The sequence below is a fragment of the Trachinotus anak genome, unplaced genomic scaffold, assembly GCF_046630095.1.
Source record: "Trachinotus anak isolate AG129_WGS33_773 ecotype Australia unplaced genomic scaffold, CSIRO_AGI_Tana_v1 ptg000005l, whole genome shotgun sequence".
NCBI classification, from domain to species: domain Eukaryota; kingdom Metazoa; phylum Chordata; class Actinopteri; order Carangiformes; family Carangidae; genus Trachinotus; species Trachinotus anak.
Genome location: NW_027273856.1, coordinates 21,565,057 through 21,709,235, shown reverse-complemented (window position 1 = coordinate 21,709,235; position 144,179 = coordinate 21,565,057). Strand labels below are relative to the sequence as shown.

The window sequence follows — 144,179 nt, the reverse complement described above, 5'->3', positions numbered from 1 at the left end:
TGCTAGAAGAATCAAGTTAATGACCACAATATCAAAGCCATATCTCACTTGATCTTCTGTCATGTTGGATTTGCTGTGATAAAATTAATGAGACCAAGAAGAGAGCCTCAGAGATGTCCTATTAAATTTGCATATAAGCATGTCTGTCAGCGTGACCTACCTGTAGCAGAACAAAATTAGGACACAAGCAAGCAGCCTGAGGTTTTAGTCACCAATGGTGGAAGAAGTGTTCAGCTCCTTTAGGTAAAAGTACATTACAAGTAGTACAAGTAAAACTTCTTCATTACAGGAGCTGATTGTAGGTTGTGAGTCCTTTACTCACCAAAAGCTGTCTCCAGAACAGCAAAAGCCAATGTTAAAGATTGTTTTACTATTATTTGTATCACTTATTTATTTCTACTGAAGTTAGCATGCTAACAAGGTAGCTCTGGTCTGGCCGGATTGGTCTCATCACTTTAGTGAGTCACTATAGCATCTAATCTGCCTGGTCAGAGGGGGTATTATAACCTCATGTTTTGTAACTTTATGATGGCTGAAGCTCTTTACAAGTGACCATCACCACCAACCGCTCCCAGTAAGAAGCCACATTTGGGGGCAGAGAAACTTACAAATAGATTCTTTAAATCCCCTTAGTAAAAGCACATCAGCATCATCAGCAAAATGTTGTTAACGTGTCACTGTTAACAACACTGTTACTAATATTGTTATATTTTACATTATAAGATCATTAATAATGACGCTACAATGCATAAGCAGCATTTTACTGTTGTAGCTGGTCAATGTGAAGCTACGGCTTTTCATATTGTCAGGTAGTTTAGTTCAGGGTTTCACCAACCTAGTGTTATGACCAGTCCAAAAGGTCACAGTGTTAATCTGTAGTTCTGTTGCACAAACTTTTGGGATTTTTTTTGTGAAATTATGGATCATTTGTCCTCTTTGGGCCTTGAGGAGAAATGAGTTTTTGGTGGGAGTGACAACAACTCATAAACATCATCATTATTTATTTTTATTTTTTTTGGGGGGGGATAATAAGATAAAAAGTTTGGGAGCAACTGCTCTAATCTGTAACAATGGCGTATATTAAGATTAGTATGTTTTTATTGAGGCCTATTTTTTAAATCTTAATCTAAAAAGTAACCAGTAACCATATTGACATGAGCACAAGTACAAAAGTATTAACATATACTTCAGGAAAAGAACTTAAAAACTCATTATGCACAATGACCCATTGATGTACTGTATAATGTATATCATATAATTGGGTTATATTTATTGATGCATTGATTTGATTAGGTAATTACATTACTCTAATGGTGCAGCTGGAAAAGTTGGAGCTCATTTTAACTACTTTATGTTCTACTGGGTAGATTAACCCATAATGATACATCCTACTTTATTTGTTGATTCTATTTTCTATTATTGATATGAATCTACGAGGTAACTGAAGTCATTCAATAAGCATAGTGCAGTAACTTCCCTCTGAAATGTAGTCAAGTGGGAGTATAAATTACCAGAAAATTAACATTCTCAAGTAATGTACAAGAACTGTACATGAGTGAAGGTACTTAGTTACCTTCCACCAGTGAGTATTTCAACTTCCTTCATGCTGAATTCATCAGATCTAGATATTGGGATATAGAAAGGTTTATTATTTCCTGTGCAGAGATGTGTTCATAATAGTTGTTTCTGTGGTTTATTTTGTTCATAAAATGCTGAGAGAAAACATAATCAGCTGTGATTCGCTTGTATGGGGAATTCATGGGACTATGGGAGACTGGGAGAAATAAAAACGAGGAAAAACAGAGAAACATAAAAGCCAGCGAGAGTCTGCAGATGAAAGGAGACAATAAAGGAGTGTGTGAACAGTCACTGGGGTGATCCAGTCCAGGGCGAGGGACACAATGGGATGCCTTCAGGAACACACACACACACACACACACACACATGTATATAAATAACCAGTGTGTGATGTCAGCTTTTCCTGACAGATGGGATCAATATAAATTAAAACCTTGAGAGAATGAGAGAGTGAGTGTGAGTGTGTGTTGTGTGTGCAGCAGCAAGATAGGATGGAGAAAGAGTAAAAAAGATGACAGGGAGAAGTGAGGTTCACGCACTTGAATGTGCAAGAACATTTTTTTAGCAAGTGTCACAGCATGTGTGAAAACACCTGCCAGTATCTCTCTCTCTCTCTCTCTCTCTCTCTCTCTCTCTCACACACACACACACACACACACACTTTGCTTCAGGAACAGAAAATGAAAGCCAATGATAGATGACAATTACAGTCAACAAACAACAGCAAATGAGACAAGTTAGGGAAGAGTTATGTTTCATTTCGCACACTGCTGAATATGTCTTGCAGCTGAATATATCTTACACACAGGCGCGCACACACACTCGCAGACAATTAGAGGCTTATTAAGATGCTCACTTGTAATGGAAATTAGACAGTAAATAACCAGTCTAATGTTGGTCATTTATCACTAGCCTAACAGAGGTACATTTCTCAGTCCCTGGTGTAATTCTCATAACCAGAAAGTCACTGTAAGACGGCTTCCATATAACTTTTCCCATCACGTTGTCATGGTAATAAGTATCAGCACATTAAACAGCATGCCTTTGGCTGAACAATCCGATGGTGATTGGGTTAAGCGGCCCAGATTTCCCAGTCCTGTGCTGTCAGAGACACGATAACGCTGCTTTGCATGACAAAAAACGTAAAACTACCTTCTGCAGCAGCTGAATTGTGCGTTTCAGATTAAAAGGAAATTAAAAGTGGGATTTGAGCAGAGATGGAGAGATGAGAAAGGGGGGGGGGGGGGGGGGGGGGTAAGAGAAAGGACCAAAATCCTACAGATCAATATCTTCCGTATAATTGCCTACAGCTTTCTGGGTTGCTAGGAGACCAAATAGAGATGAGAGAGAGGGAAAGAGAAGAAGAAGAAGAGATAGAGAGAGAGGGAGAGAGAGAGGCCAACACAAAGGCTGAGAATAATTTAAGGGTTTCCAGGGTTGCACCGATTTCTACTCTATCGCTTGTGTTAAAATAGAGTTCATGTGAGAAGAGGTAAAGAAGAATAAAAGAGGGAGAGGAGGTGGAGAAGTGAGACAGTGGGGGGGGGGTACACATGTCTGTTCTTTGGGGAGTTGCATGAATGATTGCTGAGATATTGACACTGGATGTCCCTTCACCTTGTCAACTTCTCCCTGCCATCCATCACCCACAACTCCCCCCACCCATTTTTATCTTCTTTAATCCCTCGTTTTCTTTGTCCCACCTTCCTTTAACTTCTCTCTCCTGTCTTCATTTAGGTCTCTGTGCTCTACGTTCTCTGTCTCCCTTGTTTTCGTGTTTGTTTCTTTTTCAGTCTATATCTGTATTGAATAGATATAAATGGTTTTATATATAATTACAGGGATGAACAACAATTAGTTTTGAAAACATGTTTTAGCATATTACATATTAATACATATAAATCGTTCCCATCGGAAGAAACTGGGGACATTTGCAAATGTCTTTCTATTCTCTCTGTCTATTTCTCCTCATCAAATGCTTGTTCACCTAAAGTAAATGTCTTGTAAATGTATGAATGGATGAAATAAATGCGCACAAACAGCATTATAATCTAAATCTATTAGCATTAAGCCTGTATGTTCATCCTACTCACAAATTTAAATGACTTTAATGCATTTAGTCGTTCAGTGCATTAGCCGTGATTGATGCACCAAATAACAGCTTGTTGAATATGATCGCATTGAACTGTGACATTAGACTGGTGCACTGTTCCTTTAAATGGAGGGAAAGGATGGGGAGCGCATGGAGGGAGGGAGAGATAGGAAGAGAGAGAGAAAGAGAGAGGGAGAGAGAGCGAGAGAGGGAGATGACCTAGTAGAAAAAAGGGGTTGTGGTGTGCACTTTCTCTTCTCTGTCTTGAGAGAGGTGTGTGGGTTGAGCGTGATTTCACAGAAAGAAAGAAAGAAAGAAAGAAAGAAAGAAAGAAAGAAAGAAAGAAAGAAAGAAAGAAAGAAAGAAAGAAAGAAAGGAAGAAAAGAAAGTGACTTCAGAGGAAATTTCTGAAAAGTGCTGCACGTCTTTTGAGGATTTTCCTGAAGACGTTCAAACAATTTTGAGGAGGAACTGTCACTGATTCAGCATCCCTGAAGAACATGTTGGACATGGAAACAAATGGCAGACACCACTGACGTCTGATGAGCCAGAGTGGTCTCTTGAAGGGACTCAAGTGAGGATAAGTCAACAATCTTGAAGAAAAAAAAGTCTCACTTTACTTCAGACTATTTCCTGCTGGGGCATTCATAACTACAAGTATGAGGTGACTTTTCCAGAGGAATAAAGAAGATAACAGCTCTCCAGGGTAGACTGAAATGTAAAGCTTTTAGGCACCAGAATATTCCCTGGATAAATCTGAAGGTTTTGAGAATTGACTGGGAAAATTTTGTACTCCTTAAGCATTTCTGGTTATTCTTTGGACTTATATAGATTTTTGTTTTTTCCAATTAACCACAGATTGAAATTGCTTTTACACAACCTGTTGATGTTGTTATTCATTTGCTAGTGTGACATAGGTGGTGACTTGTGAGCCAAATGTTCATATATACTGCTGAATATTTTAGCTGATTCTCTGGGGATACAATCAATCACTATTGATTATTTTTGTCTTCTTCTGAATCACTAGTAATCTAACTAGAGGGAGAGGGGCTGGTTTTAGTCTTTATTCACAGAATAGTGGGATGGCACAGAAAGAGGGAGGAACAGAGCACGGGCGAGTTAAGACAGGGGACAATCTGGGGGCCAAAGCCATGGCCGGGGCCCCTACAGCTGGCGGAGGAGTGGTGGTGGAGGTCAGGGAGAAGAAGGGACCTCTGCGGGCCGCGATACCAACAATGCCTTTCCCTCTGGCCGTCATCTGTCTGTTTCTGAACACCTTCATACCTGGACTGGGTAAGTTGAGAATCAGGCTTTCATCACGAATTAATCCTTTTTTGCGTAAGGTGGCTCATCTGTCTCCTCCTGATTTATAACGTCTTAGTCTTTCTGTCTATTAATCTGTGTAAAAGAAAGAAAAACACAGTTACTAAGTAAAAACCAAAGAGAGCAACTGTGAGAAAAAGTAAACATGCAGAGTTGAAAACAGCGAAATAAGATACTGAGTGGTCATGAAACTGGAAGACCCGCATGGACACGAGGAGTTTATAGACATGATGCAAGCAGGCATACCAGCAAACAACATGAAAAAAAGAAAAGAAAAAGAAAAAGGAAATAAATAAATAACAGGAGGGACTGAAGAGCGACCGTTAAAGTTTGCAGCCACTGAAAAGTTAAAATTAGTTCGGAAAAAAAAACTCAGGGATTTATTTTTACTCAACCTTTGAAAAAACTACTAATGTTAACTGTGGAGGACACTCTCAGTCTGCTTATGTGTGTGAGTGTGTGTATATTTGTGTATTTTCCTGTATGCCTGCATACATGTGTAAGAAAAAAGGTAGGAAATATAGTGGAGACCCCTCAGTGTTAAAATAAGAGAGTAAACACACACAGCCTCAGTCTGCCAGGTGTTAATGCGCAGCAAATCTGCAGTCTAGATGTCACAGCAGGAACAAATGTCATCACTGTGTGTGTAAAAATCCATCATACGTGTCATCATTATAGGCTGCAGCATTATCACAGCAGGCAGAGACATCATCACTGTGGGCAGGCTCAACATTTGCATCATTATTATAGGTGCAAAACCTGAGATCGTAGTTATTCTGTAAACTTGCGGCTTGTTGCTCGTTGAAGAAGTCAATGAAACAACATCAAGAAAGCACCTAAAAACTGTTCACGGTCATTTATGGATTTCACCAAGAACAAAGTGTTATTGTGGAATATTTTCAGCTATCACATTTCAGCTGTCGCTGTTCTCTGCCATTTCAGCAACTCTTTTCTGGTAGCATTCAAGTCACAGTCAGCTGGAACACACAATGATAAACTGAAGTGATCCACTCAGCAGCAAAGACACAGGTTGATTTCAGTCGGCACCTTCGGAGCTAATCACTGCATTAGGTGTAGTTTTTTTGCTCAAGATCACAATATGGAAATAATGGCCACAACATATACAATACACCAGATACACAGTGCATACATGTAAATAATCACACAGATGTGAATTACATTGAGTGTAAAACTCTGAATATTCCTCTGTGAAGGAAATTGTGTTTCTGTCCAATATTGTCTTGTTTGTCAGATATTTAGCAGATTATCCCAAAAACTACCCAACAGAGTTCAAAGATATCTAGTAATAAGTAGTAGACAGGAAAAATTTTATTAATGCTGTGTTACCATTTATAACCCACTTTATGTTTTCTCTGTTTTTCATAAGTAAAATTTTGAGTTATAACACGTATTTTCATGACCCTGATAAATAGATTGCTGTTGGATATTCAGTTTATTTGTGTATAACTAATTAAATTCTTGTAGCCAGTTTGAAATAAATTGCTGTAACTCTTGGACACAGTGTACAACATTAAATGATTCTAAAAAATTCAGTGCAATTTGACCTATTGTGGTATTGGAGCAACATGAGGAATTCAAATAGCTGTAACTCAGAAGTCCCCAGTCTGACTCATTCTCATTTTGCATAAAGAACAAGTATAAAGAACAAATAATTTAGTAATTTAGATTTAGTTATTCTCTGTTAATCCATCCGTTTGTCTCACTGTGTGCATTCTGATGCAGATACAAACCATTTTCTATTATTAGGACATCTCTTCATTCTGTCCTACCTTTGCATTTTGGCTGGATGTCTGTGCATGTGTGTCTTTGCATAGTAAAATTATGTAACATCTGGTAGCTTAAGACACACAAACACACACAAACACACAGACACACACACACACACACACACACACACACACACACACACACACACACACACACACACAGTAGAATGTATCCACTGTTGCCAAATCCTATTCACACTAAAACAACATTGCTACATAAACATATATAAGCCCACATCATAATTTATACCCACTCACATCAGGCACACACTAACACACTGACACACATGCCGGCACTCACACTGTTCTTCAATTTATATGAGTTCAGTGTTTCAGGGTGAAAGCAGCAGGACATGAAATGATAACAGAAAGTGCTTAAGAGTTTATCTCGGGAAAAGCAGAGCATGCAGCAGTTTATGAAGTGAAGATAATGCTGTGCAAAGAAAAGAGGAGAAATACCGAGATACAGAGAACAGAAAATGTCAGACTGAGATGTTTTCTCTAAAGGTATTGTGAGACTGAGGTCTCCATAGCAATCACTCAGAGCTGAGTCCATCACCAAATAACCTATGATGTGTCCTCTCCGCCCTTCGACTCCGACGTGTTGGTCATAACTCTCGAGGGAGTCATTATGTGTGTTTGTGTGTTTGTGTGTGTGTGTGTGTTTGTGTCCTCTCGTCTTCTTTGTGCTTTCACTCTTATCTTTCACTGCTGAAGAAGGTTTCCAAATTTTCTGATCTTTCTCTCTGATTCATTCTTTTTTTTTTCCTCTCACTTTCACACATTCATCTCTTTTATTTGCTGAAACCTTTTCACAATAAGTGTTGAATTATTAACTGCTTGAAAATGTCACAAACAGCTGTGTAATAAAACAGGGTCAGCAAACACAGAGACCCAAACACTCTGTTTCCCCCCTTTTGGCTGAAATGCTTCCCTCTCTTCAAAATTGTCCCCAGCATGTATGAAAAGCATCAAGGCTCATCCTAGTGTGTGCGTGTGTGTATAACGTGAAAGTGTATGTAGGGTTTGCCAGAATGCCTTGACATTTCATTGAATAGCTGCAGCCAGTTGCCATGACAACACTGACTGAAATGAACACAATGCGTGCGGGATACGATGGGATATGGCTCTGACTCCTGTCAAAGCAGAACAACATATCCAGCAGACATGCAGACACAGGTGTATGAATTAACACTCACAAACATGCACATATACAAAGCGTACCAGCACAATGACAAATAATGTAGGACACTTATAGAACAACAGATAGCACCTGGGTCCTTGGTATTGTTTTATGTCTGTAACATCGCAGTGGAAAGAGCCTATGTGCAGAGCAACAGTTACTGGATCACTTAAACATAAAAACTCACCTGAACTGGAAATACTGGGCTTTCAAAACTGAAGTCACATTTTCTGACGATAACACTGATAAGATGACACAATGTGTGTGTGTAATATATCTCTTTCATTTTTCAAATTGCTGAACATTTGTCCATTTGTCCACTATATGCCAACAAGTCCTCCAAATGAAATGACAAAGTCCATGATCTGACACCACGAGCAACAAAGCAACACTGCTGTTTCAAAAAAAAAATTCTAATCTTAAAATGCACAAAAATGTCTTGGTTGGGGTTGGTGAAAGATCATGGTTTGGGTCAAAGTAACTCATTTTGTTAAAGGAGCGATTTGTAAATGTTGCTATTGCTACATAGCAAATGTTAGCATTAACAGGTTTTTACTCAACAGTCTAGAAGAAAAGTTTCATTCATTGCTTAACTCACATCCCAGTCTCTGCTGTCACAGTGAGACCCATAAGATGTGTCTCAATTCAGGATCTGCATCCGTCGAAGGACACAGTCCATGTTTTGAGTGAAATGAGATGATCTTGTCTATGGAGGATTTACTGTTTATCTTCGGCCACTGTTGTATTCGCTGAGTCTGCCATATTCTCTTTTTGAATACTGATTTTAAAGTGATTCATCACTATGGAGTGAATCTTAGGATGGGTTGGGCCATGTTGTCCTGGAAACAAAATACCTTGTTGCTAGAGATGGAATATCTGGTTCAGTTTGGCGGAGTACCGGTCTAAGCCTTAACAACTGGGTTATTAATTCTGTCACCTGTTTGTGATGAGTCTATGTGTTGGCCACAGCCTTTTATGAGCAGAGTCTTCTCAATGCACTAAAACATTACAATGGCTTATGGGAGTGTCACTGTCAGTCTTGACTCTCATGGACCGCTTTTGTAGTCTCATGGTTCACTGTGTAGTGTTTTTATTGGACAGCAGAGGCTCTAGAGGACAAGGAGACAATGTGAAAACCATAGAACGAATGGTCTTCCTTCCATGCACCATAGATAATGAAAGAAAACAATATAAATCTGAGAGCAACCAATTCATTTGCTGTTACCAACAATTCCACCGACCTAGTTCAATTAACCAGATCTTTGGTTAGTCCACCAACACTACTTCTCATCACACTATAACACAGAGGTCTTCAAATGCAGCCTTCGAAGCAGTACCTGAATTGAGACACAAGCTGTGTGACCTTAATGAATATTAAAAAAACTATTCACATGAGCATTTTCTGATTAATATCTATAGGTTCAGTTTCCCAAAGATAGACTTTGACTATGGCGTAGTTCTAGTCAGCTTTCAGATAGATATCTAAATTTATCCGTTGTATCAGTATCACTATCTAAGCCTTTTCTCTTAAGTGAGACTGATTCACTGTGATTTCAGAGTATATTAAGACTTCTTTCAAAAAAAAGAAAACATGGCTGACGTGTCCAACCACTCAGGTCCGTTCCCTCCAGCAAATTTGAATTCAAGAGTAACGAGGACATTTCGCTGGGAAAATTCATCCAAAAAAACCTCTAGCAGAGCTGAGATTCAGTGGCTTCTTAATGTTGCAGGACTCAATGCGTTTGTATCATTTGGTGCCACTGGTCAGCAGGTATCACTGACTGTTACCATAGAAACATGGCACTTAGTTGTAAACCAGCCTGGGATCACATGGTTAACTGGTCTGATTTTGCAAATGGAGCATTGGTTTAATAAAAAAAAAAATGTAACCTTGAATATTTATTATAGGCTTTTGAACAATACAAACACATGTTGTCTTTTTCATGGGGAAGTAAATTTTATCAAACACATGATGCTTGTGTCAGTTTCTGCTGCCTTTAACCTTTAAGTCTTGCCTTTAAGTTAAAGTTAAAACCACAAATTATGAGATGCGTTTTCCCTTTTTTGTCATTTGATATAATTGTTCAGCAGATTTATAACTGATTGTTACCATGGATACATGGCTCTTAGTTGAAAATTTGCATGGGGGGTAGGGTGGTGAACTTTTTAAGCCTAAAATAAGTCAGTCTTTATTTCTGGGAAACTGTCTAAGTTGGAGGAAACTAATCTAAAAACTGAGACTGGCCCAAGATTTCAGACAAGTCTAAAATAGCTTTGTGAAAGCTGCTTCTGCAGTAAAATTTTTGTTAAAGGAATAATTCAACATATTGGGAAATCCACGTTTACCTTCTTTCTGAGAGCTAGATGAGACGATCGATCATTCTCATGGTAAGGCAACCAGCGGTGATGCATCGATGGACAGATAAAGTGTTGTTTCTCAAGGAATAGTTGCTAGTAGGCACATGATTATTGATCATGGTTAGGAAAAGATTGTGACTATGATTACAAGAAACAAATGTTGACTGGTGAAAGTGTATTCCTAACTGAAACTCAAACCAGAGCTCCTTCTCTCGGGCGCGCTTGTTTTAACTACACACTAATCCTGCCTGACGTTATGTTGCCAGAGCCTGAGATTGCCCCTGAAATGTAATGAAGAGTGAGTAAAAATCTGTTGGTGAGTACCACAGAGGCTGTTAGTCGGTGCAGTGTAAACATTAATGAGCTGTCAGCTTGTAAATAATTACACATACTTATTGTGAAGGAAACTACAGCTCACTAGTTGGGTTGTGCTCTTTGCCATAAGAGGACTGGAAAGGGAGAAGCTTTGACACAGGGTTAAAGTGAATTTTTAAAGTGATTTAGCCCTCAGTGTGAGTGCGTATGCAGAGGTCACGTGTGTGTGTGTGTGTGTGTGTGTGGTGGTGGTGGTGGGAGGGGGTCTATGTGTCTGCGCGCACGTGTGTGTGATTGATGGTAAAGATATTTGAGACACTGCATCAGTTTACTGGGTCATGTTGACGTCTTGCCTCTGGATGCTTGTGAGTATGTGTGTGTGTGTTCTGTGAGACCTCTATCATTATGAGGACCAAACCGGCTCACCACGAAAATAACATTTGGAAAAGGCTCTAAAGGGAGGACACATTTTGTTTGTCCTCCTCATTTGAATGTTTAAAGTTAATTGCGGGTTAGCTACACGGCAAAAGCCAGTTATTGTAGATTAAAGTTGGGTCAAGTTGTGTGTTTATGATTAGGCTCACAGACATGTGGAACAAGTTCAGTGTTTAATTTTAGGGTCTGGGGACTGGGGAAAAGGGTTTCACTCTTACTTGACACCCACTGTACAGTACCCTGATAATCACCACACACATTGTCCATTGAAATGTGACTCGGATCAACAGTTAGAATCATACTGTAAATGTCTGCAAGGCTTATGGCACAACAAACCTCGTTGTTTGTTAAACAATGCGAAATGTTACTGAGGGATGTAATCATGGAAAACCATTCTCGTGTGATGCCACGATGGTTTAATGTCTCTTGACAGTTTTAATCCTGGAGATGGGCTGTATTTCCAACCTGTATCTAGATTAAAGCTTTCTCTGATAAACTGACCAGTTTCTACTTGCAAATATCAGTGTGCACCAATAAAATGTGAAAAGTCTCAAAGACCTGTTTTGGTAAATTATTTTCTTGGCACTCATGTGTCCTCAGACACAGCCAGCTCAGCCAGAGGAAGTCCGTAATGCTCATGTTCTGTGGGCCCAAGAAGACAGAGGCCCTGAGAAAACCTGAAGAAATGTTTCAGTGTACAGTAAACATCCACAGAGTAACTTTCAACGAGGCTGATGGAGTGATATCCACTCCTTTTAATGCAGTTACAGTTGGTTTTACATTTCTTAAGTATTGCAATGCTTTTAATGCTATCTTTTCAAGTAACTTTCCCAACACTCCTCTACAGCACATAGTCTCCTTAAATTGTTCCCTTTCTTTCTCTTCATCCCTCTGTTTTTCTCTCTCCCTTTATCTCTCCTTTTTCTCTCCTTCTCTTTCTGTCTTTCACACTCTTACACTCCATCATTAACCTCCCACACTACCAGTGGGTGCTCTGTAGAGTTCTCTGTGTAATTATAGTCATTAGTCTGGGTAATATCGAGGCACAGACACACGCGCACACACACACGTATGCACATGCACACTCACAATCTCCCACATGCAGCATCCAGAAGATCCAAGAGCTTTTCACACACGGAGGAATGTTAGAGTCGATTTGTAACAGAGCGGTTTAAAGATTTATTAAAGATTCATTAAACCTTTATTATTGCAGGGGAGAATTGTTGAGCACATATATAGGTTGAGTTTTTTTTCATCCATCTCCACACATACAGGGTCGGTTAAGAGCAGTTTGAAATGCTCTGCAAGAGGTCAGCTGCTACAGAGTGTGGAGTAATTAAATTATTTTACCGCTTTGATATTGCCTGTGGTGTGGAATGAATCACATGTGGTAATCTTGGATATTTCATAACTGCTGCTCACTAAACAAAGAGACCATGGGAGGAAAATGAGAAAGCACGGAAATCTGATGCCGATGCTGCCAGTGGCCTATAATAGCAAAAATAAATCTGAGGGTAAATTAAAGTTGCTCTAATTGAAAATTTCATGCTAACAATGGACCAAAAGATTACATGTGCTACATCTTAGTGAAGACACCACAGAGAGCCATCGCCCAATGCTGCAGTTTCCCTCTGCTCTTTTAAGGGCTTTCGTGTCTTTCGATTCATTGTTTTGGTTTTATAACCCGCAGCATTAGTGTTTTGGTTCACTCTTACCGCTCTCATGTCCTTTTTGGCCACAGCAAGCAGATATTTTCCCCCCAAAAAAGGGAAAAAGCGATCTGATACATGTAGGCAAAGATGTGGAGTTGGTGACGAGGAACAGCAAAGACCATAAATGTAGAATTTAACTGCACAATAGTTGCCGGTAAAGACAGCAAGGTCAATAATGCTTGTATTCCGTTATCCATGTTGCTTTGACATCTGGTAGTCGAGGCTGATAAGACCCACTCAGGTAACAATGGGTGTCTGTGTCATAGTTTCCAAAAGTTTCCGTTTTCGCGCGTCCAGACTACAATGCAACCCCAGAGTTTTCAAACTAAACGGGTCCAGCAGTGTTTCCAAAACTCTTTGTTTTCAGGGCTCAAAAACCACGGAGTAGAGATATGTTTTAAAATGAAAATATAGTAGTGTGGATGCAGCCTTAGATATGAACATTTGTCCGGTTTTTGGACTGTGGGACAGAAAAACAAGCAATTTGAAGATTTCAGTTTGGCCCCAGGTGCTTTTCACCATTGAACACACCAAATGATCAAATAATCATAACAAATCTTAGCAGATTATTTGCAGTCCTGATGTACATGTTGATCATCAAATATCCAAACACATGACAGAGACTACAGGAGCTGGTAGACACACAGATAAAAGCTACCAGACCATACAGATCCTGTTTTACACGCCAGAAACTCAGATGGAAGTGATGTGTAACCACTCAGCCACCAGCTTGCTGTCATGTCTGGAGGTGGGCAGCTCCACCAGCAGCCAGAGCATCTGCTGGTGGGTGTGGCCTCTGTGACCTGAAAATTTCTCAGCCTGATCAGACCATATCGGCCCTGGGTGGAAGCTCATTATAGCCCACTGTTGCTCTTTCTTCGAGAGGCTTTGAAATGAGCATCAGCTAAAAGCTTGAAAAGAAAAGTAAATATCTAATTCATCTTTCTCCACATGTATATGTTGAATTAATTTTTTTTTTTCTTTTCTGGGGCTGCTTACTATTCTGGGATTGTGCTGTCTGGAACCCATTCCAGATAAGGCCAGTGTAGGCCATGTGAAAGTAAATATTATGGTGTTCGTTCAGGTTTGTCTGAGATTATGGGACACGCTGAGTGTATCTGGTATGTCTGTGTTTGTATGGAAAGAGTCATTGCGGCAGGGCGCTGAGTTTTTCATTTGCCTGTTAATTTATAGCTAATCAAAAAGAGATATGTGGAAATAGAGAAGTGGACAGAGAGGAAGACAGAGAGGAAGACACTGATAGAGAAAAAGTGATAAGATGCTAACTTCTACATGAGTCGACTTTGGCCTTTCCTCACTCCCAAGACCCACGATGCAGCTGGCAGCCTGGCCATTCTTGTTCCTCCCTCCCCCCACCTGCTTGGCTTGCACTGTTACTTGAATTCCTCCAATGTGACAAGAAATGCAGCTAGCAGAAAGAGAAGGGCCAAGGCCATGATGCAAACAACGCCCACCACGCATTTCTCGTGTCGCATTCAATTTTCACAGCATTCAGTTCAGGATTTACCAAAAGGTACACAAACCCTGCAAAGAGAGAGTCCAAACATCAGATGAGCCTTTGAATAATTTCAGGTTTTGTACAAATGAAAACATTTCTTAGACTTCATGAATCAACCAGCAAGGACCTTATATTCAGACAGTTTTACAAAAGGCATTTTATACTCAATAAGACTTTCTGAAAGTAAATAAGAAAGTGGAATAACACTGAAATACAAAATCACACTGAGAATGTTGAAGGTTAACTGGTGTGTCTCATAAATATTTAGAACTAAAAATAGGTAGAATTAAGCAAACCCTGTGGTCGGTGGCTGAATTATGTGGAATGAAATCTGATCCTGTATAATGTTAAAAGATTCACGGGTAACAGTCATAAAATGTATAAATGTCCATAATAATGCTGGACCTCAGTAGGTCACTATATAGTCCTGGTTTAAAAGAGACTGTGGCCAGATTGTAGCCAGTACATACACCTTGCCCAAGAATACATGAATACTAGACAAAAATTTGCTGTTATATTTGTATAATGAATTGAGGTTTTCTGCCAAAAACTTTAGACAATATTTTTGGAGGTACTGTCTGTTTTAATGCGATCAGTCAAAGACTGGGCCCAGATGGCAATAAATACTGGATGGTGAATTATCATCAAGAGCTGACTAGATTGAGAAAAGCTGCAGCAGATGAAAGAATGTCATATGCAGCGGTGACATAAATATCGTCGAGTTACATAAATGTTGTCTTAAGTGGGGCGTGCATATTTCTGAGATGAGATGGAAGAACAATGGTGGCACTGATTTCAATGGGAGACTTTTCAATTCTCTCAGACTGTTTAATTCTCTTTTCTTTATTTATGAGAAAACTTCTATCTATTTTTGGATTCCCCCTCTTATGTCTGTGTTTAAGAGGAGTGGGAACAGGACATTGAGGAAGTTTCTATTTACAGAACTGTTATGTTTCAAAATGAAAATTACAAGTCATAAAAAAATAAACAATAAAAAAACAGATAGGGTGCAACAGTGCTAGCTAAGAAGGCAAATCTAAATATACCATTGATAACATGAGGTAGACCTGGGATACAGAGTAAATTCAGTGTGTGTTTGTGTGTGTGTGTGTGTGTGTGTGTGTGTGTGTCCTTTTCCTGAGGTGATGTTGTTATGGAAACATTCTATGATGAAATAATCTGATTTGTGAGCACTGAGGTTTACACTTGCCTCTGTGTTTGACACATGCACACAGACACACACACGCACGCACGCACGCACGCACGCACACACCAACTGTAACATGAAGAGGTTCTGGGAAGTTACAGGTCTCCAGACAACAGGACGAGGGGTGATATTGGATTTCATTCAGGCAGATGAGCATCGTCCGCTGAGATAATCCTGTTTCACTTTAGAAGCAGTGGATGTGAGCATGTGAGCTCTACTCTTTTCCAAGGCATAGATCCACTGCAGCCACGGCCAGATACTCACCAGTACTGACTCACTTACTCCAGTGTGAGATAACACTGTATTGAGCAGTTTCAGTCTACAACTGTCTACTGCACTGTATATGATACTACCTAGGAATATGCAACAGTATATGGTCGTTTAAGTTGGGGGAAATGTTGGGAATATCTCTAAAACTACTAGATGGAGTTCCTGAAGCTTTCTAACTTTGCTGATTCCCTGACTTTTTTAGTAAAATATATCAACAATTAGGCTACTGTGTGGATTATCATGAAATCAGTTACAGTAATACAGCACACGGTGTTGAGAGGATGAACCTTTGGTGCACTACTAACCACATTCCCTCACTAATCACTAATCAGTCATTGTGCTTAGCAGTAATTAGCAAGTGTTACCATGCCAACATGCTAAAGTAAGATAGTAAACATGGTAAACATTAGCTGCTAAGCATCAGCTTGTTAGCAAGCTGTCATTGTGAGCATGTTAGCATGAGCAAGCACTGCTGTGAATTACACTGTGTCATTGTTTCAGCGGCGATCAGCTCGTGTCTCTTCTAGTTTATCTCATTTGAAAGTCTGGAGTCTTCTGTCCGGTATACGTCACTAGAAATTAAACAGAGTGGAAATCTCATTCAAAGTATTTCATCATGTCAAATGCACTGACGTAATACAAAAGTACCTCATGGTTGTTAAAAAAAAAAAAAAAAAAAGTTTTCATTGAACTGTGTAGTTTTTGTTTTGTGTATAACAAGATGTCTTCCTGGGTTTGTCCCACAGGTACTTTCATTTCAGCGTTCACGGTGCTGTGTGGAGCTCGCAGTGAGCTGATCTCTGAGCGAGGTGTGTGCTGTGTGTTCTGGCTCAATGTGGCAGCAGCCCTGATCCAGATACTGACTGCCGTTATCATGGTGGGATGGATCATGAGCATCTTCTGGGGAATGGACATGGTCATCCTCGCAAGTCAGTAGTTGTCCATCTGTGTTTGTCTTTCTGACTGACTGACAGTCTTTCTTTTCTGTTCTCTTCACCTTTTATCTCAGTCTCGTCTCCTTTTCTTTTGTCTGTCTCACACATACCGTGTAGTGGGTGGCTAAGGTCGGTGTATAAAGTACATCTAAAAATTGTGACATGTTTACAGCATGAAAGTAGAATTATAACAATTTTCAGGTGTCTGGGTCAAACATCACTGTCATGATAAAGTCAGGGTAACAGTCTGCAGCGATGTGAGAAATAGAACAATTAAATCCTTGTCAGTTTCATTTTTCAGTTTTCCAAGGCCTTTTGGCAATAATGTAGTGATTGCAGTCTCGTCAGTTTATCTGATGCATCTGTCACAATTCAAGTGCACAGACACTTTTTCAAATTGACTAAAAACTATTAAAAACTCATCACTGAGCCACTCTGTTGCACTGGGTGGCATATTCCTTAATTATGATATGCACAGACAATGTAGTTTATTTTGACTCCCTCATATACTGTCAGGTTGCCAAATGAATATTAATCTGCAGCTCTACAAATGCACTATTTACTTCTGTTTGATTAATATTTGCTGAAAACAGCATCCAGCTGTTTAATTTAAAAAAAAAATTATTAATCTTTAGTTGAAACCAGTGGTTCAGGTGCCACAGACAGTCCATTGGAAAGCATTGAGAAACGAACTTATTATAGGTTCAGGATTTTTCATTTCATAGGATTTGTTGACAATAACAAAAATATGGAACCTTTTCCTTTAAGTCTTGTGTTCACAACATGGAGCAAATTAGCAGCACTTGTTTAAAGAGTCTTGTGTTTTTTGCAGAAATATCCGATGAAAGAAAGAAAGAAAGAAAGAAAGAAAGAAAGAAAGAAAGAAAGAAAGAAAGAAGCAGAGGTAGATGTAGATGTAGAGACAGAGAGGTTGGGTAATTTCACTGTCTTCTCTGTCAGAAAGTAGTGTCTTCTCCTCAGGCATTGATGCACGAACAAGTGCTGACACACACACTCACACACACACACACGCACAGAGAGAGAGAGAGAGAGAGAGTCACTATTGTCTCATTGCACCGAGGCAGCCTTTGTATTACCATAGTACTGTCATCTTTCCCTATGTATGAGTATGGGTATGTGAGGTAATTGCTGCCTGCGTGTGTATCGAAACGTGTACATGCTTGTAAGTGTCTGTGTGCGTTTGTGTTTTTGTGTGTGTGAGTGTGTGAGGTACAGTAATTGTGTGGGAGTGAGCAGCCCCCCCGATGTGTTTTTGTTCGCTGCTCCCCACTGTTTTTCAGGCCGCTGGGCACACGTCTTATTCAACTGTTGCTGCTTAAATCTATCGTCCTAATAGCGCTCACAGCTAGCAGTGTATTGAATATTTATATTGAACATGAAATTCATTTTCCTGTTAGCACTGAGGGTCAAACTGTCGTGCTGAAATCATGCATGCTCTTTCATACTAAGATTCATTATTATTCAGCTACTCATCACCACAGTACATGACTTGGAGCTTTAGGCTCTTATTGAGCTATTACCTCTTCCTATGCAATGAATCACTCTGATAATGTTTCATATTTATCAATTTTCTCCTTCCATTTCTGTCTTTTTATTCCCCTCTAATGAGCCCGAGTTACACATGATCAATGTATTCTTTATTTCCACACCTCCATCTCTACAAACTCCCCTCCTTCTCTTCTCTTTCTCCATCTATCTAATGATCATGATATGATCTTCCTCCCACTGATCGCCTTCCTCCTGCCTTTCTCTCTATCTAATGATTGTTCCTATTTGATCTTTCCATATCCTTGCTCCCTTTCTTTCTCTCTCATATTATTCCTCTCACTCTCTGCCCGCCCCCAGTTTCCCTCTCCACCTCAGTTTCTTCTTCAGTTTTTGTTTTCTAGTCTCTCTGTTTCCCTCTTTTCCTGTCTCCATCTCTTTCTGTTCATCGATCCAGTGAACCAGGGTTGTGTTACTGTAATTGTGTACATGATGTATCTGAATCAAACAAGGTCAGATCAGATTTTCTTTCCTCCTTGAAAGTTCCTAGAGTGCATTGTTTTGCCTGTTCTGTGTTACTCCGAGACAGTCAACATCACATATACACAGAGTGCTTGAAAACTTGAAAACAAATCCCGACTAACTGTCTCTGTCTTGTTTCTTCTCTCCTCCCGCTGCTCCCCTTCTTCATGAACCGCAGTTTCTGATGGTAGGTGTTTCTTTTTTTTCCTTTACTCATTATCAACAGTTTCCCAGTGAGTTGAAAAAAATGTGACATAGGGGCATATCACAGAATGAATAGTCAGCTTGACTAAAATTAACACAGATATCAAGTATGCCAAAACAAATAACCACATTTCCCAGGCTTAGAAATAACATTTATTCAGACCTTTCTCACGACCTCTCATTTGGGCTGTACAGGAATTACAAAATATGTCTGGTATCCACAAAAAGGCAACCTAATCCTCATGAGTTCAAGCATCAAAGTTCAAGCTCTCAAATCATGGTCTTCATCAGTGGACGGAGTTTGCTACGTTGTCATGGAACTCTGGACGCATGAACTCTTCTAGGACTCCTTGTCCATGTTGGCTTAAACATAAAGTATCAAAGTTCAGTCTTGATGAACAGTAATCAGCGGTTGCAGTTTGCACAGTTGTCCCATTCAGAGAGGAGGAGCATGTGATGTGGCTGAAAGCCTCGTGACCAATGAGCAAACGTCATCTGCTTCATCTGGTAATCGATGAGAAATTTCGAGAACAGCTGCCAAGATCTGTTTAAAGGTTACCTATTTATGTTTATATTTGGAAGGATTTGGAGTCTACATTGTATATGTCCATGTTTGCTTGCTAGGAGTCTTCTTCTTCTTCTCCCCTGCCTTCGTTGGCACATTGCTCAGTTTCTTAGAGACGAACTGGCACCAACTGTTGATCAGTGGAGGACTGTAAAACTGTCAGCAGGACTGTACATCACAGAGCCCTCCAGGATGTGATGCTTACAAGAAAGGGACCCACTCTTTAAAACATTCCTCTATGGTGCCAATAGTTGTCAAAAATTGGCACCTTTAAAAACGGGAATGGGTTGGATTCCTTTTAATGTGTCAGTTACACAAGGACCTGTCCATCATTTACTTGAATGGACACCGCTCCTAGCCAAATGTACACCGATACTTACCTGCTCACAACGCACAAACTGTGTACTTTGTGAGGCTGTTACACGTCTGATTTTAGAAATGGTGGCTTATTAATAAGAGAAGTATCTTATCCAACACTGATACAGTCTCTAATCAATCTGAAACCATAGTGCAAGCCAGACTGGTATTGTTTCGTCACTCTGCGGAAGTTGGGGTAATGGATAAACCTGCCAGCCAGTACTCTATAATGATTTAGCTTATGATTTAGCTCTTAATGCCTCAGCCTAGCTCCTGTAGCTGTTGCCGACCTCTCTGCTTTCACTTCCCTCAATTAAATGAAATGAAGAAAGGCAATTACTGTCAAAAGTTCAAAATAAATGTTTTGTAATCACATGCAGTGCTTTAAAACGTCTCTTAACTGGGGCCATAAAAGCCAGATAATAGTTTGCGATGATGATTTCTACAAGCAGTCAAACATCTTTTTCTTTTCCCTCCCCTCTATCTGCATCTCACCTTCCTCTTCCTCAGGCTGCAGAGAGCAGGGTGTTCCCCAAGATGTCTGAGAGACGCCGCTCTCATGTTACCTGATGGCTCAGGACCACTTCACTTCCCTGGAGCCTGACGGCGACCTTCACCTTTGTGATGACCTGTAGCTGACAACAGAGAGAGACAGAGACCTGATGAAAATGGGTCAGTCAAAGCAAATGGAGAGACTGGCTGGTTTTGATTGGTCAACACCAGGTCGCATTTAGATTTACAATTAAAAGAAACAAGACGGGAGGAAGAGACTTAGAATGTACAGTCACAAGAAATAGAATGGATAAACAAAAAAACAAAAAAACAATGTGTTGTTTTGTATATTGTTTAGTGATTCTAACTGTAATTTTTGAATTCTGTCTTTTGATATTTTTTATTTGATCAATTTGACTACAAACTACAAATCAGTAAAAACCGAAAGTCAACTCCATATTTCCTACAGGACATGATGGCATTAATGAAGAAGAAAGGACAATTTGTTACCATGAGAACATGGCCTGTGAATTTTGCCAGAATCCAGTAGAAAAATACATGTAACGTGTATTGAGCTTAATGAGGAGAATAGTTTCCACAACCAGTTCTCAGTGCCCCTGAACCTACTGCCTGGTGCAGCTGCCACTCCACTTAAACCAGTTTATTTCACTGTTACATCTTTACTGTCGCAGTTCACTGTTTCAAAGACGGACTTTAGCACTCGCCTCTAGTGTGTTTTAGTGGCCTTTCTGTTGTGATATTGACACCATTTTGCTGCTCTGAAAAGATACAATATATTTAACTTTAAGGGGTTTGAGGTTCTTATTCTTAAACATGTTCAATCTTCTCTAAATGGTGAAGAAAACAGTGTTTACTTGTGACACAGCTAGTTCTGTACTGTAAGGTTCATATTATGTTCACTGAGTCCAACAATCACTGCGCACAGAATCAGAAACTGTTCAAGCAATGAGTATTGAACAAACATGTAATCAAACTATTAATGTTTTTGGTACTTAATATTCAGTATAGACAGTTTAAATGATAACTTGATTATGATGACAGTATTAGCAACTCTGCCATTAGTCTTACTGTAGGTACAGCAAAGTGTTTTAATAGCAAACACATGCTGTATCATTATTTGTCACAAGATGCATGGTATCCAGAAATGTTAGGGCTGCATTAACAATGACTCATCCTACCTGATAATTATTAGATTTGATCTGTCGTACCTCTTTAATGTGTTAATCAGTGTCAAAACGATGTTACACATTATTAGTGTTACATAGTTTAAAAAATATCAGCTCTCCTCACTGGCCTCTCTGGGGAAATACAGTCACCTACCCACTCATCACATTATGACATTAAGATTCAGTTACACTAATGTCATTGAGGTTTGTGACTGGGGTGCTCTGTTTAAATGGCTCATTTCCAGTGATGGATGTGGGGCACTCTAAGTCAACATCTCCCATAGGCAACTCCAGTGAAAATATACACATCATAAAATCGTAAGGTAGTTGAATTCACAGTAGTGTCGAGTATAAAGCCAAAATGTGTACATTATAACAACGTGTGGGTGTTTGTGTGTATGAGTGATTATGTGCAATATGGAGTTTGGGGAATAATATATATGGTGTGAACTCAGTATCACAATGTGGGCGGGGTATATAGGTCATAAATGAAGATGAACAATTCTATCATGTTCTAAACTCATAAAGCTGTAATATTTAACACAATAACTGCCTTAGAGGTGTTGATCCAAACAAAGCTTATCCCCTGATACCACATTAGCTTTCTCAGGCACTGTATCATTGGCTTATTTCCCCGAAAAATATCCAAGAGTATCAAAAGTCAAACAACCTTAAACGAAAAGAATCAAACCAGTTAGCATGATCCGTAACACTGATGGAAAACAGTAAATCAAAATCACTGCAAGTGCACTTGCAGGAAATGAGCACTCATCCCATCTTACCGCCGGAAAAACTGAATGGGCTCCAGTAAACAGCAGATTATTACAGCTTTTGTTATATTGGACAGATTCTGCAAATGTAATGCAGCATTTCTGGGTAAAAATTGAGATACATTTATTTATGGTGAAATCCCAATATTGTTTGGACCTCTACAGGAATCAAACCTTGTTTGCATAATTTGATAGATTTTTTTCCTCAACTATCTCTCTAGGGTTTAATTCAATATCTTAGCCAAATGCCTTTTTGAGAGTACTACTGTACTTTCGGATGACAACACTCATGTTTTCATGTTTTGACTGTGTATATGTTGTATAGTTTTTGTTTGTGAGAAAGATGATGATGATGTCTGTAATCCTGATGATATTTTATGCCTTAAAAATGACCAGTGTTCTCCCATAGGTGTTTCTGTAGCAGTAGCGCTGGAGTTTCTTTATTTCGTTTGGGTTTGGGTGCAGTTTATAGATTTGAAATAATTGTTATTTGAACAATTTATTATAATCAACCTTTTAGCCCTAAACACTGATTATGTTTCAGGGCGAATATTGACAAATTGTATTGTTTTTTTTTTCCAATGATGATGGTGTTGTTTGCATTATATTGTGGAATAAACACACTGCCATGTACAGTTTTCTGCATGCATATCTTTGATGTTAAATGACTGAGTAACAGACACATGCAGACACAGACTAACTTAACTATTTTAAGATTGTAGCTTTATTCTGTGACTTTGCAATATTGTTTTTTATTTTAAGCCCTTTGAGATGACTGATACAAAATCTTGCAATTAAAAAGTTTTGGTTCAAACTACTGAATACTTGTGATTGAATGATGTATGTTTTGGATGTAATGTGAATCAGTATTAGCCATAATTAATAGTTATAGTGCATTTTATAGGAGAAAGTATTTCCTGTTGCCTGTGTTCCAGCTGGTCGAGAGACTCATCCTGCTCTGAGACGGACAGGCAGAGATGAGGATCTGAGGAATTCTGCAGTCATTGTTTATCATGGCAAAATATTGTGCACTCAGAGAGTAGCACTTACCCTTATAGGTATAATATCAGTATGTGCGCATTTTAATGTAAATAAACGATGTGTCAATTCACATCTGATTCATGAATAGACATCTCTCTGAATATGTTTGATCTTGCAACAGAACTTGACATGAAAACTGTTGTCTCTGTGGTGGCTGTGGTGTGGTGACACTTTGGATATTTCATTTTACTCCACAGTTTGATCTAAATTCAGTTTTTGACTGTTTGTTTTTCAGACTCATTTGTCAAATAGAAACTAAAATAACATTTCAGCGAGCACTTTTTCTTCTTGAGCACCACTTATGAATTTATTTGTTTAAACGCCATTGTGAAAACACCATGTGACTCTATATGGCAATGTCTAACAGTTGGTCCATCACTTTGGTCAAGACTGAAGTACCTCAACAACTACTAAACGGGCTGCCATGTTTAACAACATTTAGTGATAGTTTAGTTTACTTTAGTTTCTCTTCCAGCACCTTTGTCAGGTCAAACTTTTAATTTGACAATACTTTGGTTTATGAACAAACCAGTTCCCATTAGCATTAGCTGTACTTGTTAAGTGCTAATTATCAATTACTAGCATGCTAGCACACTAAACTAAGATGATAAACTTGGTGAACATTAAACTTAAAATCAGCATGTAAGCATTGCAACTAAGAGCAACATTGTGGAAAATATTTAACATTAGCATTTGCCTCAGTGTCAGATCTGCCAACACAGCTGTAAGCAAATATTTGCTATTCCATATTGCTTTTGTAAAACTACAGTGTTATTAAATTACAAATGGGGGGCTATATATTCACAAATAAACCAAATTATTCTGAAGTTGACCTCACACCACTGAAGAAGATCCCATACTGTATCTCTTTATTATCGCCTTAGCTGTCTCTGTGCTTGATAGCGAGGAAACTTCATATATTTTCATTCAAATTTGTGAAACTGTTGGTCATGGGCCAACAGGAAATTTAACCCTAACCTTAACTCGTAAAATTCACCTTTATGACCTTTCTCATTAAAAGACATGTGACGTTTAAACCAACGTTTCATGAAACTGCCCATCAGATAAGAAAGTATTTGTCCAATTAAACGCCACTGGATCATTTACAGTTTAGACATCATTCCCTCTGTGACGACAATTTCAGGTACAATCAGTAGAATGTGTGACTCTCAAGTTAGTACTGAAGCTGAAAGAAGAGGAAAATAGCTTTTGGTGACAGTATCACAAGTAAAAGTGGCATATTTTACAGAATACACAGTTCTGCTGAGTGTCACCTATTTCAGGTTTCTTACAGACAGGAAGTGAGTTTATCTGATTTAGCTTAAAGGCTCTGAGCACTTCTTGAGTACTCCACGCTAAAAGCATATAAAGTCTGTCTCCATGGCAATATTAAAATTGTTTCATTAACCATCTGTACAGTGATGAGGATAAAAAAGATGAAAATCACACTGAAGAAAACTGTCAAAGTTTGTTTGCCTTTAAGGATGGAGCCAAGACTTCCTGAGTGTCCTCTCTCACCAAATAAGGATTTCTCACCGTTTGCTCTTCCTGACCAGACAACTGGGTGCACAACATCCCTCTAACAGCCCCACCATCCTCTGCGTAGTGTAAACACAACCACAGTTGAGTTGTTTCCATCTCGGCTCAGCTAGTTTCAATGTCAAAACACATTCAGGTCACCCAGATGTAACACAGCGACAAAACGGAGTTCACAACCTTGTCCACAAACTGGACACAAACTGGACTAAAATCAGTCCAATCCCTGCCTCTTGAAAACCAACCAGTTTTCTAATCACAAAGTATTTACATGAAATTGGCCTTTTAAACATCCTGGGTAATGACCTTCTGGTTAAGACACCCTGTCTTCTGCAGTCAGCGTTTCACCTGGGAGTGAAATGTGGTTTCTAGACCACAGCTTTAGAAAATGTATTTAATTCGTCTATTTAATCCTTGTAGTATAAAATATACGTAATAAATGCTTTAGGATATTAGTTTGTCAGCCAAAAGATGCATCCAATAACCATCGTTGCATTGTATAATCATCTTTTACTCTAATTTCTCCCTCCTCTGCTTACAGGATATTGTGTAATAAAGCAGAAATTACACTGAGTATGAGTGTCATATAATCATTTGCTTGGCTTCTGGCTGGTTGTGTGTCTTTCTTTTATTGGGATGGTGTCAGTATTTCAGGGTCTGCGGGAGCACCAGTCAACATGACCTGATGACTGTGTGAAAACACAACAGCACCATGTGCTGGACACTGAGGTGAATTACAACAGGCTGTGAGTTCAGTACTGGGTGGCCGCAGAGAGAGGAAGTTTGTGTGGATTTTCCCAGCAAGGATCAAAAGTATCATAAGGATATAGACTCATAGAGGAAAGGTGTTTCTACGTGTCTGTCTACATGTACACGGCCTTACCCACTGGATCTCCTGTGCATGAGTACTGGCATGATTCATTTGCCCAGATGTCTAAGTGTATGCATGTGTATTTGTGTGTGTACGTGCTCATTTCCCAGGCTCTCTGCCAGTTCCTCCACCACTGGCCAAGACATTGCTAAATAAGGAAGACAAACTCTCTCTCTGTCTACTGTATTTTCACCGTCTCCCCCCCCCCCCCCCCCTGAACTCCCTGAATTACATATACATTGAGATCTACATTTTTTCAAGCACTGACACACTATTTGATGTTTCTCTGAAGAGGTACAGACCTTAAATGGACCGAAAGTATACACACACAAAAACCACTCAGAGCCACTTCAGTAGATCAAACATTTACTCTTTTCATAGAATCTCTTTATCACAACTTTCAGTTAAGAATGCATTTGATTAGAAAATTTAAACCATCTTTTCTTGATATGAAATATAGAGATTTCTAGTTAAAAACTTTCCACTGGAAACTACAGGCACCTTGTTTTTTTTTTTTTGTTTGTTTTTTTTTTGGATTCCTTTTTTCCATCTTCACACCAGAGTAGAGAGAGTTTTCAGTCACACACCAACCAGGTGATGGAGGATTTCACACCTGAGAAGCGTGGAGAGATTACTGACTTTGAACCAAGGTGAGTCAGGCTTGTGCAATATCAGGATGAGCTTCTTCCATCCCTCTTCATTTATATTCATGACAAAGCACAGGGGAAGCGTTGATATGGGCCTCATCTCAGAGAGAGCAACATAGATCCATGTGGGTTCATTTCTACATGTTTTTTTTCTAAGCAGGAGCTCTGCAGACTTTAATCCCAAGACACAAACTGAGTCATGCCTTAACCAGAGGTTCATTAAAACATACAGTTCCTGGACGTCGTTTGAAACAGACCAACAGTTTTAATCTATGGTATGCCCACAAAACCTAAGAAGCTAAAAGCTCTAAATAGCAGCTGAAATTAGATGAAGAGCATCATTCAGTATTGTGAATCTGGATGGCGACACACTGTATACTGTATACTACATAATCTATGCATGAGTCAAGTCACCTTTGTGTGTGTAAATGTGGCAAATTCCGCTTTGTCACATTTTCTGCAGATACCTAAATTTGCTCGAACTTGATCACTTGGCAACATCTTTAATCGAACACTGAATCTGAATTTGTTTCTAAACTATTTTGTTTGTATCAAGCCTGCATCTTTTACTTTGCCATCTAAATTTAGTCTAAAGCCTGAATTATTCACATCCAGACAATCTAATCAAACGTCCTTGAAAAATAACAAAGAAATATTTGTGAGCCAGACAAGTTGGTCCTGGTCAACACTGTGACTCGAACTACCCATATACTGTATTAACACTATTGTTTTGTGACTGAATTACAAGACAGGTTCAGTCTTCTAACTTGATACAATCGATGTTACCACCCATGACATTTCTGGCTGATGGCAAACACTTAGACACTTGGTGTGATTTTCCAAACAAAACACAGCAATACAAAACAAACAAACAAAAAATACGAGAATCATCTTGACATGAGGAGAGAAAATTCCAACAGTTTACACCTAAACGAGGTCCTTTCTCTCTCTCCATCCATCCACCTCTTTTCAGTCTGTCCTCTCAGGGCCATATAAAGGTAAGAGTTTGGCCTTAAAGCACTCCAGATGCCATGTTGCTGCTCCCTTTCACTTTGAGAAATGGTGGCTGTAAATATGTAGCGCCTTTCAAAACCTCATGTGGTTGGCTCCCCAAAATGGTTTAGATAAGCTGGTGCTCAGTCACCAGTTAAGGGCGGGTAACATGGCCTCCCCTCAGCAGTTCTGCATCTTCTCACCCTGACCTTACCGTCGACGGGCACCTTGCCGTTGGCCCCAGGACCAGCCCATCAAAACACCTGACACTTGAGACTGGCTTAGGCTGAGTGAGACGGCGGTGTGCGGCCTTCCCAGTACTTGTTATACGCTGCTTGGAACATATCCTTACAATGCAGCTTTGCATTCAGCCGGGAGCAGATAAGGAACGAGCCGCCCATCTTGCGGTGCAATGAGTACGTTTCCTCTGGAGGCGGGGTAAGACGGTGTTTGAGCATCACGGGGATGAGGTTGTGGATTCTTTCGGTGGTGGACTGAGAACCGAAGTCGAAGGTCTCTGTGGAGGCGAAGGCCTCACCCAGAATCATCACAGCATCCACATGGGCGTTCACCATTGCCTGGACGCAGGGAGTTTAAAAAACACAGAGCATTCAGTCACAGCTTATCCTGTGTATTTACTGGTGTCACTTTTCTAAATCATAAAGGGATATGTGCCCCAGAGGAAGAGCCTCACACATGAATTTGGTCACGCTCTTACGACCAAACAAACATGTTTAGAGTCAATTTGAGCGTTAGACCGCTGAGCCTTTTAGAGGATCAAACAGCTTCTAAATCAACATCTTCCCCTCAGCTGTTTTTGCTTCTATTACTTCAGCCTGTGATGGTTTTTTCTCTCAGTTTTTGTCACCTCTTTGTCCCATTTCCCCTGACTATGACTGCCTCTGATTTTCACTGGTATTTAGTGTTTAAACAAATGAAAAAAAGCCACAGCAAATAAACAGATGTTTATTAACAGCAGTGTCCTAAGTCTTTTTTTCTATTTCCTTAAGTACATCAATGAGAAAATTCACAGTCAGTGGTTTCTGATGTAAAGCAGGCAGACAGACAGATAAAGAGATAATTACCTTGGACTCATATCCAGTTAGGAATTTCATCTCTATAGATTTCTTCAGGACTCCTTCACTGTCGCCCTCGGCAGCTGAACGGATTACCTACAATCACAAACGGGTCACAAATGTTACTACTGTCACCTTATCTCCGTCTCCAATCTGTAAGACATTTACACTGCATTTTAATTCCTTATCCAGAAATTAGTTATACATATTCTCCACAAATTGTGATTTCAAGTGAAGTTTATGTGAGCAAGCTTTTCATAAGTGATGATTCACTGCAGCACATGTGAGTGCACGAGTGACTCCGCAACAATCAAAACACAAACAAAAGCAGTGAAGATGTGACGAGTGTGTTAACAGCTGGCGAAGCTTTATGTTGATAAAGAACACGATCTAGTCTATGAAATACTTTTTGAATAAACATTATATTAATCCTCATTAAAAATATCAAAATGATGGTGAGTAAACATGTGCTGTAGTTTGTGACGTAACACTTCCACAGTTAGTAGCTCAACTATTTGTTTGTATCATACAGATAATGTTACATTTTGTGCAGCCACATAAAAAACGCACACAACATGAGGCTGACTGGTCTCACCTCTATGTAGACATCTGTGAAGCTCTGATCAAATCCTCTCGTGGCTCCAAAGTCTAACAGCGCCACCTAGAGAAACACAATCTGATGATCACTTATTTTCATTATTTTCAAACTGTAACTGCCATATCGTCATTATTAACTGTAAACTGACTCACCCTGTGTGTCTGTGGATCATAGAAGAAGTTGGACCAGTTTGGGTCGGTCTGCATGTATCTGAACTCAAACAGCTCTCTGAGGCACAAAGTCAAGATGTTCTGACAGATCTGAGGCAGAAACAAAGATAGAAATATTCACTACTAAACCAAATTACACATTATAGTCATTTTTCTGTCAACACTTGAGGTGTCTTGGCCATGAAGTTCACTGCACTGAGGTCAGCTAAGGGAGAGAAATGTAAATAGCTGTAGAAAGCAGGGATTTGTGGGAGGAAATGCAAGGAGAGGGGAGGGGAGAAAAAGGGAAACAGGTGGAGGCAGAAGCAGTTCCTTTCTCTGCCACCAGAGACCCATTCAGCTACTTATCTATTTATAAGTCAGAACACATCAACTAATGTGTTGTTCCCCATTAGTCAGCTAAAAATCTATTGACCCCTCCATCTGCCCGGTGACTGCTGTACCTCATTCTTCAGCTCCTGTGTGAGGCTCTCAGCTTGGTCCAGGGGAAACCCAGGGACAAGCTCTGTGGTCAGGACATGGCTGCTGCTCAGCTCCTCTATCACCTCTGGTACATAAAAGAATGGATGGTCCTTCAGGAGCTCTCTGTGTCAGAAATGAATGGATAGAAGAACACATACACACAGGTTAAGTAGGTAGGCAATCCATATAGAGTATTAAATCTAAGTATAGCTGTTTGGCAGTTGTAGTCGATCTGACCTTGAATCAAAGAGATGAAAATTTAGAATAGCTAACTATAGCTTTGTAGATATGAACCTATCTTTGTGTATGTAATCTGAGTGTAACACAAGTCTCAGTACTGTGTTCTGTGAGAGAGACACAGGGAGACCTCACAGTCATACCAAGCCAAGTTTCAAGTTTTAACAAGGACACAAACCAGAGTACAGTTCAAACATTTGTTCGGTGTGTCCGGCAGTCAGTGTTCTAGAATATACTGCAGCTAACAGAGCACATACACGTAAGAGTTCTAGAACGCAGCCCTGGAATTAACAAAGCAGTTGGAGCAGTACATTACAGTTGGAGTTCTAGAATGCAGTAACCACTGATCGTACACTTAGAGTTCTAGAATGTAGCCCTGGATTTAAGGAAGTTCTTGAATACACTGAGCCCTGCAACTACAGTCAGGAGTCCTAAAGTGCAGTTAGACCTGGATTCTATGTAGTTCCTCATTGCAGTTAGCCCTGCATATAGTTCCTGTATACAGGTAGGATGTAGAAAAGAAAAAGGTGTGTGAATGAACCTTTTAGACTGTAACATAGATAGACTCAGACATTTGCTACACAATACCTGAATTTCTTTGCACACTGCGCCTCTCTTATATAGTCGCACTCCAGTGCTAGTTCTCTTCTCATTACATCTATCAGATGCTCTGGAAACAGACCTAGGGAGGAACAAAGATACAAACAAAAGGGGAGAAAATGTGAGACAAGCTACTACAGGTCTAAGCAATTCTATAAACAGTAAATTAGAGGTGGAAGAAGATGGAGGAAAGTACAAGGAGATGGACAAAAATGGATAGAAAAACCAACAGACTAGAAATGAATGAATGAGGAGAAACAAGCAAAGTAAAGTTGAGAGCAGTTGTGCAAATTATGGGGTCTGTGTATGAAGAAGATGAATATGCCTGTGCTGGCATGCATCTGTAAATTCCTCTGAGTGTGCACCTTCAGGCAGGGCATTGCTCATATTCAGCACCGTCATCAGGTTGTTGACATCACTGTTGATACTCTGGGCCACACCGGGGTACTGATGACAAACAAAGAGAAACAAATGATTGATTTGAATTTGATCATAACATTAGGGGAAATAAACACTGTCCTTGGTGTCGTTATCAGTTATCATTCATAGCTTTTATTTTAAACAATTAAGACAGAAATAAGACAGATAATCCCTAAATACTGCAAAGAATAAAGTAACTTTAGCTCAGATGTTTCTCAGTAAGAAAACACTTGCATCTGATTTTTACATTTTTTTTATACTGACTCTGCTCTGATCTGTAAACAAATCTGTAAACACACCAGGGAGATCAGATTATCTATGGTTTCTCTATGTATGAGTGCTTGAGAGAAACAAATACAAAGTCTCCAGTGCCAGTGTTTATCTTAATAACACAGGAATGTGCTGTGTACACACACACGTTCACAGCCTACCTGTATTTTCATGGCCACCTCCCTGCCGTCCTTCATCCGTGCCAAGTGAACTTGGCCGATGGATGCTGCTGCAAACGGACGCTCCTCAAATGATTCCAGCTTGTCTCTCCAGTTATGACCCAGGTCACTATTCAACGCTTTCTGTAGACAGACACCAATAGTTGTTATTCCCACAGTTTGTCATCAGGTCAATATATTGTTGTTGAAATGGTCCATATTTAGTGAAATTTACAGGTTCCACTTTTATTTTTTCCAAAGGTGGAGTTAAAAGTGAATTTACCGATGTCTTAATGATGATAATGTAACACTACCAGAGGTAGATTATCTTGATTGTCTTATAATTGTTATATCATCAGCTAAAACAATGTGATGGCCAGGTAAAAGAAAAAAAAAGAAAAGACCCTTACTGTCATTTGTTTGATTGGCATGAAGTCAGCACTCTGTCTTACTCGCTCAAAGATCTTGGCAAGCTGAGGGTTGATGAATGCATCATCTGAAACACAGAGACACACCTGGGTTTGTTTAAACTGGACAGAAATGCGGGAGTGGAGGTGCATGCTGACAGATTTTCCTACAAATCTGAATTTGATGTGTTTCCAAAGGCTGAGAAATGCAGCTGTACAAGTAAACTATCGGTACAAAACTCCAGGTATGGTGGACTAGAGCACAGAGGTGAGAAACTAGATGTCTGTAAAAACGCACCTGCCATACATTACATAATGTACACACTAAACAGGCACACAGCTTCACAGTTAGTACATACATACAACAATCCATACCTAATCAACTTTGACGGTAATGCAAGTATCCAATCATTTAAGAGCTCATATAGCAACCAGCTGTATAGTTACACTATATAGTTATAGTTCTCTCACCAATTATATTGCTTGAGTACATTTTCCAACGCAAAACATCATTACACAGCTTTGCTGGATTAAACCAGACTCCGCCAATTTAAGTCAGAGTTTTAAGTCGATTGAAATTATTAAAATCAGAGGTTTAATTACAATCACATTAAAAGCTAATACTGTCTGGCAGCTATTAAGATTGATTTTGGCTGACACTAACTTGAGGAATCAGTGTTGCAAAATGTATTGTCAGTTTTAAAATAGTCTCAGATCCGTAAAGGTTGACACTATTTTGGACCAGTGTTAAAGGCTACAATGGTTGGATGCACAATCATCTGGCAACTACATTCCTACCATGACACATAAATGTCAGCAGTGTGTAAAGACCACTGCAATGATTTTTATCCTCCAGGTTGACTCGACTCCAGTCAGTCAGGCTATAATTTCAGTCTTGAGTCTCTATGAGTCAATTTCAACCTTTTTAATTCTCCTTGGGAAGAGCAGTGAGGTTGTGTGTGTGTCTTCATCCACAATTTAAGATCAATTTGTCACCACTTCAGAGATACAGTAAAGCTGTGCCTGGTCTAACCACATACCTGCACACAAGGTTGATCATCTGTGCCGAAGCCTGATTAGCAAACACCAGGCAGCCGATCTCCTTTTCCCTCTTTTTGTGGTTTATTACATCTACTACGCTGTAATGTCTGTGTTAAGTTTTCACTAACATATATTCAGAACTCAGTACATGGATGCCAAAGGACAAAGGTCACCAGCCAATGTCAGGCAGTGGAGGCAACAACAACAAACAAAATTAATGATGTGTTTACAGCTGTAATCCGAGCCGGTTTGGACTAACTCTGTGCCAGGTGGTTTACTGCCGTTGGCCTTCCACTCTTGTATTATCAGCCTTATAAGCATTAAGACAAACAAGCATTAGTTTACATACTGGCAGAGAGAAGTTGACCTAAAGTGGACTCTTGGCAATCACTGTTTAACAACAGCCAGATGTCTGTGCCAGCTTTCTTTGCTGGCAGTGGCCGAGATCCAGGGTTTCTGTTGCTTTAATTTTACCTTGAATTACAGGATTAGTATACTTCCTATATATGGACAGAGATCTGTTGCCTCCATATGTGGTAGAAACAGCAACTGTGTGTACATTTCTTAGTCTCCTCAGCAGATGGTGTGCATTTCAAATCTGCTGCTGCACAAAATCAAACTAAGAGATTCAGCAGGTGTGTAAAAATGGATGTGTGAAAACCTTTTCACCATCACATCAGGGGACACACAGAGTCAAACCACACTGTGAGGGAACCCTCCCTTTATTCTTCTCTTCTATTTTTCTCCCCTCTGTCATCCATCCTCTCTCCTTTTTATTCTACCACACACTGACTTGCTTCTTTATATCTCTACCTGTGAATGTATGTGTTTGTCACCCACCTTGAATGCTGAGCATCTGTCCCAGTTTTAATGCAGCTCCTCTGACTTTGCAGAGGGTTCTGACGATGCGTTCAGCGTTTGCCTCGGACAGGAAGGGGCTGGAGTCCAGAACTGATTTCTTATTTTCACCTGCAGCAGCACAAACCAGAGACAAATTTGGTCAAAACAGAAACAGGAGATACAACGGCAGCTTTAACACCAGCCAGTCCTTCTCTCTCTACAGGTCTTAATTAACTATTTAACGTTTGTTGTTTTATGTACAGGTGAAGTCTTGGCATTAAAAACAAAAACACTATCAGTAGTTTTAGATTCAGGTTTATACACAATATGTGCACATGTTTGCATATATGCTTCAGTAGAGGTGTGTGTCTGTGTGTATATGTGTCAGTAGGTCATCAGGTAGTGTGTTTTAGTTTGTCTGAAGCTGCCTTCAGAGGCTTTAGATAGATTTGGGTTCAGGGTGTCCCTACTGGGATTAACACACACACACACACACACACACACACACACACACACACACACACACACACACACACACACACACACACACACACACACACACACACACACACACACACACACACACACACACACACACACACACACACACACACACACACAAAGAAGAACTCAGACAGATGCACAAATGCCACAGATTTACGCCCCGTATGCTCTGTTTCAGCTTAGCTATGTTTTAGGATTTGCAGGGTCATGGTGCAGAGCAGGTACGTGTGCCCTGCAGTGGTGAGATGGTGTGGGAAATAAAATAACTGCATTTTATTTATTTATTTTTAATGTGTGCTCTGTTGACATTCAAAAGGTCTGTGGCACATAAGAACATGCATGAAGGACAGTACTGAAAACAAATCACTTTTTATAACAGGAAGGCAGTTACAAAACCTCAGTATGTTCTTACAATGAGCCAAAGATAAACAGAAACAGACATACAATGCCTGTTTTTACAGGCACAAAACTATCATACAAGGCCTTGATAATGACATTGTCAGAACTTAAATATGTTATACAAATCCATATTACAATAAATTCAGTGAAAGCAATTTTACTCTGAGCACGACGGTGATGAAACTGGCCATATATGATTCAATACTGACTGAAAATCTGAATATCAGTGTATTACAATATAATATATCAATAATAAAGCTTTATATATCACTAATAAAGCAAAAGAAAACATTGCTGTTTGAATACGTTTCTTCTCTGTGAGATTCACTGTGTGAGTCAGTGTGTGCCTGTTTGTGTGTTACCTGATTCACCACTGTGTCTCATTGTCTTCTTGGCAACTTCTGCCAGAGCTCCAATACCCAACCCTACAGCTAGACCTGGTGGAAACACACAGACAGAACAAAAACACAGTTAGAGTGGACCAGTGTGTAACACAATATAAAATGCTGTAAGTTAGTTACACAAACTGAAGTTGTGCATCATATAGACAAAATACACACAGCCATAGTGTGAGAGTCAGAAAAGTCATGTAGCGGCTGTTAAACCATCCTTTTAATAATCAGTGCATCAACAGGCAGCTTTACTATACTTCACCAGTGATGCACAAAAATAAACATATGCAACACAACATCATAAGCAGATAAGCACTTTGATGACTCAGCAGTGTGCAACGACAGAGCTGTAACAGTGTCCATGGAAGTTATATCCATCATCTAATCATATAAAAATTAAGCTGCAGAAATGCTTAATCCTCTGAAATGTTCAGGGCTTATTTTGGCAGATAATGAAAAGAAAAACAAGACTGCACGAGTTGGGGACTGTTTGTGAGCGAGTTCCTCCAAGCTTAGCCTCCACCTTACATAACTCAGCATTACATAATCAGTTAGGCAGCAGCCTCTGCAGCAACAAATCTGAGATGTAATAGTGGATGGACAAATCAAGACAAAACATGTCATGAACTCTATTGTTGGAGACAGGTTGGCCAAGCAGCAGCGACGAGGTGCCCCTGGCGTTCAGAGGAAACGCATGTGCAGCTTTGCACTGCAAACACGTGTGTAACCTTGTGTATGCAGAAGTAATAAATTTAAAACTGAAACGCAAATGCACAGCAGAGGCAGATGAACCAGCATCATGTCCCTGTGCGACTATATCTGTATGATCTCAATGTGTGCAACTCCCAGCCAAACAGATCAGCATTTTCTGCGGCGTTTCTCTCAGTGACAGAAATCTTTTCAGAACAAGCACAAGTGTCTGTCCATCATTTAACATAGCTGTGTGTTTGCAGAATATCTGCTATGCACTACATCTGCACTAAAAGCCTAACAAGATGATTCCTGTTCCTTTTTTTTTTTTTTTTTTTTAATATGAAAACCTGAAAAACTGAAAGATGTACTCCTGGTTCCCAACAAACCTCAGAAAAGCCTTTGAAAGAACTGAAATGCATTGCAAGATGTCATCTAAGGAATGTAGCTGTAATCAGTGGTGTCAGAAAACATGCCAAAAGATTTATGAATCACTTTCCTGCTTGTTTCCAACCTTCATGGCCTAAAACCTTCGTTCTGTATCTGCGCCTCAACTATGAATCAAACAGGACCAGATGTAAAAAAAAGACTCACTTGTATGACTTGTCAATAGACCTTGCAGGACAGTGAAGGGCAGACCGAGGCCACCACCTCCCCTCCCCTTTTCAACACCTTCTACATGTTACCACTGTCAACATGCTGAATCAACTCAGCTCTGCCTGCCTTGCGTCTCTTTGTAACCTGTATAACAGCTGGTGAACTGAGGCTAAATTCTGCTGCATGTATTTGTGTTGGCAGTCCAGTCTGACTTATCTGAGACTCTGTTTTGTACACAGTTTATATCCTCCTTCACTCTGAGCTTATAGTGTCTCTGTCCAACTTTTTACCACCTGTTCAAATATCCATCATCCGTCTGTAATGGAGCTACAAGCTGATGATCTATGAACTCTGATCTGCCATGTGGAACTACATCTGAGGCTAGTTCTGAGCTTTTCACCATACCTATGTGAACATTTTAGCCTTTAATAAGCTAATAGCTGAGAAAATTTCCTGCCTAGATAGGACTTGGAGGCGAGAAGAGTCTTGTTTCTGTACCTGCCTTTATCTGCCAACATTACATCCGGCATTTTTCAGTGCTGACAGACTCATAAATCAAACCAAAAATAATAACAAAATGCTAGGCATGGACAGTATGGCATTTTGGCAAGCATCATATTAACCTAAAAGATAATGGCTTCATCTGCTGCAACTTTGGTTTTATTACCATTTGGCTTTAATTGTGTATTTCAATCACTAAATTTCAGATTTTTAGACTTACTTTTATATCATATTAGCAGAAATTTATGTTTAAATACAGTGCGTCACAGCTAAAAGGCTGAGTGTCCAACATGTTTAAACAGAACACAAAACAATCTGCAGTACAAGCACACACAAACACAAAAACACAGAAAAAGAGTCCAGCTGATTTTAACACAACCATGTATAAAATGCTGCTGTGCTCTGTCTCTGTGTGTTGGTGTCTCGCTCTGCCAGCCTGTCGCTGACTACAAAGGTGTGTTTTTATCTGAACAAGAGAACAAGTCCATTAATAACCGCTGGATAAGCTTGACCTCATTTATATTGTTTTTTTTTAACTGTAGCTCTCGGGTATAACACCTGACAAACACTCATGTTAGTTATATTCCTGTGTGTTGTGTGTTTCTCTTTTTCTCTTTGTCTGTCTTTTTCTCCCCCTAACTGTGTATTTTTTTTGGTTTGGACTTAAATGACTCTACATATGTGTATTCAGTGGTATTGTTTTGAAGTTTATCACTCTACAGCCCTTGAGAAGGTCACATGATAACACCTCCTGCCAGGGGATTGCAGGGTGGCTACAGTTAGACTAAAGATTAAAAAGGTTAAGAAGTTTCCAGGGACTGTAGAAACTATCATAGCATTAATAGTTTTTTTTACTTTGTGTTGTGTAACTAACCAGAGAGAAACCACATAAGGTTTGATGTTCTCTTGTTTAGATTATCTAAAAAAAATAGGTGTTCTCTATTCACATATATTAAATTATGGGTAGGTTCTGCACTATACTAGAATGAGGATTATGATCACAGTGCTTTATTAAACTGATTATACAGTGTATCCAAAGACAAACAGCCAGTGAATCAGAGAAGATTCAGCCACAGTAACAAAGACTTTTTTTTACTGTACCTCCAAAGTTTGCCAGTCTGCCAAGCCGAGTCACAGGCACCTTCCTCTCTCTGGCTCTCTCACTCAACTGAAGAAGAAAGAACAGTAAAAATACTTTTCTAGTAAATTGTCAAAGTGTATATGGGAAGTGTTTACATCACTGTCTGTATGTATTTGTGTTTAGGAATAGGAACTGAGGAATAAATATCACCATTTGTTTGTGTGGTTTGGTCTCAGCCCTCTTGCTCTGTCTTGCTTTCTCAATGTCTTCGGCCGTCAGCCCTCCAACTGTGGACGGGTCCTGATGGTAGCTCCTCATCTGAGTGACCTGATGCTGTCCCCACACATGCCTGTTCAGACAGTGGTTGTAGAGATGATGGTGCCTAATGAAATGTCTGCCACAGGCGAAACAGAAGCAATTACTTTCATCCTCCAAACAGCAGTAAAAACTTGTGTACCGTAAATTGTAAGTGAATAAGAAACTGTTAATACCTGGCATCTTGGTGGTAAGATCTGGCGTCTCCACTAAACTGTTTGCTGGGATCTTTGTATCCCTCAAACAGAGACTTTTTCCCACTGACATGGCTTGCCCCAGCTGCTGCGTTGTAATGGCCTTCTGCATCAGCACTACCTCCTGAGTGATCCCCTGTAAAGTCTACACCTTCCCCCTTGAACTCTGAAGTTGTGAACGTACTGTCATCCTGAGGAAAATCAAATTCTGACTCTGAAGAAGTTTGCTGCTGGCCAGACAGCTCCTATAAAGACAGATATACATACATATGCACTTTTACACAATTAAAAACATACTCACAGCACTCTCTTACTCAGTTAATGCAATATACATTTTTTATTAATAACAGAAAACTTTTTAAAAGGTATTATGGGGCCAACGCACTGAGCAGTATTTATACATACACACAGCCACACACCTGCATCTTCATCATGGCCGCTGAGAGACCTTGCTCTGCAGCCGACTGCACGCTCTGGACAGCAGCGCCAACGCCTGGGACTCCTGGGTTACAAATATCAAAGAAGACAATTTATAGCTTCATTAGCTCTAAGATCCACTGAGAATTATAACCACACAGTACAAGAAACTCATCAGTGATTTAGCCCAAATTTGACTGGCAATAAAAATATATGAAAAGTCAGACTTGGTTTGAACTAGCTTGCCATCTACTAGGAAATTCCCATAATGTGAGGCAAATGTTGTATTACCAGTTCTGTTCATTAACAGTGTGACAAAGTTTATCTAATCCCTAATGTACAATGCAATGTACTGTTTTAATTCACTGTATTTTATTTGTACAGAAGGCTCTAATATAGAAACAGCACTATCGCGTCTTCAGACCAAACTGTAGCTTGCTAGCATTTTTTGCTAACATTTCACCCAAGTGGGTAAAGCTAGCCACAAATAAGTGTATTAAAACTGGAATTAGCAGGCTAGCTAACCTGCTGGTTTTAATGCAGTTACCGCTCGTTTTCAAAAGTTAATAGTTCATTGCAACAAAGCCTTTTAGTTGTATTAACATGCTAACATTAGCTTGCTAATGTTACTAGTAAAACAATATGTAAAGCTAATCACAAGCTAGCCTGTCAACATTTGAGCAAGCAAGGAAGCTAGCTGAAAGTTATTTTGAGGCAGTTAAGGCTAGCGCCAAGACAATGTCTGAAACGTTTCTGTTCATACGACAATGTGTCAGAGTACTTTTAAAATTTTGGAGGGAAATACAAATGTTAAACATACCTGTCCCACTGCGCAGGGTACTGGCCTGGGTCTCTACAACCGCCTGGCTCAGCTTAGCCAAACCTCGCATCAGTAACATCATGTCACCTGCCATGATGGACTGAAGACAGAGACACAAAGTGGGACAAGAGAGTGAGGAAAAAGAGAAGACATACAGAGATATACCAGGTCAACATTAGTTATGCTGTATCTTCATCCATACTTAGTAGGCCTGGTAGCAATGAGAGGTACAAACGGTTGACTGCCAATAAAGAGACAGACAAAAGGAGAAGTCCAATATCTGAATGTGTTACATCAACCTGTCAGGAAAGAGGACAGGAACTCAGAGACAGGGACAAAGACATTCAGAAGGACAAGAAGGCAAATAAATAAAAATAACACCTGTCGTCAACACACGCTGTCCTGCTCAGGCACACTTGCAGACACACACACACACACACACACACACACACACACACACACACACACACACACACACACACACACACACACACACACACACACACACACAGCTGTCACATCTTGAGATAACTTTAATACTTTGTCTAAAAATACTGGTGACCTCCATTCCCGGTGTTCATGCACACGCGCACAAGAAAGGAGAAGGGAATGCTGCGCATGCATGTCTGCTGTGGAGATATGTGCAAGCGGTCCAGGACTGGATCTGAAAATGTCACTGGAAACCAATAGGGAGGAGTCTGAGAGCTGTTGCCTGTTCCAGCTACTTCTGTGCACGGGGTTGGTTCATGTACAAGGTTTGCCGTCACACTTTCCCACTCTGTCGGTGATAGGCCTGTGAGATTGTTTAGGCCCGTCTAAAAATATTACACCATATCTTTCCAGGGATCAGTGTAGTGTATCCATCCACAGATATGACAAGCTAAAACACTTGGCACATTACCACACACTTAGCCTAAACTGTGATGTGGTCATGCTCGTGTCGATATCTCAAGGTCATAACAAATACAAGCTCAGTTCACTCCTCTTATCTCTGTGACTCTTATATAAATAATACAGCCCACACTGCATTCCTCTTAAAACCTGGTGTCTGTGTGCGTTTGTTGCTGTGCTGTTTTGTGGATGACAACATGCTTCAAATCAGCAAAGCAGGGACCTGGGCCAATGGAAAAAGGCATTGCTGAAAGAGTCAGAGCGGTAAGGGAAATGTGTGTGTGCACTGCAGCACACAAGCACAAACTGAGTCAGTAAGTGGATCATCCATCCATCCATCCTCCTTCCGGGCCACTCTGTATTTTTACACAGTGGACTGAAGACCAGAGGTGGGAATACTTTGAGACACAAAGAACAAACAAGAAAAAAAATACTTGTGGAAATGGATTATTTAGAACCATTACATACACTGACTCAGTGTGTATGGCAAAAGAAAGGCTAAAATATAATAAAGCTGAAAACATTAGTTGATTAATTGACCGATCATTTGAATCATTTTCAAGTGAAACAGTGAAAAATAATTGTTTGGATCAAGCTTCTTAAATGAAAGGGTTACTGATGTATTTGTGACACATGATAGTAAACACAGTATCCTTGAGTTTTGGACTCGTGAACATATCAAGACATTTGAAGACGTCAGCGTGAGGTGTGGGAAGTTGGGATGGGCATTTTTTTCACTGCTTTTTGACACTGTATCGGCAATTTATTTAATAGCATTAAATTGCATTTTATTTTGTATTATTTGAGTTATTTGTAGATAGAATTGCAGACATACAGATTATATTGTATGGTCTTGGTACTTGGCTTGCTTCATACTTCATTTTTGTACCTATACAATCTTGTCATGCCAATTATCGCAGCACTATGCAAGATCTTCTGCTAAGATGGGAATTTAGATAGAAAGTTTGTAGTGAAGCAAATAAATGAAATCTGCTAATTTGAGTCTGAGCGCAGAGCTGCAGAATGCATGCATGTAAAATGTCTTGCGTAGCAACGTGCATTTCTGCACTAAGATTCAGATCTGCCAAAACTTGATGAATTCATTATACTTGCAAAATCTGTTACCATTTGGAAGAAGTTTCTATGTATTGCCAAAATCTATTGAGCAACTTCCCATTTGTCAGTGTGGGTGTATAGCCTCTCTAGGTGCAAACAAGCCTCTTTCCTCATCTGTATTTGTTATGAAAATTTCACCATTAGAAACAGATGAGAGCAGCTAATCTACATAAAAACTTTATGTAACCAGACAAGAGAGGAGAGATAACTAAAAATGTCAGATTTGATTTCCAGTGGGTGAGAGGTCACTGCAAGGTATGTGTGAACGCACACTGACTGTAATTACACATGGTATTGTATGGTGTGTGTACACACACAGACACACCTAAGCCTCAGCTGTTGTCTCGGCTCTGTGGCTGTCTCTGCACAAGCTGTTGACTCACTTCTATGAAAATAGCCGAGTGGCAAAGCCCGAGTGTGTTCGGTACACCTCATGGCTTACTGACATCTTCCTGTCACTGCCCTTTTACTGATCCTGCGGCAAAAGTGGAAAATGCTTCCCCAATTACGGTGCAGTGGTGAGTTACCACAGTAGCAGCGTCACCACCTCTCACAGGGGAAACGTGACTAAAACCATGTTTCCTGCAACACCACAAAACAAGAGGGAGTCTGAGCTTGAGTTGAATAAATGAGCCAATCAAAAGCAGTTCTTGTGATAAAACCTGTAGTAAAACCACAATGTGTGCTGTAACGTTTAAGGTATGGATACAGCATACAGGGGGTAGGCGGCCCTCTGATCCTCTCTCCCATATTAATTGCAATTTCTGCTTGTGAGCATTTAGGGACAAAAACAAATAAGATGCCTTCAATTTGTTTACAAAAACTGTATCAGCAGTATGAAAACAAACCTTTATCAGTTCCCTGCCTGATCAACACAGGAGGATTTCTGAGGCTGATATCAATATTTGAGACTTTTAAAAAAGTGAAGACTGAAATCTAACTATTAAGATGAAGGTGAGCATTTGATAATCATTTATGAGGCAGGGCAAACCACCAGTTTCCCAGGGGACATGAGACTGAAGTAAACACAGGTCATCTGAATGACAGCATGGAGGCCCCTCTGACACACCTGCAGTGCAGCTTCACAGTGTGACCCCCCCCCCCCCCCCCCCCCCCTGTGGGTCCTCTGCAACAGAAATCCCCCAGACTCACAACATTTAAAGCCTGTGATTGTTCACTTCCTGATGGGCGTGTGGCCACGAGCAAACCCGCACCACGTTGTTACCTTGAAGTTATATAATCTGAACATCACAGCCGCACTAAACGAGAGAGAGCGGGTTTAATGAACAGTTTTTGGGTTTTTTTTTTTTAAAGTTTTAAGTCGCTACACTGGTGACAAAGCAGCCATTGACGTCGGGCACGTCAGCACGCGGCGGAGGATTTGGCTTGTTGTTGTTGTTGTTGTTGTTGTTGTTGGGATTAAATTGGAACTGGCGCAGATAAATACTACTTTTCCAATCATACTTATCGGCTAATGCGTGATACTCACCAGCAGCTCGTTTCTGCAGCTCTGGAGGACGAGGTCGAGTCAAACGCAGCGGGGGAGTCAGCCCGATGAAACTTTATTCAGTAGAAATATAACATCAGGTTTCCCGGGGCTCTCTCCTTCCTTCACAGGGCACAGGAGGGACGGGGGCTGCGGGCTGCTCGTCGGTCGGTCCTCCTCCTCCTTAATCCAGTTTATCTCCCTCTCCACCGTGAGGTCAGACCTTATTTACCAGCTTCACTCCGCAGCCAGAGCCGCGCATTGACGCAACCCGCTCACAGCCATGTGCACATGATCACCAGCCCTGTGTGTGCTCTACTATTTTCTACTGCAAATTCATTTTCTATCACCAGTTTCCCCCTCTGCAATCATTACGTCTCTTTCTACTTTAATCTGACCTCATTTCACTTCGTATAAGTTGTTGGAACATCTTATCTCTAACCACACGCATGCGCGATGCTGTCTGCTCAGCTCCAGTTATACACGGCTCTGGTCCTGTTTTTTTTGTTTTTGTTTTTTTTCCAGTCCATCCTCTGCTCTCATTGGTCCTCGTCGTGTGTTGACAGGAGGTAAGGTCTGAAACGCGGCTTCTGATTGGTCCATCACGCACGGCAAAAGTGCAGGTTTGTGTGTGCAAAGCTTGACCTAATGTTGTTGATAATAAATGTCACTTCTATAAGGCACGCGTTGCCAACAAACAGTGGCAATGATTGACGAGATAAAACACAAGCACCACGCAGATGACAGACAATAAAATGTACCTGGACGGTGAAACTGGCCTCTGCTGCCACCTGCTGTTGTTGGGCGGACAGCGCTTCAAGACTTCCGCGTTTGATTATTATTTTTCAGTCCAATGTTGTGATCGGACGATTAAATGGAAATATCAAACTGAATAGTTACAATGCTTTAAAATGAAGCAGAAATTGTAATAAAATGTATAAATGTTCAAAAAATAAAGCCCAACTGCAATAAATATACATACTTACAAGTCAAGAGCCATCTCTAAAACTATTAAAAGCTTCTTTTAAAACCTTGTTATTATGCAAATTTGGGTCCTGACTGACTTTTTGAGTCTCAGTAAAGTGACAGCAGAATGTGCCACATATCCACACAGCCCAAACTTATACTGTGTTAAGTAAACAAGGTTATAGCTTTGCTCAAGGACACTTTGGGTCTGTCACAGTCTTCACATCAGGGATATAAAGTCTAATAAAGCAAGAAAAAATGGCTGCTGTAAGGCCCAAGCATACTAAGACTCTTGTCATATGGGGATTTAGCAAATGCAACGAGTATTATGTGCAGGCCATTTGAATCATTACAAGTGTAAGAAATGATCATTTCAACAAAGATTTCCTGGTATATACTACAATGACAAAGGTGCGCAGAAGGAGCAATGAGTGGCCACAGATTATGAACAATAAACATCCAACTGTGTGTTCAAAAAGACCCCAGAAGGGTCGCCTTCACCCCCAGCCCTCGCAAACAAATCCTGTCTCTGCTCTGTTTCTCTGTTCACAACTTCTCCGGCCCTGAATCAAAACCTTTCTTTTCCACCAGCTCCGGATGCTGCTGCCGTGGACAGGTGTGATTTGAATGGCAAATAACCCACATGCAAACACAGCGATTAATGTGGCCATGAAGCAGCATGGGGTCAGTGAGGGCTTTCTCAGGTCAGTTCACAAGAGGCTGGGTCCTATGGGTGAATTACACACTCTGAGACGTGTCAGTTATGATGCCTGTTCAAACGCTTTCCCCCAAGATAGATAGATAGATAGATAGATAGATAGATAGATAGACAGATTGATTGATCCCAGATTTAACAGAAATCACACATGGAAGCAGGACTTTTTGCTCACCAAAAACACACTTTTTAAAGGACAATCCAAATAAATACACAAACCAGCAAATCCAGAACAACATGATAACTACCAAGAAACAACCCTAAGTGCACATTGGGGAGCATAAGCAATAGCTAGCATGGTTGGTCTCTAGACATTTTGGGAAATACGCTTGTTGGCTTTCTTCCTGTGAGTTAGATAAGAAGGCCGATACTGTCTTCTCTCTTCATCACAATCAGCAGCTGGTTAGCTTAGCTTAGCACAAAGACTGGAAGCAGGGGGAAACTGCTAGCCTGGTTCTGTTCAAAGGTAACAAAATCTGCTAATCAGTACTTTTAGTGATCTTTAGATCTTTCTGCTAGCAGATGCTTCATATTTAGCATACAGACACAAAGGCTGTATGTCTCTTTCACAATCAAACTCTTGACAAGACCGCATTTTTCCCAAAATGTTGAAGTATTTCTTCGAGAAGGTGCTGCACGGAATTACAATAAGTCTCTGTCTCCGTCTACTGTCACTGCAAACGTCTACTGTCAAGTGTTTTATTGTTCATCAAGAACCTGTTACATTATGAGACATTTTTCTTTCTCACCAGTTTCTAAATGACTCTTTGCCTTCCCCTTTAAATGTGTATCAATATCTGTACATCATCAATCTTTTCTATAGCCATATCCAATGGTTTGAACATGGGTTGTCCACAATGTCAGCGACCTGCCTCATAGTTTGACTTTCACTCATACTGTAACACATGCTTGAAGACAAAACAACATAACAGTCCAGAATACAAAATCTCACAGTATCCCATTAACTAAAAAAAAACAAAACATAATATAATGTTATAAATAAAAACAGAATGAACTACAAATTAAGCCCAAATGTTAAGAGGATAATAAACATGCACCCATATAAGACCAAGCACAGGAACCTGCAGTTAAGACTAGGAGAGAAATCCATCATAACAATAATAAGTACAAACATATTTTCAGTTGTCTGACTTGGCTTTGTAATGTCAAGGCACTGTATAGCTTAAATAAGATTGTTCATGGCTGTAAGTGTTCCACAGGGTTTGACTAAAATAATGTTACAATAAAAAACTACATCTAACATAATAAATCTTACTGTACATTGTGAACAATCCCAACAAAGTGTGAGAAGGGTAATAAGTGTTTGGCCACAAAATTACTATGGATGCCATGTTGGCTGAAAATATGTTACATATGAAACAATGCCCTCCATAACAAACAGTAACTACTACAGATGTATGACTTAGCTCCACCCAATTGCCAGTTATTGCCAGATTATTGTGGAGCGAACACGATAATATCAATGACCAACCTACAGTATCTAAACTCTGTGGCTTTGAGTGCGACTGGTTAAAACACGATAAAAAGGAGATAAGACACTAGTTTTGTTTTCCACTTGAAAACAAACCTAAAATTATGTTGTGAGTAAAAACACACTCAACTGTACAGTCTCTAACAGTGTACATGTAATTAAGTGCTGTTTTTCTTCAAAGAAATTGGCAATGTGCTGAAGTTGTGGTCAAAAATAAAATTAAAAAAAAAAAAGAGTTCAGCTCTGCTAAAAAATAAACAAAATTTAACTCTGATTCAACGATGATGCATCTTAATGAAGTTTGAGTCTAACAGATATAAAAAGGAGCTGGGAACAAGGCAGTTATTTCATATTAATGGATCCTAAATGATTGGCATTAAAGGTCAAAAGGACTTTTGACCCTGTGCAATTTTAGAACCACTATTTTTATGGAATTGAAGCATCTCTTAAATTACGACAGCAGCATAATTGTTTGTCTTTCAAAATGAGACATCAACAGTGTCTTTTTTGATTCTACCACTTGGGGGTGCCAAAGCCACAATTTTTCAATTTGCACAGGGTGACTCTGCAGTCTGGTGACATTCTATATTTTTTTATATTATCAACAAATCCCATGAAAAAACCAAAACCAACAATTGAGGCCACTAACAACTATAGTCTGTATTGTCAGCGCTCTTCTACTAAAACACATCAAAGTGCCACAGTGGTGCATTGTGTGATATGGTCCTCATTATGATGAACAATATTAAGTTGATCTCACATACACTGTCCTGCTGCCATAAATACGCACCAGAAAACCAGCTGAAAATTGTCGCCAGCAAATAAACAATTTCCTACTGCTTGAGTAATGTTTGCTAAAATCTGCAATGTCCAGATGTTTTAGGGAAATAATTTAGCCTCTTTTTAAAAGAAAAGAATGTATTTGTGACACATTAAAAAAATATTCTCAATAGGAACAAATACACTTGGAGCTGAGGGCCATAGAAAGCCTGGGCAAGTCTAAAAGTATGAAGAGATTCATGGGATTTGTTCACAATAATAAAAATACACAATATTCCTACCCTTATCCTACAGCTTCTTAAATGGATAATTTCTTATTAAAATGTTGTGTTGTGTGTATAATGCAAAAAAATACACATTTTTCACAGCAGACATTTTGTCATGAGAGAAAAAGCACAGGTGGAACTAACAACATTACTGATATTGTGCATGCTGCCTCGTGGATTAAAGGAACTGAACGTTGGAAATGTTATTAGCATCACATATGTTTCTGCATTAAAATGTCTGCTGTGAAAAAGTCCTGTTGAAGAGCTAAGGACAACACAAGAAGGCTATGAATGGGGAAGAAAAAGATCTTGAATCTCTGCTGGATATGAATAAAGAGACCGCGTCCGTCAGTGACTCGGCCGTGCATTGTTATGGGATGATGTGTTAACCAATATGAGGACAATTGTCTGTGAACTGTGTGTGTCTGTTAGGAAGTCCAATGTGTTCCCCAGAGAAAGGATGAATGAGTGGAAGTAGTTGTTGTGAGTCCAAATGTTTACTTGGATTTTTTCCTCCAATTTTAAGTCTCAGAGTTCACCATGGATGAAATGATGTCCACCAAACTGTCAAGTCCAAAAAGGTAGCCATCTTCTCTGTTGCCCTCTAACCATGATGCTCGGTGGGTTAGTTCCTCCCCGTCAGGAAGAGGCGTGGTTTTCCCAAAGTCAATCATCCAGACCTTGGCCCGTCCCTTACTGTCATGAACGAATAACAAGGAGCTGCCAATCACCTGCAGAGACAGAGAGAAGAGGGGATGAATACCAAAACAGGAACTAATCACTAAAAGTGAATGCTTAATGCTATATGTTAATGTGCGTCTTTTAAAAACATTATCTCACTTCCTGTTTTGTCACATCAGCTTACGTTTATCTCTAATGGTATGTTTGTGTATTTGTGTGAGTATGAAACTGAATGTGTGCATGCATGTGTGGTCTGGGCTGTTTCCATGACAAGACCTGTCATATCTGGGTACACACAGTACGTGCACTGGTGTGTTTGCCTGCATGAGTTACTGTCATCGAATTATACTTAATTAATAAATCAATGAATTACAATGTGGATCTAATGAGGCCAAACAGAACCAAAGTAAAAGTATGTGCTTCATGCAGTTTGAACTAGTTCGTCTCCAGACTCTAGAGAACATGTAAAGTCTCATATATTAAACTGAGCCCAGTCCACATAAGGAATTAGTGACTGACATGTTACTAGACAAGATATTTTCATCAAAATATCACAAATAGCCAGTGCAGAAAAAAGACAACCTTTTATCTGTCAAAACCCACACAGTGACTTTTTTTTACAGAATTAATTTCTCTCACATTTTTCTACATAATATTAGACAAATACAAATAAATTAAGTTCATACAGGAAAGATCAGGCTAAATGTATTAAGTTGGTTGTGCACTAACATGAGCAGGAGTGCAACACTGTTCCCATCACTGGACGTGTGTTTTTACCTCATGGGTTTTGAAGAATGGGGAGATCTCCAGCGTGTCTCTGATTTCCTTCAGCCTGGTTAGATAACCGTTCTGGAAAAAAAAAAGATACACAAGACTTAGTTTTATTTTGCTCTCCAAGTTCTGCCCACTTCAGCTGGAGGCAGTTTTGTGTGGCTTTATTGGAACAGGGCTGCTGAATGGATCAACTAGAAACTCCAATCTAAACCAAAACCATTTGATTTCATATTCTCAGACCAGTGAGCCTTTAATAGCATTTTTTTAAATTAAAAGATGGATGTTGGGCAAATTTCAAAAACCTAATGCTTGTCTTGATGCATTTATCTTAGATAATGCCATCAATCATTTCCAATAAAAGATACAATGCTCATGAATGGTTTCAAATTTTAACAGCGTGCATCTGTGGGTGTGTGTGTAGAGGCCCAGGGAGTTCCCAAGGCCCAGGAAGCTTAAGCTCACGTTGTGTATGTGTGCATCTACTGTATGTACACGTGTGTGTGTGTGTGTGTGTGTTTGTTTGTTTCCCATGGGGCTGTTAATACAGCACAGAACAGTTCAACAAAATGACATTCCTCAACTGCTTTTCTGTCCTATACAGTGGTCAAGGCCATTGACATGCGCACACACACACACACACACACACACACACACACACACACACACACACACACACACACACATAGTTAACTACAAACACACTCACCAGTATGTCCTTATTTCCTTTAACAAAGTCTTGAAAGGCCGCAGTGACTTGCTCTCTCGTCTTTGTCTTCTTAAAGTCTCTGTTCACGGTCCCATCCTCCTTCTACAGAGGAGAGAGGAGAGGAGAGGAGAGGAGAGGAGACCATCAGTGGGAGAACTGACTCTATGTCAGAGTTCAACATGATGTTTATTTGCACTGGTAGTATGTGACAGTATATCACTGTAGGGAGCATTATGGTGTAAATTAGTCGAACTACAACTTCCAGGCTTCTGGTGCAGATGGGAAGGAAGGGGCTAAGGCAGAGGACGGGAGGTGAGTAAAGAGAAGGAGCAGACGAGAGAATGGGCAAGAAAAGCACAACAAACAATGGGGAGAGGAAAGGAAACAAGGGGGGAAATATATTTTTAGAGATTAAGCCGTAAAGCAGGGAAGGGTCTTTGACTCTGTTTTACTGACCAGAGCCACATAGAGAAAAACTTTTAGTCCCACAAACTTGTGGTATTTATATGGCAACTAAGGATGATTTTAATTACTGATCAGTTTTTTTGATAATTGATTCATCTTTTAATGTATATATTGTCAAAAAATAGTGAGAAATGGCTAACCCCAGTTGTTGTTTTGTTTACCCAACAGTTCAAAACTTAGATAGATACTCAATTCAAGGAAACCAGTAAATATTCTAATTTGAGTAATCAGAAACAGTGCATTTTGTCACATACGAGAAAGAATTTGTGTTCAAAATAGTTGCTGATTCATTTTCTGCTGATTGCCTGATAAAGTAATGGTTTAAGCTTTTACAGCCGTTTCTTTTGTAAATGGCCTCGAGGGGAACCATGTGACCTACAGATGTGACTTTTGCACAGTTGTGTCTCCGGAGTCCTGGTAACAACACATCAAACTTTGAAGTCTCACAAAAGGAAATAACCAAGCAAAGTAGCACAGCAAACCATATTAAATGTACCCTCCACCTCTGGTAAAGGTGCAGTGGAAGCACTACTAGCTGTAGTAGCTCTAACAGAAGAAGCATTACAACTTGTAGAAACTGCAGAAGCACTTTTTGAGTTGTAGTATTAGTATTATTAGTCCATGTACAGAGGTAGCAGTAGTACAGCAGATTAGTATCAGCAGAACCAGCAGTGGTAGCCAACCAGTTGGTTGGTTCAGAGTCAAATAAATGAGCTCCTCTTATTCTACTGGCTGCCAGGCAACAAGGTACTATTTGGAGTCAAAAGTATTTTTCCCTTTATGGTGAGCACAGCAAGGGATCTCTCTTGCTTTCACACACACCCACACACACACACACACGCACACACACACACACACACACACACACACACACCATGCCTGATTATAACTAAGTAAGTATAAGTTTTTAACATACATTATAGACTACACAATCTATATACTCTAATGTACACATCCTCACACAGACACACATTCACATTTACAAAAACAATGACTGGACTGCACAAGAACCACATGAACTGCACACATACACACACACACACACACACACACACACACACACGGACACACACACATTCATCCTTGTTTCTGGGGATAACCCTTAGTGTCATGGCAACAGATCACCGGGAGGCCGTGAATGTCCTTATATAGCCACGACCCTCAAATAAAGACAAGAGAATTTGTGTGTGTGTGTGTGTGTGTGTGTGTGTGTGTGTGTGTGTGTGTGTGTGTGTGTGTGTGTGTGCGTGTGTGTGCTGTGTCAGTGCCAGATGCCGAGGCCTATGGAGCTGTCACAGACAGGCCTCCTGTATGGTATGACAAAGGAACTCATGCACAAACATATACTTCAGAGGAAGTTACTGGTCAAAACAGGAAGTTAGATCATGCCCCTGAAGGACACACACGTCCCCACACACAGACATGCACTGAATACTGGAAGAAAGAAGGGAAGGAAGGCCGCACACACACACTTTTCTCTTTGTGAGTCTTACCTTGACTCCCTCTATCCTAAATCCCAGGGTGGCTGTTGAGCTTATGGTCTCTCTCCACTGCATGTATCTGGGTTTGGTCACCGCTTTCTGCTCGTTTTCCTCTGATGTAGGTGCCTCAGGATCGACCTCAATCATTTTCTGATACATGTCAGGCCTCGGAGAGGGTTTCTTACGAGCCTTGGTCAGTTCTTCCTCGAGGTAGGTCCTGAAGCATGAGATGAAGAATGGGTGGGCGACAGACATGAGTACACAGAGTGTCGGATATGATTACAGAAGAACATATCTCTTTCCAAACAATAGGACCCAGTTGTTAACATTGCATTGACCAAGACAAATCTTCAGATCTGGAAATCAGTAAAAAACAAGAAACAGGGGACAACAGGGCAAGAAACACAAGCAGCAAGATCATATGGATTTTGAAGAAACCTCCAGGGAGAGAAAACAAAAGCGAATGGTGAAATTATTGCAGTTATCACAGTTTACTAGGCTCAACTTTGACCTCAGGAACTGAGGTTAAATTTCACACAAAGATTTTATGTGTAACAAAGGATTTTTATAGATGTTTTGGGTCCTTTTACTTGGATTGCACCTTCAAATGAAGTGGTTACTTTGTGGGTATAATGTTATAATAACCATTTAAATAATGGTCAGAACTACAAAATAACACCTAAGAATTTTCCCTTGAGAGAAAGACACAAAAGAGTGTCTGGTTTATTTTTTAAGTCACCTACTAAAGGCCAAAAAGTTAAGGCACAGTTACAGTACATACATCATAGTTACCATCTTGAAGTTAGTTGTCCATCTACTCCCTCCTTATTCTGCTGTTTTAAGATTACTGTCATGTGATCATCCAACTTGATGATTTCTTACCTAACTCCCATCTTACAGTCCATCACACACGGAAAGTCGAACTCAGCCAGGAGATCCTCCATCTGGTTGTATTTCTGGCCATCCTTCTCTACGTCTCCATGGTAACCAGGGACGTACGGGCGCAGCACATCTCTCATCAGGAGGGACAAGCAGCGCTGCTCACATTCACAGTGTTTCTAATGGATATCATCAACAAGTTATCATCATTTTGTGCCCTTGGCTACAATGATGCAGTATCAATAATATGTGGAACTTCTCTGAGACAGAATGTAAATAGAGCAGCTTCCTGTGTAATGACGCAGAAGGTGTGATTGGTGTTAAAGGGTGTCTTACTTTTAAAATGCGGCCGTTGGCTCCCGCCTTGAAGCTCCCTGTAAAAAGACACACTTTTACTGTGAAGTAGCTGCAGGCTCTTATTTTTATTTAGCTGAGCCTCCATCCTCCAGGACACCGATTCACAGGGAGCATCACCTGATGTTTCCCAATCCTGTTGTTACCCACCCACACACACAAATACACAGACACACACACTTCCCCTTAGGGACCTGACCTTTAAGCCCTTTAACAACTAGCACCAACAATGACCCACTTATGTGCCGACTCAGAAATTTGCCCCTGAACACACCACACATATGTCATAAAAATCTAAAAACATTATTGAAGCCAACAATTTGTGGGCCACTGTAATCTGATCAGCATCATCATACTGTCGGTTCAGAATAGAAATTTAGAAAAATGGCTGATTTTGTTCCATAACTACTGATCCAATATGCTCAATCGACCAAACAGACCCCGCTGGTGCCAGACACACCACAAACACCACAGGTCACAGATCTTTAACTATGGTCCAACTGTCTGCTTAGTATGTCAAGGCCCTGCCGTCTCCCCACGTTCAGCCTCCAACCTCTGCCGCGTGACCGAGAGGAAGGCATTTACGTTTTTATCATTCTGAACCGTATAATTTGTGTGTTTGTGCATCTACATACCTGCGTGCCCAGCCAGTTGTATCCAGGGATATTTCTTCTTGAAGGACATGACAAACGGAGACCAGTGCACCATGTTCTTGATCTTCTTCCAAGACTTGTGCTACAAACACAAACAAACACAATATTGGTGATTATCCTTTGATTGTGCTTTTGAGGGAGGACTTTAACAACCATTTGCTCCACCAGCATGTGCTCTGTGTGTTACCATAAAGCTGCCGGCCTGACTGGTTCAGTGGTAAAGATTTCACGGTCATTAGCCTGAGGTTCTCCATCCCTAAACCTGCTTACACCCAACTCTCTCTTTTTAAACTCGATGTGAGTCAGTGTAGTGATGTTTGTACTTTGTGGTTATGTAAAAATGTGGACACTTTTGAAAACATGACATTTGATGATGGTGTGAGGCAGAGTTTATCAACTCTGTGCATAGTTTGTAAAACATGAGTTTAGATGAGTCTGCTAAAAGCTCGAACTCTCAGATGGTCTCGCGCAGACAGCTTCAATTCTCCAGGTCCAGTATTTAAAGCCTGAAGTGTCTGGCTGATCCAGTGCAGACACAGACACACACAGTGGGGCATCCCTAAACCTGGGGGAGCTGTCCTCACTCTCTCTCTGCCTGCTTCTCCCACTCTCTCTTTTTTTTCTTTGGCTGTTTTAAAACCTTTTATTTCATCTCTGGAGGATCAAGCTGGGGTTTCCCCTGGTAACACACACACATACAAACAAATACACATACACACACAGTGTTTCTCCAAGGGCTCTCCCTGTCCCTGGCAAGGACGCATTGAACTGTGGGACTCCTGCCACACACACAAACAAATACACTCCCTCATTCACAAACAGAGCCATACACTGCCTCTGAGTTGTTTCTACATCATTAGGTTTTCTCTCAGTGACCACAGACCGATGAGAGGCCAGTTCTCCCTTTCTCCAGCTCTCTGTCTCTGTGATGGAAAGACTTTCCTTCAACAGTTATATTAATATTTAACTATTGAAGAATTGCAGCTGGAGAGACACGTGTTAAACTCTCTCTAGGTACTGTATGTTCCCTGGATGACAATAACTGTTATGGTTATTGGATAAGATTAAGACAAGTTGAGTAAAAATATTTGAAGAATAAGAAGGGTGACATATTGAAATGAACAAAAACATTTCATCCCTTTGAGTGCTCATATTCTCCTGAACTGTCCTGCAAGTAGATTCAAAGTTATGACAAAAAAGTGCTAATTTTGCTGCAGGTTGTTCACCTCAGTGAGGACACAGTAAATAACACTCTTACTGAGTAAAATATTCAAAACAAACACCATTTTTTTTTAGGCCTGCTGAATTACATCAGATGGAAAAATTCCAGATGTGGGTTTAAACAATGCTCAGCTGTGCAGCATTGTAACAGAGTGACCAGTGGATACAACAGCACTGAAAATATGAAAATGAGTTGTCCTTAAACACACACTGGGAAAATACTTTACACACACTTTGTGACTGTTTTCTTAGGTTAAAAAGCAGACACTGTAACCCAAACCCATCCTTTAATAATTACATCTGGTCAGTTACTGGGTGTTTTGAGATAAGGTTTCAACACTCATTGAAATCAGCTATTGAAAAACAGACTAACAATCAACTTTTTCCTGTTAAAGATGTGACCTCACACACTCACAAGATTTCCTTTGGTCTGCAAATACCAGGAGAAATAATATTATGTCTACAAATAACTGGAGAAGAGGATAAGAGAGAGGAGAGGAAGGATAAGATAAGAGAAAAGAGGACCATAGAAGGAGATATATAACCCATGTCACATAATCTGGACCTGATGAAAATTCATCAGCTGATAGCATGACTATCTATGGTTAGACACACACATGCGCGCGCGCACACACACACACACACTTTCTCATCTCCCACTCTTTTTCTGAGGAAGTGAAGGGTCACATGAGGGGGTTTTCTCTGCCCCAGTGAAGGAGACAGAAAAACACACGTGTACAGGTCACATGGTGGAAACTAACTCCAGGGTAGGTCAGCTGAAGTGGGTCTCAGAGAGTGTGGCAGGGTCTGACCCTCGGATATCTAGGTTTATATCAGGTTTATTAGGATTTGCCTTGGTAGCAACTTTCAGTTTTTGTAGAAGCCACATTGATTTCTGGGGTATAAATCCTCTGAAATGATTCTGTACCTTGCTGTGCTTATATAACAGAATGATTTCTTTGCAATAAAAAAAAAAAAAAGAAAGTAAAATGACGGTGGCCTGGAGGCAAAAGGTAACATCCAGTAGCAGCTTCATGGGAATCTCTATGTGTCAATGTGTAGGTATGACTAGGAACATACAGTGTGTCAGCTTTCTCTGAGTAAATTACGGCTGAAAAAGAAACAAAAATGGCTAAAAATTCAAACAATCATCAGCCAACTTATCTCAATCACTACTGCCTCGTGGTTAAAGGAAGTGCATCACTGATTAAGCTTTGTAGACCTCCAGAAAGACAAATAAGTAAAACTGAGTGGTATTCCCCCTTCTCATTTTTTCCACCATCTTTAGTCAGTTAGCAAGAAAGCAAGAGTATCAGGCTGCAGCTTGGTAAGTGGCCAGGGTCTGTGCTTTCTCTGTCAACTCAGACTGTCATGCATCTACCACGTTGCCCACTTATAGCCGTTGTGCGTGTGTGTGTGTGTGAGCTATGGAGGGCAAGAGAGAGAAAGTAAGAGAAGGTCTGGACTACATCAAGTGTGAGAATTAACAGACGTTGTCTCAGTGTGTAGATTTAGGAGCGAGAGACATTAAAATGAAATCAGAGGAGGGCAGGAGAGGACAAGAGGAGCGATGTTCGGTTTGTGTGTATCTTAAAAAAAGGCTTCAACTATCACAATGATGTTACCAGAATTATTATAGCTCAATAAAATCTCAGTCCGAGAGTAGAGCTGTCAAACATTACTAAGCAAGAACTAAATCGAGGTTTAAAAGCATTCTGTGACAGCAAATGCAAGCCCTGGTTGAAATAAAAGTAACACTGGCAGCGTAGGTGACGGTACCTGACGGCGGCTGGTGCGGAGGTGGATGATGGTAATGATAAAGATGGCTCCGACTGACACAACAACACTCCACACTGAATACAGCCATGAAGACCACATCATGACCGATGGGTTTTCAGTCAACCGGGGTCAGTTTACAAACCGACAACACTGATTATCAGCTCCCCTGCAAAACACCCAGACTCTGTCCCTCTCTGCTTCAACAACAAGCACCTCAGGCTCACATACTCCTCTTTCTATGTCCCACCAGATTTTCATGTGTGTGTGTGTGTGTGTGTGTGTGTGTGTGTGTGTGTGTGTGTGTGTGTGTGTGTATGTGTGTGTGTGTGTGTGTGTGTGTGTGTGTGTGTGTGCAGGGATAAGCAATTGTGGATCATTTGATTGGCAAAACAGAAGACAAACATAATCTGGGCATGCAAATCCCTGCACAGGTCACAACATTTGAAAGACGCAGATGGAGCTCGGTGTGTGTGAGTGGGTGTATAAGTGTGAATGCACACGAAGTACTGGGAAAATGTTGGGGCTTCTTCGAAAAAACAAACACAATATATACATGTCGAAGTGTTTTTTCTACATATACTGTATATGTCTGACTATGTATGAATGATTGAGCACAAACCTGAATGAGAGTTTCTGTGCGAGCATGTGAGAGACAGCAATGCACATAAATCAATTTGGACTCTCTATGTGGTTTCACATGAATACTGTGCACTTACAGTGTTTTACTTAAAAATGAAAGAGATTCTTTCAAATAATAACTTCACAGCTGGCAGACCCATCTATCGCCTTCTGAGAGCCTGTGAAAACAAATTTGCATGATTGCGTCTGAACGCATGACATGTAGATAAAAGGCTTCGTACAAACAGAGAGGATTTGTGTAGAAAGTATTTGCAGTTGTAGAAACATGTTGAGAATGTGTGGTCACAGAGAGGGTCTGAGAAGAACCCATTCATATCGGGAAACTGAGTGAAAATCAACACCTGAAAATTGTCATAGATCATGATTTATTTCCATACATTTTCAAAGTGTTGGAGATTCATTTTCTGTCGATCAATTAAAAAAAAAATTACAGATTCATCAGTTATGTTCACATTGTGTATTTGTTCCTTGCTGTTTTCTTGTCTTTGTTAATATGTTTACATGTCTCATAAATACTATATCTACCCGCTTTCCTTGTGTTGTACTTTACACATTTGTTTTACCTGCTTTCATTTATTGTAATTGTCCTTTGTACAACACTCTGTCAGCTCAAGCTGTGTTTGCATGTGCTCTTGAAATTAAGTTGACTTGACTTCTTTTATCAGTAATCTAGACTGTCCTCCCTTACACCAGTACACGTTTTCACTTCAATCACTCAATATACAGTCTGAGAGGAAATATTCTTACCTTTACAGAAGTCATGTGCTACTGTTCATTCCCGTTCACTATGAAAAAACTATTTCAACAGACTTAATAATTCTGTCTGTGCTATACGATCCATCGCAACCTACGTATATTTAGTGTCTCTGTTTTACTGTTTTTTTCCACATCAGTGCGTGTTTTATTTTCTACACTGTCAATTATCAGACACCCACAGGAAGAAATGGATGTCTCTACCAGGAAATAATTCCTCAAAACATGCGGTTTAAACTTAATCTCCTTAGCTTCATGGGGTTCAAGTGCTAAATGGTTATATGTGTGTGTTACCTAAAAAAGTATTTTTGTATTTAATTTGTTCCGTTGATTTATTTATTTTTGTTAAGAACTATGGAAAATGATCATTTTTAAACGAGCAAAGCTGGATGTGAAGCTGAGGCTGAAATACAATTCAAGGAGGTGTTTGAATTGGCAACGTCCACACTTTTTTCTCCGCCTAGAACTTCCATCAAAGTCAACCTCTCATCCTTTTCTGGCTCATTGCTCCTCGGCGGTCTCTCTGTGTCTCTCCTATCTCTGTCCCCAGACCAGCTGGATGTCAAGAGGAGAGCAGGAAAAACAGTAAAGTTTCCATTGAGAGAGAGAGAGAGAGAGAGAGAGAGAGAGAGAGAGAGAGCGAGAGAGAGAGAGAGAGAGAGAGGAAATGGTAAGCGAAGGAACTTCTTGCAGACAGGAAGTGGGGGGGTTGCCGCTTGCCTCAGCGACAGTATTTTCCACATCCGCCGCTGACTACAAACAAAAGACAGAAAAAAAGGCCTTGCCCTCTGTAAACAACAGAAAGAGCACAGAGAAAAAAAGAAGCACTGAGGCAAAGAGTTTTTATTGGCTCCTTGATTACCATCTCGAGAAATGTGCATCATGTTTTTTAACACACACGTCTGCAGGTATGATTTCATGCAACATGCATTGACATAAGATAAGTCACTGATCAAACTGTGCAATTGTCATATGCAATATTGAAACGGGTGATGCAGCAAAGAATATGCATAGACGTATGGAAATTTGAAGACTTTTTGTGACCACGAGAACTCGTGTTACACAGGGCAACCAGATATCACTCATTTGCATGCAGGGAGGAGTGAAGTGAGGCTGAGAGTGGTGAGAATGGTAAAAAAAAAAAAAAGAACTTGGGCAAAGGGTAACTCTGGGTTACAAATGTGTAATGTGAAAAGGCAGGGGAAACACTGATGCGTGCTGATGTTTTCAACGGAGAGGCACTGAGGAAACAACAAGCCTGATATCGCTCACCACAAGGTCCCCTTGCAGATACAAATACTGCAACTGTCTGAGTCTGCAAAGTTTAGACTGAGAGACACACACATGCACACCACAATCAAACTCACAAACACACACGCCGAGACAAAATTAAACTGCAGGGAGCGTGATGCAGGCTAAACACCGTGCTTGGTGAGTGTATGATAAATCTCTTAGCAACCAAGGCTGGCCAGTGGAAAATTAGCTTTGCAAAGTTGACGGCTGTACAAAGGCGTGAAAAAACGCGACCTCAAAGAAAAAAGGGTTAGATGGTTGTGATGTGGCTGTTCAGTTATGTTGTAACAAAATACTCTAGTCTGATAAGGCAGAGTTGTTTCCAAATTCAGGTCACTATGGAACATTAAAGAGCATCTGATTTTAGATCTAGCCTCAACTCTGAAACACCCTGAACTAAAGTAAAGAGACAGGTGCTTCTGCACTTTCTCACTAACCAGCAGAACAACCTGTAAAACATGTTAATATGAAACTGTTTCACAAAAACAGCGCAGAAATGAATCAATCCTGTTATGAAGCTGTTGCATTCAGAAGTGCAACCCGTGGGACTCCAGGTGATGAGGCTTACTCTACATCCCATTTTATATTCATACATCACATCAAGGTTTCCCCAGTAGGTTTCTGACAGCTCTGAAACCAAGTGAAACCACATTTCACTTCTGCACTGGATACAATACTAAAGATACACTTTCAGCCAAAATGTCAGCTTCAGTAACGTCAGGCCGCCCTCACTGCTCCGTGGACGGGGCAACTCGAACACGCACATACATGCACTCTCATCAACAACCTCACACAGAAATGCCAAATAAAGAATTGACCGGTGTTTCCCCTCTCACAGTAAACCAAGTAGGCACTCTGTAACACACACACACACACACACACACACACACACACACAGAAACAAGAGTTAGACACACACCCATAAACTTAGACTTTCTTTCACACACACACATACAGCTGTGAGAGGGAAACTCGGTTTGACGTCACAAGGTTGCTAGGCAACTAGCCGCCGTGGTAGCAAAGATTTTCCACTGCAGTACAAACACTGTGTGTGTGTGTGTGTGTGTGTGTGTGCGTGTGTGCGTGTGTGTGTGCGTGTGCATGTGCGTGTGCGTGCACGTGTGTGTGTGTGTGTGTGTGGTAATATTTTGTGATGACCCACTTGGGTTACAGTTATGAGTTTTCGCCCAGTGGAGTCCACCACTAAAAGTCTTTTTTTGGTGTTGGAGATGAAGGTAGATTCAGGATTAGATTAGAGGACGATAAACCTGGAATGGTGAAGATTAATGTTTGTGTCACTGCAATTCAAAAGACCATAAAAAGGGATGTGAGCCAATGTGCCATACATTGTGTTTGTGAGAAGATGAAGTGTGTGTGTGCGTGTGTACAGTATTTTTTTTTTGTTGTGCAGAGTGCAACAAGCAATAGTTGTGCTGTGGTGTGTACGGAGGGTGTGTCACTATAAGCACATGTGTGTGTGTTTTACAGTGGAGAAATAGTCTTCATTCAAAAAGACACAGCTGTTTATATAATGCACCCGTTCATTTCATTGATGCATCCTTTCAAGAACTGTATCGTATGAGTATTGAAATCTGTCCAACATCACAATCCATCTCACTCTTTACTTACTGTAAAGACACCATGAGTAACAACACACCTTCAGCATCATTTATAGACACCTTCATAAGTCCTGCCCCACATCCGTTCCACTGTAGCTTCTGCGCCATTAGCTTTAGTTTCTTTCATCAGTCTGCCTAAAAGCTAAACATGATGCTGGAGTTTTCTGCACATCCACTGGGTTTAAACACAGCTGCAGCTGCCGCTAGGTTCTGACAGCAAGTTTATATACAAAAATATTTTTATGATTCCTTTAGGGCTGCAACTAACAATTAATCTACTGATAATTTAGAAAATAAATGTCAAAAGAAAGTGAACAATAATCAGTAACACGTACTGAGAGCCCACAGTGACGTCTTTAAATTGTCATTTTTGTCTGTCCAAAACACCAACACATTCTATTTATTGTGATGTGAAACAGAGAATAGTTGCATATCCTCATATTTGAGAAGCTGGAACAAGGAAATGTAAGACATTTGTGCGTGACAAATAAGTTAAAAGATTAATCGGTTACCAAATTATTCATTTTTGTAGGTCATAATTAATTAATTGATTTTAAGTGCTAAGAAAAAGAAATTAGATGATTCAAATTTCTAAGCAGGCACACTTGTATGTATGGGAAAGTCAAGCATGTCTGAATATCAAGATGTGTCCAACTGTACTGACATTTAATTCTTGTTGTTTATTGGTGGTTTTTCCAATTCATTTATGCAAATAAACTTTGTTTTTAATGCTTTTCAGCCAGGTGGATGTTTCAATAAAAGTTTTGTTTTGTCATTTAATTGTCAAACATTTGTTTTTGTCTTAAATCCTGCTGTAGCCAAACTCCGATTATTAATATAATATATTACACTGATTAATTTGTAAAGTGTTTTGCATTTCCACAAGTCTCTATGAGGTTTCATCTTTAGCTGTTTGGTTTCAGAGCACTCAGAAACCACTCAGTTTTACGGATACTTTAAGATAAATTGCACAGAAAAGCAAACTGTTAGTATCACCTCATAAAAGACACAACTCTGCTACTGGCACATTCTATTTTTTTATTCCACAAGTCAACTGAAATTTCAGAAAAAATAGAAAACGCAGATGGCAATCTATTGCAGGTGCCCTTTTACTGCCAATTTACAAGTACTAGGAAAACACTGGCGGTACATATGTGCCTTCTAACCTTGGAGAGATGCCCAACAGTCAAAAGATCAGCCAAATAGTGTCTATATATGGCTCTGTTCAGATTCCAGCCTCTGCCAGTTCACAATGTACACTCTTCAAAAATTAGTTGATATAATCCGAAAGCTAATGGCCATAACAAAGCAGATGTGTTTATAGAGACAAAAATGCCACGCTTACTTGGGTAATATAATACAGAGGAGGATTAATTAATTAAAATTACTGTGACTGGTGAATTCATTCATCAGGATAACAAATACATCCACAACGAGTTCTTAAATGTACAAACAAAATGCAAACCTATTAATGTGATAAATGTATTATGAAGAAAACACTGGTTTTATACTGCATCTTTTTTATTTTTCACCAAGCGTGCAGGAAATTGTCCATTAACAGCCCATTTCTTTTCTGTCTTTCTCTGTAACATTGATGTGCATGTATATACTAGTACCACAACAACACTTAACTACACTTATTTCCCAGCACATGTTTATGTCCCATAGACGTTTCCAAATGTGTTGGGTCTGATTGTTATATACTAAATGAAGTCAAGTCACTCGTGCAATAAAAGGCCATGAGAAGAAGCGATGTGTCTCCATTAATGTCAAATTAAGAAAACGTGGCTAATATACAGGACATATTGAACAACTTTTCCTCGTGTGGTCTTTCTTTCATCTCTCTCTCTTTCTCTCTCCCTCTCTGTCCGTCTCACTCTCCAAACTCACTCTGTTCTTCTCTCTGTCTTCCTCTCTCAGTATCTCTCCTCTTCTGTCTCTCCCTCTCCTCTCTCCTACATACCTCCCACACAAGCAAGCATGCTTTATGTGTTTCTGCATGTTTGCCTCTTGCACACATAAACTAGGTTTCCTTAAGCTACGGCTCAGGAACTGTGACAAGCTACAGACAAGAACATGAACAACTCTCATGTCTGACATCTCTGCGCCATGATGGGGGAAATCCAGACTTTTACTAGTAACTACAAACCCTGTCCTTCAGTCAGCTGCAACCTCCATCAGGAGCTTCTGTCTCTTTCTTTTCCTGGATAAAGGAAAAAAAAAACAAGCCCGGAAATATGCAAAGAGTAATACAAACACAATTCAAATTAACCAGCCAAAGTCACTTAAACAAATAGTTTGTGATCCGCATCACCTGGCAGAGCTGGGACTTTGGTTTAGGGATGGGCCATACGATTAAATATGAAATGCATGCATCACTTTGCATCAAGTGGAGAAACATTGGATAAACTGGCTAACTATAAATCCTGCTCTGCAATGTGACAAGAACAAGAATATTTCAGCTTTCTCTGCTGCTGCTTTTCATAATGAAAGCTAATTGGAAAATGTGATAGTTATCATGAAAAGCCATGTCTTAAAAATATATGTAGAAATATGGAGATTCAGTATTGATTTATGGGTGATTTAAATTAGTATTTACATGCTTGTAAGGTCAGTTGTTGTGCACTCACAGGTCCAAACCACTCAATTATAAAGCTCATACAAGATTCATGATAGCTGAACTGATACCTAAAGCCAGAAATCCAGGAAGAGAAGGCTTCTATAAAGAGGAGTCCTAGAAAAGGGACACTTGTGGGACTGGAACAATGTTTAAGAAAAACTTGTAAAATCAGTTATACAATCCTGCATTAAATCATGTTTCAAAGCAGAAGTGAGATGGCCTCATGAACTTATGCTGGCTACAAATAAAAACACATCCACCCACCCACCTACACACACGTACCCAAACAGGCCTCAGCCTCCTCTTTGAACTGCATCCAAATGCAGGCAAAGCCTAAGTGTGTGTGACTGGCAAATTCCCTTGCTTTCCCTTTTTCTGTCACCCCCGCTCTCTCTCACACACACACCCTCACATCACCCACACACTGAAAAACACACCTACACACACACACAGGTCAGGACACAAAGCTAGCTTTGTTACTGTGAATGTCAACCATTACTCAGGGAGAGAGCTCAGGCCAGTTTGACACAGGAGCACCCTGAAACATGCACAGGCACATTCAAACACACACACACACACACACACACACACACACATATACACACTGAATGAGGCATAATTGGTAACCAGGACCCACGTCAAGATGAACTCCTTCCCCGATCTTAATTGCAAAATCACCAGTTCTGCACTAACTAGGTTTTGAGTTTTGATACGTGACCTTAACAAAACTCCTCAGATTATTTAAAGGTTCCTACCATGACAGTTACAGGACTGTTCACTTTTTGCTAACGTGAATACTTCTATGATGCTCCAATACAGCTGAACTTGCTGTAGCAATCAAATTATACAATGAAGCAGCTGAAAACTATGATTTAATGCAATGAATTGATGCAACGAGACAGATTAAAGATAGGAAGCAAGCCTATGTGTACCATGTTCACCATCTTGGTATAGCATGTTAGCGTGCTTAACATTTGATAGTTAGTGCTAAAGACAAAGAACAGCTGAGGTTTATGAGAATATCTTAAGTATTTAATCACAAACAAAACAACTGGAGAAATGGAAAGTTTGACCTGATGATGGCAAGAGATGAAAAGTCAGAGGATCACCACGATTCATCCTGAGAGCAACTTGAATGTATCTGTATCAAATCTCATGGCAACCCATCCAATAGTTGCCGAGATATTTGACTCAAAACCGCAAATGACAACCTCCACCAAAGTCAAAGCCAATCTATGTGGTAGAAATGTTTCACAGGATAGGTAAACAGTCTGACCTGCTGATGGTTCTAGGGGATTATTAAAGTCTGTAGCCTTCATCCTCTGGGGACTATGAATGTCTGTACAAAAAAATCATGGTAATCCATCTAATAGTTGTGGAGATATTTCAATCTGGGCCAAAGTGGTGGACCAACCAACAGACCTTTCTAGAGCCATGTTACTAGTGTGGCTAAAAACATTTTGGTATGTCCTTGGACTTTAACAGATAATCCATCTGTTTCTCTGGCTCTTCCCATGTGGATGATATGTAGCAATCCCACCAAATGCAGTTTCCAAAAACTACAAAAGGTCTATGTTGTGATACAGAGACACACACAAACATTAGCTGACACACTCTGCCTGTACTTACTGCTTTCTGTTGTGAACTGAGTAGCGCAGGGTTGAGAAGCTGCTCCCCTTTCTCCGTATCACTGGAAATATCCTCTTCCGACTCCTCCCAAGACGAGGAGAAACCAGCCGAGGAGGCAGAGGAGGACGACAGCTTCCTGAGGGAGCGTGTGGACGGATTTGGCCCAGGAACAGGGCTAGAACTGGGGCTAGGGGTGTAGCATTGTCCCTGGTCTGAGCCGGGGCCATCACAAGTTTGAGGCTGGCTTTCCAATCCATGGTCAGTTATTATGACTGCAGGGATGGAGGGAGAGTGGTTGGATGTTTGATCAGTGATGTCCAACAAACAAGGGGAGCTCTCACTGCTTTGTGCCTGACAAAAAGCAGGGGTTTCTGGGTTAACCTCCAACCTGTTTGCCTCTGTATGGAGCAGCGTCCCAGGACACTGTCTCTCATCACTCACCTCCCTCTCTGTCCGTTCTCTATCATCTTCCAGCATTTGTTTGTTTTCTACCTCCCCTTTGTCTCTCTCTCCCTCCTTTTTTCCCAGTCTTTCTCCCACGTTTTTCTCACTGTCTGTTGTTGCAGCATCTGGGTTTAATGCCTCAAGGGGCCCCTGAACAACTAACAGCCCATCTAAACAGGGAGTCTGCGTTGTTGTTTCTGAATGGCGGCCATTTTGACCAATCAGTGTCTTACTCTCTGTGTTCATTTTCGTAGCACTGCTGTCCATCTCGCCTCCATTCCTTCCTCCTTCTCTCCTTTCTCCTGGCGTTATTTCTTCCCCCATTTCTCTCCCATTTTGGACAACAGAGGGAATTTGACTTTCTTGTGGATGGGTCATTGGGCATTTAAGAGCTGTGTTTCCTTGGCTGGGATGGGAAGGGGTTTGGTTAGTTGATCGTCTCGGAGATCGAGGGCTGCGCTGGAGCTCACTGTTAAGCACCTGGGCACGAATCCCAGAAATGTGGGCCTCAAAAATGCCCACTTTTCCCCTGACCTGAAAGACACATAGATAATTAATGTAGAGACACAGCTACAGTTTCTAGTGTTTTCCCTCTTTTGGCAATAAAACAAAAAAAAAAAAAAAAAGAACTGTTGGCAAGCTACATATTCAAAATGACACACTGAGTATTAATGTAGGTTGGCCTTCATCTACATACAGAGAAGAAAAAGATATGAAATTAATATTAACCCAGTAAACACTATACTAAATGTATGAAGATAACACAATATTACAATGCACTAAACTGGATATCGTTAATTGTAAATTTAAGGCCAAAATAATCTGTGTCAATACCAAACCTAAAAGTCACATTTTGGTATATCTTATTTACATTACAAAAGTACAAATCATCCAAGAATCTTACACAAACGTCACATGGACAAGATTTCTGGAGTTTGCAGGGTGATGTTGAATCTCAAAATAGAGTCTGCCCGCATTATTTTCCACAATTTACCTTCTCCAGCATTCATACCAGATAAAACAGTAAAGCAGTAAAAGACACAGGTCAATATAAGCTTCAGTCCAAACTGTGGTTTACCCTCATTTCCTTCTGTTCTGCTCAGCTTTCAAAGCCTGAGTAACATTTGAATTTTAGTATCATTACCTGTAGCTGGGTGAGAGTCACTGACATTTTTCTGACTTACCCAACAAATCAAAATAAAGTAGTACATCCTCTAGAGTTTTAATACATGATTGCATTTTAGATAAAGACAGAGTAATAGGTGTAGAAAGTGAGAAAGAGACAAAAAAGGCACAGAAGAGGAGAGAAATACGGATGCGTAGACAAAGAGGGGAGGCAGACGTAGAATCACCTCAACGTTCTGCAGCTCTCTGTGAATTTGCAGCAGCTGTGCCTGGCGTCTCCTCTCCTCTCGCCTCTCTCCCCCTCCCGTCTCTCCTCCCCTCTCCTCCTGCCCGTCTCCTTCCCCTCTCTCTTCACCGCCAGGCGAGCTCAGGCGTCGGACCCGCTGGCCCACATTGACTCCTAGAAGCTCCGGGCTTCGCGGGGAGGGGGAGCGGGCACGAGGGGTGGGGCTGGTGCAGAGCGAGGACGAAGGGGGGAAGACAAAGGTTCGGCCAAGGGATCGGGGACTCGTCTAGGAGCAGACAAACAAGACGGGATTAGCGGCGCTCCAAAAATGATTCACTCATATCAGGTGATGTTAATATAGAGCTAGAGAAACAATCTTCAGCTGTCTGGCATCATACTATAAAAACTGCCAGTACAAACTAAAGCAGTTTTTTTCCTTTATTTTTCCAGTATCTTTTTAAAACGAGATTGTGTAACTTTTACTGAGCAGTGCCTACTGTAGCCCCAAGTGGAAAAACCTGTGTCATATATCTAACAATGTAAAAATATCTATCTTAAGTTTGATAATATTATCTAACGTTAGCAGTTATGTGTTCAACTTTTCATTTGTTAGAGACTATATGTAGCTGCTATTTCTTCTTCCAGAGCTCTTGATATTTCTTATTATGTTGGATATGAATTTATCACATAATGATTTAAGTGCATGTTGTGTATCTATGTTGGCTTTTAACTCAGAGTACGTTGGAACTTTTAGGAAACAATTAGAAAACACAGGGTGTTGTGGTAACTAAGTTACCTTAGGGCTGGTTGGGCTGTAAAGACCTCCACCCAGTGCTCCCCCACCCAGTAACTGGCAGTAGGTGCTCCGATCTGGAACCGGCAGCACAGGTCGGGCGACTGGGCTGGTTCTAGCTCGGGAGGTGGTACCAGAAGAGCCTGACTGGGTGTGAAACTGATTACTGCTGAGGAGAGGAGAGGAGAGGAGAGGAGAGTTACACTTGGTTGACTCTTTACAGAAAAAATAAAGCTAAAAATATCATCCTGTAGTTGGTTATATATTAAAAACATGAATAATGTTAATATCCCATAATAAAACAACATGTCTAACCATTACGACTTGAAAGTAATTTAAAGCCAAAAATTGCTTGCTGAACATATATGATTTGACATCATTTAATGTAAATCATCAACATAGCTCTGTTAAGCTGTAGGTATATTAGTCTAACAGCCTCTCAGCTGTAGCAAACCGAGTGACCAAATGTAAAATAAGCATTTCCACTACCAAAACTATCCAGGAGAACGGTGTAATCTTAAAACAACTGACCTGTTCATGACTCCGAGGCTGTTCACGTTTAGGGCAGAGGCTGCCATCCCCACGGCCAGGCCAGGGGCTCTGAGTGCTGGGTACACATCTGACAATCTCCCCTGAAGCTGCAGGGAGGTCTGGAGAACAGCTTTCAGTGTTTCCTCTGCATTCAGTCAGCAGCAGTAGCTCCACACTGCTAGAAAATCTGCATCCACCACTGAAAAATGACAGAAGCCAGGAAAGTTCATTATACAGCATCGTGTCTGTCTGACTATTTAAAAACGGGTAAGACAAATGAGCTGGAAAACAACATTCTTTAAGATGAAAATGTCAAAATTTTTCAGAAATGACAGACACTGGAAGTCCAATTTTCCATTCCTGAAAAAGCCATTCCTAATTGCGTAATGGACAAAGAGGATTATTCATACAGTCCTACTGTTAGCCCAAAATAAAAGATATCATTGTTCATACTGGGAATCAAACTTAAGAAATAAAAAACAGAGAAACACAGACAGATAGATGGAGAGGGGTGACAGAGGGATGCATATTTGAATAAAATCAAAATGAGCAAGGTAATGTTTCACTCACTGGAAATGGTTTTCCCTCTCCTCTGTCAATGTCCCATAAAAGCAGAGATTTTTACAATCCTCATTTGAATCAAACAGCTGTTTTATTACAGAGCCCAGTGTTTGGCCTTCTCAGTGGTAATCGTCTGGCTTCCCATCCAACTACATAACTGGTCATTCTACACCAGACTGTCTCTGAAACCTCTTAGAGTTTTATATATTTACGTCTTTGTTCTAAAAGGAGAAACAACACGGTGGCCAAGGTCCAGCCAGACCAAACTCTCACAGTCTTTCGCTCTGCTCCCGTTTGTTTGAAATTTGCTTCAGTCTAAAAATAAAATAACTTCAAGGTGACATTCTTTCAGGGTGAAAATGAATGAGGGAGTCAAATGGAAAAGGGCAGGAAGATGGAGATATAGAGAAACATTCAGAGAGTGAGAAAGGGCAGGGGGGAGAGGGAAAGTGAGGTGAGGACGTAGAGAGAGAGGCAAACACAGATAAAAAGTGGCAGCAGAATTAAGCACAGGAGGAGACGGAAAGCTAGAGACGCATCGAGAAAAGGCAACGGTCCAGCTGTGGAATCTCCTCGTCCTGAAATGATTCAGATAAAGATGTGTGGAGTCTCTGAATGAGCACTTCTCTTTCTGCAGCAAAACACAACACGCTCCCTGTAGCACACTTCTGGTCTTCTACTCAGATTTATCAAGCTTGTTTCAAGAAATAGCAAGTGATTCCTCCGCCAAAGGAAAAGTTCTTCTTCTTATTTGATTCAAATTAAACTAATCAAGATCGGTTTCAAGAACAATCACGTACTGGGCTTTCTATTTAAGCTGTGCAACAGTGCAGGAGGCTTGTACTCTTATCAGAAACAGACATTCGGGAACCAAAACCAGTCATTTTAGTCCCTGAATCAAGACGCTACTCTAGAATTTGCTATTGTTAATTAGAAGGATGCACTCAGGTTCCAGTAATAATACAGCTGTTGACTCTCATTTTAGTCCTGTAGGTGTTTACGCTCAACCTCTGTATGTTTATGAACACGGGCAACAGGTTGTAGTATCACGTCCTGCTCTGAAATAAGCTATGCAAATAAGCTTCACTGATGCTCAGTGGTCAACTGCGCATCCACGGCAAGAAAGGCCTGATTTTTCCAATGATCTTTCTGCACATTCGGTTTTAACGTCGTCAGACGAAGAGACAAAATTCTACTTACGCATTAATATACCAACAGCAGTGATGTCCTGCACTTTGTGTCTGATTCAGACAGATTATCCAGTATGTGTGTGTCCAAACAGAGTCAGAAACACGTTGTATATTTTTTCGCACACTGTAATCATTTCTGTCATGCAGAGCAGTGAGAAAAAACAAACTGAAGCTCCTACTTTTTTGAAACAAGAGCTTTTGAAATTCTTTTCAGTCCAGTCCTCGGGCTTTCTCAAACATACTGGTACCCTCGTCATGTGCTGAGCTGCCAGAAACTGCCCTGGGATGTGTTTTGATTCCAGAAAAGTTAAGACATTAGGCCATGAACTGTGAGGTAAACATGGGATTTCCTTGTTGGGGAGTGACACAGTTAGAGAGAGGCAGGAAACAATCTGAATGGCTTGTCTCTCGAGTGGCTTACTAACCACCAGTGCTGCTTTTTTCACTCCGTATAATCACTTCTCTCTGCCAATTAGACCCCAACATCCAAAAAGATTTCATGAAAACAACATGAAGGCCCACAGACGAAGATGAGCGACGTTTGAGAGAGAGAGAAAGAGGGAGGAGACAGCACAGGAGAGGCCTGAGAGAGCTGGGTGAAAGAATGAGGAGCGAGGAAGTAAAGAGAGGTGTTTACAGGCTATTTTGGTTCCGTTGTCTATTCTGAATCTTTCATGCAGAAGTACTGGATTTACTTTCTGTGAAATGGCTCAGTTGTTGTACTGGAGCAACACTGGGCAGCCAGACACATTTTTCACACTGCATGTCGCACATGGTTAGCTACATCCCAGAGACTTTTTTTCACATTGCACTAAAGGGCTTTGCACTTGCCAAAAGGTCAGATTTCGCCTCAGGGATCATTAAACTTTCACTGAATATAATATTAAAAGGTACTAAACAGAGGAATTTCTCAAAACTGTTAGCCATGATCTATGTAGCATTTAAAGGTTCTTCACTGGGTCCTAACAGTCGGACCAAATACAACAGAGGACATCCATTGCACCGCACCAGTGTAATAAAGGCACAGTATATTTCTTGGAAGAAAACACTCAGGAAGAGAGAAAAGCATTAGAACAGCTAGAAACAAAATGTATTTTGTCTCCTCAGTCCCGCTCTGGCACCCACGTATCTCCACCTCCCTTGAAGATAAGTGTGTCAGCAGAAAATATGCTGAACTGTCCGTGAAGACTATGTTGACATTCCAGCCTATTTGGAAGATATCACATTAGCACCAATTAACAACAGCCACAGAGCAGGACAGAGAAGCAAACCATCACCCTGACCACGACCGACTACAGTGCTGAGATGGCATAATCATAATGGAAAAAATAATACTGCCTTTGTACACCAAAAGTGACAACTGCAATAAAAAGGGGAACAAAACTCAAACAAATACTGGCTGGCATAACCTCACATGTAAACTACCTCAAAATGTTGTCTGTGCTTCAGCACAGCCTAATGTCAGGTTGAGTGGGACTGCGCGAGGGTTCAAACTGTCCACTTGCCTACACAAGTGGGCAATAAACCTACATACAGTTGGCCAAAAAAAAATCACATTTGACTACAAAGTTTAGAAGATGTTGACGATGATTGTTCCTTGAAATTTACATAAGCAGATGGTTGGGTAGCGCCAGTATGACAACATATTATAGAGAGATTGTAAACATTTGTCTCCCGTGAGAGATTTTGCAATATTTACAGTCTCTGAATCCCTCGGGGTATGTTAAGTTAATGTGGGAAATGTCACACATCAATAAGAAGGATTAATTTAAGGTAATATTGGATATATGATTTTTGCACTAATGTGACTTTGTATTCTTGTTTGTAGCTAAAACACACACATCCTTGTCTGGTTGAAAAAAACTTTAATATGTGAAGCTCCTAAATATAATTTCTGAAAACTTAACTATATCACAGTATATATCAATACTGTGAAAACAAATTTACACAGAAGATTTTATCCATATTGCCTACTCTGAGTAGATGTGATACTCTAACCAAGAACCAATCTTAAAGCTCAGTGGTTCCCAAAGGGGAAAAGGCCACAAGAGGGCCTTTACAGGACAACAAACCAACCAAATTTGAAATATCTGGAGCTGCACCAATTAGTAAATGAATCAATATGTTGATTGATCTGCATCTATTTTGTTTATTCACTTATGTAATTTTTAAGCAAAAAATACCAGGAATTTGATTATTCCTTCTTTTCCAGTATAAGGAGGAGTTTGAGACTGTTGGTCAGACAAAACAAACTGACATTTGTTGACTTCTGAAAAACTGTGATGGGCATTTTTGATTATTTTCTGGCATTTTATGGACCAAACAATGGATTCAGGGATCAATCAAGGAAAATAAACAGCAGGTTATTCCATAATGAAAGAAATTGTTAGTTGCAGACCTCACAGTAACCTCTAATCTAATGCAACCAAGTTATCTAGTGCCAACATAATGCAAGTGTTGGGTTCAAATAGCCGCTCCCATTTTGGATGTGGTTGCAAGTTGATAAAATAATTTATTACACCTCTGGTCTAACAAATGTCTTGTCAAGTCTTCTATCGCTTCGTCTTCCTTTTTATGAGCAAACAGTGAAGTGCAAAACATTTGTTTAGCTGAAGAGCAAATTTGCAGAAAATCTTGAAAAACCTGAGCTTCAGTTCGGTCTATTTGAATGTCAGTATTTGAGTTTCAGTTCTTCAGCATAAATAACTATTGTTAGATATACAGTTGTTGAAAGCAAAACCTAAGTAGATTAGATAAGGTATTCGAAATAATTCATTTCTGAATTCAGATGCTATAACATGCTGCCCGACTCCTTATCTAAGTGGCACTGTGGCTGAAAATGAATATACAGCATTAGTGCTGTATATCATTGTGAAGCAGCTGTTACTTAAAACTGAGTACATCTGTAATCATAAAGCATATATTGATGAGGAAATCCATAAGTCTCAAAAGGACTAAATTCTTTTGAAAATAACAGTTTCATCAAAAATAAGAATTAAATTGTTTAAAACACTAAAAATAGTTTGGTTTCCTCGTTTCCACACTTACCAAGAGGCTGACTGGGCCTATAATCCTGACAACCTTTACTGTTACCGCTCCATCTGCACTAGAGTTGCGTTACTGAAGTGTAATAAACTTTCCCCAACAATAACAACCTGCTCAGATGGGGGTCCTGGCGTGGCAGCAGGCCCTGGGTTGTCTTACCTCAGCTCCGTCCCGTCTCCTCCACGGCCTCTCCGGGACACTGATAATGGTCTCAGTGAAGATTTCAGCCGGACACCAACAGCAATATCCCGGGGATAATTCTTCTGTGTGTGTGTGTGTGTGTGTGTGTCACACACTCGGACCGCACACACAACACACAGAGCCGCGACTCTTTGTGTACCACAATCACTTATCCTCTACTCCTCTTGTGTGTGTTTGTTTTCTTCCATGAACGAACTTGCTCGACGCTGCTGCTGCTGCTTCGTTTAGGCTTCTTCACATTCTCACCCCAAAAAATCCTCCTCCTCCTCCTCCTCCTCCTCCACAGAAGAAGGTTTTTTGTTTTTTGTTTTTTTTTCCAAAATGTCTTTCTCTTCCACGGGCAGGTCCTTCTTTTTCTTTCTGTTTGATTCGAGGAAACTTCAGACCAGTGAAATCCCGTCACAGTCCGCTCTGAGGATCAGTAGTTTTAGGGGAGGTTTCTGTTGTCATGCGTGTCGCTCGGCACCTCTCCGTCCGTAGTAAAGCGCTGTTTGTCTGAGTGTCTGAAGCCGGAAGCGACAAGACAGTCTCTCTCCCTCCCTCTCTCTCTCTCTCTCTCTCTCTCTCTCTCTCTCTCTCTCGGTTCAATGGGAGGATAAAAAACTGAAAAGCCGCGCGCGCGCCAGGTCGCTCGTGCGGCGCGGGGAAGCCCTGATCGATAGAAAGTTGATCAGCAGGTCGACAGAAAGTTGATCGGCAGATCGATTACAAGCGACAGCAAGTCAGCTTTCACCGCGCTGCACCGGTCCCCTGCTTGTTCTGTTGATATTGTTTGTTGTTATTATTATTATTATTATTATTATTATCAGCAATGACAGAGATTCTACAGGAATCAAGTGGTTTGTACATACGCGCTAGATACAGTGAATATGCAAAGGTTTGCGCATGCCTAGTCCAAAATTTTGTTTCTTTGAAACTGTAAAACATGGAAATTAAAAAAAAACAAAACAAAAAAAAAAGTAAGAAATGTGTTCTCTTTAACTTTCTGTAGAAAACACGTCTTCTTTTGCTTGTTCACAGTCATGGAAATTTTGACCAGGGCTGCCCAAACCTTTGCATATCACTGTAATGTTATTAGTTTTTATTGATGTATTAAAGTGACATTTAAATGAGGTAACAGGTTGAGGTATCACATTTTCTAAATTAATCCTACTTGAAAAAGCAGTTAATTACTACACTGGCCAAATAAATGTTGTGAATTAAAAAGTTGAATATTTCCTTGTAAAATGTATTGGGATGGATCTAATGGATGTACACACACACACACACACCGGTGTTGTCAACACTCCTGTTAATAAGACCCTGTTTCAGGTTTCATTCAAGTTCAGTAGATATATGCAGATATTCTAGAAATCATGTGATGTCACCTAATATTGATGAATCAATTAACTAATAACAGTGATAACAATATAAACTGTAAACTGCCCCAGTGCGAGCTGAAGGTCCCGGTCTGACAAAGCCAACAGAACCACATCATCTGCATAAAGCAGGGAGGGAATTCTGAGGTTCCCAAACCGGGCACACACTTCCCCCCAGCTGCCCCTTGAAATCCTGTCCATGCAAATCACAAACAGGATTGATGTCAAGGAGCAACCCTGGCGGAGGCCAACACCCCAGGAACATGTTTGACTTCCTACCAAGAATACAGACACAGCTCTCACTTTGGTTATACAGGAACTGGATAGCTCGAAGCAATGGTCCTGGAACCGCATGTTCCTGCAATAACCCCCCTACAAGATCCATGAGGGACCTGGTTGTAGGCCTTCTCCAAGTCCACAAAGCACATGTAGACTGGATGGGCAAACTCCCATGATCCCTCAAGTAACCTTGCCAGGGTAAGAGTTCGTCCTTTGTTCCAAGCCCAGGAAAGCATCGTCGTTGTTCCTCCTGAGCAGTTGGAGGACCCAGCACCCTGGTGTAGAATTTCCTCAATGTCTTCAGCATCTCAGGGTGAATCTCATCCACTTCTGGTGCCTTGCACAGTCTTGGAGATAGGGTAAGGAGCTCTGACATCCATAGGGAGCTCAGAGTAGAGCCACAGCTCCTTTGTATCGAAAAGGAGGCAGTAGAGAGGCATCTGATCGGGATGTCTCCTGGGTGCCTTCCACTGGAGGTCTCCCAGGTGTATCCAACTGGTAGGAGGCCTCGCACGCTGGAGAGATTATATATCTCATCTGGCCTGGGAACAATTTGGGATCCCCACAAGAACAAAAATGTTGCAGGGAAGAGGGACGTCTGGACTGCTTGATCCAACCTCAGATAAGCAGGAGAAAATGGATGGATGAATGGATGGATGAATGGATGAAAGGATGAGACTTGGTTAGAACCATAGAGTTCAGTACAGTTTCAAGTGTATGTCTGCCGTTTTCTTCCACTCCTTTGTCTGTTAGGCCAACAGATACTTGTTATACAGATTGTTTGTAATAGTAAGATGAAAGAGAGCACTTTAATAAAACAAGTAGTATTAAGTTAATCAGTATCTAACAAATGTTCCCTTAAAGATATTAAAGTAGGTGAAAGTCATTGAGTTTACATGTGGGTTTGTTTCCATCCGTTCATGAATGAATATCTGTTCTCTCAGTAAAAGCATGCCAGTATAGAAAGTACTGCTGGAAACTGTTGGAACAATAGTAAAATTATTTTTTTGAACGGAGTGACAGTGAAAGCAACTTTGTTTTGTAATTTGCTGGAAAAAAAACAGGAGGTAACTTGAGAGATATCTTGAAACCAACAGGTTAAGTACTTAGACATATATCAAATGAAATAGCTTTCATACATCTGACTGCCATGTGGAAGCTGTCTGTGAGTGGTCCCAGTTCAAACCACTACTTATTTCCCATCCTGACCTTTCAGGGTGACCCACAGGACATATGAGGACCTCAGAGTGAAACTGGACATCTGGAGGACCTATAGCCTCAGTTAGCAAAATATCAGATGAGGGAGGAGTTTGGGAAAGCCACATCAAAGGTGTCTGGCCTAAAAGAGGTCATGGCACACTATCAGATAACTCGGTAGGGAGAGGTTGACCATTTTTATCAGGGGTGGAGATGTTGACCACAGGTGTGGATGTATTTATCAGGCTGAAGGAGTGGTTTGAGGAACTTCTTGCCAACATTTCTTGGTAAATAACATTCATGCTAAGATGGTGAAGGCTCTGAGTGTTGACACAGCACTGTGTACTGTAGATGCTGGAAATGACACTGCAACCTCTCTGCAAGACTACAGTAGATATTAAAACCTCAGCTTCAGTCTTGGTTGTGGAAGTTGCAGCAAAGGATCAGCTCGTTACCATGGATACCAGAGGATGAGATTCTTTCCAGTGTTTTCACTTGAGACAGGAAACACTCATGTCAAGTTTGTCTGTGATATGCGGGGGCAGAGTCTGGACGACAGGTGGCTGCTGGAAAAATCTGGATGGTGCCTCCTCAACCTCTAAGATGGATTTGGAATAAAACTGATGGAAAACTAAAGTACTACTGGAAATATCCTCCAACTGCAGAACAACGTTGCACAATGTTCTTAATCTGCTAACCAAAGTACATATTGGAATAAACGCAATTATAGCCACATTATCAGGCACTGGTGTTGCCTCTGCCTGCAAAATATAAGCAAAACAGATTTAAACTGATAATAAAGTGACACTGGTAGAAATTTAAAGAGAAATTGAAAGTTTAATTGAGGCAAATGGCAACAAAATAAAGTTATAGTCAATTTAAATGGGTCAGAAAGTTAAAAAAATAGTTTCTGTTGCATAAACATATTATATAATAATGACAAAAGCATTTATTAACAACATTTTCATTCACATTTTTAAAGATTTAATTTCATAAGAGACATTTTATGACATTTGTCAGGATGCTGCACAGTATGTACAGTATTGAGCTGGGGTGAGATGTGAATTTTCCTCTCTGCTCTCTTGGTATGAAAAGCACAAAATTCTTCACATTTTTCTAGAACAGCTTCAGTGTGACTGCGTGACTTTGTGTGGAGTGCAAAAGAATGAAAACAACCAAACAAGACCACATCCAGTGGTCTACCGCGTGAGGAAGACGGGGCATTTCTCGCAGACACATTCATTTCATAATCTGACACACATCACTATGTTTTCAAGATTACACTCGTGTTTTTGTCACACTTGGTCAAACACTGCTGTGGAGCTGAAGGTCAGTTTTTTTCCTCATTTGTCACCGATTTGGATGAGACTGAAGTGATGGAAAGAGGAGCTGCTGTCCTCTAGTGGCCGCTCAGTTTTATGCATCACAGGCTGGGAGTGAAGCATCACCACCAGTGGTCTTTACCACCAGACTAGGGGTTTGGAAAATTGAGTTCTTAACTTTAATAAGGAGATAAGAAGAAAGAAATAATGAAAAATAGTGAATCTTAAAAGTGTATACATATTACAAACATCCACCATCTAATAACCCCCAACACATTTTATGAATTTGAATGCATTAAAGAGCAGTCAAACCTACTATCTGACAGCCTATTTAGAGAGATGACTTGCTTGTTACAGAGAGCTACTATTCTTAAAGCGAAGACAAAATCTTTTCAGCTCATTTGCTTAATTACAGCTTTCAGTGAAGCTTATCAGACATTTCATGCAAACCTGTATGTTGTGGTGCATCCAGGTTCCAGGACACAGGAGACTATCTGTGCATCCAATAAGGCTCGCAAAGTTGTATTTCATTACACTATAGTTGGCGCTTCAAATATTGTATTGATATCTTTGTTTTTTTTAAGTGTATTAGGGTTCTTCTGACAGTGGATTTACAGATTTCCAATATATGTTGTTATGCATGACGTTATGAGATCATGCTGGCTCAGCTAAATATGTAAGAGGTGGTGGGTTGTGGTGATTTCATGCATTCTTTGGTTCTTTTATGATTCAGACATTGAATAGCTTCGGTTTTAAAGTCAAAGAATTTATGCAAGAGACAAGTGAAACATCCTCCTCAGCTTAATATTTGGCATTTAGAGAGCCGGAACATAACAGCACAGAGGCTTTCTGTGCGCCAGTTAATAGTTTGTGGGTGTGAGGTGCCAGACATTTGCCCTGCTCACATGTGCACACACAAAACAAATACAAACTTTGTGTATTTTCCTGTTTGAACTTTCTTAATTCAAGACACACCTATAACACATACACACACAAACAAACTTTTTTTTGTTCATGCAGGACATTAATTCCCAGGAGACTTGCTCCTACCCTAGTGGGGAGGGGGAGTCCCCTCTGTGTGGTAGTGTGAGACTACAAGTGCACGCGCGCGCACACACACACACGCGCACGCACGCGCGCAGTGACAACTGAAAAACGAGTTTCAGAGTAAACTAACATTTTATGAGTTTCCTGTCTCTCCCTGTCCCCATTTCTTGCCTAATCTTCTCTCAATGTTCTGAGTTCTTAATCTTTCTGACTGGCAACCTTCCTTCGTTTTTATCTCTCCATCAGGTTCTTTCTATTTAATAAGTTCTCTCTCTTCCTCGTTCCCTTATCTGACACCTGATCCTGGAGTTTAGGGTTACTACACACACAAAGAAGTGTGGAGAGGGGGCGGGAGAGCTAGTGGTTGACATTACATAAAACAAACAGATATGAACTGAGAGAGAAGTGTTTGTTCATTGTCCTGGTATTTTTTTTTTATGACACATGTGAAGATAGAGAGAGCGAGAGAAGTGCAGTCATACAGGGAAATACTCTGTCCAGTCAAGCAGCTTGTTCCAGCTGGTTATCAACTGGTTGTCAGGTAAAACGCAGCTTGATGCATGTGTGTGTGTAATTTGTGTGCATTATGTTGTGTTATCAAGTTTTTAGTGCAGGGTTGGGCTGGGTGTGTACATTTGTGCATGTATTTATCTATTTATTTTTAAGTATGCAGGCCTTTATCTAGACAACATTGTCTATTTTGATGATTTACTTAAAAAAAAAAAAAGATTATGCAGTGGCACAAACACCAGGTTTGTTCAGAAGATTTTACTAAATAGCGCTTACTTTACATGGCTTTGAGGTATATTGGCAGAAAAGTGAGCAATGGACAATCTCCTCCATCACTCACCACATATGGTGGTTTGTATTATGAGTACTGAGGTATGCGATGACTGTTTCGGTGTATTTCTGTTGAACACGATTAACCAGATATGTGTTTCCTGCTGGTGCATGGTGTGTCTCTGCTCTATTTAAACAGGCCATATTCTGGGCAATAGGTCAATACATTGATAGTGCATTATATGTATCGCTTCTGCATAATATGTGTATTTTAACTGAACCTTTTAAAACAGAGAATAAGCATCAGGGTCCTCAAATATAAGATGGCAGTGTTGTGCAAGTGTTCGCAGAGTATTAAAGACAGCAGAAGACACACCTGTCACACCTTTACAACATTAATACTCGATTATTTAATATTGAAAAATCTTTTTTCAGGACTCTATAAGTCTTCAAATGATTTCAGCCTTCTTCCACAAACAAGATTTACCAGACAATGATTTATTGAACAGGCTTCTCCCAAGTTAACCGGCTAATGGGCAGTGAGGATGCAATAATGTTTATGTATAGTAGCATTGTCTAATTGCACTTTAATGAAGTTTGATGATGGTTCAGCTTTAATGATGAGCAAGCCACTGCACATGATACCGTAGCTCCACAAACACACTGTAAAATCTTGAAGATCTTGTATCAGATCTTGTGTCAGACTGATTGTAAATGACTGTTTACAATTAAATCCTAATCTTTTAACTTCCTCACGATCTTTGATAGAGCACTACATGCAGACATAAACAACTAAAAATGAAATCACTTTTTAGTTACAATCAGCATAAAACTATTAGTGAAAATCACACATGAAATACAGCTTTAAACCACTTAATCTAAGCATTCCTCCATACGTATCTACTGACTTGATAGTTTAACTGATTGTTTGCTGTCTTTTGAATCAAGTTACACCGTTGCCAGGGCCATAATTAATGTTTTCTATCATAGGGTCAAGGGGTTGAATGATTTTGGTTTCTCAGGTCAGGGTCGAGGGATGGCTGCGCAATAGCGGACTGCTCCTCAGATCAGGACACAGAGTTGGCTGGACGATAGTTGGTTTGGATAGTGGGCAATATTTTGCTGTCCAGATGGTTGTGTCAGGGTAATTCCCCTCAGAAGGACTCGCTGCTAATCCTCCAGAGAATCTGTACTGGCTTGATCTCGTGCCTGCATGGGAAACCGACCAGCTAGCTGACAGCAGCTCCCTGGCTGTGGGACACTGTGTTTCTGATAGCCAGGCCTGTTAGCTTATCGACAGGATCACAGTCTGTTGGTTTACAGTGAGGATACAGGTAGCCTGGTTGACCAGCTCCACACTGTGGAGCTAAGGCAGTCAGCCTAGGGGCAAAGTGAGAATTGCTCTGTGGGCTAGCTAATATATAGCGCACTGTGTGGTTTGCGTAGGGTAAAACAGGAGGTGGACAGACGTAGCAGAGAAGAGAGAGAGCAAGGAGAGAAAAAGAGGGAGAGATCAGGTCAGGCTGATTAGGTGTGGAGTCAAGACTTACGACTGTCTTAATCTCAGTGTGGGAACTATTTCTGCAATATGGGACCTTTGCTGATCAGGTACATTTTTCTGACTTCTTTTGTTTGTTATTAGAAATTTATAAAACTTACATTGCACACTTACTGTCTAAAAGATAGTAACAGTACTCTGCAGTTAAGTAAATGCAGGTGTGATGTCAAAAAACAAACAAAAAAAACCCCAAAAACCAGCCTGCTATTTCCAATTTAAGAAGCAGATTTTACATATTGATGATCACTATTTTGAACTTTAGTTCTTTTGACGTTTGATTTCAAAAATGGCGATCAGATAGTGGATTTATTTTTTTTAATGTCAGCCTTAATGAAATTATATCTTCCCTCAAACAGCCTGTATTATTTTTATTATGATCCAAACTGAGACTGATAAAAATGAAGCTGACTTCGAGACAAGACTTCAGGCACAGAGGGAGGTGACTTTAATGTACTTAGCCATGTATTATTTGTGTAATTAAATGTCCCGGCGTGGGTGTGTTTCCCTTCACTCTGCTATCATGTGGATATTATGTCAATAGAATTAGATTAAAACATGATTACTTGCTGTCACGCTAGAGAGGAGATCTGCTGTGTGTTGTCTTTTTCTCATACTGTTCTGGATGCTCAGGAGTCAGGGGTGAACAGGAATCAGCTGCGCCACTTTCACTTACGAGCATACTGAATGAATTCTGTCACTGGTTAAAATCTCTTGCCTTTTTGTCCCACTCTCATTCACATCATAATGTAGGGATCATAAAAGTAGTAAAAGGCAGTAAAATCTATTTTATGTATATGGTATAAATGCATGAAAAGATATAATCCCCCATTACTTGACCTTGATTTTCAACTAAATCTAACTGAGAGATGCTGCTGAAGCAGAAGCAGCTCATAAAATAAACACATTGATTTGATGTGAAATAAGGTCCAGGGTTAAAGCAATGTCTGATTTTCTGTGCTCATACCCCTCCACCACTCTGTGTTTGTGTGTGCACGCTCTTCTGGTCTGCTGTGGCCTGCTGCTCTGCTGGATCCATGCTGCTCTGCTCACGGTGAGTCCACTGAAACACACCTCCTTGTTATTACTTTATTTATGACTTTGAATCCACATCAAGCTGCAAAATGTTGTCATTCCTATTGTCAATTCAAGACACAAAATATTTTAATATCTGTATTTCACGCATTCAAATTTCTTCCATCATTTTTTGTATTACTCCACTCAACACTAGTGTTGCCATTATGTGGTTGTTTTCTCCTCCTCTTTTGTAGATCTACATGCTGCCCCACACTATAAGCCAATTAGTTGAGCTTCTGTAATCTGGGTGTGGGTATGTAAGAGGCGTGTGTGTGTGTGTGTGTGTGTGTGTGTGTGTGTGTGTGTGTGTGTGTGTGTGTGTGTTTGTGCGCGTGTAGTTTTGTGTGTGCACAGTGGAAGTTGCCATGCCTTATGTAATGCAATGACTAGTGTGTCCTTTGTGTGTGTATGTCTCTGTGTGAGAGTAAGAATGATTTGAGAAGAGAAAGAATAACTGAATGTGGAAGAAGGTATCCACATAATCAGATAATCTTTTAATGTGTCCATCAGTGTCCAGATTTTAGGTGTGGATTCTAAGCATCAAGTGTAATTTTCTATAAACTCATACCAAAAAACAATACAACATGTATTTTGGTTACTTACTTGAGGTATGGTTCCAAAAGTCTGCGGAAAACAAAACAAAAGCAAAAACAAAAAAAACAAACTCAAACAAAAAAAACAGGTGAGATGCATCAACTTCTGTCAATAACCAATACAATTTTTTTTTAAAAAGGAGGCTGTAACTTTCAATTATAAAACTTAACTTGCTCTTACCCAAATTTCTATTCCAATGGCGGTTGCAAGAGTGGTCCGGAAAAAGAAAATCTGCACTGAAAAATGTGTAAATAAATGAATACACCATCAACATATTGCAGTGACCCTGTTTGAACCCTAGAGGGAGCCGCCTCGCCACACTACCGCTGCCACATCTGCATCGAACGTCCCTCTAACGCGAATGGACAGCTCAGGCGACCAATCACATTTCGATATCCAATACAGTAATCCCTCTGAGCCAATGAGAGACGGCTAAAAGATGTTTTTCACTGTATGGGGCGGTTCTTGGGGGGGATGACGGACACGTCTGGTTTGAGCCCCGGCCAGATTGTCGGTGTGGACTGTAGTGGAGATTTTTGGAGGCTGAGATAGTGGGACGTGCGTTATTTTTTTGGAGGAGGACAGAGTGAGAGGCCACGTTTGGAGAAGTTCCTCATACGCATCGTCAGAAACTGCAACAGGTAACGTTTGATTTTACCTCCTTTTAAATCACGTGATTTATACATCAGTAACTGTCGCTGGTTCAACACTTTTTCGATTTATTCATTTAATAGACCGATTTTCGTGCGACAAATTTAGAGGTACTCAATCTGTACTGACAGCCACAATGAGTAGAGGCAGTTTTTTTTTTTTAAATAGTCAAACAAACATCATGTTTCCCTGTGAAATCCGTTACCCTGGGTTGCAGCCGTACCCTCGATGGCGCCTATCTTCTCCCGTATTATCCCTGTTATCATCACCTAAACTACTTTCATGTTCCGCTGTATCTCGCTCGGGTGTGTTTCGTGTGGTCAGCACCAAAGGCTTCGTGGAAACGGTCAGCTTCGGCAAAACAGGCGTAACTCACATGTTTAGGAAGTAATGTAGTAAATGAACAGACCCTGGAAGCGGTTGTGTTTCCTGGTGTAGGTGAATTCTACCGTTACGTTGACGGTGAGTTGCCTCCGACCAAGCTAGCGTCGTCGTTACGTCTAAAGCACTGTTCAAACATCCGCCTCCGTTTCAGCGGGACGATTCGTGTAGCTGCTTAAGTAAACAAACATTTGCAAGTGAGCCTCAAGCTGCTGGGAACAACTGGAACATTTATTTTTTGGCTAACTTATCTGTTGTTGTTGTTGTTGTTGTTTAGCGGCGTTACTTGTGTGTCCATTCCCATGTGTCCCGGGCAGAGCTTCGTGCGACAGTAACTCAGCTAGAGGACACGCTGTTTCCCCCCCCAGGACTGATAGTCGTTTCATATGGTTTCATGTTGGAGAGTGGTTTAAAGAGATGTTTGGGAAATGCAGTTTCCCATGGTTGACGTTTGTTTACTGATTTTGAAGGATGGGTTTCGTCTGGTGATGTGGTAAAATAAAACACGGGATGGCGAATTACCATCCGGAAAAGATGGTCTTCAATTCATCAAGATGTGAACCACACAAGAGGAGGCAACTTCTTCAATTTTAGGGTTATAATCTGAAAACTATTTGACATTTTTACTTTATAAACAACTCTCATTGCTTTTTAATATGACCATGTAAATAAAGGATGATGTGTATCATATCATGCATGGGACATTTCTTCAGTAAAGGATTGATATCAAAGTCTGAAAATGGATTTTAAGCTCTCTGAAGTTAATTTTGTTTCAGTTTTGACTACACCCCCATTTCTGTTAAGATATCTTAGTTTCTCATTGATTTGTCTGCTGACATGGTGTACATTACTTTTCACGTGTGTTTGCCGGACAGACTCATACTTTGACAGAAGGCGAGGGCTGTAGTGGTTCTCAGACAGATAGGCAGGCAGGCCAACAAACTAACAGACTGGACTGAGCTGAGATTGTGCTGACGTGTAAAAGGTCAGCGGCAACTGGCAAGCATTGATTACATTAAATACTTTAATTTAAATGCATTAAACCAATCTCTGAACATCTGACTCTTTTAGAACAATCATACATGGTTTCATCAATAACTATCAAATAGGTGTCTTTTGCAGTTCAGTATTTGATGTGTGAAACTGACACAGACTCAGACAGACTAATATTAGTGAACCAAGCTATGCACTTACGGTACTAACAATCACCCTTAAATTCACCTCTAACTACGTGTCTGTGTGGCCAACTACTCATCACCTTAATCAGCACAACTCAGCTTTGGTGCCTATGGTCTTCTTGTCTTTTCACCTCTGAGGAAAGGGAAGGTAGGTTGGGTAGAAATGGAGGACATGAGGGCAGGGACAAAGTCATAGTGGTGGCGTACAGTGTGTGAGACTTAAGAACTAGACAATATGTTTTCTGTCATTGTAACAATTTACTTTTTTGTGAATGATGACATGTAATTTTAAAGTACAGAGCAATCGCCAAGTCAGATTTTGTCCTGAATAACTTCCAAAATACCCAAGCATGCCAGCTAAAAATAGCTGGTCATGTTTAACTTCCCAGATATACTGCTAGAATCTTTTAGTCATGGTAGCTGCTTTCCATATTAATGTTGGATATGAAGGATTGGACTGCGAACTTGCATAAAGCTTATCCCATGATGGTGATGCTATGACCTAAACCTCTTTAAGAGCCCAGGTGGAAACCCTGTGGAGCTGAGCAAATTATAGAAAAGAATCATCATCTGGCCAGCGCTCTACATTAATGTCAGTTTTTCTTGTCCTGCCAACCCACAATACATTTCTACAATGAAACGTTTTGTCACTGCTGAGTTTGACCACGGAAAAAAGTTCACAATAAGAAACTGCTGAAAAATAGAGAGCTTGAATCTTGCTTTAAAGTGAACAAAAAACAGGCAGAATAACATATAGACCAGTACAATATTTGAGAAGACAAGGCAACAGCAAGAAAATAGTTAGTTAAAAAAAGTACTTATTTGACTTGTTGTAAAGCCTCATTGAACAATAAAGTTATAATGCAGCCCAAAACAACAACAGCACAGATTGTACACCCAACAATTGCCAAAGAGTTGATTTCACACTCCTCCTTGCAATTGAGCATTATATGCCTCACAAAGGCATTCTTTTCTGCAGGGCTATTGTATTTTATTGTATTGTGTTACAGGTTTTCAGGTTACGTGGTACAGCAGCTCATGTAGGTGCACTTTCAGTCAAGTACAAGAAAATCCACTTGAATATAGGTTACAGCTTTTACTGCATGTATGTATATATAGCCACATAGAATAAAGTATGCATTGAAATATGTTTTACTCAGAATATTTTTTAATCTTTTTTTTTTTTTTTTTTTTTTTTAGCAGAAAGGGTTCTTGGTTTGGAAAGCTTTACGGGGAAGCCGGCAGTGAGCATGTACTGTATGTCACTCTGCTGTGTTGTTCCTGTCAGGCCCCTCTCTGTGTGTATAGTTTATCTATAATCATCAGTGCCATGTTCATTCTCAGACTCTCAGGATGTGTAGAACAGTAGCGGCTCTGTCAAACCCACTAATGAGAAGCCTTAATTGGTTGTTCTGGTGGGAGAATCTGCTCATTAAAGGTAGCTGGAACTAACTGTGGCTTAGCTAGAATGAGAGCATGATTCGGTTTTTCTTCTCTATATTGCCGTTGTCATTTCCAGTCATTTGGGATTTGTGAATCTTATGAAATGATGCTTTTGAATATGTGTTCAGTAGGTTGGCTCTTCCCAGTCTAAGCTTTATCATAAACTTGGGTTATTGGAGCACTGTAAATTAAAGTAATGGTAAAACAGGTGCACTGATGATGAAGAACTGTCTTATTGTGATAAGGGGACTAACTAGGGTCTTTGTCTAAGGGGGGAATATGGAATTGTTTTTTAAATTTTCTTTATTAATATTTTATCACTTGCAAACCGTTTATGGCATGTCTTCACTCATGCATTAGCTTAAGGCAAACACTACAAGGCACATACATGCCCACACACTATACCCCGTCTGTTCTTTTTTCTCATCCTCACCTTGTGAGGGGTTCAATAGTAAGTTTGGGAGACACAGGGAAGCAAAAATAGGAAAACGGGAAAGTGGAGATGGAGTGACCAAAGGAGAAAGGGAGGGAAGGCAGAAACAAATGGAGAGGAAATGAGTAAGAGTGAAGGAGAGACTGAGTGAGAGCGACAGAGAGAGTGAGAGATATTGCTTAACCATTCGGAAAGGCTATGGGAACATCCCTGTGTGTGTGTATGTGTGTGTGTGTGTGTGTGTGTGCATTTTCATCCTGACCCCTGTGCGATCAACAGGAGCAAAACACGTCACATCAGCTCAGACACACATACATAGTCCTACTGTCTCACATCACTTTGAGTGGCCAGTGGTGACTGTTTTTTAGAAAAGTAGCGTGTATAGAACAAAAAGAAATCATCCAAAGCAGAAAGTCACAAATCTAATTCAAGACACTTTCTTTGCTCTGCTCCAGTCTACGAAAGTGATCGCTACTATACCTACAAAGTACACGTCAAGGCTTTCATCTCCTGCATTGTAGTGACATCGGGACAGTCGCAACAATTACTAAGGTGGACATATTCTGCAGTCTATCAGTCAGCCGTGACTGGGGAGTATTAGCCTCTTGCTTTCAGGGCAGCTTGGCCAGCAGGCACCACAGGGTTCGGATTCACACAGAGAAGATCAGAGAGGCATGGATGAATGGAAACTGTAGTGCAATGCTCAGCTTAATACGGCCACAGAGGCTTTGGGGGAAGAGGGGAGGAGAGTGAAAGAGGGATAGAGATGTTAAGGACGTGTGATGGAGGAGGTCAGCTAAATGCCAAAAAATGTAAATGAGAAATCTGAAATACATAATGGTAAAGTAAGAATTCAGGGTTATTTTAATTGTGTTGAGCCAATAAGCTTAACAGAGTTAAATAGAATAGAGGTTACGAGATCTATCTAAATTGTGGAGATGTGATTTTTTTTTCTTTTTGTTAAATGAGTGGATCTATTGAAGGAGACCAGAAAATGCTTGTATTAAAGGGTAACATTTTACATCAGAGAGGGCAAACTGCCTTCCCCAGCAAGTGTCCAGTTCTGAAAGAAACGACAGAATAAAAAACAGAGGGAGAGAGCGTGGGCCTGTGGCTTTGGCAGGGCTCCAAACATAGTTAAAAACAGATTAATCAGCATAGGGTCACATTCTCACAGAGAGGCTGAACAGAGCATGGCAGGACAGGGCAGCGCCTTCATCTTTTAAAGGCCGCATCTTAGGGAGCAACGCGAGGAAATGTTGGCGCAGAGGTTTCATCAGCAGAAGAATTGATAATGTTGTGGTTGAAATCTGTTTGACCAAGAACATACGACGATTGCAAAAGCAAAAAAAACCCCAAAAAACGAAATAATATAATATACCGTAGAAGTAATTTTGAAAGCAAATTTTAATACATTGATCTAAATATCTTTAACAAAATGTTAATGAAGTAACATTTATGTTTATTTTTACAGGTTTAGGTTTACTTATATTTATATTAATAATATAATAATAATAATATATATTGTATTTATTTCTTATATTTCCTATATGTATAACATTACTGATAGAAAATTCTTTAACATTGGAAAACTTTGATAAAGTTGATATCATAGCGAGTAGGATAACATGGACTGAGCAAAGGATATAAGGGATTTATTTTTTTCCATGAGAACTTTCTGAGAAAATAATCAACAAAGACTGATTATTTTTACCATTAGTCATTCATTTATTCTGTCATTCTTTCATTGTGTGATTGATGGATTCATTCATTCATCCATCCATTGAACAATTAATTCACTTAATTCATTCATCATGTGATGACTATTCATTAATTTGTTCATTCATTCATTCAGTCTGTCAAAAAAGTCAGAAAGGCTTGTGAATAAGAGAAGAGAGGAATCATGTGGGAGGGGGAGGAAAAGGAAGTGAGAGGAGTGTCTGGGGCAAGAAGGTTGAGAGGGAGAGTAGACTTGCTAACTTGCTCTCATTAGTTGCTTTTGAGAGGCTCTGAAGTTTGTAAAACATTTTGGAAAGTGTGTAAAGAACCCAGTGAACTGTGTGTGTGTATGTGTGTGAGTGAGGGGGAGATTCAGACTGACAGAAAGCAGGGTCAGTAGACAGTCTTTCCCACAGGTCAAAAATATACAGGGCAGGGGCGATAAGACGGAGCTCCAAAAGTTTGTCGGACATGTCAAAAATGTTACTTAATGCATTAATAAATAATACTAATAGTTAGATAATTAAAATGGAGTGTAGAAGTGACGTGAAGAAGTTGTTGTTGCTGTTCATTGTACTATATATATAGTGCTGTTTATTATTTTATTGCCAAGTAATAAAGGCTTCCCTCATCGACTAGTGTTTGCTTCGACTGTACTGATTTTCCTTATATGATAATGAGATGGACACATCCATCCATGTCCAGGGTAAGAATTGGTTCATAGTGTCTGGTTCATCTTGTCTTTAATTGACATTAAACACAAGAATCAAGAGACTGTGTGGCTAGTTAGCTTAACTCAAAACAAGAGTAAACATCTAGAGCAGCAGCCTATTGCTTAGCTACCTAGTTATTGGTAAGGTTCTTCACAAAACTACACCTGCCAGTGCGTGTAAATCATCCATATACTATGTACTGTTGTAGCATCATTGTATTCCTAAACCAGTGCTGTGTCTGAAATCACTCCCTTGTTCGCTCATTCACCACTCCCAACATAGTAGACATAGTAGTGAGCGCTAAACTGAGATTTGGGACACCAACTAATGATTTATTTTGTATCATCACTGTTGACTGGAGAGTTGCACAACAGTAATTTTTGGAAAGTAGTGTAAGTGCTGTCTACACTACTTTTTTTGTTTCATTGTGAAATTCTTGAGAGCACAATACAGTGGATTCTAGCAGGTTTCACAATTCTTCAGTTTTGCTTTGGGATGATAATGTACTCTGTCTATAAATTTCCATACTCAGAATATGGAAACTCAAATAAAATGCAGGACACTAAACGCTATATGGTAAATAAGGACTGATTTCAGACTCAGCCAAGGTGTGTGGTTTCTTGGAACCTTTCTTGTAATCGTAAATAAAGTGCAAATGCCAGATGTTGAATGAATCTGAATCTGAAGCTTTCAAAGTCCAATGGGATCATTTTAATCATTGTTTCATCTTCTTCTCATAGCATGGACAGAACAGTTCAGGAACACATTCTAGCCTTTAACAAAGACTGAATAAAGAAACCCTTTATAATAAAACCTGTTAAGTTACAGAGGTTAGTCAAACAAAGGCCAGTGAGTAGAGCAGGCCAGACTTTCATCAGAGAACAAAACAGTTCAGAGCGAGGTAGAATAGCTTGATTGTACAGATGTTTTTAACGTTGTCATTTCCTGTTTTTATGTTGAAAAGTTTCTAATTAGGGAGCCACAGACAGAGACATGTATGGCTAAAAATGACAATTGAAGATAAAGATACAGGGATGGGTGATTAACCAGGGGAAACGGGAGGAGGGAGCACTTCCCGTTTCCTGGTTAGAGGTCAGAGGTCACTGGTCTGGGATTAACTGATACTAGGCACCTAAGTAAATCTTTCTGGTCATGTCATTGAGTGAAGAGCTGGTTACTGCAGCATTTTTCACGTGACAATGTGTGAGTGTGTGCCTGGATTATGGAGGCAACATGTCCTCACAGTAATTGTGAAAACAGGATGATGTTCTAAAAATGAGGACATCTTATGGTGTTCACAGGGGGAATGCCTAATTTTAGACTTAGGGGTTAAGGTTAGTAGTTAGGAAATTACTGGCAGACGGCTATGAGCTGGTGATGTGCTGGAGCACTTTGCAGTCTCACGATTGTATTTTGTGATCACTGCTGTAAGAATAGGTTGAGAGAAATCATTTTGAATGACTTTTGTATTGAATCTACTGTCACGATTGAGAAACCATGTTTTGGCAGTTTGCTAACAGCAAAGCTTTCAGTCTGTTCCAATCAATACTTGATGATCCAGATGTTTTTCACCCCATCTGCATCAAGTTGCCACACAAGGCAGCCGTAGAAATGAGCCCTAATGCTCATGAAGTCATTTGTTTTGCCAGAGCACCTGTTGCTACCACCCTCTATGGGATGTATGTTGCCATAGTAACACCACACCCACTGCTAGAAGAGTGAAAGAGAGAGGGACTGCGTTGAGCTGTGCGGTTGAGCTGTCTGTCTTTTCCTTTCACTCACACACTCTTTCTCTTCCTCCCAGCTAATGCCTGCTTTCTTTCTCTCCTTTTTTCCTGTTTTTTCAATCCCTCTCGCACACATGGTAAACTGTATCTCCTCTCCTCATGTGCACTCGTGTGACCCACCCATACTTTCACTCTTTGTCTCGCACACACTCACGTTCACACAGACAGGGCACTTGCGCCTGACTGCTTTAATCGCTGAATAGGGGAGTTTAGCAGTTAACAATAGTAGTTATGAGCTGACCCATTATTCTCTCACACACAGAGAGAGACAGAGAGAGAGAGAGAGAGAGAAAGACTTGACATTAGGAGATTAGATAAAATATATTTTCATTTTATTTAATTTTTACGATAAATTTGATGATTAGAATATTGACTTTACTTTGAGGTCCAAGAAATGGAGTAAATGCCAAAAAACAAGCACTAAGGCAAGACATTTGCTAGTTCCAGTTTTTCCAAAATATGCATTTGCTGCTTTTGTCTGTTTTGTATCATTGTAAATTGATTGGATTTAAGTGTTGGAAAGTGAGTTAAACACATCAAGTAATTTCAAAACCTGATTTTGAGCTCTGAGAAATTGTTGATGGGCATTTTTAGTAAGTGACCAATCCAAACAAAAGCAACATATTGACCAGTAAAAAAAAATTAAAAATAATTATTTGCAGATAATAATAATATTATTATAATAATATTATAACATTAGAATTAGGCCTTTGCAGTGTTCTTGGAGTGTTTTGTAGTCCTGAATAGAAGGAGCATAGAAGTAAATGGGGGGGCCTAATGTTGTGTAGCGGTTTTACGCTACAGAGTTTTACGGCTGACAATAGCACTTTTGAGTTGACACTAATAACACAGTAACAGAACAAATGACATAGTGTTGGTCATTTAAACATCACTTATAAACTGACCTTTCATTTTAGACCATTCACTTAGCTCAAATTGAAGGCAGCAAAGAGGTACGAGGGAGCGTTTGTGTTGTTTCAGCCCAGTGAAAGGTTGATGTCAGGTGTGGATGGAAGTAGAGGCACAGGCAGAGAGTAAGATGAAGGGATGAATGGATAGACAGGCAGACAGACACACAAACATACACAGGGATTATCCTTTGTGTAATCCGCAGTTTCAGGGTCAGAGTGCAGTGTAAAGGGGCGTGCATGTTCAGAATTTTCACACCAGCTGTGTGTGTGTGTGTGTGTGTGTGTGTGTGTGATTGTGTGATTGAAAACATAAACCTATAGCTAGTGTGTTTATCAGTGATTCTCTGAGCACATGTTTCCATATGTTTTAGTATCCGTTTATATGTGTGTGCGTCTGCAGGCACATATCTGTGTGTTTGGTATATCTGTGTGTGTATGGATGTCTTGTTGTGTGACAGATGGACAGTTCGAACAAGAGAACAGCACAGATTAGGATTCTCCACTCAGTGTGAGTGTGGTTATTTCAAAACCAAACTGGGGCTCAGTAACTGTCAGCTGTAGGACTGTTGGAGGGATAGTTTGTAAAGCTGTTAGCTTGTTGCATCAGTGCTCAACATTTGGGATGTCCCAGTGTGATCTGCAGGATTGGGTTTTTAATTCATTAGTCTCAGCTGTGTGAAGGCCAATCGATTTCCAATGCTTTTATTGGAACCCATTGCACTGAGTGTACACCAGCTTTCATAAACAACCTCTGCAGCTCAATTGAAAGACTGGAACTGTTTTTTAACACACAGCGTTATGAGCATGTAAACATTGGAATGACACAAACAAAGTGACTGAATGATATCCAGCTTTGGGGATAAAGTGGTGGTTATGCGTATATTTCAGGAGAGTTTTATAGGTTAAACATGTTGGTTAAATACTGTTATTGGCATTTAGTCAGTTTGCAGGGAATTGCAAGCATTGTTGTTATATGTTGCACTTCATGTCATCTTCAAGTCATGTTAGTTGTGTGGATCTAAGGATGGCAATGTTGGCTTGTTGGTCTATTGGTTGGTCCATCACTCTAGTCCAGAATAAAATGTTTGACTATTTGATGTGTTGCCATGAAATTACTTCCAGACATTTAAGCTCCCCAGATGATGAATTGCACTGACTTTTGTCATGTCCTAACTTTTCTTCTAGCGCCACAATGAGGTTGAAATTTTTGCTTTCGTGTGGAATCTCTCATCAACTGTTTGCCTTGTCAAATGATTGCCTTGAATTGTTTGATCTGCAAAGTGTGCTTGGTATGAATTGTAATAGCTTTGGTGACCCCCTAATGTTTCATTTAGCACAAAATTAAATTAAAAGGTAGCAAACTCTGTTCAGAAGTCTCTTACATCCTGTCTCATTTGTCTAGTGTCTTCATTGTAAGTGGGCAATTGCCTAAAAGTGTGCGATGTGGAGCTTAATCCTGAAAAACTAATCAGATCTAACTTTGTAGTGGTAGATATTACGATCAGTACTGGGGCTTCAGTAGTACACCCATATTTATCCAGCATTACTTTGCTAAATTGAAATTAATCTGTGCTCTTCCTGTTTGTGTGTGTGTGTGTGATATGATATCATTATAGTATGTCTTCAGTGTAGGTGGGGTGGTATTATGCTGGAATGTGTGTGATATGGCGTAGAAACCAGCTAATACACTTGTCAACTAATACGCATGTGCACACACTGAATACTATTTATAGTGTTTTGACATAATAACAGTTGTTACTGCTGACACACACAGGCTGGTTAACCCAGTTCCACACCTCTGAATCACTGACAACATATTACATTTTAATCACACAATGCAATTGGGTTTGGTGTTGCTCTCATTTCCTAGTTTGGAAATGCAGCCAAGCCAATCAGATAGATGGGTGTTTTTCTGTTCTCTGCCCCCTGGCTTTGTGAAAAGTTTATCAATTGGCCCCTTTGGTACTTGGGAAGTGGGCTGAGTGATGTGGCGCTCATAGGTGTTCCTCTGTCTTGATTGGCACATCATGTACAGAGTAATACTGAAGAAGCTTGTCGCATAGTGGAATAAATGTCATGTTAATTTGTAGAGGTACCTGCAACTAGCTGCAGCGAACACAATTTCAGGGTTGACTAAAAATGACCTGGAAGTTGTAGAATTGGTAGTTAGAAACACACAGGGGTATACACTGGAGATGTGTTGTAATCCCAGCACCCTTTTCTGTTGGGTGTGGTGCATCAGTGATGAGGGGAGAGTGAAAAGTAGCTGTTGCAGTTGCTGTAGATCCACCATGTAATATCTGCTGGAAATCTGATGTGGTTTGAAATGGGTTTAGGCACACTCATAATCTCTTTTGTCACTTCTACGCTCGTCCACTAATCTGTATTTTTGCTGTGGTAATCTCTTGTCTCCATTGGGATTTATTGTTGTTGTCCATGAATGTCATTGCCATGGAAACCAGTTCCTCCTCTTGTCTATCCCCACCCTCCCCCATAGAGTGATATGTTTTTTTTTAATGACTGAAAGTGGTCACCTCTGCTTTATCATGTGGTAAATGAGCATGAATGCGAAAGCCAGCAAGTTAATGCTGTCCATTCTCTCTTTTCTGACTTCTGTACTCAATCCTGTGCCTGTCTCTCATAAAATTTTATCTCTTGGCCACAGGCCAGGTCATGAAGTTGTTGCTATGACGACAAACCATGAAGCCCAGTGAGACAGCAATAAAGTTGTAAGTGGAGGAGCCGTTGTGTGTGTTTGCCTCACTCATGCAGCTGCAGTATAGTATCAACATGATGGAAAGCGTGGTGACGGAGAGCACACTGGACAATGGAAACGGTTCCTTGAATTAATTCAAAGAATGTTCATCAGTCCACATGTGCATGATGTTTTCATCTGCTGCTATTTTTTGTCTCCTGGAGCGAAAGCTTGAGTGACATTTAAATCAAATAATTTCTGTATGTCATCATGTATTTGCTGAAGTTGTTTCCACTTGGATACATTTACCTTTTATTGATAAACCAGCTTTTTCACCTCTCCCATGCGTAGAGTTTTTAAAATTTTTGTAATTTCCTCTCAGGTTTTTTCTTTTTTTTTTTTGCGTAAATTGAAAATGTGCTTAAAAACAGCTGGATTGAAATGCACATCTTGTCCAAGACGTATTCTGTGTATCTGCTTATTTATTTTTTCTTTCTTGGAGGATGTCTAATGGAGTTGCTAACTTTTGCACGCCAAGGACATGAAGTAATGATGTAATGGCTGAATATTATATCTCTGTGGGATTGAGAACAGGAAAACGAGACTAGTGTTTCAGTTTGAAGTGATTGTTTAAGAAAGTGGGAATGTCTTGGAGAGGGACAACTGTTTCTGATAAGTGTTCTGGAGGAATGAAGGAAAGATTGTGGACTGCTTGACAGTAAGAACTTGAAAGAGGAGCCTCCCTTGGATGTAGTGAAACATGAATGGACATGAAAAAAACAGCTGAGGAAGTGTAATTTCCATTTCCATGCTATGTGTCCATTAGGGATCTGGCACAGTAGGCATGCACAGTGGGTGGGGTCTTCAGCTCCCTTTTCTCCTACATCCATCTTCCACCTCTCCATCTCTCTGGCCTCACTCTTCTCTCTCACACACTCTTCTTCGCCATCTCCACTCCCCCATCCCACCCAACCCCTCTCTGTTCTCTCTCGTTTTCTGCCCTCGTTTCTGTGAGCGCGATCGTCCCAGGGGGAAGCAGAGCTCTGAGGGAGACGAGAGAGGATGGAGGAGGAGAGAAAATGGCAATGACAGTTTGTAGGACAGGCGTTTGCTAAGAAGTGGGAAGCGAAGGTTAAGGAAAGGAACTGGAACAGAGAGCTGTGGGCAGACGTTAAGAAAGGCAGGGAAAGGTCAAAGAGAAAAAGGAAAGTGAGAACAAACAAAGAAAAACAGGAGGTGAGAAGAAGTAAAGGGAAGCGGCAAAAGGAAAGGAGTTACAGTGGAGGAGAGAGCAACAGAAACGACAATAGGTAAGGCCATTAGTTTGGTCCAATAGTTTATTTAACCAGCTATTCAACCTGTCATTTAAATTTAGAAAAAAAGGGCAGGTGTAACATGTACTTGGCTGAGATTTACTCTCTTGTCGAGTACAGCAGTAAACGTTAGTTCACTAAAGTTATAAACGTCATAAAGACTGTAAAAGGTTAATTTTCCATCTTTGGTACGTTTCCATTGGTGTGACAGTCATGTGCAACATCCACTCACTGAAAGCAGACCATATCAAACAGATGAGTTTACTCACGGAAATAATAAGATTAAAAATACGAACTAAAGCTGAAAATAAATACTGATGAAGCTGCTTCCAGTGGCAAGTTGCTAGCACATATGTAAGCCTAGACATAAGATAATCTAAGTGAGTACTGGAGAGAAACTGAGGGAAAGATTGACTAAGTTGACTAAGGAAAACATCCCTCTTGTTTGCGCACACTGGAAAGACTAGCTGTGTGTGTGTCTGTTTATCATGAATCTGCAGGGAAACTGGGTTACTTGATCGCTGCTAATTGACTGCGAAATAGTCGGGTAAAACATAACACTCAGTTAGTACAGGAGTTGCCTCTAGATAGACAGTTCAACTCTTTCCGTAGAGGAGGTGAGTTTATGACTCAGGTCTCCTAAAAGCATGTTTAACCCACGCTCGACCCCGTTTATATGAACCTGCTGCCGCAGTCACATACGGGAATACTTGACTGCGATGACGGCCAGTTTCCTGACCTGCTGTTGTATATGAGATGCTATACAGATGGTTTTCCTGCCAAACTGTTCACTGTGTACTTGTTAGTATATATATGAAGAGAGGCTGTAATAATGCCGCCGCCATTGTTTAAATGGACTGTGGGAAGAAGAGGGAAAGAGGAGGGGCTTCAGGGGGAGATAATGCGAGCGGGCGATTGGAGGGGATTGAAAGGGGGCCTGGAAAAAAGGGATTGGGAGAGGAGAGAGATGAGTGTAGAGATTTAGTGAAAAAGCGAAAGAGGCACCCTGGGTTGAAGAGTAGCTGGGAAAGATAGAAAGAGATGTAGAGAGAGAGAGAGAAAGAGAAAGAGATGAGGAGAGGGAGGGTTAGAAAGTTGTGAGAGAGGTAGAACAAGGTTCCCGGTGTTAAACAGTTGTAGAGAGAAGGGGCCAGTTTAAAGCAGGCCAAAGTGGCCGTGACGAACATCTTGCAAAAAGCTACCCTCTGATGCCAACTCACTCACACACACACACACACACACACACACACACTAGTAGCTAGTCTATTGAGAAACACAGTGTCTCCGAGGAGTGGGAACTGCAGTTAGTAGGTAGTGACAGACCAGTTTAGATGGCTCTGTTTTAGGGTTGGGTTCATGGAAGAAGTATCACCTCACACACGGGGACAAAATATGTGGATTTAAAATTTAAAACCCTGTGTAACACTGTGATCTTGCCTGCTTGATACACAGCTTCACTTTGGTCAGTGTCTCAGTAGTTCAGAATAGATCAATCCCCCAGAGATTGACTGTACATATACTGTATGTTGATTACTAACTAAACTCTGCTTCTCCTGTAACAGCTCTGTCAAATGACACTGAGCATGCTGTTGCATCCATGCACTGACTGTGTTATAAACAGTTTGTTGATACAAAGCACAAGTATTTAGACACAGACCAAATACATTCGAGGCTTTGGTCTTTTCATAGACTTTGACAAAAAGAAAGATATCCCTATATGTGTGGTGTAATGTCACAGGGATTCCCTCTTTATACGAGATAAGTCAGTAGCATTCGTCTTTTGTCTTCTCTTCCTACACAAGTGCTTCTCTGACATTTGCACGAACCAAGACACACACCCCTCTCTAGCCATCTCGCCTCCTCCTCTCCCTACCTCATTAGCCTATCATGCGTAAGGAGACCTGTTCTATTTTTACCCCCGCCCCCTCCCTACACACCACTGCTGCACTGTGTGTGTGTGTGTGTGTGTGTGTCCTCTCTTATTGAAGGTGACAGGGCAGAAAAGAGAAAGTCAGTTGCTGGTAAGATGGTCAGAAAGTAAAATGCAGACGATGTAACGAATAATAAACTCAGAGGGAGAAGGTCAGAGAGACACAGTGTGGGTGATGGAGAAAATCATGGTTAGCAAGACTTAAGGACGGTGGATGACAATGACTTTAATAGTCTATGAATAATGTCTAACCTTCAGTCAACACAGACACACACACATAAACACACACAGACCAGAGCAGCTTGTGTTTGTAGGTAGACACACTGAGTGGGTAACAGTGCACATCCTGACTGCACCTTGCCCTCAAGACCTATGTCGTGGTCATCTAGTGTTATCAGCACATTAGTGTCATGCTGAATAACTATGTCTGTTGCTTTGATTGGGTGTGTGTGGACAGTGCTGCCAAAGATATTTGGGTTGAAGAGTGTGTGTGTGTGTGTGTGTGTGTGTGTGTGTGTTGACCACAGCTGCAGGGTAAAAGCAATGACTCAGATATTAAGAATTGAATAATTCACCCTCTTTCACTGTGTGTCTATGCGTGTGCACAACCGTGCGTGACTGCTTGTAACCAGCTGTTGAGCTGTTGACCCAGATGAAGCTCAGGGTGACAGAATGACATCCTAAACTCTTGTGTTTTTGTACTCGGGTAAAAGGGACAGGCCAACCCAAGAGCTAATGTTTCAAACAGCTATGAGCTCATGCACTAACAGCTGTGAGATAAAGGACCATGATCATAAACTTATGTGACCCTAATGTATTTAATTTTGGTGTTGTATTGTTTACATGACATGACTAAGGTGCCTATTAGCTTTATATTTATTGATATCCATATATATTTTCTTTGTCTAACATGCTATCCATCTCTTATTGTGAAGAAAACATTGATTGCACTCAAAGCTAGAAACTGTGTGACCACATGGCTCATTTATAAAAGATACTCCAGACTAAAATCTGGAGTTGCATGCCACGCCATGAAAAATTAATGTTGGTGCCAGAATCTGTGGGGCAGTCAGACTTTTTTCCAGCTCTCTGTCATATAACAAGAGCCACAACAATTTGGCATTCTTATTCAAGATATGAGTATCACAGAATCTTATTTTCAGTGTTTTGGTGCATATTTACCGGTGACGATCCAATGAAATAAACCCCAAATAGAATGTGTATACATATAAAAAACATTCATAATGAAAATGTTTGGATTAGTTTTGTCAATATGTGATACTTCTTAAAATCTAATCATTCCTCCATCACTCTCCTTTCTCTCTCCGCAGGTTGACCTGTCACCATGACAACAGAAGCAGGCTCTGAGACGGAGGTGAAGGAGAAAGCAGAGGAGTCAGCTGCTCAGCCGGACCAATCCGAGAAGGCGACAGAAGAGACCCAGGAAGTAGCGAACGCAGAGGGAGAGGAGAAGGAGAAAGAAAAGGAGAAAGAGGGGAAAGAGGGAAAAGGAATATCTCGATACCTGCCAACATGGCTTAAGAAGCAGAAGTCTCAAAGCCAGGTACAGTATATTCACCCTGTTCATGACTGAACAGAAAACCCTGCTTAAATTATTCAGCAGAAAATGTTTCTGCTCCTATCACTAATGAGAATAAATTAATAAATATCTAGGTTAGGAATTTAATGCCTGTGTTTTTTTCCCTTGACTCATGAAGACCTCTCCAACCAAGGAGGTCCCACCCACAGAAGAAGCTGTTAGCCCGGTGACACAGGAAGAGGAGGGGCCTGCCCCAGAAGTGAACGGTCACGCAGAGGAAGTGGAAGAGAAGGAGGCAGTAAAGTCAGAGCAAGTGAAGGAAAAGGAGGAAGAACCTCATTCCAACGCCAGCGCGGACACCGAGGTACTGGTCACATGTAACTGCTCTCCACACCCCACCGGTACACACACTGGGAGATAAAGTAGACAGGTGGACTCCCATTAGTCTGCTTGCAGTCTAACAAATCATAAAAGTTTTAGTTGAGGCTGATATCTCTCTGGTTACCCTCCCATAACAGAAATAAACCTTGACAGCTGTTAGAAAATGACAGAGAGAAGGCGATGGAGCAAGAGAGCACAAGAATAAAAACAAAAGCAAACAGAAAGTAGATTTTCTGAATTGCATGGTTTCCCTGTGGCCTGGTAAAATTGTTATGATGCCTGGTCCCAGTCTGTGGTCCAGGGGTGGGGGACCTCTGAACTAAAGACACACACAATAAATACACTTACCCCTTAAAGCAGTAGCTTAACATTTTGTGAAATACATTTATTCTCTTCCTTGCTGAGAGTTTGACGAGAAGATAACTACCACTCACACAGTACACACCATATATCTGGTTTGTTTAATTTGTACAAAAACCGTAGTGTAAAAACAAGTTGCAGGTTTTTCAGGGGGTGGTGTGCTGAACTCTTTCTTGGCTGGGTCTGGAATCTTGTGATCACTGCGAGGTGTCCAGGCAACCTGCTGAGATAGGAAGTGAAGTTTCCCAGCAAGGGAATAGTCTGGTAAACACAGCAGCATTACTGATCTTCTCATTTAACTATCGGCAAGAAAGCAAACAAGCATGTCTCCCAAAACGTTGAGCTATTCCTTTGACTTAATCAATTGAGTGAAAAGAGGAGCATCACTGCCAGAGAACATGCTGCAGTAATTTGGATCGCCTGTACTGTTCTGCTCTGAGCAAAGAACTGTGTACTGTGCATAAATACACAAGGAATGGCTGGACCTTCCTGATTCTAGTGTGAATGGAGTGTAACATCATAATTTTCCACATTAGATTTGCATCAAAACTCTGTTGGATACACTACATTGAGGACTGCATGGCATGTAAGCAAGTTAGTTATTAGTCACAGACGTGAATCCACCACCATGCTGGTCCCCCACCCAAGCAGGTGAAAGTGTTTTGCCTAAACAAATTTCCTCCCATGTCAGTACAACACATGACTTTATGAAGTTCCTCATTTTTGGATTAAATAAGAAATCCAGGTGTGAAATGTTGTCAGATAGATGGAGGTGCTCTGACAATGCACAGCAGGACACGCAGACTGTTTAAAACTGCTGCTCAACCAAGAGAGAAAGGGAGAGAGAAACACACGCACACACAAAGCCATTCTCCCTCATACACATGCACACACATAAACTGTTCCATCCAGCGATCACATTAAGCCACCCAGGCCCACCCAGTGACATCAACATTTCACTAATCAGGCCAAAAGAAACGCCTGTAGTTTCTAAAGAGCAAATGCAGACTGCAAATGCAGGGGAATTACACAAGGAGAGGGATAGAGAAAACAGTGTTTCCTCTTGCTTACTTTGGACAAATCGATTTTAGATGATTTCCTTCATGCTGCTGAGCAAATGATGACTTTTTTTTGAAGAGGATCGGAAGTTTTTATGTAACAGCCACAGTGGGAGACCTTGTGATCTTCTAACAATTGACGTTACCCCCCCCCCCTTTTTTTCTCTCTCGCACCTCGCAAACTCTGTCAGCCTGCCAAGGAAGAGAAGGTGGAAGAGAGTGCTGAGAAAAGTCCTGAAGAGACCAAGGAGACAGCAGAGGGAGAAGGAGTAGAGGAGGAGAAGAAGAAGGAGCAGGAAGGAGAAGTGCAAGGTGAAGGGGAGGGAGGAGGAGGAGAAGGCCAGACCTCCATTTTCCAGTCTCCTCTTCGTCTTGTGAGGAAGACCAAGATGAAACTGGTGGTGTGTCATGTGACCCTACTGGACGGGACCGACTTCACCTGCGAGGTGGAGGTAAGACACTGGAGAAAGGATTTAGATGTAGTCTTTTAAAAAGTCATTTAAAGATCTATATGAGATAAGTTTATTTTCTCTCTGCATTTTAGTGATACTCCAGTGCTCTGTCACGCTGCTGGAAATTGTTGGAGCAGACTTCTCACACTTCCTCCACACCAGTTTAGATCAGGAAAATAAGTGCTCAGAGCTCAGCTCTGTTGTGATTACATGGGATCAAACCAATGAGTCACAGCTGATGTGAACAGAATTGTAGAATGCGATAGAACATGGAGAAAATTTCAAGGTTTCCACTTTAACGTTTTCCTTTCAAATGTGTCATGGTGCAAGATAAAAATTCTTACTATCAGTATTTCTCTATATGACATGACCACTTCAGGGACTGATTAGACACTGACATATGGCACACATGTCGCTGGGAAAGCTAACAAGTTGTCTTTTCATAAGAGGAATGTTTCAGTTGGATTCAGATAGAAAGGACCCACACATTCTCCGTCTTATGTTCCTTTGCTAGTCAAGTAGGCCACACGTGAGAGCCAGTGTGTCAATGATGTAATAGCTAATAGGATCAGATCTGGTGTCTGTGTGTGTGTGTGTGTGTGTTTTTGTGTACACATGAGTGTTGGGGTATTTAACTTTCTGACTCAAAGTGCAGAAGCACCCGCTCACAGTGTTTGGGTGTGGTTTAGGGGATAAATGCAGAGCAAGGCAGAGCACGCTGCAGGGGCTTGTCTGGGGACCAAACACACACACACGCACACACACACACACACACACACACACACAGACACAGAAACCTGGCAGATTATGGGGGTCCCACCAGATTAGTGTTCTGCATCTGCTACTCCAACAAACACGTGCCCTGCCTGGACCCTACTACACACTCATACATGCATGTAGATATTCGCAGCATCACATGTCCCTCACATGCTCTGTTGTAATGATTAATTAGGAGTGTATTGTAAAGAATCACTGATAATGAAACGTATCTATCTTGTTATGTATCTGTAATTTTTGAGGTCTCCTAAAGAGTGAGTGAGAATCCCAGAAGTGTTTGAGTTGTGCTAGTGTGTTGTTTACTAGATTTTAGAAAGGATCTAATGATCTCCTCACTGTTGCATGTTATCCAGGGTTTTTTACATGTGTGTTTTTTCTCATTATTACCATAACTTCTGGTTAAAAACTTGTTTCCCAAGTAGCATGCACATTTTTAGCCGTACCCCTCCTCACATTCCCACACTCACTCACATTCAGTGGGAAGCTGCCCAGAATAGCCACCGTGCAGGTCCACTGGAACTGTTAACAGTTAAGTGTCTGGTTCAGAGGCCGGTCAAAAGAATAGTGAGCTTTCTCCAGGTTTCAACTTGGTTTGGGATTTTAAACTGGCATCTTTACCATGGTATACCCGCTTCCTAATCTACAGCATGCCAACGCCCGACCGCGTGCCTGTGAGTGTCTACGGCTGTTTGAACAGTAGCTGCTTTGTCTCACAACAGATAACGCTGATACTGCAGCTAACTGCTATTGTCCTAAAGTGCACACACACACACTCACACACACATATCCATCTATCCCTCCCTCCACACACTGGCATAGTTAGGTTGCAAGAGGGAGAGATGCACAATGCATTCCAGAGATTAAATTTTCTCTTTTGCCCAGCCAGCCTCCAGCACAACACACACACACACACACACACACACACACACACACATACACACATAAACACAGTTTCTACTCTAACTCCCTGTCCATTCTTCCATCATCCATCCATCCTATTTATTAACTGATGGCATCAAACTTAGTCCCTTGTAATAACTTAATACATATTTTATTAGCTGTGGTGCCTTAAACCTCGGTCAGACTCTAGAGAGTTACAGAGGAGAGTCTTGGTGTCACATGGTCTTAATGCTGTTTGTAAGACTTTCATTAGTATTGGTTACACCAGGGTTTTAGTGTCACACGGTTTAAGTACCATTTCATAGAATTTCATTAGGTTTCAGTCAGACATGAGTTAAGTAGTATTTGCAGATATTAGATACAGTTGCACAGAGCAGTGTATGTTCTACCGTATGCTTACCCAGAAAACCAAGATACAGACAAGCACTTAATCTTTTTAGCAATTATATGGTTTCACATTGAACCTTATTTAGCATTTCACTGATATTGCTCAGAGTAGAACCTATAAAACTTTTTTATCTTCTCCATGCACATTTGGAAAAGCCTCTCAGAATAGTGTTGTCTGTCACACGGAAACGTGTAACAGACATCCAAAAAGTTATGGGTGAAAGTTTCCTTCCTCCCATTTAATGTTCCAGATCTCTGTAACTGCCCGCAGATGTTACACACTTGTCTTTAGGTAGTGCCTTGCTCGGAGGCACAGTGGCACAGACCCACAAACCCTGAAAGGTCACATTGTCGCATTCTTTGGGCGTTCAGAATGCAGCTACTCTGCGGGTGCGTGTATGTGGTACAAGCTTCCGCAGATGTTTTCTGCTGTCCCAGGACAAGAAGAAAAATGCACCCTTTCATCCTCTTTCCTTCCACTTTCACCACGCTCCCAGCCCTGTCTGCAAGTCCGTCTGCGTAATGCCGCTCTCACTGTCAGTGTCAGACTGAGGCTGCGCTGACTAACTGAAAAGAAATGAGCATTATTTAAGTATTTCATTCTTTTGCGTCTTTTTTTCCACCCTCTCTCTGTCTGACCTTCTGTCTGTCCAAAGGGCGCCATTATGTGTTTGTGTGCGTGCACCCCCGAGCATGCACGTATGGATGTGTGCTAAATGTCATTGTCATAGCTGAGTGTGGAGGATTTTATTGCTAAGGCTCCCATCGGCCTTACGAAGGAATGCGTCGCCCAAAGACAGATGGAGAGACTGAGTAAAAGAGCAAGACAATGATGAAACAGATGCGGATGAAAAAGAAGGAACAGAGATGCTTTCATTGAGAACTGTGGACAGGAACTTGTGGAACAAGAAAATCAGTTTTTTTTCTCATATTTGTTAAGCTCTAAGGTAGCTTTTAACAACTTGAAACATAACGTAGTACCTTTTTAAAATTATTTTTCCATCCAAATATAATGTACAAATATTAATCTTTGTGTTTGAATCTCTCTCTCTCTCTCTCACTCTACAGAAACGAGCTAAGGGCCAGTACTTATTCTTCAAGGTGTGTGAGCACCTTAATCTAATGGAAAAAGACTACTTTGGACTGACATACAAGGACAGCCATGAACAGAAGGTATGCATCCATACACACACGTAGACAGGATGTACTACATGCTAAACAAGACAGTAATGTACACACACAAAAAGTGCAGACATGTACATCTGGATAGTGTCTCACACTGTGCAGCGACAGAGGTTAACTGTCTTCTTGCTCTGTGTCTCCAGTGCTGGTTGGATCCCACCAAGGAAATCAAGAGGCAGATCCGCAGTAAGTTTTATTTTATCAAATCAGACTATTTCTGGATTGTGACTCCCAAGATGTGTAAGTCTGTCCATCCATCCTCCATCCGTCCATCTGCCTCAGCAGTACAAGGTGTTTCACATAAAACAAGGGCCCCAACTTCTCAGCTAAAAGGCACTGAATAAAAGATAAATATTGAACTGATAAAATTAAGCAAGTGCCTGCATACCAGCGGAAAAACAAACTGCATCACAAGCAAGTCAAACAAACCCAGAGCCATCTGAAAGCAAACGCCAGCAGCCTGGCAGCGTAGAGGAGGTTACCAGAGTGTGATCACTCTGCTTCATTATTTATCGATCTCTCTATCATTGTTGAAGCTTAGTTTTATTTGTGCACAGCATGCCTGTAACACTGGAAAAGGTGTGATAACATTCATAATTTTTGTTAATGTGCCTTATGTAATTATTTGTTAAGAGTTTTTCAAGAATATATGCATAACTTTACTCTTTTTCTTTTTCCTTTTATTTCTTGCTCCCTCTTTTTGAACAATATGAGTCAAAACAGCCTTTAAAAAACAGCCTAAAACTCAAAGTCACACTTTTAAGAGCCAGACATAGAAAAAACATATAATTTCGGCTCATAAAGGGTTATTTTAGAATTAGTACATGTGAGGTAGTTATGTCTGGGTGTGTGAGGGCTGTGTGTGTGGTTCCATGTGGATGTGCGAGCATCACAGACTGTGTGGCGAGTGTACATGCCTGTGTTTTTGTGGCTGTGTCGTTGTGTGTGTCTGTGGTTCATGGATGAGTGGTATGCGTCTGGTGAACATTTTTCTGTGTGTGAAGGTTTATAAAGAGAGGGGGAGAGAGAGAGAGAGACTGTATTATCATGAGTGCCTATGTTCATGTGAGTTGAGTGCCTCTGCCTGTGTATAAACACAGAAGCACCACACAAATGACAGGCTTGACACCATTCAGCTCGAAACTACCATCAGTCACCTCTCAGCCGTCACAACTGTGAGTTAGTACACTCTGGGCTGGGGGAGAGAGTTTTTATGGGTCAGTGAATTATTTTGGAAGGCTCAAGATGCTGCCTGTGTTGCACTTTTAAAGTGGCAATGTCATTCAATGAAATGTCTGTTAAGTCAGTATCTATCGCCGAATGAGGGAACACGGTGGGGATTCAGCCTATGGCCCACTGATGAAAGTACTGCAGTATTTGTATATCTGCAGTTTTATGAACTTGGTGTGAGTAAAAGCATTTTACTTGTGATATATGTGATACATGAAGTAGTTAGAGGAAATGCAATGTGTGTGTCAGTGAGCCTAGCACTTACCGCTAATCAAGAATGCGGTTGAAGGTTTGGTCTGTGGTTAAGCTCCTGCCCACATTGCAGGTTACTATGACAAGCACAGTGTGGGTGTGTCTGTTTTTTGTGTTTCTGGCAATCTGATTTAAGGGTATGATGCAAAAATGGAGAAAAACAAGGTAAAAGTAAATTTGCTGAGAAAAAAAGTCACTGAAAAAATCAGATGTAGTAAACATCCTTGAAGATGCTGGCAGGGAAGAAAAGAATGCAGGAAAATGTGACAGCAGTTTAGAAAAAAGAGAAAAATAAAGGGGAAAAACAGTGAAAGAAATTGCACTCCAAGCAGGTGAAGTATCTGGTGTCAGAACCAGGCTGAGAGCCAATGAAAATGAAACTTGGACCAAAAAACGGAACTGTCTGAAGTCAAACTGATTTCCATAGTAAAAAATACCAGGCAGGGCATTTCAGCAATGAAATTGTCAGTCCTCAAGTCTAACCACTGGAAGTAAAACGTCCAGTGGTCCTTCTGAGTCAGGAAGTGAGCTCCTTCTTAGATTTCACTTTTACAGATAATGACAACAAGAATTCCTCTTAACTTTAGAAGCTTAATTTCTCTGGAAGCCGAGCAGAAAAGCTGAAGAGTCTGGATTTGATCCAGTCAGCAGACAGCTGCAGTGCATGTGGCTGTTGTTAATGTTTAACAGCAGGATTCATGTTCCTCTTATAATCATACTAACTTCTGGGTGTCGCACCATGTTGATACTGTCAGTGCACTGTCATTATACACGTGCAGTTCAGTTCACTTTCTATGTTGAGAACTAATGGGCAGATAGTGGAATTCAAATTGTTCTTCCTTATTTATTGCTGCACAAGCTGGAATTCAGACACTGATGCTGAAGTATGTGTGTGTCTAATGTTTATTCAGAAAAATAGGCTTTTATAGGAATAGTTCACTCAAAAAAGGTGGGGTAAGAGAAACTGCTAATAAGAAGGGAGTGGAAGAATTGTTGCCAGAAACTGTGCAGTGGTGATAGATAGGGCGTGTGTTACTGTATCTGTGTGTGTGTGTGTGTGTGTATATATATAATGTATATATATGTTCTGTGCGTCATGAGTAGGAATGCTTGGTGCCACGTGGTTGTGTAGAAAGTAGAAGTGGTAGAAGTAGAAGAGACTCCCAGAGCACTTACTGCTGCCAGCAAGACATACAAACTCAATCTCACTCCCACATACAGTTCACATACACTTAACACACATCGATATTCACCCAGCAGCAGACGCACACAGACTATCTACTCTCAACACTTTTCATTGTCGTACTATATGTTTACAGTCGAAAAATAATACACCTTTTCTGTCTTTTGCAGCGAGTTGTTTTTGAGTTTCCTCATGTGATTTCACAGTGAAGGCTCTGCATCTGTGTGTGCGTGTCTCTGTATGTTAGGATTTATCACCGTCTGTCCACTTACACATGTGTGTATATGTGGATGTGTCTATGACCTTGAGGGGGGGGGGGGTGGGGGGGGGGGGGGGGTGGTCGCGATGTGATGTCAGCTTCTCCCCAGTTAGATTTTCCAGATGATGTGATCACCATCTCTTATCAAGCATGTGTATGTGTATGTGTGTGTCTGTGTCTTGTTTGGTGGAACCAAGCAGCACAGACAAGATGGACATATCAAGGGTGGCAGGCATGGCAATATGGCGTCCTGCACGAACGAGATTAGGAAATTGGAGCCAAATGAAAATTGAAATGAAATTAGGGCTCTCACAAAGGAAACCATGAGGCACAATGATGGAGATATTAGTGGTGATATTGTTGATGATGACCATGTTTTTGTTTCTGATGATGATAAAGATCACGGTTTGGTATTTGGTCAAGCCAGAATGAGGTTATGCAATACCAGATCTGCTGCATATTTGTGTGTGTGTGTGTGTGTGTGTGTGTGTGTGTGTGTATCCATGCGTGATGTACCAGGCTTAGTGCTCTCTAAAAGCTGTTCTGCATTAGTTGCCCTCACTCACACCGCTTCTCTCTCCATCTCTTGAACACACACACACACAGATGGGCAGAGGGATGGATGGCATTGGACAGAAAGATGAATAGATGCAGAGAAATCCAGACCACCCTGATCATACTGCTGAAATGAAAGTCTCATATTTTAGATTATGTTTTTCTTCTTCTCAAATGTACATTCTTCCCCTGCACTCAGAGTTACTTTTGTAATGTTATTGTACTGTATTGTAAATCACTCTGAATAACAATCTCCCCTTCTTCAGGTAACAACTGGCAGTTTGCATTCAATGTCAAGTTCTACCCTCCTGACCCCTCACTGCTCACTGAAGACATCACCAGGTACACACACACATCAGAGATGTACCAATGTTTACTTAAGTCTGCATTAATTTATTTTTTATGAGGGCCAATGGAACAAGCTGTAAACACAACACTGACTTATTATCACCTTTTAAAGTTGTTATATCAAATATTTACACAGACACAGTGACATTAGCTTTACAAATATGCTGACAAATGTAAGGCTTAGTACTTGCTCTAATTTTAGCTATGTTTTTGGTCTCCACCGGCCTCTGAGGAAAATATCTGACCTTAGCTCCTCTGTAAATGCTCCTCTACTGTATGTTCATCAGCTGGTCACTGACTTCATCCTCATGCTGTTTGACAGTTGATTTATCAGAGCCTTTTTTTTGCTGAAAACAGCTGGAAATTAGGTTAAAAAGTGAAGGTGAGCAGAAACATTAAAGAAGCAGGTTGTAAAAAGAAAACAATGAGATGAAAAAGGTTAAAATGATCTGTAGAGCTGAGGGAACTGGAGAAAAAGGCAAAAATGTTTAGAGTTGGTATTGTGCACATCTTAAATTCATTTGTGTTTATACATATGCACACACACACACAGGCATGCTCCAAGCACACAGCATTTAGGGTGAAGCGTACGTCTAATGGAGCGAACAAATTCTCTGATGGTTGTGGGAAAAGGCTAATTGAGGACACACAAACACACACACACACTCACTAACAGGCATACACTCACTTAGACAAGTACCAACAAATGGCCACTGACACTGCTGTTGCTCCTCCAGCACTTTAGAGGCATCATTTAGCCTTTTCATCTTTTGTTAAAAGTTTCAATAGACAGATTAATTGAAACTCCATAGATACTCTTCACACAGTTTTCCTCTGACAGTACTATGTTTATTCACATACACTAAATACATTCCTGTCCTGGTGCAGTATACTGGCTCAGTGAAGAGAAGCCCTGTAACTGGATGACTGGGGTTTAAGCCTCCATGTCAGCAAGTGTTGGTTCTGCTGAAATGACTTTGAATGACATTTTTCAGTGGCCAGGATGATACATTTACGAGCACCTTTAGGTGTCTGCATCAGTCATTCACATTGAAGCTCCTGATAATGAATTCTTCCAGAGAGGTTTACTGCAGAGGACGGCTTGCTCTGTCGGAAATCCATACAGCCACCAGACAGTTCACTAACTGCAAACATACATGTTATGCAACTGGGTTTGTGAATGAGATGGTGAGGATTAGATATAAGGTTATTCCAACAAACCAGTGTACCAGCATACTAAGAAAAGTATACAACAAATACAGCACTGACAGAGACGTTCAATCCACATCAGCTGATGCTGTGCTTGGGCCTCACAGGAGGAGAAGCAATGTGGCTACACGGTTTGTTTCATTATTATCGTGTTTTAGTTCAAAGAAAGGCTTATACCTTTTCTTCTTCTCATTGTGAATAGACTTCATTCCACTGAAAAGCCAGTCCTTCTTACTATCCCTCCTTCCCGTAGGTACCTGTTGTGCCTGCAGCTCCGTGAAGATGTGGCCTCTGGTCGACTGCCTTGCTCATTTGTCACTCACGCTCTGCTGGGGTCATACACATTGCAGGTACAGTACTACTGTCTGTGCTAGTGTGTGCACATGTGTGTGGTGCATGTGCAGCTGGGTAAAGATCTTCCAAGTTAACAGTTTCCAGATGTGACTTTGTGTCCTTATGTCTGTCTCAGCATAGGTGAAGTGACTGTCCTTTATTGGTTTACAGGCAGAGTTAGGTGACTATGAACCCGACCAGCCTCGGCCCCTGGACTACATTAGCCAGCTGACCTTTGCGCCCAATCAGAACAAAGAGATGGAGGAGAAGATTCTGGAGCTCCACAAGTCTCACAGGTGAGAGAAGACAGGCTTATGTAGTCAGTAGTCAGGGACAACAATGATCAATGCCTTTTTTGTCATTGAAAGCTATAGATTTGTTTATATTCGTTTGTATTTGTTTATGCCTCTATAGTACTTTTAATTTGTAGTAATTTGGCTTTTCTGTGTGTTTAGGGGAATGACACCAGCACAGGCTGATGCCCAGTTTCTAGAAAATGCCAAGAAACTGTCCATGTATGGAGTGGACCTGCACCACGCTAAGGTACAAATGAATCCTCCTCTCCTCTTGTCCTGTTGACATCTGGGGAGTAGCAGAGTGTCTTTGATGTAGGACCAAAGTGGCAGTGTGCTTGCATGTTTGTGTCACTACATCTGTGTGTGTCACTGCATCTGTGTGTGTGTGTGTGTGTGTGTGTGTCAGCTGTACAAACACTCAGGGAGGCCATTGCCATGGGAACAGCCAGTCTCTCTCACTGGGATAGCAGGTCATCAGCAGAGTGCGTGCATGTTTCCATGTGTGTCTGAGTGTGTTTGTGTGTCTTTGTCTAAGACGGGCAGAAAGATGGGGGGAAATATGCATGAGAGAGGGAAAGAGGGAGTCTTTAAATAGAAAAAGAGGATGTGAGATTGAGGACATTGAGGAAAGACAAAGAAATGGGGGACAGAGATGAGGTTGGAGTGAGATCAGGACAGATCCTTTACAGATAGAAAGAGGCGAGTCCCCTTTAAGGGCATGCTCCACTTGTTTGCAACACAGACAGAGTACTGGGGGAAAAGATGAGAGCAGCAGAGAGAGCCTTTCAAATGTTGAAAATCTTTTTTTATGGCATACCAAAGTTGTGGGAATTCAAGCAGCAGATCTATTTATGTCCTGTGTCCATTAATTTGTTGTGCAAGTTTCATAACCGCAAAAAATCCACAAAGAAACCCTGTCAAATACTGTTTGTCACACTTTAAGAGCGCTGGATTATTAGAATCATGTTGAACAAACACAAATTAATGTTTCTGTGTTTAACTAAAGCAAACACATTTCAAGCTCTCGATTGTGCGCAAGGCCTTTCTAAATTGGTGTTTGGTTGTGGCAATGTGTGTTGTTTTTTTTTTTTTTTTTAAACCTGCATCAACTGGCTGATTGTAGACCTTCTCTTTAGACACAGCATTGATTGATAACAGGACATATTTGTGGCAGTGGTGAATGCTATGCTTTGTTGTCAGTCCCTCACAATTAAAAATCAGGAGCCAATTTGTTGATTCACTATTTCACACTGACATTAAACAAGAAAAGGAACAAAATACTATCTACACTAAATAATTAGTAACTGTATCGAAACAAAAAGTTTTTGTGACAATAATGAAGTGAAAAGACGTGAAAATTTTAATAAAGAATTAAATAAAAAATGCACTTTAGGGAATTGAATAGGCTGGAGAGTGTATTGTTTTTGTTTGCAGATAACTGTGTCAGCAGCATGAAATACAGTTATTACATGAGTAGCAGCAAGAACTAATTGTGTAAAGCATGTCCCAGTATGCAAAGACAATAAAGTAACAGTTAATTAGTGCAGTTAGGTTGTAGTCCAGTGGTTGTTTTAGTCTGCTGAGGACAGTGGTGATTGAATAGCCTGACAGCAGCAGGCACAAAAATACCTGAATACAGTGGGTGGATTAATAAGCAATATTAAAGAATCATTAAATGCACTGAAAATGGTATATAGTAGTTTTTAAAGGCAGATGTTTGAGATAGTTTTCAGTTTATTTCATTTCCCCTTTTTTAATATTATTTATTAAGTATTTATTCAAAGTCAGCCTGCATTGTTACATCACTGCTGGCTGCCACCTTTTATTCCAGCTATTAAATGTTGAGCAATGTTGAATAAAATGAGCATTACCTTCATAACTGAGGCCCTCTCTTCCAGAGTGAATGACTGAGTGATAGTAATCTTAACTTCAAATACCACACGCTTCTTGCTGCAGCCACTGAAGAGTGATTGTTTATCCACCGAATGGAGAGCAAATGGAAAATTGTTTTCCTCCTACCTCCACTAGTCAATGTGTCTGAGCTAAAGAGCTGAAATGTATCTGTGGTGGCAGCACAAGGACAGAGATCGATGAGCAGCTAATAGCATGGCAAAGCCATGTGACACGTGTGTGTGTGTCCCAGTAAAACTGTCCATTATCAACATATTGCCTCCTCCATTAGTCCAACAGATTTTTCCTGTGTTAATTCACTACTGTAATCAATACCCCCCACCCCCAATCCTCACCATTACCAGATGGCCTTGGACTTAAAAGCTTTGTTAGTGAGTTAGTCTGCCAGCTAACTAAGTTACCACACTGAACAACAGTGTTTGTGTGTGTGTGTTAATTGAGTTTTTGCTGACCTTAAGCAGACTACTTTAGAAATCAATTGGCGTACAGTATGATCTGATTTAGCCAAACAAGCGGCTAAATATTCAGCTGTTTCACAGAGATTAATTAATCATTTCACAATGAAATGTATTGTATGTACATTTGTATCTGTCTATTGCAGGACTCTGAGGGTGTGGACATCATGCTAGGTGTGTGTGCCAACGGACTCTTGGTGTACAAAGACAGACTTCGGATAAATCGTTTTGCTTGGCCCAAAATACTCAAGATTTCATACAAGAGGAACAACTTCTACATTAAGATCAGACCAGGAGAGGTATGTACCCGGGCATGTGCACATGTGCAAACACAGGCTGTGAATACTGAGATTTCCTCCGTCCTGCATACAAGAATGCAACACCAGAAACAATTCTCTCTAATGTTAACATAACAAATACACATAGCATACTGTACATAGTTTGAGATGGTTTCTCCTGTGGTAGATAGAATATCTTCATTTTTGTTTCTCATTTGTGTCTTTGACAGACTGAGCAGTTTGAGAGCACAGTGGGATTCAAACTCCAGAATCATCGATCTGCCAAAAGGCTGTGGAAAGTCTGCGTGGAGAATCACAGTTTCTTCAGGTAGAAATCCACACACTCACGCACTATTAACAACACCAGTGCTGTATATGAACACAATCTTGTGTTTAGGGTACCTAAACAACTTGTTAGATAAGGTGCACTGGAGAAACCTGTGCTTTATCAGGCTCAAGAAAACACTGAGTCTCTTGCCAGAAAACAAATGGAGAGTGTATCTCATAGTTGTTTAACTCGTCTGATGCCTGAGGTAAAATATACACACCAATACATCTGCACAAAGACAAAAGAAGTGCCCAGCATTGCTGCAAATGTGGTTGCTGCGAGTGTGTGTTGTGTCTGTATGGTTGTATGTCTGTGTGTGTGAGAGAGAGGAATAAGCTTTAATATCCTGTTGAGGGGGGAGTTGTCTGGAAACATTCCTCCTCTCTCCTGCATGGATATATAACTGCAACTATTCACTTTTGAAAGTAAATCACTCTGAATAAGTTTTAAAATTCATGCTCCTCTGCTGCATTCCCTCGTCTTTGTTCCCCTTCCTCCTGCCTTCCGTCTCTGTCTCTTGTCTGTAGGTTAAATGCACCAGAACCTCCTACCAAGCCTCGCTTCTTGACTCTGGGCTCTAAGTTCCGCTACAGCGGACGAACCCAGGCCCAGACCCGCCTGGCCAGCTCCCTCATAGACAGACCTGCGCCCGCCTTTGAACGCACCTCCTCAAAACGCATCAGCCGCAGTCTGGATGGAGGTAACACACTCACACAACGCTCACACAACACTGACACTGAAACATGACATTCCAGCTTCACTCTGAACAATATTAAATGAATGGATAGACAGACTGAAAGAGGAATGGAAGGAATGATGTGCAAATGGAAGTGGGGTCATAGATGGAGTGTGTATGTATGTGTGTGTTTGTGTGTGTGTGTATTTGGATGTGAAATGCTCAGTGTCTGACCAGATACAGGAAATAGCTGCAGCATATGTTTCCTGTCACAGAGAGAGAGAGGCAGAAGGAGAAAGAAAACTATGAAAAGAGAGAACGTTATGTCAGAGAAAGAGGCCCTTATAATGAAAGAAATGTATACAGTGCCCCTCTCATGTCAATAAAATGTCCTGACAGAAAACAAAATGGAAAGCTAAAGCACAGATCACAAAATTTCAGTCTCATTTCAATTTCTATCAGATTTGGCATGGACAGAACAAAAATGAACAAATACTCAATGGCTCCTGATTTAAAAATGCCTGTGCAGTGATCTCACATGCTGTAGGAATGTAATTAGGACTAATACCTTCTGAATTTGTACAGGATCACAATACTTCATTTACTTCATGATACTTAAATGAACCATTTTCATAATATCAAATACATATTTAATTGTCTTTGGAAAACAGTACACACCATTTTTGTGGTCTTCCGGATTTGGGATAACAAATCCCACTTTGTGCAGCTGTGTGCCTCTGTTTCATATGTGTCAGGTTCATTCCACTGTCTTACATCGTCCCCTGCTGGACCCATTAATCCACTACAAGCCAGTATTGGTATGAGGGAGTAGAGGAATCAATTCAGTGAAATCCGTGCACATGCAATAATTTTTTGATCTTAATTTAAAAATTTTAATAACCCTTGGCTTTTAATATCTGTCACTGTTACGGTTTTGGTTACTTGTATTTGTCCTTGTATGGGATAAAACAGTTGGCTCTGACCCACATTTGTACCAAAAGACTTGTCAGTGAAGATTCAGGCAGTTGTTGCTGTGTTTAAATGTGTTGATGTGTTGAAGTTAAGTGTTTATGAATTCATTTTGTCTGTGTGTTTCTCATTCCTCTAGCCCCAGTGATCAGCATAACTGAGGCCGGCACAGCTGAGAACGGACGTGAGCACCGCCTGGAGCTCCAGTCTGACTCTAAGGTGTGTGTGAATGTGTGTGCGAGTGATTGTACATTATTTGTGGATAAACATTTGTTTGTTTGGAAGAACAAGACAGAAAGAAGTTGTCCAGCAAGTCTTTGTGTTTGCTTATTTGTTGTCATTAACATATCTTTTGGAGTCCACATTGTCCCACAGGAACTGTTTGTCTTTTGTGTCAGAGACAGACAGAATTTATCTGGGTGATGGAAAGATAAAAGATTGATATGTTTCTATTCTAATACATAGACTCAGACTTTGGCTCTGCATCAAGTTCATGTCATATAGAAGCACCGGTTGATTTAAAGTTGCGTACATGAATAATTAGTGTGTCAACAATGTGTGACAATGAACGTTTTTAATTAAGACACACTTTTGGCTGGTATGCTGTTATGGTAATATGTGATCTACACATGGGGGAGAGCAAGACCACTATTCTGAGTGTTAAGCCAAGAAGAAGAGGCTTTTACTGTGGGTGCAGTCTGCAGGTACTTCTGCATTGAATATCAGGAGCTGTATATATAGAACAAGCATTGCAGGATGTTGCTTGTATCTGGATGGAAACAATAAAATGGTATAGCAGGTTTGTTATTTCTACACCAAGATCATGATTCACGAAAGTGAACAATAAAGTGAATAATAATTGTCACCAGAACTGAAATGAAAGCCCGGAGGCTTCACTTTGTCAGCAACCCAGTTTCAAATTGTTGTCTCAAGACATTGAATCCTAAGGATGAAATGACAGAATCAGAAATGGCCACGTCAGATAGCTGTGGGGTTCCTAGGTGTATCAGGATGCTTACAGTGCTTTCACATGGTGACTACTGATCTGTAGATGTAGACACAAAGTCATACAAATAGTTCATCACTGTTTTCACATGATTCTTCAGGTACTTACTTTTCTTCCACTAGGTGGGTCACTACAAGGAACAGGGGGCGGCCAGCCCTGGTTTTTTTGTCTCCTTAATATGTGCTTACGTGTGTGTGAACATGAGGGGAGGGGACACAGAACAGCTAGACTGACAGAGAAAGTCCATTAGCATGTGCAGCTACAGCTGGTCTTTACAAGTGCAGCTCAGGTAGCCCCGTCGGTGTGCACGGTTTGAGGCTGCATCCTCTGGCATCTCCACTCAAAAGTGTCCTGTAGTAAGGATCTGTGTGCACTAGCAGGACTGAGGCCAGCCCCAAACCAAGCCTGCCTATGTCCAGCACAGGAGTATATATTGATTACTACTGTATGTTATGCATGCCTCCTGTTTGACCCCCCCCCCACTTTCCCTTTCCTCCTCCTAATGCTCGCTCACACCCCGGCACTGTGGACTCTGTCTTCACCCTCGTTTAGTGGTGGCGCCCTGTTGACACTGTTTCTGCACACAACTGTAATCTGCTCTATGCTCTACCCTGCTATGTTCACTTTTAACCTATTGTGGTGTGCTGTTCACTGACTAATGTTATGTCTCTTTCCCTCTCTCTTTTTTCCTTCACACACCTTTTTTTTGCTCTCCTCACTCCCCTCTTGCATGCTCTCATTTTTGCCATAATTTCATGAAAATAAAAAATGAAATGATTTTTGTTTAATGCATGTTGTTTTGGATGCTTTGGTTTAATTTGTTAACTTATTTCACTTCTTTGCTGCTTGCTCTTGCACTGGATATGTGTGCATGGGTCTCTTCTTTCTTTTCCCGCCCACTCCTGTTTCTCCCCACTTTTTTGTTTTTTCCTCCATCTCTCTGTTTCCTCTTTCCTCTCCTTTTCCTTCTTCTTGTGTGTGGTTTTCATTCCTCCTCCATCAGTCAATCTTCATGTTTCCTCTCTCCTTCTCCTCATCATCCTCTCTCTCCTCCATCCCCCCATCCCTCGACTCTATCTCTGAGCTCGACCACGGCCTATCAGACATCTCAGAAGATGACGACCTTATCGACGACAAAGCTGTGTCACACACACCCTGGGCTCCTCCCTCTTACGCTTCAGTCACCTCCAATCAGCAGTTGGCTGATTTTGAACACCTTGCACAAAATCCTCAAGCCTGTAACCAATTCACTAGCTCCCAAACTTACACTTCGGAGGTTTTGGGAATTGAGGAGAGCTGCCAGGCTGAAACCAGAGCAACATCTGGACCACCAAACTGGCGGAGCTGGTTCTCTCTGAGAGGAGTGGTCAAATATGTTTCCTTCATCCTGTGCTTTCTCTCCATGTTGGGGAAGAATGGAAACATGTGTCTGCCTGCAAAGCTATTTTCAGGATTAAAAAAGAAGCTGAGCTTCTTGACCGTTACTGTGTCCAAGCTAATGTCTAAGTCAGCAGAGAATCTAAAGACTTTTACTGTCAGTGCCCCTAAAGCTATGATTTCCAACATATCTACATCCAGATTACATCAAATTCTTAACAGTTCAGCAAAAAAACGGGATCATTTTGTGGCCTTTTTTACTTCTTATCTCCGTACTAAGTTCATTAGTTTGGTTCCAGCTTGTACTTTGCAACCAACACAACTTCCTTTGCCCTCAGTGTCTTCTCTCACCTGTCCTCCAACTGTCTCTTTCTTTTCCTCCCTCTCTCCTCAGCCCTTTTCCTCCTACCTTGCTTCTCTCCTCACTCTCTTTTCCGTCTCTCGCTCTAACCTAACTGCCTCTGTACATCGCTACCTTCTACATCCATCCCCTCTGTTTCTCCCTTGCCTGTTAGTCGTCTTCCTGTTGGTTGTGATGCTGACAGCGAGCCAGTCTTTGGTCTTGGCCTTGATTTTAGCCACACCCCTCGGCCTGACCCTGTGTTACCTAGAGAACGTGGTCTCCAGTCAGCGAAAGGCACTTTTGCCAGTTTTTATCACCGAGAGGCCAAACGATCAGCCTGAGGATCAGTTAAGCTCTGGTTTCAACAAGCAAGCTTCTCCTCTCCCACAGACACACACACCTCCTCGCATCAGGCATCACGCTCACACAAGTGCTACCTGGACACAAGAGATGTGCGATCCTGCTGCATAAACACATACATTCATATAACCCCACCACCCTACCAATCCACTCCCACTCCTCTCTCCTTTTGACCTCCCCTGTGTTTGAATGTGTAAACCTGATGTCTGTGAATGTCACCCTCCCCTCCTTTACCTGATGTTTTCTTTTTTCTTACCACCCCAGCACCCTGACAACCCCACTGTATTGTTCATAGTAAAGAACAAAGAGTAGAATAAAGAAGATTAATCAAAGTATTTAAATCCAGAGTGGCTAAAGGATGATCAATGTTGAAATAGAGAAACTATTAATATATTGTTAATATAAGAAAGCTCTATTAGGGGATTTAAATACAGGACAGAGGCTGTGAGGGATGGAGAAAGTTATAAGATTTAACTACAAAGGCAAAATATAACAACATGTAGTAATGTGTAGAACATATAGGATATATAAGATAAATAAACACTTAAGGAATAAACTCATTTATTTTTGATTAAATGTTGTGTTGCTGCATTTTGCCTTTGTGGTGCAGAGGAAGATTAGTTGTAGATTAGATGTTATAACTGTATGTACAGATAGACACCATAACCCCCCTCAACCCCATAGCACTTAAAATGTATTGGATTTGTATATTATTGCTAATGAATATTAAGAATAAACAGTGTTACACTTACCCCAATCCCTGAGGTTCAGGACCCTCTCCTCAACCTGAGTCCATTGTTCGCTTTGTTTTAAGTAAATGTATGAAGGCATTTTTGTGGTGGCCATGTGGCATTTCCTTGGTAGAACCAAGCTGTTCGTGCAGACAGAAGAAATATGTAATCAAAGACAAGATTGAAAGAATACTGGCATATTCTGCTCATTGCTAGAGTAACTCATTAGAAGTTAAAGCTGGTCTTTGGTGGAAAACATCATCATGTAGCAATTATTACCCAGAGAATAGTTCCATAATCCTCTGACTAAAAAGTAGCATTGGTGTCCTAGAAACCTACACTACAGCTATAGTAGTTGTAATTGTAATTTTACTTGTTGTACATACAGTGAATCAGACTTGCTGTTAAACATGCTCTAAATTTGTTTCGTAGGATAAGAATATACATTGACACAGACTCTAAACCTTTGTTTTTATATTGTATAAGAGCAGTCAGTAGCACCTGCTGTCTCCCTTTATTGACCATCGAGCACTCCTGTCATGTCTAATGGGTTTGTGGGTTTGGTGCAAAGGTCACATGACCAGCAGTCCTCCCTAACACCGAGGTTGCTGGGGAAGAAAATAGCTTTTCCCATCATCCATTTCACTTTTTTCTGTCTTCGTGCCCCTACCCTCCTCATTTTGTCATGACTAACATCGCCATGACTACGACTCTGAAGGTCAAGGAGGTGGACTTAAGCCCTGGTGATGTTGAAGCCACACCTACCCAGGTCTGTGAGGCCTGTGTTTACCCAGCATGCTTTGCCAATTTTTAGAAAAATAATGCAGGAGTGATGAAAGATACTTTGCTAAGAACTAGTGTAAAGATGGTTGTGAATATTGAATGCGCCTGGTTTTCTGGTGTAGCATCCTAAACCTAACCTTTCCTTACTCTCTCCCTGACTTTACCCCACCAACAGTCACTTGGAGCCAGTGAGGTTGCCCTCTCTCAGGTTCACACACTGTTATTGGTCATTTGATTGTGCATTTGGTCTGTCAATCATTTGCTCTGCCCTGTGTTGGTTGGTTTGTTGGTTTGGTTCACTCTTTTAGAGTGAAGTTGCCCTAATGTGAGGACTTTACGTCAGTTCTCAACTACTCAAGGCCCAATCTGGAATATGCCACAACAACATTTAAAAATATTGACATTGACAGTGAAGGCTGTTGTCTCTTATCCTACCCCGGATTTTCCATGAGGATTGCAGATTGGGGCCAGAGTATAAAACTTAACCTGACAGGGCACCTTCACCCACAATCTTCACTTTGGGTTGGATTGCTGTGGCTCACTGTTTCACAAGTTTTTGTTTGCTTCATGGTTCATATCTGTGGCTCTTATCATTATTGCTGTTTCACTGAAAACACATTGGGGTTTGTTTGTTTGTGTAAATGATTGTTGGTTTTGTGATCTTATGAATGCTTTGAATTGTGTTAACATGGACATGAGGAACACAAGAATACCAAAATGTTTTTAATTTGTGCTTGTACCCATTGTCCAGCCTTCATCACAGTTTGAGACGTTTTGGCCGTGTCACCATGTCTGCCCCTGAATTTTTTTTTACAATTTTTATTTATTTATTTATTTTTAAATTTATACTCAATTTATTTATTCGATTATTATTTATTTAATGATTTCTAATTTATTGAATTCATTTTATTATTTTTGTTGCATTTTGTTTTGAATTGAAACAAAGTACACTCATTTTATTTTTTGTTAATTTTATTTCTATTTTTTAATTAATTTTCCATTTCACTTTTTGCTGTATGTCTGCCTTCCAGAGTCCATTGAGAGTGCATGGGGACAATATTTATGTGAGGCACAGTAATTTAATGTTGGAGGTTGGTACTGGCGTCGTCTGATGGCTGAAAATAAGAACTACATGTTTCTGTGTACTCTGACGCCATCAGAACTACAACTTCCTCTGTACTGGACTGTACAGACTGCTGCCCTCTCGCACTCTCAGGCTCTGCGTCCGTGCATGCATGAGTGTGTTTATGTGTGTGGATGTTTTTTTTTTTTTTTATCAAGTCTACACTCAATTCCAGCTGTTTTGTGATTTCTAGTATTTTTTGTGTTATTGAAAATTATATATGACAAGGTTGCAATTGTCCTACTTTACATGGCAGCCATTTTGAACAGCTGGGTGAATGTTTTCATGTATGATAAAGCACCAGTTACTTAAAGCTGCACTAATCAATGATTTTATATGAACAGTGGGTCATATAATTACGTGTAATATGAAAGGGGTCGCATGAAGGGATAAAACCCAGGTAGAATTATCACCTAAACCTGCAGGTCCCCTCAGCTCTGCTGGGATTTTAGCGTCTTTCAGCTCATTGTTTTGGCTTCACGATCCACAACTTAACTGTTTTGATTCACTCTCACCGCTCTCTTCAGCCTCAGTTTGTTATTTTTCAGTGAAAAAGCTTTGATAAACCCACTGTACACAAACTACCCAGCACCAAATGGCAGACAAAGTTAGCACAGTGTAGTCTTTAGCAGCTAACGAGCCAGAAATTTCCCTCAGGGGATGGTGGAGACTAAAACAGACCTAGGGGCAGACTGAATATTTGTCAAACGAATGCTTGTTTAAAATATTAGCCATAGCAACATCACAAGGCCTTAATATGTCAAACGTGATTTTTAGCTTGTTGTGGAAAAAATGCAGATTTTATCAACCACAGCAACTGCTTGAATTGATCAGATCAGGGAAGTTAACTGGAGGTTATGCATGTAACTGATGTTCCCTGAGGGATGGAAATGAGGTTCAGGTTGACTGAAGTGTTTCACCAAAACTGAGAAGTTCTAAGCTTCAAATCTATGAAATGCAAAACATCCATTTGAAGTCTGTCTTGGTACACAACAGTACCGATGAGACTTTCTGTTTCAGGAAATTTCCCAGCGTGAGTGTTCACAGTGGCTGCTTTGTGAATAGGGTCAGCGGTGTGTGAACGTGACTTCAATGCATGCTCTGTGCATGTTAAATGCTGTTTTGTGACTGTTTTATCTTGTTGTATTTCCAATCCTTGATCAAAGAGTTTGATTATTGCCAGGCAGCTGTATCTAACCTGACTAATCTTGCCTCCCTAACCCTTATGAGGAGCTCTCTTCCTGTTTTCTGGTGATTGGCTGCAAGTGTTGAGTGATGTGTGGTTTGATAACATACTAAAACAACAACAACACATCCTTTTGTTCAACATGGGACTGATAGTGATGCTTTGCTAGCTGGTATCTATAGAAGCGCAGTAGTCGACATAGCATTTAGTACTTTAAACTGAGATATTAGAAGACTAAACTGAGGGATATTTTCTTAAAGAGAGAAGAGTAAGAGTTAATAAGGAACATTGTTATCAAAGTTTTGGTTTCAGCTTCTTGATCATGGTGCTGTCTCCTCAAGACCTAGATATTTGTAGTCAAGAGTAGGGAGGTCAGGGGAGGAGGAAAGAGCATAGGAACCACAGAGATGGACTGATGGAGATGAGATGGGGAGACAGAAACAAGGGCAAATAAGGAAGTTATCAAAACTGATAAAAACTGATAAAAGGCAGAGAGAGAGAGAGAGAGAGAGAGAGAGAGAGGGTCAGAGTTACAGTGATCACCACTATCTGCTCCATGTTTTACAGTCTGCCCTGCTGTTCCTGGCCTGCTGAAGGAAAAACTCCTCAACAAGATGGAGAAGCTCGGTTTCACTGCAGCCTGCTTACACACACACACACACAGACAGACAGACACGCACGCACACACACACACGCACTTCAACAAAGCTAATTTAAGAATTCATTCAAGACCCCTTAAGCAAGGCTTCAGTGAGACATGGCATCCATCTTGTTTCCCTCCTGATTGACAGACTAATGTTCCTATGTCCTGTTGAACCAACATTTTTTTCCCTTCCCCCATCCCTCTCTCCCTCCCTTCCCACCGCCCTCTTTTCCTTATTCCTTTTCCCATCACATTTCTCTCCCACTATTCCATGCTCACATCCCTTCGTTCAACCCCGGCCTTCCTCACTCTTTTTTCTCTCTTTTTCAATTTTGCCACTTCTTCTACTCTCTCTCCCTCCCCATCTCTGCCCCACATCTCTAATTTTATCCCATTCTCATCCCTCCCACTCGTCCTCCCTCATTCAACCATACTTATCTCATTTACTCTCTATCCCCTCCTCATCTCCCTTACCCCACCTCCCCCCTTATTCCTCCACTCCCCCATTAGGACCATGATAAGACCCAAGACGAGGTTCTGAAACACCAAGCTAGCATTAGCCAGCTAAAACGCTCCTTTATGGAGGCGCCACCTCCCTCTCCTCCTCAGCCCAACCAGTGGGAGAAACGTCTCACCTCCTCTCCCGCTCCAACGATACGTGTTCAACAGCAACAAGTGGTACGTCACCTCTGGATGTTTCTGTCGGCAGCTGAATTTCACAGCATTTTTCCTTCAGAGGGTTTTTCAGGTGAAATGCCATTTTGCAGTGGGTTGCAGTGATTCATAACTGTATTTCCATGTTTTGCTGCAGAGAAGAAACAGCGTATCTTCAGCAAGAAGAGCGTGTGTTATCATCTGTTTGTTTTGACGTCCTTTATTTTGAAGTTCTCTTCTCTCCTCAGTCTCTCACTAAACCTTCTGTCTCCTTATTTTCTTTTTTTAAAATCTTTTCTTTGATGATTGATATTTGATTATTTCTTAGATCTTTTGTGCAAGTTGTGCAAGGTTTCATTCTCTTACTCTGAAGTGGGTATTTTCATTTGATGCTTTTGCCATGCTGGGATTTTCACGACCTGTTGTTCAGAACTCAACTATCACTTAATGGACTTGATGGTGCTTTTCCTCCTCTGTAAGATTTCTCCCTGCAAAACTGGCCTTACTGCCACTGTCACCAACTGTTCATCGGCTGGCCTCATATTACATTTAGTTTACAGCATGTGGTTTTATTCACCATATTTCACCACTTTCCTCTCCTAAACAAATCTGTTTCATTCTCTTCTACTTAATGATATCATTATAAGACAAAAACAAAGCATGGCTGCTCTTTATTGTGTCTGTGCTATACTTCCATATGTGTGTTAAACATTATTATTTTGTGTCTTGTCTCTGTTATTGTTGTGTTTACCTGCTCAGAGTGATTTCTTGTCTCTCTACTTCTCTGTCTTCTGCCCCTCCACGTGTGTTTGTATGTCGCTGTAGAGCCTTGAAGAGGAGATAGCTTCTGTACTTTTCAGTAGACACTCTTGCACTGGCTTTGATGCAGCTGCTGCTGAGGCTGCCTGCAGTAACCGTGAACTGACACTAGATGCTGTTATAACCACATGTGCATCTACAACCTCTACTCCTGCGCCGCAAGGGCTTCTTATTTCCCCAACTACTACGCTCTCTGCCTCTGAGGTGCCGCTGCTACTCTTGAACATTAAGGGGTCAGTTTACTTTCATTCCAGTCCACACATGTTTTTTTAATTAACCTGTCACAAGGCCAATGTGTCACTGGAGAACTGGAGAGTTTTTATCTGCTCCATAATTTGATGGATCACCTTGAAAGTAAACTGACTACCTTTAATGCTTCACTTAGCTTAGGATGCTTTTCAGATGTTGTCACAAAATAAAGAGATTAATGCCTGCTGTGGATGCTGGATGAATGGTAACCATCCTGACTATCAGAGACCATTCATTCCAAATGAAGTGTGGATGCAAAATGGGCATGAGATAAATCTAATCTGAAACAACTAACAGCTGAATGTGCCATTTGTTTGTGTTGTGATGGTAAACATGTATGTGGACTGAATGCAAATGCTTCACCAGCATCTTTAGGAAAAAAATATGTTATGTTAAAAGCAGCAGGTGTTGAAGCAGCAGTTTCCATCATTACAAACTATCATGTGTTTACTTTGTAGTTTCCTACGTAAGCTTTTAAAAGACTTTGACCTAAATTCATTCTGGTCTGAATGGTCTGGTCTGGTTTTTTGTGGTCATCTCAAAGACACTGCTGACTTCAATACCATGTTCCTTTTGTTTTTTTGTGTGAAGATGAGCTTCTGTGTTTATTGATGGGATCTTCTCTTTTCATTTTCTGTTCTCCTCTCTCCTCTTGATCCCATCTGCTATTTATTGCCTGCTGCAGTGAATTTGATAACTTGATTGTGCATGAAAGACAGTCCACCAATGGACAGAGAGGGAGAATAAATGATAAAGTCAGCCCCCATGCTGTGATAACAAGCATCACCATAATTGCAACCACTAATTGCTAATAATGATGATATGACTGCTGATGTGTGATTAATAATAATGATTGTTATGGTAACCTCTGTGTCACGCAGGTGAATGTGCCCGAAACGGAAGCAGCTGCAGCTGATAGTACGATCTCTGATACCAAAGAACCTGTGAAGGTGGTCCTAACTTTCTTCTATTAATCCATCCAGCCTTTCAATTCATGACGCTTTCCATCCATCATTTTCTTCAGGCCTTCATTCATTTCCCACTTGCAGCTTGACATTTCATGTTATTTCTACAGCCATCCATTCTTTGGCGATTCATTTACTGTCTTCCTACTTGTTCTTCTCGCTTTTTCACGTCTTTTTGTCCACAGTGTAACATCTTCATCTTCTTTTTATTCCTGATTTTGCTTTGGTGTTAATTTATTTTCAGTTAAGCTGGTTTATTTTTTTTATTTATGTTCAATGATCATGTTTTTGTTTTTGTCTCCATGCGTTTGTTGTGTATGTGTGTGCACCTCATCGTGCGTGTATGTCCGTGCACTATCTGTACATGCGTGTGTGTGTATGTGTGTGTGTATAGACAACCGAAGTTGAAATTGAAGAAACCGTTGTCATCCAAGAGGTTTCCAAAGCAACCAAACCTGGACTTGTCACAGATACAACCAGCTCTCCTGCAGGCCCACCTGCCGAGCAGGAAACAAGAGCACCGGAGGGGAAGGTTGAAGAGGAAGTAGTGATAGCAGAGGAAGTAAAAGCAGTGACACAGGAGAGCATTTCATCCGAGAGCGAGAGCGAGGAAGAAGCGGAGTACCACCCAAATGTCCCTGTATCCATCTCACACACACAAATCCCAGAGGAGAAGGAAGAGGATGAAGAGCAGGAGAAGAAAGAGGAGGATAAGACAGAAGAGCAGAACATGTCAGTTCCAGATGCCGCTTCCCTTCCAGCTGTTATCACTCAGCCCACAGAAGAAGTCAGTCAAGAGGTAGAGGAGATCAGGAAAGAGGACACAGAGCCAGAGAAGGAGAAGAAAATAGAGGAGGAGAAAGAAGGTGAGAGGGAGACGGAGGAAAGCACAGACGATCCAATGGTGACACCTGATGAAGCTCCTAACGGTCTCCCTCTGGCTGAGGAGGCTGTGCACGGGTTGGTCACCCATGCAGAGGAAGAGGAGGAGCCCAAAATGAACGGAGAAGCCTCTCTGGTTGAAGCAGAACCCCGGCCACAGGTTATTTGTTGCTCTGAGGTAAAGTCTTCACTGGGCCGACTGCGGAGCTTCCCTGGGCTTTGATCCTTCCTACCAACTGTAGACACACCCATTTTTTCCCCTCCTGCTTACCACAGTGCCGGTGTCCTTCCTGCTTGCGTGAATATTTAAGCCCCACGTACATCCTCACACTCATCCTGTTCCTGTGAAAACAACTCTTTTGAGCCTAAAATGAAACCTTTTGAGTAGTAGTTAAACCCCAACAAGCCTTTGAAATATACAATTCACCATTGTTACTTTGGTGTCAAGTTATCATACCCTACATAATTAATTTCTTTACTTTGATTTTCACCATATTCATATATTTTAAAGTCTTCATACCATCATCAACATGACTATCCTCTCCTGCTGCGCATAGTGTGGTGTGTTGCTGTTACAGCCTCCTACTCTGCATTGTATTCTAGTGTTGTGAAGTAAATGGGGCCTAAGTGGGAAATGCATGTTGCTTTTAGATGTTTATTTTTGTTCTGCATGCTGTATTTCACCATTGGTGTGTGTGTGTGTGTGTGTGTGTGTGTATGTGTGCATTTGTGTGTCCTCTGTGTGTTTTTGGCAGTGATGCTTCTCTCTCTGTGTTAGTGTTTAATTGGCTTCTCGTGGTCACCATGGTAACAGTATCGTGGAAATCGTCACTGCCAACCACTTTGGAAATGCCACCTGCTCATCTGAATGTCATCTTTGCATGTCGTTTTACATCTCAATTGCCGTTTTTTTTGCCAGTCATTTGAGTATTGTTTGTTTTATTGGCTCATGTTTTATGCATGTTTGTGCTGTGTCGTACTCTGAGCTGCATGTTGACACCAAAGATATCTCTGTAGTTGTGCTGCTGTTGTAGCTGTTGCTCTTCCATGGTGTAAAGTAGATGCTGTCATATTCTGCGTCTGGTTGATGTTGACTCGCATGAGTTTGGGAGCTCTTGATTTCTTGCATTAGGTTTGCTGCATTCACTCGCATGTGTTGCGTTTATACATCTACAGCTACTGCTACGTGTACCGCTGTATGTGGCACAACTGACTCACTTCCCTTTCAAAACAATGGATTCTAATGTATTTGAAAGTTAATTAAGCACACAAAAGACATCTATATATTCATTGATTGACTTGGAAGTGAATTTAATCCCAAAGAAAGTGCATAGATACAAACATGTTTCTTTGTTTCCCTAACTGTCTCAAGTTTAATATATTAACCCTCTTTCCTCCCCCCTCACATCTCTCTCTCCTCCCTCCCCAGCCACCTGTGGTAAAGACAGAAATGGTGACTATATCAGACACGTTTGCAGCCCAGAAAACTGAGATAGCCACAAAAGAAGTGCCCATCGTACATACGGAAACCAAGACCATCACTTACGAAGCTGCACAGGTGCACACTAAAGAAACACAGGGAGCTTTTATTTATATTCTCCTTAGCGTGTGTTAGCATTCAGGATTCATATCGTATTTGTGTCAATCATTTAGATTTTGTAATTGTTTTAAAGCTTATTTTCAGTGTTATTGTTCCATGGTCCAAAGGGCTTCCTTTCTAGCACCAGTGCATGGCGCCATCATTTATTCCTTCTACAGGGAAAGAGTGGTTTTTGTTGTGTTTGTTTTGTTTTTTTTGTTTGTTTGTTTTTTTTCACAAAAAACTAAGTTCATTTCCAAACTATTTATTTGAAACGTCAAAGATGTAATGAGGATGTTCTAGCTGTAACCAACAGCTAATTCTCTCTTTGTCTCTCCCTGCTACCAGTTGGATGGTAATGGTGATGGCGAGCCTGGAGTGTTGATGACTGCTCAGACAATCACCTCTGAATCTCTGTGTACTACTACAACCACACACATTACCAAGGTACAGAGCAGACGCACACCTACAAACACACATTTGGCATTTCATTATGATGGCTCTTTTTTTTAATGTAATGTAACTGCATTGCTCGACAAAAGCTCTGCAAACATAAACACATTTATTCACTTTAAAATCATCTTTGCACTTCTCTCTTGTCACAGTTCATACTGTGTATTTACTGTATACACCCATGGTATCTGTGCATGCAGTGTCATGGTGCCCTAATACAGTATTTCTGCTTCGTGAATGACCAAATTTACATTATTTAAACAGTGGTGCACTCATCTGTTATTTGACGTCTTTTATCTGTTTTGACTTGTTGAGCCATCGTGACAATGTTAGCCACTCCGCTGTATCCCACCAGCGCCCAGGTGGGCCTTGATCATTCATGATTAACCCATTGTGACAGGCATCAAAGCATTGTGATTGTGAATTTTTGTTCCAGACGTTAAAGGGCGGCCTATCAGAGACGAGGATTGAGAAACGCATCGTCATTACCGGAGACTGTGACATCGACCATGACCAGGTCGGTTTTCAGTCAAACAGCTGATCACTCTGCTGTACCTGATGGGCCTCTTTATTCTGTCCACATGTGTGTGGTGTGAAATGCTCTCCAAAAAAATCATTTTGTAGATGTGTAATCAGGTGCAAGTTCAAATTTTGCACCAATTTTGTGGGATTGTTGGGCGTAGAAATGAAAAACGCTGATATGGAAATGATGAAGCTGGCTGCTGATGACTGCTGACAGAAGAATGTTGAGCCCCAGATTACTTTAATTTAGTTTACAGAGGGTTTTCTTTTCTGGCTGCTGAGACTTAAGGGAACAAATAGACATCTGGTGACATGTTGATCATGTTGCTTGGAGTGTGAATTCACAATTTAATTCATTAATCACTTATGAGGGATATCCAAAAAATCATACGTTCACTCATTGGCTGGGATCTGCTGCATCCGTCTCTTCACTTATTCATCCATACATCTAGAAAAAGGCATTTTAACTTGTTTTTTTTTCCCTTCTGTGTCATTATGGTTAGTTACATTTTCTGTCTTTGCCTTTGAGAAAATCAAATATTTACCCCAGATGTGATGAATGCTACATGCTAGAGCTACAGTGTGTAGATCGCATCTGAGTTAGCGCAGTTCAGATGTATTTGGACAATGAATTTTGTTGTATTTCCCTTGTACTCCCATATAATGGATTTGATTTAAAACACTGACCATGAAGTTTAAGTGGAGACTTTTAGCTTTGATTCAAGGATTGCTGATGATAGTCCCCTAATTTTCACCCAAGTTCCCCTAATATGGAAGCAAACACTCTCAAAACAATATAAAATGTCTCATTGTCCATATACATACAGGCTGCTCTGCAAATTTGATTTATTAATCCTAGCCTGCATTTTCATATTTGTTTGACGACTTGATAAAATACATTTAAAGACATTTCAGATATTTAAAATGATTTTTTAAATATTTATTTCAATTTTATTATTATTCAATTTATATTTATTTCACAAATGGATGCATGATCCCTTGTCCACTGGTTTATTTAAGTTGCATGTCTGAATTTCTTTTTAATATTTTTGTTTTCTCTATGTAAAGTCACAACTCCATCTGAATTCATTTTACTTCATACAGTTTACATCAAAGTTAACCCAAAGAAGTAAAATGGCATAAATCACAGTAACCGTAAACCCAGCATTCTTGTCATTTTTCTTTATGCTTCTTATTTCATCTTTTTTATTTAACTCCACCATTTTCCCCTCCTCTCCTTCCTCCACCAACTCCACTGCCTGCTGTGCTCGGTGCTGCCACTGTGTGGTTGCCCCTCGGTACCGCAGGCACTGGCCCAGGCCATTAAGGAGGCCAAAGAGCAACATCCTGACATGTCTGTTACCAGAGTGGTGGTTCATAAAGAAACTGAACTGGCTGAGGAGGAGGATTGACTGAACTCAGGTAATAATAATAATAGTAACTGATTATTATTATTATTATTCAGGGTGTAAGTAAGATTGGGAGCTGTTGAACTGTGGGAGTGCATATAGGAGCTTATTTACTGGAGAGAAAGCTGCTAAACCCATCAGCCATCATTACACAGACGAGAAGAGTTCAAGGAAGAGAAGGGAACATTAAATTTAGGCTGTGACTGATGAAGGTCTGTGTGTGTGGAGTACAAGTGGAATATTTTGAGTAGGAATCTACACTGGTGTTGAGCAGCAGTCATCATAACACTCAGGCTGATTGCCTTTAACTCTATTTTCCCCAGAGCTGAAGGGCCCATCATGACTGTTTTCTCTGTTGACGTTGAACGACCTTCATCAACCCTTCGACAACCAACCGTGACTGACTGAAGAGGAGGAGAAAACGAGGAGTGAGAGAGAAGGAGGAGAAGGCGCAGACAGAGGGGGAGAAGTTGCCAATCTCTTCACAGTCGGTCTTTCTTACATGTCTGTGGTGCATCTAAGTTCCTCACTCCAAAACCAAGTAAAAGAAAAATAATATCCTCACTCTTTCTGAGGAAACACAAAAGAACCACTTTGTTAGCTTAACATTTGTAGCGTGTTTTTATTTTTTAATAGTGCTTTTTTTTTTTCTTTAACTGTTTGTTTTACAAAAAGAGAGAAGATAGTGTGTCTGTCATATATTGCAAAAATAAAACTTTTAGGAATGCACTGATAACCAATTCTGATGAGATACAATCTAAATATAACTGTATCATTGTATTGATTATTTCATCATTCCTATTGACCTTCAGTAACACTCAAAAGTTTAAGCAGGTTGAAACAACTTTTACCATTTTCCTTTTTTGTCAAAAAGTTATGAATTTGACACTGAAACTACTCATCAGCAGTGGAAAAGTGGTCTTGGTGCATTCCTGAACAAAAAAAAATGTTATTTGTTAAATTACAGCTCCCTCCCTCACTTCATTAAGTGGACAGTAAGAAAATATAAATCAGTCATTTCAAAACTTTTACAATAACAAATAGGCCTGCAGGAAACAGGGAGACACAGCGTTGGTCTTTTTTTTCTTTTTTTTTTTCTTTTTTTTTTACTTTTTCAAAGTGTAACAAAATCCATCAGTCTCACTCATTGAAACACAAAGAAGCCAACTGTGTCACCTGATCACATTTTGTTACTAATCATTACAGAGAATAGGGAGCTGTAAATTAAAACACTGCAGTAAAAAACCAATCAACCATTTTTTATTTTTTATTTTCATGATTCTGTCTTTTTTTTCCTGTAAGTATAGTTATTATTCATCCACATTCCTTGTGTGTTGACTGGCAGCTGAGTGAGTTCATTTTCAGTTCGCTTCACCTTTTACTCGAGGCTCAAGAAGCGAAGACATTTTAACATTTACAGTAGGTCTTAACTGGATCTGTGGGTTTGACTTTATTTTAGATTTCAGTTCTGCTAAAAGGACATGAATAAGAGCTGAAAATGAACTGACTGTAAAGCTGATGTATACAAGTTTCTGTACAGTAAACTAAATGAAGGTTAATAAGCAGTAATCCAGCTTTTACTTAGCTAAACGCTCTCCCTGGGCCCGCCCACTGTACGACACTAACCATTCCCACTGGGCCACAGGGGAGCAAGGGAGCAGTAAACTGATTTTTGATTGGGAGAGAGGACCAGTAAACAGAAGGGTAACTGGGAGAGAGAGGTGGCGCTTTATGGTGCTGACCGTCATCTACTTGGGAGTGAAAAAGATTTTTTTTTTTTTTTTGGCAGTCATGTCATTTTGCATCCTGCAGTGAGTTAATGCTATTCTTAGGACAATGCTTAACACACAATTTAAATTATTCAAAACGTTTTGTGCTGCAACCGTTACAGGTACCAAAATGAGGACATGGAGGAACAACTTGAAACCAGTTCTGTCCCAAATTCAAAATAATGCAATTTAGACCAGTTTGCTAAGTCATCTTGGAGCCTGTTTGTCGCCGTAGTTCAGCACTTAATTTCACTCCCAGCCTCTTTTCATACCGACATAACCTGCCAGACACAATGAGAGGTGGAATTAAATTCAGCATGTCTTCACACATTGTTATCTTGAAAGAGTATCTTGTGCGAGTTTAGATAGAAGGCCACTGTGTTGATTGGGTTGAGAGTGTGTAGATAACAGATTATCTCGGCTCGTACGGTATGTCTAGATGAGATTATCTTTGACATGGCGCTGGCTGTGTTGCAACTGTTTCACCACAACCAAATATTGTGCTGCGTTAATGGGATTTTATTTCAGTTGCAAAATTACATTCACTTGTCCTCCACATTATTCTACAATACAAACATAACACTCTCAATCTTTCACTAAACCACAGACAGACACGGAAACAGTTACAACATAACAGTGAAATGCAGCTTGAAGGGAAGTGTATCAGAGGGCTTGAAGTCCTCTTGAAACCCCCCCTACATGGAATCTCATGAACTTTTATTCATTCTCTGTCCTTTTAGCCTAAAGTTCAGCAGACCTCCGCAAAAATGTGACTGTTAAAATATCAGTGGCATTAAATGGGTTAGAACAAGGAGCTCGGTCAAATGTATGTAGTTGACACAGATTTTCAGTGTGAGCAGCGAAAAACAAAAACACATTCTGTAAAATCTGATCGATTGTAATCAAAGAAATGCCACAGATTTGTATAAAAACATTCCACCTGGACTTACCTAGGTTTGTCTCAAGTGTCTCTAGTGGCATTTTAAATCGGACTCAATAGAATAATTCATGTGTTTTTAATAAAAAAATATTGACCTCGTAATAGGAAACCATTTTAAAACTTTGTTTCTGGACTGAGGCATGTGAAGATGATGGAGTGGTAACGACTGTCTGGGCTTTTTATTGGGAAACACTGGTCTGACCTCTTCTATGCAGTTAAATGACATTCCAGACGAGGGGAAAGCTTTAACCTCTAACCCTCTTACAAAGAGACAAAGCAGCAGAAAAATATGAAGAAAAACAAACCGCGTAACACTGGGCAGCTTTGGGAGTTTTCGCTGTTCAAAAAAAAAAAAGAAAAAAAAAACACATACACAATGATATTTGTAGCTTTTCTCATAATTTGTCGTCTTTTTTCTGTGAAACTGATCTAGTTGTTGAAAGGCGGGATTTGTCGTGCCCCCCTCTTGAATATTTATAACATTGTCACAATGTTTTTTTGAAGGAACACCAATACAAATTTTCTGCCACTGTTTCCATTTTGTACTTTTTGGCCACAGGTTTAACCTCTTTTCGGGGGTGTGGGCTCTCTTCTATCCAGTCACAGGAGCTTTGGGGCTGCGAGGTCCGGTTTTCCAAAATGTTTGTAGCTCTTTCTCAGAAATTTTATGTGAAGTTACCCAAAAAAAAAACAACAAAAAATAGAATGACAAATGAATGACAGTAATTTTTATTGAGATAAAAAAAAAAGCAGCATAGACAGAGTTGGACTATTGGACGTTTTCAGCAGTTACCACGGCAACTCCATAATGTCACTCATGGATAAGAAACAGATGATTCTACGCCAGCTGATTTTAAAACTGTCAGGGATCTCAACATTATGGAGGGCATTGTAACATTCATCCAATTCACACAATGTCATGATTTTCTGTGTGGGAACTGATGAAATAGACATTTTATAATTGACACCAATTATATTCCTTACACTTAAATCTCAGGCTTGGTGCTGCAGTTTGGACAGATGAGATGGTATAAAGTTAATTAAAACCAGCACAGTTTTGTATTTTAACTAAGTAAAAACTTACTTTCGACAAAACTTTATAAAGAAATTAGTTTTGGAAAACCAACCAGCTGCCTCATAGCTCTCTCTTAGCCAACCAGTGATCACTAATAGGGTTTTTCTATCTAGCAGCTTAATTGTCTTGTGTCTCCCCACGCACAGCCACTCCTCCCCTGTGTAACACTGTTTAAATAAAGGATTGTTATACTCTGAAATCTGTTCCTCATTCATTCATTCATTCATTTCAACAATTGAAATGTGTTGATATGATTCAAAACTTGTAAATGTGAACGAGTTGAACTGGTAGTCAAACAATGTGCACAGTAAATGTTCGGTGTCCCAGAAATACTTCTGTTAAACTTGTTTTTCCAAGCTTAAACAAGAGGGCAATTAAAAACATGGATGATTGACACAGATATCAGAGAAGGTGAGAGACAGCTGTTTAAATGGCCTCCAGACTTCCCTGAGTGTTTCAGCAGCTGCAGCAGTGTTTTTCACAGATCATCTTATCACAGCTAATGATTTTCTATACAGGCTTTTTTTTTTTTTTTTTTTACACCTTTCATCCTGTCAAGACAGTTTATGAAACGTGTCCCACTCGCATCCTTGGTGGTGTTTACAGTGGTCATACTGACAGTTTGACGCTCATGTTGACTGGCAGCGCCGCTTGAGACAGTGTGTGTGTGTGTGTGTGTGTGTGTGTGTCCGGTCAGGTGTGCGAGTGCGACCCAACGCTCCTCCTCCTCAGGTGTGTACCTCTGTATATCTGCCTGTGGAGGGCGCTTCTGTTCTGCGGCAGCCCCGACAGGTCGGCCTCAGCTGGGGATGAAAGAAGGGCAACATTGAGAAAACACAACATGGGTTACAGAGGATAAACCGAATAGCAAGTAGCTCGGTTTTAGCGACAGACTTGTTGCCAAAGGGTTTTTTGTGGATCATTCAGAGACAACATGGACGTTTAACTGCCTTTATGTCGTGCTGTGTCTGCTTCTCCGACATACTGCACACTTACGAATTGGTTTAAATCGTTTTTTTGAGGAACAAAGAGTGATACAGATGGTCATTTTCATAATATGCTAATATGAACGATCGCTGTTGTCTGCGCATGCCCAGTGAGAGCTACCGCCCCGATCACTTCCTCCCTGCGGTGACTGACAGGTGTGTCAGCAGGTAATTAAATGTCTGCGGCTTAGCTCCCGTTTAAAGCTCATTAGCTTTTTAATGCTATCACAGAAACTCCAGTCTGCTAACTTACTTTTATAGATATACATTGCAATGATAACAGATATTCACTTTGCTAACATTTTTGTGCTAGCTTAGCACAAAGCTAACTTATGAAATGTAAAAACAGCATTAATCATAATTAACAGTTTTTAACTTTTAACGCTTGCATGGGTCACTAATGTGAGGTTTACTTTTTGTTACTGGAAATGTTTTATTGTAAACTTGACAGAATGGCTTTCAATGCTTCGCTAACGGTAGAGTTGTGTCCTCACCAGGAAAAGGCGGCAGGGACCACGTCACCGAGTGAGTTCATATGAAAAGTAAAATACTGAAACGTGTACACAACAGTTACTCACATAAGATCCAGCTTTAGCGTCACTCTGCCAGTTGTTTAATGACTGGATGACAAGTGCTGGCAAGTGTTTCTCATGTACTGAGTATTGTTAAACACTAAACTCTTTAATAGGAAGTGAATTATTTTAGTTTGAGTACTAACCAAAAACTGCAGTTGCAAGATTAGCTGTAGTTGATTATAATGAAATCCTCGGAGGATGCACACATACACACACACTCCTACCATTTCCATTGACTCAAGGTGATTTATTCTTACGAAAGACATGCATTTCTCAAAAGAATAGTTTCATTTTTGTAAAATGCAAAGGAATTTGCAAAAACAAGGCCCTGTAGTGTTTAAACAGCATTCAGGCAGGAGCAAATATTATAGTGTATTTGTTGTTGTTGTTACTTTTAGACTGTTTGTTTTGTTTTTTAATGCGATTTGTTGACAGAAAGAAATTTTTGAAATATCACCAGATTTGTCATTAAGGTTAGATTTGAATTGTCAATTTATGTGTGTGTGTTTGTATTTTGTATCAAAACAAAGAGCAAAGGGGTCGGGTTCACATATCAGAGCAACACTTGTTACTAGAGCGGGCGTATACACAGAGAAGAAAGAAAGGCCGTGTTTTTCATGCAGTACCCTAAAACCTGCAGTAGCCCTCTTTAATACACACTGTATCTCTCTCGTATAAACTCGTATATACCATATAAACACTTGCACAGAAACCAGCCCAGTATAACTAATATTCTCGTTGTATTTCCGAGTTCTCAGTATTCTCCTCATTAGTTTCAAAGTTTTATTTCAAAATGCCATAATGCCAAGTTGTTAGGTTTTTGCCTTTTATTCTTGTAGTCTTTTTTGGATGTTTTTTATTATTCAGAGTGTAGCTGTGTTACAGGACACAGAGACAGTTTCTCTACCTGGGAGCAACATGAGCTGTCAGTTTTTGTTCAAAAGACAATTTGAGTATGAAACAGCTACATAACACAGTTGGAAGTCTGTGTGTGTGTGTCTTTGGCAGATACAGTTTTCTCATTCACAATGGTGAATATTTTCTTGACTTAGATGAAATTGTGTGTAATGGTGGCCATAGCAACTGAAAGCTCCCTGTTGGAGCACATTTTACCCAGAAATCCTTACAATGTGGAGATGAGTGTATGTATTTATTTATAGTATGTGTGGCCCAGGAGAAACACTTATCCTCACAGTCCCCATTTAGCTACACAGCAGCATCGTAAATGTAACGTAGCAAGTGGTCTGAACATGGGCTAGACATGAAAAGTTAATAACATGCCTACCCTGTCTGAGTTTCCAGCTGAGGTAGACAATCAGTTGCAGCAACAGCAGACTGACAGACAGGAACAGCAGCAGGCTTAAGAGCCAGAGAGGAAGAAAACTGTCTGTCTCTCTGTCTGTTTGCGTGATGGTCTGTCGCAGGAGCAGAGCCACATCAGCCCAGGGGCCACTCAGCACCTCCATGCTGCTCCTGCATGGGAGAAAAAAATAAGAGAAGAGAAGAAGTCAGGACTGATTTTAACAGGATTCCTAACACAGATAACATGTTTCTGTAAGGGTTGATTTGATGATTTTCAAGTCCAAGATATCTAGGTTTCTGTGTTAAGACTGGGCTTTTTAGAAGTGTAAGTTTAGATAATACTGTTTTAACTGTATTGTAATTACTATATTTAATATGAGGCAGTTCCAAACTGCATGTTAACATATGGCAAGCATTTGTAAAACATTTACATTTACTCATTTGGCAGATGCTTTTATCCAAAGTGACTTACAGCAGTAAACATGCAGCAGCCAGAGGTAGCTGAGTAAAAGCAAAAGCTTCTGAAAATGATTTAAAAATATTAACAATCTCTGCTGAATAGGAAAAGGAGTCAGAGGGTGAAGTACTGTAGATGGTCATTATTCCTTTTAAAACCACCAAGCGGTTAGGGTTTCCAGGCTCATATTTCAAGGTGAGACTGGGTAAACGTTGCAGGCAGCTCATGTTTTACCAGCGAGGGTAGTATTGTTCATGTTATTCTGAACCATTATAAATAACCTCAGTGATTTTCACATAGGAAAATGATTAAATTACAGTAGATTGGTTGTTACCTTTGAGGGGAATCCAGCTGAGATGGGAAGATAGTAAGATTGTGAATACTGCGAAAATCCAGTGATTTAACATGTAATGATATGCATGTTTTATTTATTTTATCATTCCAACAAATTGGCACATATTCTTCTTTAATCTCAGTTCAAGTTGCATGCATATTTTAGGCCATTTGTAAAACAATGCAGTTTGGACTGTACTTGGTAAATGGACTGCACTTAAATAGTGCTTTTCAGGCGCCTTACAGTACAACACACACTCACCCATTCACTCACATGTTCATACAGCGCTTTTTCCTAAACATAGCGATTTAATATCAAACACACAGACTCACTCATGCAATGATGGTACATTGGGGGCAATTTAAGGTTCAGTATCTTACCCAGGGACACTTTGAAATGCGAACCACTGACCTTCCGGTTAGTGGACGACCCACTCTACACTGCTTATACTGCAGTTTGCATTCTTCGTCCCTTTTTCCTCTTTCCCATCTCTTTCTACTTCAACTGCTCCTTCATACAAATTTAACACAGCAACACAGTTTAGCTTCAGCTTGTGCAGAAGCCAGGGCAGTGTCTTCAGACATTGAATTTTCCAGTTTAATTATTCATATTTGCATCCGAAATCGGCTCATCCTGGATACTGTAGCCTTTACTTCTCCTGTCTTTATGAAGTATGTGAGCTACAGGCAGCAACCGACAAATCTCAAATGTTGCGGTGATTTCATGACACAACACATTTTGATTTTGAACATTATATTCATTTCAACCATATCACCTAAGTATAATTCAGAGCCAATTTTTAAGGGGCACAAAGCTGTAATTTTGGTGGCTGATTCAGTGATATATTAAAGTCATATGTTTCTTTTACACATGTGAAAGTGGCTTGTTTACTTGTAAGTTCCCCTCAGTGCTGAGGTAAAATTATCCACCTTAGCAAGTATTTTGATGAGTGCTGCAACAACCTGATTGAAGAAGGAGCTATTTTAAGTTATGTTGACTCATTAAATTTCTTTACACAAACCATCAAAGCTAAACTCAGAGAAAACACTCAAATTTGCAAAAAGCTTGACAACTTCAACAACATCCTGCACCTACAAGAAGTGCAGTCGCGATGTGTCAAAGGCACAGCAGGTATCAGATACACATGTAGATATACCAGATTATCTACTTACAGTTTTCAGGCTCCCTTAAATACGGATTTGAATGAAAGTAGGTGGAGATGTCCTGCAAATATTCTCAGTGAGCTATTGCATAGTTGTCCCAACAGTTGTCCTTCCTGATTTTAATTTGTCTCCAATAGCCATTTAAGTGCAGGTCAAAGGTGAGGCTTCAGCGATGGCGGTAAAAACTTAGAAGGAACTTTTATAATTCAGTCAGTGTCAGATCACGTTTCAGTGCAGAGGGTAGTGAAATAATCCAGAGAATAATTCCTCAGGGAAAAAAAGATTGTTGGTTCATTTGTCTTCTTCAGGTTTGTTTTTCTCCCTGTCTCTCTCTCTCATTGGTAGAAGTACCAGCTCTGTTGTTGGTGACGATGTGAACTTTGTTCTGTTCCAACAGTCAAACCTTGTGATTACTAAGAAGATTAGCTATACTGGCCTGGTCTGTGTGTGTGTGTATATGTGTGTGTATGTGAGGCACAGAGATATAGTTTGTGAGGGGTTAGTACAGGTCTCACTGTCCTCAAAACATTAAACTGAGACATAGTGATACTTTTTGTTCTGTGTGTAAGTGTTTGTGTGTTTTAGGGCCTCTACTAATGTTTTGATTGTTGAACCTTAGACCTGTGTGCTCACTGTGTCATAAAACACACACTACTCACTGACACACACACACACACACACACAAATATTAATTTTTTGAGCTGGTTGCTCTCTGATTGGAAATATGTTTCTTCTTTGTCTTATCTCCCTCTCTCTTTTCTTCTTTTGTCTCCTCTCTCTCTCTCTCTGTTTGGCCTTTGTTTATCTTCACCAACTGACACTGATACCTTTTTGATCAGTGGCGAAATGATTACATTAAAAGGACCTGATGGCATTAACCTTGACTGCATTGTTGGAACAGAATGAGGAGTGACAACACAATTATTAGAAGAACACACACTTTTTTAGTTTTGCAAAACCAAACTTTTAGGATGGATGGCAAAATTTTTAATGAATGCAAATATGAGGCGATGTGAGCAAACTTATTGTTTAGCTTTTGTTGTTTTTTTTGCCTTTATTTGACAGTCCACAGTAGAGAGGCAGACAGGAAACATGGCGGCGGGAGAAATGGTGTCATAATGAAATAAAGGTCCATGACCGGAATCGAGCATGAGCTGTAAGCCATCAGATCATGTTTTATGATATGGTCTGAGAAGATTTGTTTAGATTACTTTTTCAAGTCTGTCAACATTACTGTAAATCTCTGAATGCAGCTAAAAGTCTCTGTACACTGGCACAGTCGCTACTGGTCAAACCAGATGTTTGATCTTAACAAGCTAGCATTAAACCAAAAGCAGGTGTGTTTGCTCTGAATTGACTATTGGGCACCTTCACCACAGGAATATCAGGAGGCTAGTCTTATGCATTTGCAGCCAACACATTTGTTCTTACTTGGCAAAGCAGGAAGTACCTCTGTGTGGTTTGACACTTATTTAATCAGATCTCAACATCAGCACTCTTGTCAGGCGGAGACTCATTTAGACACACCAGTAGTCTGTTCTCATGGGAGAGAAAACGGGATTTAGGTGATAAAATCACAGACATAATTTGCCTCAGGCTGGTGAGAAGTGCGGGCTAATTGAATGATGCTGTCATCAAGATCAATACAATTGATTGGCTTTGTTGTTTGTCTGATTGATCAGGAGAATGGGCTTATTTTGGGAAAAGTGTGTGTGCACTTCAGTCTGTTTGTGTGTTCATGTGCCTGAGTGCCCGTTTTCTGACTGACTAGGGCACAGTGGAGCTGTTACTGGAGAATTAATGCAAACACCCTTGTGTGTGTGTGTGCGTGTGTGTGTGATATTTTCTGTGTGTTTCTGTGTTATGTTCAAAGGGATCAGTATTGTGTGTGTGTGTGTGCGTGTGTGCATGCATGTGTGTGTGCGTGTATCCACTCTCTTATTGATCAGCAGATAGATTTTATTCTGTTTGTGGGGACTTGTGAGAGAAAGAAAGAGGCCTCTTTGAAGTTAACATAACACGTCCAAGTTTTTCTGGCATTTTCATGTATTGGCATGATAAGATTTTTTTATTTATATAGTTTATATTGCAAAATGGCATGTTTAATTAAATCAACACTGCGAGAAAATAAAACAGAGAAACACAAAAGAGACAAACTGCAACTGTTCATTATTTATTAGACATGACTGTTGAAACATTTACTTGGCTCCCTTGCGGAAGGAGGAAATGAAACTCTAGTTTAAAATCTGTTGGAAAATCTCCTCTGAGCAGCCATAACTCTGGCGAAATGTTTCCTCCAGATCAGATTAGACGTCTCCCCTGATGCCCAGAAGGAATTTTGGATCATTTTTGCAAACTTGCCGCAGTCTGAGACAAACACCTAAATTTAAAAAAAAGATTGTTTGTTGGGTTCTTCACAGCATCAGCATTAACAAGCCCTTTGGTCAGTGTGTTTCTCTCTCATTATCTCTCTCATGTGACCTGCTGCTGCCAAAGCACTCATGGGAAATAGCAAGAATTACAGAAAACATACACAAGTGAAAAACAGGACCATACTTGTATTAATTATTTACTGAAAAGATTTTGCAGGACAGAAGCTGTTGCATTAGGGGGGTGAGGCATCATGGAGGATCAGGATCAGGATTTTGGGCTAGTGATGGTTGTGGTGGAACAAAGATCATCCTCAGTGTTAATCTCAACACTTTGTGTCCTCTGTTAGCCTTTTTAACCCCTCCCACTTTGATATCAGCCTCAGGTATTTATTTTAGCAGCTTGTGTTTTTGTTGCCTGAATCAGAAATTCTGCCTCATCTTTCTGTCTGTCTGCTCGTATATTTATTAGGCAGCATCCACTTTAATAAGTGTAGTTGCCTGTGTGTGTGTGTGTGTGTGTGTGTGTGTGTGTGTGTGTGTGTGTGTGTGTGTGTGTGTGTGTGTGTGGTCTGATGTGTGGGTGGTTGGTTGTGTGTATTTTCTCAGCGCTGTGGGAGAAGATCCTGTGTTTCATTGATTGTACAGTGTGATGAAACAAACTCAACTCTCTCCTGTCTGTGTCTTAGGGTACCACGGCTGTCTAATTGGTAGGAAACAGAAATAAAAACCATTCTTGTCTAACAAGTGAAGAGAAAGGTCCTTTATATTAGTATTAGTATTAGATCTTTTATGTTTCTCATGGATGTTACAAATATATATCTGTCATATATCCACACAATGCAGTCAGTTATTCATTGTGTTTGAAATTGATTTTTTTGTGAGCTGCAGCTTATACATACTAATATACTAATACACATTATTAGACTAAACAGAATCTGTAGTTGTTCATTATGTGTCTACAACGCTGTTTCCCACAGGACTTGCAAAGCTGTTATCTCCTCAGAATTTCCTCTTTATTACATTACATCATCACATTAAAAGTACAACTTTTCTGAGCCAAACTCTGCACCTGATGAAGAACCAGTTTGGGCTCAAATGTTGTTCTTGTTCTAATGTAATAAAGAGGTAATTTTAAAGGCAGCAGGTAATGATGTCCCAAGGTCTTTGGGAGATAAAAAACACAGACATCTCAGCACATAGACAAGATGGATGTTTTTCAAACTCCAGCTGCCTGTAATTATTTGCAGTGGGTGGTGTTGCGCTCTGGGAAAAGTTACAGATTTCAGCTTTAAAAGGTGAATAGGTTCCATGTTTAGCAATGTGAGTAATGGTAATCATGCCTCATGGCTATTGTTTCAATAAACAGTGTAGTCATTGCCAGTGAAAATGGCAGAAGTTTTGTTAGAGATGTTTACTGTCTCTCCAGCCATCTGTTCAACTATTGAGCAGAAACAATTAATTAATTGATCAATTTGCAACTGTTTTGATAATTTATTAATAATTTCAATCATATTTCAAGCAAAAATGTAAATCAGTGGCTTTTCTCTCTTTCATGTTGTTGTGAATCAAATATCTTAGAGCTTGGTCTGTTCGCCGGACAGAACAAGCAATTTAAAAATGCCAACTTGGGCTCTTGAAAATAAAACAAACTATTTCTCCCTATTTAGGTAGATTAATCAGTAATGAAAATGACCATTAGTTGCAGACTGGTATACAACCATTCATCTATTGTATCTGTCAATGTGATTTTTCTGTATATGCATGCTGTTAAATTAAGTGCAGTAGAAAAAAAACACAGGGAAATATATTAAATATTAATGACATGTTCTCTACTGTAATGATATTTACCCATAGATACAGTGGGGTCCAAATGTCTGAGATCACTTTCCCATTAAGTGGTGTCAGACTTTTGGACCCCACTGTATCTATTCTTTTTATTTGAGACTGAATTAATTAATTTACATCCAACCATCCATTTTCTAAATTCACTCATGCTAATTAATTTACATCTCATAGCGTAAGATCATCTGTTTTCATTAGAGAGGCCTCTCCTGCGTTTTGGCCTGTGCCTGGTACATGTCCTCTGCAGCAAATGTGAATTATTTTTCTCTTTAGTCGTTGGAAAGCATCACATGTTTTTGAATTCATACTTGATCAGCTTGTTGTGCATCGAGTGTTCACTGGGTAGATGTTGCTGTCTCTTTCTAAGATATAATAACTTACTCCATCGCAGTCCATTATTGAACGATGAAGGGAGACACTTCTGTCACTACTTTATCTTCTAATTAGCACACACAGTCGGCAGGAGGCTGTCAGATGTTCAGGCACAGATGGACCAGAGGGAATACAGAGGCTCCTGGATGGTCTATGATATGTCCATACAATAACAGATTGGCGACGCACAACCTTTACAGAGAGCTGGTGCAGTGCATTTATGCTCAAAAGAAATCATCAACCATAAAGATGTTGGTAGAGATGAATTAAGATAAAGAAATTACTTAAACGAAAACTCCACTTTCTGAGATGAAAGGATGAAAACAGCAGAATAAAGTGTTCACATATTCCTTATCAACATTTATTCACACACACAGTCAGGCTGTCACTGCAGTGTGTGTGTGTGAGAATGTATGCGTGTTTCATAAACACAGCTCCAACTTTCTCTCTCTCTTTCTTGTTTTCCTTCTTGTTGTCATAGCAACCTCTTGGCCTTTTTAGCATAAGTTACATCGGGGGTCGCTGATGCTGCTCATTGCCATAGTTACCACGGCTTTGTTAATGAGATTCGGTGCTTCCAGCATTATGTAAGATGTGTGACATTTACCTACAATCACAGACACTCTGCTGGAGTGTGAATCCACTAAGATATTGATGTGTATTGATGTACACAAAAGAAAGCTGGGGAGAAAGTGATTCCAAATACCTGCAGAATAGCTGCTGTCATTAAAAGCTTCAGGGGCTTAAGGTGGATACATGCTTCTGCGTCGAGGTGGTAGGTTGGTCTCTCTGTAGAGGCCTCTGGCGTAGGAACTGATTTATAATCCAGCGATCACCTTTAACTCTGTAATGCCTGACCCCAGAAATAATGGACAGAAAATTCTGATTTCTTGAATCTGGAACCTTTATTTGGCCCTTTCACAAAATTAAAAAAAAAAAATTACAAAAAATTATTTGCATATAGGTTTTTCCAAATTTTATACACGATTTTACTACATACTAAAATGCAAAAAAATATGTAATTATAACTTGCTTCAACAGATTAAGTGTTCATGTTAGAATATTACTAAAAATTTCAAAGAAAATGTCACTGGAAAATCGTAAAAATCGCAATTTTCTTTACCTTGATCCAGTGAGTTGGGAACTATCTGAAGGTGGCCAACTTGGATTGTCCCATGTGCTGTGTTTGAATTGTTGTAGTGATAAAGGTTTCCACCAGGGGTTGGAAGACAAGTATCAGATTGGATACAAGATGGTT

At 40.4% G+C, this 144,179-nt stretch overlaps 4 protein-coding genes and 1 long non-coding RNA gene across 16 annotated transcripts; 2 read left to right on the top strand and 3 right to left on the bottom strand.

The window, feature by feature from the left end:
* Positions 1-3,883: 3,883 nt before the first annotated feature.
* stum (stum, mechanosensory transduction mediator homolog) lies at positions 3,884-23,139 on the top strand. Its single transcript, XM_071478938.1, has 3 exons — positions 3,884-4,963; positions 16,526-16,726; positions 20,388-23,139. Exons 1-2 carry the CDS (start codon positions 4,753-4,755, stop codon positions 16,714-16,716), a joined length of 402 nt encoding a protein of 133 aa, XP_071335039.1. The 5' UTR covers positions 3,884-4,752; the 3' UTR covers positions 16,717-16,726; positions 20,388-23,139.
* A 2,979-nt stretch (positions 23,140-26,118) lies between these two features.
* Positions 26,119-43,573, bottom strand: LOC139621944 (atypical kinase COQ8A, mitochondrial-like). The gene is made up of 17 exons (XM_071478937.1): positions 43,091-43,573; positions 39,595-39,694; positions 38,777-38,859; positions 38,340-38,602; positions 38,059-38,242; positions 37,869-37,935; positions 34,950-35,024; positions 33,685-33,813; positions 31,807-31,892; positions 31,400-31,540; positions 30,914-30,995; positions 30,537-30,630; positions 29,693-29,834; positions 29,232-29,339; positions 29,077-29,142; positions 28,491-28,577; positions 26,119-27,983 (listed from the first exon to the last, which is right to left on the bottom strand). The coding sequence occupies exons 2-17, from the start codon at positions 39,686-39,688 to the stop codon at positions 27,687-27,689; spliced, it is 1,998 nt and encodes a 665-aa protein (XP_071335038.1). The 5' UTR covers positions 39,689-39,694; positions 43,091-43,573; the 3' UTR covers positions 26,119-27,686.
* Positions 43,574-44,932: 1,359 nt separating this feature from the next.
* Positions 44,933-73,800, bottom strand: itpkb (inositol-trisphosphate 3-kinase B). Of its 2 annotated transcripts, none has more exons than XM_071478935.1 (12): positions 72,927-73,800; positions 67,972-68,170; positions 67,444-67,609; positions 66,649-66,933; positions 64,853-65,830; positions 53,282-53,381; positions 52,629-52,666; positions 52,296-52,471; positions 51,426-51,630; positions 49,468-49,569; positions 48,765-48,836; positions 44,933-48,037 (listed from the first exon to the last, which is right to left on the bottom strand). In XM_071478935.1, exons 2-12 carry the CDS (start codon positions 68,016-68,018, stop codon positions 47,828-47,830), a joined length of 2,379 nt encoding a protein of 792 aa, XP_071335036.1. In that variant the 5' UTR covers positions 68,019-68,170; positions 72,927-73,800; the 3' UTR covers positions 44,933-47,827. The 2 variants fall into 2 exon arrangements, with proteins under 2 accessions (XP_071335036.1, XP_071335037.1); XM_071478936.1 differs by having other exon boundaries at positions 67,444-67,606.
* An 8,821-nt stretch (positions 73,801-82,621) lies between these two features.
* Positions 82,622-133,717, top strand: epb41l2 (erythrocyte membrane protein band 4.1 like 2). 11 transcript variants are annotated; one of them, XM_071478915.1, is made up of 24 exons: positions 82,635-82,818; positions 98,663-98,895; positions 99,050-99,235; positions 100,862-101,122; positions 104,255-104,359; positions 104,512-104,554; positions 108,114-108,189; positions 109,658-109,754; positions 109,909-110,033; positions 110,193-110,280; positions 112,546-112,698; positions 112,908-113,005; positions 113,533-113,705; positions 114,790-114,869; positions 119,186-119,236; positions 119,426-119,458; positions 122,713-122,880; positions 124,806-124,874; positions 125,284-125,949; positions 127,201-127,329; positions 127,699-127,797; positions 128,240-128,320; positions 129,633-129,747; positions 130,058-133,717. In XM_071478915.1, exons 2-23 carry the CDS (start codon positions 98,677-98,679, stop codon positions 129,735-129,737), a joined length of 3,105 nt encoding a protein of 1,034 aa, XP_071335016.1. In that variant the 5' UTR covers positions 82,635-82,818; positions 98,663-98,676; the 3' UTR covers positions 129,738-129,747; positions 130,058-133,717. The 11 variants fall into 11 exon arrangements, with proteins under 11 accessions (XP_071335021.1, XP_071335016.1, XP_071335019.1 ...); XM_071478916.1 differs by lacking the exon at positions 82,635-82,818 and adding an exon at positions 95,102-95,398; XM_071478918.1 differs by lacking the exon at positions 124,806-124,874.
* Positions 133,157-138,846, bottom strand: LOC139621941 (uncharacterized). The gene is made up of 3 exons (XR_011691119.1): positions 138,345-138,846; positions 136,365-136,552; positions 133,157-134,321 (listed from the first exon to the last, which is right to left on the bottom strand). It is a non-coding gene; the product is annotated as an uncharacterized lncRNA (long non-coding RNA).
* Between the last annotated feature and the right edge of the window lie 5,333 nt (positions 138,847-144,179).

Coding starts and splice junctions, on each gene's coding strand:
- stum (XM_071478938.1), top strand. CDS start 4,753: ATGGCACAGAAAGAGGGAGGAACAGAGCACGGGCGAGTTAAGACAGGG. Junction 4,964..16,525: donor CACCTTCATACCTGGACTGG/GTAAGTTGAGAA, acceptor TTTGTCCCACAG/GTACTTTCATTTCAGCGTTC.
- itpkb (XM_071478935.1), bottom strand. CDS start 68,018: ATGGCAGCCTCTGCCCTAAACGTGAACAGCCTCGGAGTCATGAACAG. Junction 66,934..67,443: donor ACAGCCCAACCAGCCCTAAG/GTAACTTAGTTA, acceptor GTCTGCTCCTAG/ACGAGTCCCCGATCCCTTGG. Junction 52,667..53,281: donor ACAACTGGCTGGGCACGCAG/GTATGTAGATGC, acceptor GTCTTTTTACAG/GGAGCTTCAAGGCGGGAGCC.
- LOC139621944 (XM_071478937.1), bottom strand. CDS start 39,688: ATGGCAGGTGACATGATGTTACTGATGCGAGGTTTGGCTAAGCTGAGC. Junction 38,243..38,339: donor TCTTACCACCAAGATGCCAG/GTATTAACAGTT, acceptor CGCCTGTGGCAG/ACATTTCATTAGGCACCATC. Junction 28,578..29,076: donor TCACAGATGTCTACATAGAG/GTGAGACCAGTC, acceptor TTGTGATTGTAG/GTAATCCGTTCAGCTGCCGA.
- epb41l2 (XM_071478915.1), top strand. CDS start 98,677: ATGACAACAGAAGCAGGCTCTGAGACGGAGGTGAAGGAGAAAGCAGAG. Junction 110,281..112,545: donor TGGACCTGCACCACGCTAAG/GTACAAATGAAT, acceptor TGTCTATTGCAG/GACTCTGAGGGTGTGGACAT. Junction 119,459..122,712: donor GTGAGGTTGCCCTCTCTCAG/GTTCACACACTG, acceptor CTCCCCCATTAG/GACCATGATAAGACCCAAGA.